The sequence below is a fragment of the Pelodiscus sinensis genome, chromosome 3 (genome assembly GCF_052426305.1).
Source record: "Pelodiscus sinensis isolate ZL-2025 chromosome 3, ASM5242630v1, whole genome shotgun sequence".
Classification (NCBI taxonomy): Eukaryota; Metazoa; Chordata; order Testudines; family Trionychidae; genus Pelodiscus; species Pelodiscus sinensis.
The window spans coordinates 186823975-186964977 of NC_143054.1; the positions used below are offsets into that span (position 1 = coordinate 186823975).

The following is a 141003-nucleotide window of genomic DNA, read 5'->3' on the forward strand; positions in this document are numbered from 1 at the left end:
GTCCACCTAGCCAACTGATTTTATCTACTAGTTCACTGGTTTGCAGAGAGGGTCAGTGAGTGACTTCTAGTCCTCCATGTAACCATGCAGAGATTCCGTTTGCATGCCTTTCTGGGTTTTGTGTTCCAATGTCAAACATTCTCCTTAGCATGTTGGTCATTACTTCCCCAGTAGTGTACAGTTGCAATTGCATTGCAACAGCATGTTGCAAGTTACCTTCCTGACAATGAACAAGTGCAACTGCATTTTTCAGATTAAAACATTTTTGTTGTACCTTTCTAGAGAATGGACAATGTTTTCATTTTTCTCCTAATTTGTTTCCAGTCATATCATAGAGTGCTAACCCATTTGTAAGACTGGAGTATGTCATTTCTAGCCATGCAGGTTCTGTGGTACAGTTTGGTTCCTTTAAGATTTTTACTGTGTTTGACTCTATGCTTTCTTTCACTTATAGTTCCACTCTCACCAGCCCAACCTTTACCGTCATCCACTATATATTTGAGAGAACTTGGGTGTCTTTCTGTCTGTGTGTCTTTCTGTCTGTGAGTCCATTTGTTTGAGAACTCCCCCTAAACAATAAGAGCTAGGACCACCAAATTTGGTATGTAGCTTCCTCATATCATAGCTTAAGGGAAGGTCGGGGGTTGGTTGTGCCAGGACATTGGGATGTGCATGGAATGTTTCACATCAAACGGGGAGGTGTGCGAGCAGGGACGGTTATATTCACAAATGACCACATGGAGTCAGCAAGCGTTCCAGCCCTGGGGGCCAGCTGCTGACTGGCAGATGGTCCCCACTGTCCCAGGCTCCCCCCAGGGAGCAGCTGCCCACTGTGCCATGCTGTTCACATTGGGCCCTGGTTGACCGAATGAAGAAGTTGGTGGGTGGTTTGTGTAGTTCTCCTACCCGCCAGGCCAGCCCTGGTGAGAAATCAGCAGGAGGCCTGCACAGCCCCCGCCGCCTCATGGCTGGCCCCACCCCGGGCAACACTGAGTAAGTCTTCTAGTTCTTAAAGATATATTTACCTTGGTATTACCATGTCCCATTGATTATTTTCAGTGATGCATTTCCTGGAGCAGCCCCTGTCCATGCGGGGGAAAGAGGAGGGAGGTCCAAGCTGCCCGCAGATAGAGGCTGCTCCGCATCTCCAGGAGCAGCCTCTGTCCACAGTGATCCTGGGCCCTCTGTATTAGAGACAGCAGTGCAGGGCGGCAGGCAGCCGGTCTATGGGGGGAGCTGGTTTTTAAACTGGCTCCTCTCGCAGACTGCCTCACCCTGCCACCCCATGCTGCTGCCTCTGATAGGGTGGGGGTGGCAAGAAACTCCTTGGGAGCGGGGCAGGGAGTGCACTGGCTGCCGGCCCCCTCCCAGGGACTATCGAATAGTCATGTCACCGCAAAGATTTCATGCGGTTACACGACTATTCAAATACACGCTGTCTAACATCCCTAGCACACAGATCGAATATACACATTCAGGGGAATACAAGCTCTCCAGTGATAGATAGCAAGCAATATTTTGCATCAAGCATTCTTGAGTTAGGCATATTCATAATTATAAGCATATTTTCATAAAGAATATGAAATACACCATCAGAGTGTGTGTGTGTGTGTGTGTGTGTGTGTGTATTTTAAAATATATTTGAAGAGGCTACATGGAAACTGAAAGCTTGTCTGGTACTGGAGCTTGTAACTAGAACTGTGTGAGTAAGTCACAGAACATGGATTTGAAGAATTCAGCATGTTTTTCAGCATGGCAGTCCATGGGCAGAGCATGATTTTCCTGGAAGTATTTGTTTGAATTCATTTGTCACTTTTCTCTCCCTTGTGGATCTTGCATGTTTCTTGTACAGGAGATACTGGTCTTGTAGAACTGATCTTCTCTGCTGAGTGTGTCTTTGAACTACAGCCATAAACACAGCAGAGCTTTCAAAGTATGCAAGACCAACCCTGTAACAGTTATGAGGGGCCCATTGTGCTCAGTATCAAAATTATAACTTTTAGATATTTTCAGATCTATATGAAACTTCGGAAGGCAACATGTGTTGCCTAACCAGTGCCTGCCGACCTTGGCAACTCCTTGTGTACTTTGATGGCATTTACAAGGTCTGTTGAATGGGCCAGTGCACATTGCAAGGGATACACTCTCGCGCCTGGTAACGTTGTCATTTGCCAAGTGTCTGTTTTTCTTGAGAGGGGGCCATTTGGCTCCCAAATTGCCCATACTGTGTCATGCTTCTGTAAAATGCACACCTTGGTTCAGCCAGAAGTATTTAGCTGATGCATTTTAGAAATATGCAGAATATACTCATGGAATTTGTAATCTCCCTGAATTAAATCTATTCCTTTGTAGACTCTAGCGATGACGTTGGGTGTGTCAGTGAAGGTTTAAAGCTCTTTGAACCAAACTCTTAAATCCCTTTGCCATCTTGAAACAGAATTATGTGGCGATTCCAATTGTGCCAGAATGCATAAGAATTTCCTATATCCTTAAATCAAAGCTAAGGGAGTTACTTCTACTTAGATCAGGGCTGAATTTCGAGCCATGTGTTTGTTCAATGGGCAGTTCTTCCATGCTGACAAAGGATACTCTTCTAGCTTCATCGGATCTTATCCAATAGGCACTGAAGACAATGAAAAGACTAATGAAAAGACCCTTAGTACTTTTGAAACATTTACTCCTACTTGTCTGGGTTTTGAATCTGATCATTTACTGCAGCATCTGAATAGTCTGTGATTGATGAACTTTGTACAATTATTTATTAAGCTTCTTAGTTAAAAATAGTCTTTTGTGATGCCATTGATTCCTAGCACATTGGGACAAATCTGCTTTGTGGCCTCAATTTCCTCGCCTCTTCTCTCAGGCAACTCTAGTAATCCTGTTTCTTGAACTTTCCCAGTCCCAGCCAGCTCTGTCTCCCTTTTGTAACACCAGTCCCAGGGGTACCTCCTTGAGCACCTGGTCCCTTGTTCCACAGACCCGCTACAGGCATAAGCTCTACTCCACAGCAGATCTCCTCCACAGGCGCAGCCTGCCCCCAACCACTCCTCCTCTTTTGACAGGCCTTTAGAATCCCTCTGACAGGCCTTTAGAATCCCTGATGTAGCCCTGGACCCTTTCATTGGCCCAGTTGCTCCCACCTGCCCCAGCCCCGGGTGAGCTGGGCCTGGCCTCCTCTCAGGGACCACCTATCCTGTGACACTCTGCTTGCTCTGCCAGAGATCCATCACTTTGTGTCTCTGGTCAGAGACATCAGGCAAGCCTTTAGTTAGCCAATAACTCAGATTGCGTGGGACATGGAAGGCGTGTGTTCTATATTATTATCTTATATTATTTGCCCTTTCAACAAAGTTGTTGTTCTCCATTGTGTAGGCGCATTTGTCAGAACGTCTTCCATCTAGCTGGTCTTGCATCACTTTCCCCTGCAGCTGCTGTTACCCTAGTAACTCTGTTGTGTGTGTAGTGTTGGGTGCTTCCCTCTTTTACACGCTTTCTGGAAAGTTACTGATCTAGCCTATGGCCACAGTTTGGCAACCTCCTTGTGTCTCTTCATTTGCACCCTGCCTCTTTCCCTACCTTGTCTGGCACACTGGTTGGGACCCATGGCTGCAGACAATGGCATTATAGCGTATACCCGGCAGCCCGCTTTCTCCCTGATGGCTGAGCCACATGCTCAGAGGAAGAGAAGGCAGTGGGAGGTGCACAAGTGAGCTCAGCGTAGTACTGAGCACAAGCAGTATCTGCTCAGACTGCTGCGGATGTGAGTGCTGCCTTGACTGACGGACAGACAGCTAGGGCGGACAACCTTCGCATGGTGATTTTCTCTGAAAAAGGACATAAAAGTGGGGCCCCCCAGGCTTTTTGTCTCTCAGCAGTGTGATCAGTCTGTGAGTAAAATACGTTTTCCCCAAATGCCAGCCCAGCGCACACAGCATCATTCCTTCTCATTCCTCATCACAAAAACTCTATGGGCCAAACACAGCCCCAAGTTCCTCCTCTTGAACCTCACTGAATGCAGCCTCCCCATGTGGCTCTCCCCCTCCCACCCAGAAGGAGGCACAGCTTTCGTTGTGGCACCATTTCCCTCTCCTCTGCTAGACTCAGCAAGGGCCCAGGGTGTGTGCTGGGGAAGGAGCGGAGACTGAGCAGGTGGGAGTGGGGTAGCGGATGGACATCATCTTCCTTTGGCCCTGCAGAGCCTCCTAGGAGACACCGCAGTTGGGAGAGCCCCTAGTATTGTGACTCAAATGGAGCTGGTCTCTCATGGATTCCTGGGGATCTGCCAGATTTGGGGGCAGAGCCTATGGCCTCTTCTATAGGTGGGAGTTGCAAGGCTCCCTTTACAGAATGTTGTGAAGGGTTCTTCTCCACTAGAGAATTCTCACAGAGAAGTCCTCCCACAGAGCCACGTCACTTGGGCTCCAGGGGAGGAGGGTATCCCCCAGGCATGGCTAGAACATTAGCTGGTGCCACAGGCGGAGGTGAGTTAGCGGTCTGTTCTGGAACAAAATAAAAAGCAGCACCTCTGACCAGGTGAGCTTGTGGCACCCTGTACCTGTAAACAGAACCAGGAGTAGAATCCAGGTCTCCTGACCCCTCGTCTAGCACTTTAGCTTCTGGTCCAGCCTGCTTTTGTCAATGGCTTTTCATAAAGTCCCCACTGCATTATTTCATTGACTACATAGGGTGCTAGCCAGTGAAAAAAAATTAGGCCTAGTTTATCCAGTGAGACATGAAAATGATTGACAGCCAGAGAGGACTAAATAGGATTGAATGTTTTCTTCAGAAATTGAAACAAACAAGCAAGCTAGTGACTAGCTAAAAGGGAGAGTGTCAAAACAAAAAGTCTGCATGAAGGAATTCCTAAGAATCATGGACCAAATCTTCAGCAAGATTTGACCCACACAATCTGCAGGGTTTGCAACAATTGGTGTCCCATGTTTTAAACTAGTTGGGTGTACAAATAGTTATGGAAGTTGTGCAACAAATTACTGATGTTACACCTCCCAGTTGGACAATTATGCCTGGAAATTATTCAAGGTAATGCTTCTTACCATCTTCCCACATTCTTGGGGAGTGGGGTTGGGGATGTCTGGTCTCACAGATAGCGCTGATGTGTCGTGAAGCTACACTCTCCCCTTTATCACAGCCGGCACTAGCTGTGATTTATGACCCTTCCCAGTGGCATGGTGGCAGTTGTTTGAAGAGGGCTATTCATTGCCTATAGTACATGGAAGCTTTGCTGGGCCACATAGCACTGGAAGTCTATGAAACCCTGACAGATCACTCAGTCCGCAGGTTTATCTTCCTGTGTCTGTGAAAGCTCTAAAATCGCACTAGAGGGAATGATTCTGCATCCATAGTGAGGGGACTGGATGAAGCGCTTGACTTTGCAACCTTAATCTTCATTTCATACGCAAGTTTTTATTAGGATGAAAAAACACATCAACACTGTCTGGCGGCCGGCTACTGTATTCATATTCCTCAATACTGCTGTCACAGATAGGCCAAACATCAGACAAGTTCTCCCTTAGTGGTTGGAACTGGACCAACTTACCAACAGCCAACCAATAAATGAGAATGTATGCAAAATGTATTTCCAGCTGTTTGCCGCTCACGAAGTCCAGCCTAGTGGTTGGCAAAGCACTGCTGTTTTTACAGGGGGTGAGAGGGATGAGGAATGGAAGAGTTTTGATTTACTTAGACATTCAAATCAGCATTTTTAATTCAGAACTCACACAAAAGATTTGATAGGGATCAGTCAATGAGTTTTCTCAAGACAACTGCTTTAAATTCTGTTGAAGTAACATATGCATTGCAATCACTTTTTTTTAGTCTCCCTCCACCCCCACCCCCCAAAATTATTCAGTCACAGCTGACAAAAGGCGGACAAATGCCTGCCTGCCTCCAACAATAAAAAGCAGACTCTCTTGTCTTCTATACCAAGCTGGCTCTCTAACCTAGATACTCTGGACTATGAGCTTTCTGCCCTTGCCAGTGTACCAGTTCAATCCCCAACCCCCTTCTGGCAGCACAAAGATGTTAATCCATGGCACTGAAGGCACCCAGATTAACCCAGCACAGGATTAAAATGTTGAGCTGTTGTTGGAAGATTACTATAGGGAGCTCTCGACATTTCCAAAGTTGTACTGAAAATGATTTCCAGGGAGGTCACTGACTTTTTGGTGTGGCACTAAATATGACCTGATTTAAAGCATCTGGAAGCAATTTTTAAATCAGAAGAAGCCAGCGCACATTTCTGAGTATGTAGCATGTTATTCTCTGTCACAAATGTGACGATGTTATGGGGATGACTCGCTCATTTTTTATTTGGGGATGTACACAGGACAGGGAGACTAGATGGCTCATGAGCTTGATAACACCCGACAGAGACTTTCCCCTCTCCGTTGCCAAGTCAAGTCCAGTCCAAAGTGGTGTAGGTGGGGGTTTTATTACTAAAAATGCAGCATATGCAATGTGGTAGGTTCCTTATGGGTGGATCCATGGAAAAGGCAACATGGATGTCATTTCCAATCACCAGGCATGTCATTTCACTACACTGTGACTGTTTTGCTTCCTGGCATTTGTCTATTTAGACTGTGAGCTCTTTGAAAGAGGGACTTTTTCTGTGTCTTCTCTGCAATCGGGACATCGCATGTAGGCATATCCAAACTAGCTCACTAAAAATCATAGTGTAGCTGCAGTAGCATGGGCTAGCCACTAGAATGCGTACCTCAGTTCCTGGGCAGGACTGTACTCATGGTTACACTGTTGTTTTGATCAAACTAGCTTGGTAAATGCTAGCTAGCTTGGGTATATCTACAGATATTGCAGTTGTGCCTCCCAATTGCAGTGTAGACACCCTATTGGCATACGCATAGTGCCTTGCATAATGGGGCCCGGATCACGGTTGGGGCACCACAATAATAATAATAATAATAATAATTAGTAAATCATTGCTCTTAAGTTAAGGTCTGTGCTCTACAGATGTTACAAACTAAAATCCTGATCTCACAGATTGCTAGGAGTAATGTTTATTACCATAGGTATTTAATCATTTCCATTCATATACCACTTCTACACAGCTCAAGGTACTTCCATTTCACGCAACCAATGCGGGATTGCTTGGCAGCCATTTTGGCTTGAGTTAGATCCAGCTGTGTCTTTAGAGGTGAGCTGGATAACAATGGAAGGTTGTGGAAAGTTACATGAAGGGAATTGTGGGTTGCATTCTCCCACACTCTCCAGTATTCAGAGGATGAGGCTGCCGCACGTGAATCAGGTTGGAACCTCAAGGTCCCCATGGCTGCAATAATCTTAGAGCCTCTGGATAGTCTGCCCTTTGCTTCCCTAGGCAGACCTCACCCCTGTGATTCACGTGGCCACTTTCCTTCAGTCCTAGTTGGGGTTCATAATTGACTTTCACTTGGAAGTGTCACTAGTTGCAGAGAGAAAGTGGCTCTTTATAGGAAGGAGCAAGTCATCAATCCCCACCCTCTGGGATTTGCACTGGCAACAGTAATATAGCTCTTCTCATCCAGAGGTCCCAAAGCACTTTACAAAAGCAGGCCAGTGTTGTTGTTATCTCCATTTTATTGCTGGAGAAACCAAGACACAAAGAGGGGAAGCAACTTGCCAAGATTGCCCAGACAGGGTACCCATTAGGCCAGGGGTGTCCAAACTTTTTTCAAAGAGGGCCAGATTTTATGAAGTGAACATGCGTGAGGGCCGACCATTTTGCCTGACATTCTTTGAACCATTAAAATTAAACACAAATTAACTATTTTATGCAAAGTTTATTGCAAACGGCATACTTTTCATTTCGTCACATGGATGACAAATCTAAACAGGTGTTAAATCACTCTGCCTTTCATATCTGAAGGCCAGATGAAAAAAAAATCCAGGAAGCTGAAATATATGTCAGGAACATTGTAAAGTACATTACATATTATTGGTAATAAAGGTTGTCTGTCAACTTTTAAGTTCAAAAAATATGAACAGGAACATAACACCAAGTATACATGTTGTGTCCAAATATATTTATAACTGATTTAGACCAACTGACATTAACTGAGATTTTACAATGTATTCATCTCAATACATATGGATTCGTTGTGGGCCATAAAAGATAGATATTGCCAAATTACCTGGGGGGCCGTATTAAACCGGAACACGGGCCGCAATTGGCCCGCGGGCCGGACTTTGGACATGCCTGCATTAGGCCATGAATGAATTTAATTCAAGGCTATGCTTATAGCCTTCAATGATCAAGTCCTAAGGTACCCGAGTAATTGCCTCTCTACAAAATCCTTCAGCACTGCTGCGATTGTTCTGAGGTACAATCTGGGGCAACATAGGGACAGTGCTTGCTTGGTCCAGGGATCCTAGGCCTGTCATGCCGTCTATAGTATTTGTCTGCCAGCGTCCCTCCTACTGTGTCTGCATTCCGGACTAGGTGCATCATGGACCTGCCTTTCACATCCGCTCATCTCTCACTTCCTTTTTTCAGCACTTTGTCCTTTTTTGTGTGTTTTCTGTGTCTGTTTGGGTTGATCTGGCTGGCATGGTGGAGAGCTGGCTGATTGAGACCAGGTGTGTTTAAATTATACAATGCTTACACATATAACCAACATATACATATTTATTTGTTATATAGAGAGTGTTTTCCTCTTCTTTTAGGAGAGGAAGAATTCCCCTCACACTCACTGTCAGTGTCTGATGGGAGTGAGCTTTCATTGGTAGCATTAGTGTCTTCTATAAAGTCACCAAGAACAAAATGCCCACTTTCCTCCCACCAAAAAAAAGCATATTTTTAGCATATTATGGACTGAACATATTTATACTGGGGAATAGTGGAGTCAGCCCCTGGAAAAAACTCCTTCCCAGGAACTCTAGCTAAAAAGCTCTCTAGTTCTTCCCTTGAGTGTTTTGTAAATCTAACTCCATGATGCGGTTTGCATGTGGCATTGCCAACAATAGAATTCAGGTCAGAAGATATTCAAGGCATCAAGAGATGAATTTCAGTGTAGGGAGTGCACAGAGCCAGACAAGCAGCTACTGCTGGTTCCAGTGTATAAGGGACATCTGGACTGAAATCCGGATGTACCTCTTACCTTGCACTCCAGCTCCTGTGAGTCTGCCCCAAACTTCTGTGCTGTACCCGAGTTGCATTGAGGTCACTGGGGACTGTTGTGTTAAACCACAGCTCAAGAGGTGCATTATGGCCAATGCTCCGGGCATGCTAGATGTTGCCAAAGTCACTGGGGTCTCTAGTTCCTGCACTTAAGGAAAAGATTGCCCCATGGGGGGTATGAGCCAGCACAAAGTCATGCTTCCCCTGGAGACTCCTAAACCTACATGCCTGCTGCTGCCCTCTTTGTGGGTGTAGGAACTGTCTGCCCTCTCTGCCAGCTGATTCCATGGGTCAGTGTGTGGGAAGGGTGAAGCCATGTCCCTCAGCCTCCTGTCTTTTTCCTTAGAGAACTGTGAGCACCCAGAGCAGCAGAGTTGGAGGTTTCTCTGCTCTCCTGAAAGTCTTGGGATTGGCATTCTACCTGACCCTTTCACAGGTTGTGCCCGGGGAGGAATGCACCACACCCTCCCATAATGCTCCGGGGCAAGCAGGACCTAGCCATAAATAACCAGTGGATGTTCCTGGCTTTGGTTAGTTCCACGCTGTATTATTGAGAGGATACTAGATCCACAGAGATTATGAGCAAATAACCTGGACGGAGGATGCTGATGCTCCGTCACTGATATGTCCTGCAATAACAAATCATGCTTAACCTTCTGGAGAATGAGTAACTATGTGTATGCAGGAGATGAAGCTGCCAAGAACCTTCCCAATGCAAAGCATGCACATTGTCTGATTGATTTCTCACTTTAATTACTCTCAGTCTTGTCAAAACCCAGTTATTTCTCTGCATTTTCCCAGTTCTCTACTTCCTCCAAGCTTTTTTGTCTCCTAGGTCTGGTCTAATCTAGGACCTTAGTCCGAAATTAGCCCCCCAAGGTCGAATTTGTAAGCGATGCATGCATACTACCAAGCCCGTTGTTTCAGAATAAGGGGCTGTGGAATTCAAACTCTGTAGTCCTGCTTTTCATGAGGAATAACACTATTCCTGAACTTGTAAGTCCAAAATAACATTAGTGTGACTGCTCCAGTGCTGCTAATTCGAATTTACTGGCCTCCAGGAGGCCTCCCACAGCTCCCCAGAGTGTTCCTGGGGTTCTGAGTCTGAGGTAGCACATCCACATTAACGGAGCCTGCCTCAGACGACATTCGATTCTTCCCCATAGCAAGGACACGAAACTTTGAATTTGTAAAATCGGATGCCCAGAATTCGAATTTAGTAAATTTGGATTAATCTCCTACTGTAGACATGGCCCTACAGAATTGCTGAGAATTGGTGTTCTCTGAATTATATAGGGTCTGATTCTGCCACCCTGATTCAGCATGAGAAGAGATACTGCTAGAACTGGGTCTATACTCAGGGCCAAATTAGCTGTCTTTTGAGTGGATAGTATGAGGAGAGTACAAGGAATCCTGCCTTGGTGACTGGTACAAAGACTAAACTGAATCCAGTCTCTCCTCTCAGTCTCTTCTGTCCGGGACAGAGAGGCTCGGCACTAGAGATAGGTGGCAAATTGTTTTTCTGTGCCGTGAGAGATTTCAAGATTTCAAAACCCTCTCCCCAGCCCAATTCCAAAACAGGGTGAAAAGTCAAAATCTTGAAAAAGTTCACAAACCAATCATCTGGGAGGGTGGCGGAAGGAGATCTATTCGGGTCAATGTTCATGTTTTATTTGGATCATCTTGAAATGTTTCATTTACGTTCAGACATTTTAAATTTTTGTAAAACTGTGTTTAGTCTAAAGGAATTAAAATATCAAACTCAAAAGTTGTTTTGAATGGAAAAAATGAATCTTTTTGTTTGTAAAATGTTGACACGGGACGACTTGACAATTTTGAGGCATTTGTCTTTTTTCAAGAATGTTTTTGAATAGGGGAATCCATCAGAGGTGACCCTCTGTGGTTCTTGTGAACAGTTTCTGTTTGAATAAATTGACATTTTCTGCTGAAAAAACATTGTGTTTGAAAATCCCCAGCCAGCTCTACCCAGAACCTCTCCTTACAGCTGTGCTGTTAACAGTGCAGCTCAGCCTGCAGGGAGTCCCTCAGGAAAGCTACTTAACTGCTCTAGTTTTATTCTTTTTTGGCTAAGAAGTCAGTAAAACAAAAACCACTCTCGGTGGTTCCTGTTTGAAGATGGGAGGGCTCTGGAAAGCCATCTCTTTTTCCAGCAGGAACACTATGTTCCGTCCAATAGTTTTATAGCATCAGAAATGAAGATGAACGGGCTCATTAAAAGCCAGTTTTTTTTTATTAAATAAAAAAAAAGGAAGCAGCTGTTTTTAAAATGGTGCTGAAATCTATACTGTCCTAAAGTAACTCCTGTGCTTTAGCTAACACACAGGACTGCCTGCCATACCGTTTGAACTTCTTTAGCTACAGTCGTGTGTCAGGATTTGTATTCCACTGAATTACAGAGCGTTAGATTTGTATATCACAGGGACAGCAAATGAAATAAGAAGGGAATCTACAAATATTAGGGCACAGTATTAGTTATGTTTCCTTACCAGAAAGTTTTGAGACAGGCAGTGGGACTTTTGGTGTTATAACAGGACTGAGTTTTGTAACCACATTTCTGTTGCATAAGCTTTGCTTTCAAGACGCTTCAGCCAATCAGAGGGTACAATAAACAATGTGCAAAACAAAGAGTCCATTCAATGACTACTAGTGTTCTGGGGAGGACATGCTATTGATCTTCCTAAAGTTGTATACATTCTTGTATACGTAAGTCTGAAGGCATAATTCCTAGAGGCAGTGAGACTCCAGTGAGACTTGGAAAATACCTGAACCATAGCTGAAAAACGTCTCAAAAGCCAGCATCGGGAGGAACACTGTGAGTAATATTTCTAAATCTTCTAAACAACATGCAAGGCCTGTAATTTCAGCTAGGAAAATAAAGAAACCTTTCCTATCAACAGTAAATCAAATGGAGGCAGTAGGAGAAAGGTGGCTTGTGAAAATGTCATTAAGGCATAAATTATTTCCCTCCTAGATTTCCACAAGCAAGTGCTTATTTCCCCAGTGCTCACTAATCAAAGGACTCTTCCAAATATGCTAGTAAAGAAAGTTTGTGTTAGTTTTTAATCTCAGTTACACCATTGTAAATCCAGAATAGCCCTAGTAAAATCAATGGAATTACTCCAGATTTATGCTAGTATAATCCAGATCAGAATCTTTGTCTTTTGTTTAAACGATCTCCCTACTTCTGGAATCTATTATTTTAATTGAAATAAATTGATAATTAAAGGATAAAAAAAACAGATATGAAAAAAGCTTGCTTGGACTGAATAGAGAAAAAACAAATTTCCTCTCCCTCTTCTGGATGGTGCATTTGGGTGGAGTTAAATCCAGGAACAAAGAACAGCACTCTAAAATTATCCATTCATGTGTGACCTGGAATTCATTAGTTTAACCCTTATCACCTCAGAACCATTCACTTATTATTGCTATGCAATATAGAAGGAATAGCAGCGCTGACTGTTATTTGATACAGAAAACTTTAGCACTACTGGGATACACAAAAAATCATATGCCCAAAGTATGGAAGTTTTACTTGGATAGATACCATACAATTTTTCCTAGATGTCAACATTCTTGCCCAAAAGATATTTTTTGAGAAATCCTCTGTTATATTTTCAAATGTCTCTCTACAAAATTGATGTATAGATTTTAAAATCTATAAAATATCCGTGTGCTGTACCAGTATTTCCAGCCAATAGATGGAGAGGTAATACCAAGGTGAAAATAAGAGATTATTTTTGTAGGATTAAAGACTCATAGGGCTTGTCTACACTACAGAGTAGATCAAAGCTGTTACAGTCTATCTTCTGGGGTTCAAATGAGCAGGTTTGGTGAAGACACACTAATTCGAACTGGGAAGGTGCTCCCGTCGGTGCCGGTAGTCCGGGTCCTCACAAGGAATAAGGGAAGTTGACTGGAGCATGTGCTCTTGTTGACCTCCCGCTGTATGGACGGTGCCAAAACATGATGTAAGATAGTTTTACTCCAGCTATGTAATGCATGTAACTGGAGTTGTGAATCTCAAGTCAATTTTCCCTTGAGTGTAGACCAGGCCTTAGACTTATAGATTTTAAAGTCAAATGGAACATGAAAAAGCTACATTGAAGGAAAACAAGCAAACAAAAAGGTGGATGTGAAACCAGAGCAGAAGACTGAAGTAGAGTAAAAACCTAGAAAAAATGGAGAAAGTGATAGGTTTGCCTGATCCAGTGTAAATGCAATTGTGATGTAAATATAAGGGGACTGTTACCCCTTACTAAAACTCTGTGGGAGTTTTTTGGTTTGCCAGCTCCCAGTATCAGAAGGGGAAGGGTTCATGAGACTGACAGACCCCAGAGACAATGGAAAGCAGCCAACACGCCAGCTCAGCCTGATTGACAGGCTGGACAGGCCAGTGAGGAAAGTGAGAGGCCAGGCCCCGTCCTCCCTGTGAGCTGGGATTGTTCTGGGTCTCTCTGAGCAAGGAGAGAGCTGAGAGACAGCTAGGAGCAGCGCAAGCTGTGTGCAGAAGAAGTTTTGCAGCTGCAGAGCCAGACACAGACAGCCCAAGGAGTGCAAGCTGTGTGGAGAGACAGCTTTGCAACAGCAGAGCCAGGTATACACAGCTCAAGGAGTGCAGACCCTGTGTTGAGCAGCAGACTGGCAGTGCTCAGAGAGCCAAAAGGAACAGAGAAGCAATGCAAGGAGCTGAAGACTGGCCAAGCAGCACAGCCTGCAGCTGGGTGTGGTGAGCAGCTGGGAACTGCAAAGTGTGGGGAGAGGCTCTGGACTGGGAGAGGGGTCTGGCCACTTCAAGCTTGAGTCTGTGTGGTCACTACCAGAGCTAGCGTGTCCAGCCTGTAGCCCCCCTGCAGCACATTTAGGGCCTCTAAGAAAGAGACTGTGAACTGTCCTTACACTCTGCAGACTGCTGTTTTGATGTCCCTGTGCTACAGAGCAGGGCTGTGTGTTCTCATTTAACCAGTCTCATTGTTTCTTATTCTTTTCTCTTTAATCAGTTGTTGTTTAATAAATTGTATTTGCTTTGAACCTTATGAAATGATCACTGGGCCAAGAAAGCCTGCAATGTAAAGAGAGCACCTCGGAGTGGGGACACCCTAACTCCTGCCCCTAGTGACTACAAGGTCGGGGATTAAACCCCAGGAAACCTGGGCCCAGCCTTGTTGGGGTTTTGAGGACTCTGCTACTCCGGAGAGTGGAGGGGGAGCCCTCAGGATCAGGGGAGCCGTGGAGTAAAGGAAGTGGGAGCGGGGACTCAGATCCTTTCGCTGGTTCATTTCACCGGGGTGTATAGAAGCCAGGAAAGTTCCCCACAATAGCGGGACCATTCCCCCGCTTACATAAAGAAGAGAGATTTGCAGATGTTTGCTAGTTGTTTGGTCTCTAAACATGCTCACAATAGACCCATGGGCATTTCTAACGCCCTTCCTCCATTACTCCTCTAAGTAAATGGGTCCAGGCTGTCAAAGAGGCTGGTTGCTCTGACCATATATGGATGCTCCATTTGAATTCTTTAGTATATTGAATGTGCCGCCCTTATCACGCCTCCTGCTCTATTTCTCCATTCACTTGGCATTCAGTTCTTCACTCATGAGTAATGGGGGTGCTTGTGCCCATCCTCTCCCAGAATAGCAAACTGGGGACATTACATTTGTGTTGTACATGCACAGAATGATTACAAGTTACAGGCACTTACTTCACCATCTACAACGTGCTTAGCTCATTAGGGAGCCTCTTCTACCAGTCATGTATGTTACCTTGGAAGTCTAAAAACGAGGGGATGAAATTCCACTTGGTTTCCTGCTCATGTTCTGGTTTTCCTTTCCCATCCTACAGATGTTTACACACAACAAATGGAAGATTTTCGTAATGCTTCTGGCACTGGCCACTTACACGGCCATGGTGGTGCTTAACACTGGAGCTGGTTCAGGGGCATTCAGAGGTAATGCTAGTGAATGTTTTTGATTATACGAGGCTCCTCTCACCCTCAAAACACATGACTACCCGTGTCCTGGAGGGTGAGCCCCTCCAGTACAGCAGGGTTGTGAGTCAGGTACCTAATGGTAGAGATTCTCTGCTTTGTCCCTCCCACCCCGTCACTGTTTTGCCCTCTGCTGTTTCCCAGACTCTCTTCCCCCGTGGAGGCACAGCCCATAGTCAGAGATGGGTTGGAGCTGCATTTCCCCAGGTGCAAAGAATCAGCTCATTCCCTGCCGGGCTACAAGGCACAACCTCCCAGCCAGCCAGGTGCACTGCCTGGCATATGGTGATGACACACCGTGCCTCTTCCTTGGATCCTGCAATGAGCTCCCCAGAGGAGTTGGGAAGGAACAGCCTCTGATTTCCTCCTACTGCAGGGGCTGCAGTTCTGCCTGGTTTAGTTTCCATTGATCTGAGAGGGCTTTGGACCAGGCTCTATGCGAGTGGTGGACCAGGAAAGAATTCTTGTACCAGCCCTCTCCCCTCCCCGCAAGTGAGGGCTGTCCGGCACTTGGCAGCCAGTGACTTGGCAGCCAGAAAGGACAAGCATCTTCAGTTACAGCTGCCTGTGGGTTATCAAGCTCAGTGCCACCAATTCCAGGAGATTGAGTCTGTCAGCGCTGCGTACCGTGGCTCGCTCCCAGATTTGGCTTTCAAGCCGGACTGGCTTTTCTGGTTCGGTGTCACTGTCACTCGGTTCCCTCTAACTCGCTCCAAGTCGCACCTGTTCCTCATGAGCAATGAGCCTCACCTAGCCAGTGATTTTGCAGAGACGAGCCCACCACACCACGGGAATCCCTTTGCCCAGAGACCTCTCAGCTTGCACAGCTTTATGCTGACGCGATGAGTTAACACTGAGTGCAGGCGTGTTGATTGGCAGGCTCTTCCCATTACTTGTGCAGTAACATGTTTTCCTGCAATAACCTTCGTTGCTCCAGGTGTATTCCTAAATACTGTTGGAAACATCTCCAATAAGTACAACACCGACTTCACACCAGCTGGCTGGACCTTCTTCATCTGGAATGTCATCTACGCTTGGCAGTTTGCTTGGCTGGGCTATGCTCTGTCAGGCATCTGCAGAAGGTACTTTTTCTCCATAGAATTTGATTGCAGGCATTTCCCTCATGTGCCGCCATAGCTAATCTGACACCCAGCTGAGGATCCTTCTTTTGTCTGAGGAGCAAGGCTGAGTTGCTTCTTCCAGTCTTTGGCCTTCTGATCCCATGGGAATATTTATTTTTTGTATGTTCCCAGCCCTGTGCAAGGTATGAGACAGAAAGGACCTGCCCCCAAATGCTTGCAACCTAGATGAGATGGACATCCACACAGGGCTATTCCTAGGGGAGTGTAGAGAGAAGGGCAACCCACCCCCACACACACTCCACCCCAGGCCCCAGCCTTGCCCTGCCGCTTCTGGCCTCTGCTCTCCCCCTACCTCGTCCCTACTGCACCCCTTCTCCGAGCCCCCGCCCTCTCTCTCTTCCCCTCTCTCTCAATTCCTGAACTCCTGGGCTTCCCAAACTCGCTGCCAATGGGAGTCCCCTCCCAATAAGGAGGCACGTACTGAAGCCCCAGGCAGGAACCAGGGGAAGTGAGGGTGAGGGGGGCGGGACTGAGACCCAGCTGGGTGGAATGGAGAAAATTGGTAGCTCTTTCTTTTGCAGGGGGTGTCATCATAATTCATTCAATCCAGGAAGGGTTTTTTTAAACAGCAGCTCCCAATAGATCCCCTAGCTGTTGAGATTACGTCCCCAGCCTGAAGTTGCCCGGGTGCACTGAATCACCTCAGCCCCGCTAGCTTCAGGGGCAGGGTGGAGGGTGGTGACAAGTGAGGAATAGCTACAGCCCACATACTCTGCTTAGTGGCTTGCAGTTCAGCCTTCTGGTCTCCCCTCCCTCTCTCTCTCCCTTCCCCCAGCCAACCTGGCAGATCTTTCTGACTTCCGAAGTTTCCCTGAGCCCCTGCTGGCTGGTGGCTGGGATGGGGTGGCTGCTAGTCCACAGATTGAAATCCAGCCCTCATAAGTAGTCATGTAAATTTGGTGGCTTAAGTGGAATGAGTCAAGTTGTGTCTGAGACACAAAAGAGTCCATATCCCAGAGAATGCACAACACAACCACTTTTTTGACAGTCTCAGGAGAAAGGACAAAACAATTAAGTGTCCATGAAGACTGAAATAAGGTCAGAGCTGCATCTTAATTTATTTATTAATGAAGCTGCTAAAACGTAAGTAGCGCTATTATTGACTTTAAAAAGTATCAATGGCACGAAGATCCGTAAAGAGAAGTGAAGAAGTTAAAACTCAGCACGCCACTTCTGAAAGACTGCCGACCCCTGGTCTAGGACATTGATGTTAACTATCAGCATAGATGCTAATGATGGGATACGCTGTGTAGGCTAGGTGTGGTTGTAATGCATCACATGCAGTGACGTTGCATGGGATGTAATGAATGAATTAAATGGAAAGTATGGTTTGTAAGGCCACAAAGCCAGAACTCACTAGATTCTGCATTTTCCAAATGCCAGCATTTCATTGGCAGGAATGAACTTGGATGGGTCTACAGAGAGCCAGACTTATTGCCAACGTCCTTCTATCTGGTGTGGATACTGAACAACGCCATTAATGCCGGGTGGCTATTTCTGTGGGACCAAGAGTAAGTGAGCTGTGAAGCGAGGTCTTTTGTAATCCTCTCTTTGGGCCTGATTCACTGCTATGTTACACCATTTTCACCCCTGTGTAACCCTAGCAAAGTAACTGAGTCTGTAGTGGGGTGGAGAGGCCCCCCACCAACAGGGAGGGAATCCCCCTCCGGGAACCCTTCTGGGCACAGCCTAGCCCCTTCCTGTCACCTGACCGGAAGTCAGTGGGCAGGGCTAGGACTATAAAGAGCCAGGCTGAGCTCAGTCTGGACCCAGCCTCAGTGGGAGACAGAGGCCTGCCCAGAGCTCCCTGCCACAGACACCTGATTAGGCCCGTCAACCAGCCTACCCCCTGACTCAGAGGAACCGGAGACCTACACCGGGCTCCCTGAGAGGGAGACTGGGGCGGGGCCTGGGCCTGCAGGGAAGGACCCTGAGGACCTGACTGAATCCGAGGACCTGCTGGAGCCCTGACTCCCACTTATACCTTGGGTTCGTGTGCGCCTGCCGGCCATACCTGAGAGCCAGGAGGACGTGACTGCCCAGAGGGACCTGCCTGAACCCTGGTGCCAGCTGGCACCCTCGAACCCTGAGAGCCTTCCAGAGCTGCTGGATGAGCAGGACCCCAAGGGCCAGTCCCAGCCCCAGTCTCCCTCTCAGGGAGCCCAGTGTAGGCCTCTGGTTCCTCTGAGTCAGGGGACAGGCTGGTTGGCGGGTCTAACCAGGTCTCTGTAGCAGGGAGCTCTGGACAGGCCTCTGTCTCCCACTGCGGCTGGGCCCAGACTGAGCTCTCAGCCTGGCTCTTTATAGCCCTAGCCCCGCCCACTGACTTCCGGTCAGGTGACAGGAAGGGGCTAGGCTGTGCCCAAAAGGGTTCCCGGAGGGGGATTCCCGCCCCAGTGGTGGTGGGGCCTCTCCACCCCTCTACAGAGTTACATTGGTGTAAATGCTCTAGGCCAGGGAATCAGGCTTAGTATCTTAATACACTTGGACTAATCATAAGATAGCCTTTATATCATGTTTGGTTTGGCTAGTGTTTGCTTTTGGTCTGTGAGCCAATCTGTGCTAGCTGAACCTAACACCTCTTCCAACTTGCCATTCCTGCTTATTTTAAATATAAGCAGGAAGTGAGAACCAATCTTCTTGTATCTCCCTTCATTAGGCCAGTTAATCTTGTGGTGTTGGGTTATTTTTATGATCACAATCATTTCAGGGGCACAGCGCTGCAGTCATATAGTCCCTGGCTCTCAGAGGAATGCAGTTACTAAATACAAGCAGTGTGAATTGCATAATAAAGTAAAATAGCTGTAGGTTAAGTAAGGGCTACATGTAATTATTAGTTCTGTTAAGGGTTGTTATGAATCTCAGAGCAAGGCTACAAAGTGAGGCATCAGTTGAGCTAATGTGAAATAGAATGAAGCTAAAATGCGGTATCACATGTGTTTTCCCCTAGGTCTCTCATTCCAGCCTTGGTTTTCCTGGCAGTCCTCACTTTTACCTGTTACGTTAGTCTCTTCATTTCACACCGCTCCTTGCACATGCATGCCGCTTGGTTCCTAAAGGGTCACAAAGCAGAGCTGTGGCTCATCCGAATTCTGGTATGTTAAATGTGAGCACTGTTATTTATAGAAGAGCTACATGGTCATGCTCAGGCAGCATTAAAGGTGGCAAAGTTCAGATGCACAATGTCAGGAAAGGCAGGTGTTACGATTCCTACCCCAGTGTTAACTCACTCAGGGGCGGCCCTAGACCAGCTGCCAACAACTGGCACCTTAGATGAACCATGCAATCGGCACCCTCGCCTCCAAACCCCTCAATGATATTGCGCCACCATTTGGTGCCCCATTTAACTTGGTGACCGCCTAGTTCACCTATATGGACGGGCTGCCCCTGAACTCACGTCCCTGTCATGTATCTTCAGGTTTCCCTTGTGTGTCGGTTCCCCATCTGTTGACAGCATGGGAGTCAATAGGAGGAAGTTAAGGCCCCTCCTCTGTTTCATGATGTTTCACATCATCTAGGCTGACAATCATGGTCAGCTGGTAATGTAGGCAAGGGAAGGCATTGCCTTTCCAAAACTGCCTGCACTGCCCGCTGTCCGGGAGGAACTGGGGCCATGCCGCATGGCAGCCCTGGTTCCCAGCAGTTGGGAAGGGCTAGTCCCATGCTGTGCAGCAGCCACGTCTCTTAGCTGGGATTGGGTGGAAGTTGGCTGTGGGAGGAGTTGTTGAAAAGGGTGGGGCTTCGGGCAGAAGGGGTGGGCCTTTGTCTTGCCTTCCCCTGCCGGGCCTTCACCTGCCGCCCATGCTGACTATCCAGATTGCCCCCAAATGGTCCTTAATCCATTATGGATTGGTAACCCTCTACACATTTCTCAGGGCTTCTTTCTTCCGCCTTTCCCTTTTGCTCCATGCTCTGAAGGAAAGGGATTGATCCCCTGACCTTGAGAACTTAGGCTATTTGTGCTCAGTACCTTGCATTGAGGCAATGAAGTTGAGTATCTTCAGCCCCATGTGAACTTCTCTCCACCTCCCCACAACAGAAACGAGCTCTAAATCTGCTACCTCATCACCCTCAACCAAGAAACCCTACACACCCTCTCTGTCTGGTGTACCCTAACCCTGTCCCTGACTGAAATGTGCTCTCTTATCCTCCCCGTCGATTGCTTGATACCTAACTGGGAACATGCAGTGGAAAAGTGGGTTGGGTGAGAATACAAGCCTGAGACCAGGGACGATTTCTCAGCGGAAGGCAGCCTGTGAAAACAAGAGTCTCTCCATCACAGGCCTGACCTACCCCAGATGCATGTTCCCTCCCCAGCTTGTCTCCCCACAACTTGCTACAGTCAGGTTCCGGGACTCACTCTCCATTGACAGACAATGCAGCCTTTGGACCCATCAGCATCACACCGACTTTCAATAAGATGAATCCCATTTGGCTCAGTGTTGAGTAGTGTTCCCTCTAATTTTTTTCCATCCATATGCACCACCAATAGAAACACATGCTGCCAGCTGTGGGTGCTCTGCTAATCATCTGGATGGTACCTGAATCTCTCCTGGGTGGCCGCCCAAGCCCTTAGCTCACAGGAAACACTGGTGTCGAGGGAAGGCTGAATAGGAATTATATATTGCTGTTTGTGGCCCAAATCGCACTCCGCAGAACAAGCCTGAATTTATTAAGACAGGCATGGTGAAGGGTGAGGGTGAATAACTGCACTTATCAGTAAAGATGGACTCCATCAACCCAGGCTGTAGTGCAGCCTTTATACACCTACTTATGTAGCTGGTGCATTATCCTGTCAGGGCCCAATATGGAACCACCAGTTCTTTTGGTAGCATCCTTAGCTGCAGCCCCTGACCAACAGCCTTAAAGGCCTACAGGCCCACAGCAGCCAGGCCCACACACTGGCCTCATTAGATAGAAAGGCAGCACTCTCCATGGTTACTTTATAAAGGTCCCAACAAGAAGTGGAAGTTGTCTGAGCAATATACCATTGCCGGCTGCTGAGGCTGCCTTGCCTGTCCCTCCCTTACTGCCTCGCCCCCATCAACCCACTGACTTGACTCCATGTCTAGGATCTTCTGGCTGATCCCTGTAGAGTTCTGATCATTGGCCTGGACAGTCTCTGGTATGGATTGACTTGCTGGCTAGCCAACCACTGTACACACTTGACTACTGCTTTGGACTGCTCTCTTGCCTGCTTTAGTCACTGGGCATTATGTCCTCTCCCTGGAGGGGATGGCTGACAATCTGCAAAGTTTGTGCATCTACCAGCCTTACCCCTTCCCACAAACCCCTCTCTGCAGTAGGTCACAAGGCGTTGCTGTGAAGTAAGCCATGTCCCTATTGAATGGGCTTTCTGTATCCTGCCCCCTACCCCAATGCACCATACTAGTGCCAGATTAACCACCCATTGGGGCATGGAGGAGGGGCAGGTTTAGAGGTAAGAGCATTTGTTTCTCATCCTCACTTGGTTCATCGTTATTCTACATGGCAGGTGCAAAACGGGATTGCGCTGTATGCAACATGGACCACAATTGCCACTCTGCTGAATTTTGCCGTGGTGCTGATCTTCAGTGGGAACATATCTAATAAGATTGCAACAACAACCTCTCTGGCCATCCTTACCTTTGAACTGGTAATATGGTAGGTGACACTGAGAGGCTCCCATTTGCCCCTCAAGGTACCTGGATGCTGCTTACTTCTTGACTCTTTGTGAGTAGCATCAGGGTCATGCTTAAGGTTGCCAGATGGTTGAACCAAAAACACCACCACCCCCCACATAAAAAAACACCAGGGAAAAAATTCTGTGGAGGGGGGGGGGAAAGAGGAGGGGGGAGACCAAAGTTATTGAGCAAAAAAAAAAAGGAAAAGAAAAAAGGACTCCAAGACTTAAACAAAACAAAAAACAAACAAAAAAAACCCCCCAGCATTGAAACAGCATGGCCCCTTTCAGAGTGCGTGCAGAGTTAGAATAGGGATAGGAACAGGGGAGCGGTTGAGCACTAAGTCCTAGGGAAGGCATTGCTTCCCCTTGGTCTTTAGGTTTTTGCTGGCAGCCATTTGTTCAAACCAGAACTTAGCTTCCCTGCAGAACCAGGTAAGCATGGGGTCCACGGGTGGGGGGTGTCAGGGCCCGGGGATGAGCAGATGGGGAGGCTGGGTCCGGGCACTAGGGTTGCTAGGTGTCCGGTATTTAGGGTTGCCAGGTGTTTGGTTTTCTACCGGACAGTCTGGTATTTGCACCATCTGTCCGGTAGAAAAATTCAGAAAATACTGGACATGTGCAATGTCTGGTATTTTCTGAATTCCTGGCTGCACGCCGCACGGAACCCTGGCGGGAGAGCGACTGGGAGGCAGGGCTGCACACCCCCCCCCCCCCCGCCAGCTCTGCTTCCTGCCCCCCTTCCTCCAGGCCCCCCTCCTCCCGTCTAGCCCCGCGGGCCCCCCATCTCTGCTTCCCTTCCCCCCCTTCCTCCTGGCTAGTCTCATGGCCCCCAGATCCCTCCCACCCCGCCAGCTCTGCTTCTCGCCCCGCTCCCCTCCCGGCCAGTCCCTCCCCTGCCCATGATCAAGTGTGTCTGGTTTTTTGGCAGGGTCTACCTGGTAACCTTAATGGTATTTTCACCTCCTGGCCAGGAAAAAAAATCAGAAAATACCAGACATTTTAGGTGTCTGGTATTTTCTGAATTTTTTTACCAGACAGGAGGCAAAAATACCAGACTATCTGGATCAATACTAGACACCTGGCAGCCCTAGTCAGGCTCAGATACTCTCACTGGGGATTTGCTAGACCACATGTAGACGAAGGAGCCATATCAGCTTCTTCAGGGGCTGAACACAAGTGGAGACTGGTAATTCTGCTGATGGTACTGGAGTAGGGTGAGTTGAAAATTTACTGTCAAAACTGTTTTCCAAAGACAGTTTAGTTTTTCAACTAAACAACTTTTTTTTTTTTTTTTTACAAAAAGTTTTAAAAAAAATGCCTAAGACCAATAAACAGAAATATATCTGAGTTTGAGCTAGCTGTTTTGATTTGGAAATATTGCTGTGGTGCCTCATGGGAGATGTAGTCAGAACCAGGAGCCCGGCCAGTAGAGGAGAATGGGAGCACAAATCACCCAAACTACAACTCCTAGGAAGCATCATGGCAGCATTTCAGAAACAAAACATTTTAGTTTCCAGTCACATTTTCTTCAGTATTGGAATTTCCCCCCAAAATAGAAACTTTCCAATGAAAAATTCAAGCCAAAATGAATTTTGCTTTTTATCATTTTCCATGGAACCCTCCACCTTTTTTTTTTTTTTGACGGGGTCCATACCGGAGCTCATCTCAGGCTCTGAGAAGCGATAGAGAGAGTCTAATCCAGCCTTGGCAAACTCCATTCTGGTTGCCACCTGCTCCTTAAAGATAAAAATCCACTGGCAGGATGTTCATTTATTGCCATCTTTATTTCCTCCCAGGTTTTCTCTGGAAAACTTTGTGCTTGATAAGTATGTGCGGTATAATCTCACTGTGTATCCAGTGGTCATTGTAGCCCTGACTGGCAGTACGTGGAAGAACTACTCCCCTTCACCTCCAGATGACAACAGTATCTTTAAAGGTGCGTCCCTGTCATGTGTCAGCTCATTTTTCTTAGAAGAGGGCAGCAGTCTCTCCTGAATATTTCCAGCATGTCGTTTCCCCAGCTGTTGTGCTCGGAGGAGCCTCTCCTGCAAATGGGGACCTTTAAAAAACAAATAGGCATTTATAAGAAGTCCTTAATTTTATAGAGTGGGAGTGGAGTTAGGCCCCACCTTTAACTATGCAGTGAGTGCTGGGCGTGGGGTTGGAATCAAGCCCTTAAATCACTCCGTTCATTTGATATGGGTTCAGATTCTACTCCACCCCCTCCACCACCTTCTGTGTGAAGCTGACCTGCTGCATTGCCATGGTGCCCAGGACATCTCCATTCTGCTGTTGAGGAGGGTTCGGCAGAGGGGAGAGCTGCTGGAGAGAGGCAAGGACAGGTCTGGTGAAGCTTCAGCTACACATCTCACTGGGGTGGAGGTAGCACATCTGACACAGAGGATGTAGTAGTAGCAACAGCCAGAAAGCCATTCTGCTGCCGCTCTGTGGCCTGGGGGAGGATTGTTTCTTAATTCCTCAGAGCTTCAGCTTTATTTGTGGAATTATGCCAGTTAAGGGTTTTCTTATATCAGATAAGGGTATTCCCCTCCCCAGCCATATACATAGCTATGCTGGTAAAAGCCCTACTGTAGACTGTTATAGTGATACTAGAAGATTTACCCAGCATTGCTTAGGTCCTTAACTCAATTAGTATTTGTTTTTTGGAAAATAAATAGAAAATGTACAAGCTGCATTGGAAGCATTGCTCTGGGGCACGGCGGGGGATGAGAGGTTCAGTATACAGGCTGCCCCAGGGAGAGAGGACTGCCCCAGACCTCTCTACCACAGTTTGGGGCCAAGTGAGAAGTGCCTCTCCATAGCCCCTGCTGCTCCCACAAGCACAGCTGGGGGAGGGGTGCATGTCCCTCCAGCTGGACCAGGTCCAAGTTCATCTGCCCCCTGTGCTCTCCAGCCAGAGTGAGGAATGCAGCAAACTGTGCACGTTCCCCTCGCTCCCTGACAAAGGGAAACAGCCAGCAAGGTCTCCATACAAATTGGGGAAGGAGCTTCAGCCCCCCCACTCCCCAAAGGGCACCTTGTGGGTGGGAGACTTGGGACTGGGTCAGTTCCAGTCAGGGGAGGGGGAGTGGCCCCAGACAGCCCCTTTTAAATGCCTGGTGATGTTTCCGTCTCTGTTCTGTATGGTTTTATGGAAAGCAATCCCATTCCAGGCACATCCCATTTTCCTGGCACAACCAAATCCTGACCTTGCTGTAAGTTATGAGAAGAGGAAGCTGTATCCTGAATTTGGTGGTCCTACCTCTTTCAATTTAGGGGGAGTTCTTGAACAAACAGACAGACAAATTCTCTCAAATATATAGATAAATGTGCTTCCACTAGTAATAGTAAAGCATAGGCCAGTTTGGGGAACTGGCATAAACTATAGCTTGGACTAAAGTTTTATCATGATAGCTCTGTTGGGTAGCAATATGAGGAAATCACCCTCTAGCCTACGCAGCTGTGTTGGCAGAAGTCCCAGGGTAGGCACAGCTGTACTGGCAAACAAGCTTATTTCATTCAGAGAACTGGTATAATATACACAGACAAAAGATCTCATTTGCTGATATAAGCTGCATTTCTTCTGGGGAAGTTTCTACTAGGCAAACCCTTTCTAATGGAGACCAGACCTATCCTAGTATTACTGCATCTAAAAAGAGTTGTGTATAAATATATCGGTATAGTTAAACCAGCAAAATCCTAGGGCTGTGTCTAGACTGCATCCCTTTTCCGTAAAAGGGATGCAAATTAGACATATCGCAATTGCAAATGAAGCGGGGATTTAAATCCCCCCCGCTTCATTAGCATAAAAATGGCTGCCGCTTTTTTCCGATTCGGAGCTTTGCCGGAAAAAAGCGCCAGTCTAGACGCGGATCTTTTGGAAAATAAAGCCTTTTCTGAAAGATCCCTATCCCTATTAAAATAAGAGATACGGGAACTTTCAGAAAAGGCTTTATTTTCTGAAAGATCCGCGTCTAGACTGGTGCTTTTTTCCGGCAAAGCCCCGAGCCGGAAAAAGGCGGCCGCCATTTTTATGCTAATGAAGCGGGGGAGATTTAAATCCCCGCTTCATTTGCAATTGCGATATGTCTAATTTGCATCCCTTTTACGAAAAAGGGATGCAGTCTAGACACAGCCTAGGGGTTGACAAGGCCTTATTCTGGCTGAGAGAGAAACAAGAAGGGAGAAAAGGACATTTATTTGCTCTTGCCCACACAATAAAGGGTGTTTCATTTCTTTGACAGTTGTGTTGCTGGCAGTGGCTTGTGTTACCTTTGTTCTTCGGCTGGGAATAGTCATATGGAGACGTTATAAAAGGCCTCTAGACCAATCGGATTCTCCAGCCATGAGACTGTGAAGTATATTTCCAAAGTGAAGACCATAAGGCAGAGATGTTTCAATGCATCAGTCAGGCACTTACTCTCTCTTACCACATCCTGGTGCCTTAAAAATCTTTTTGCAAATGTGGAACCATGAACAACACGAAGAGGGTAACAAGGATATTACAATGATTTGGTATAAGCATTCAGGGGTCTCTTTCTTTTTCAGGTCCTCTTTCCTTTCACTGTGATCAGTTACACTTTCCCTAGCACCTTTAATTTGATCAGTAGATGTGTTTTATTAAATGATGGTATAAGTTTATACAGGAGGAGTAAATGAAAGGATCCCTCTGACATAATAACGCCTAATGCACCTTCAGGATAAATGGACAATAGCATTCAGATTTGTCCAGCAGGCTTTCTTATGCTGACAGCACATGAATGTAAGGTGGGAGGTCTGGCTACTGGTTTAAGCTCTGCCATGGCTTACCAGCGTGAGCTTGGCCACATTCAACAGTGTCATGCCTCAGTTTCCTGACTTGTGCTAATCCCTCACATGTTCACATCATTCATGGGTACAAATCAGTCTGCGAGCCTTGGAGGGGTGATGTAAAATGCTGCATATCCCGTAGCGTGGATACAAAGATGAGACCTACTAGAATAGAATGTGGTGTTGCTTCCATAGCACAATGGGTGAAGTCTTTGTGATGCACGTCTTGTTTTCCATTCCTTCACGTTTTTTAAAAAAACAATAAAGCAACTAATTACAAGACAGCTGTGTTTTCAGCTAATAAACTATTTACACAAATACCTGCTATTAAACATTTCTTCCCTCCTGCCCCTGTAAACACTCCAAAGGGAGCACTGCACAGAGAGTTCCCTGTCTCTGTGTGAAATCCCCCTGAAGTCAATGGAGCTCTCTGTGGTTGCAGGGGGCCATCTTGTCACTGGATTAGGGCCACAGGCAGGTGAATAATTTTATATTGCCAAGGAGTCTCATTGACCTCCTGTGCCTAACATGTTGTGTAGCAGTACCCTCAGCCATGGAGCAGCACCCCATTGTGGTAGGTGGGGTACAGACACAGAACTCAAAGATAGCCCCTAGCCCAGAGAATTCACATTCTGAGGCTACATCTACACTGCATCCCTCTTGCACAAAAGCCTATGCAAATGAAGCACGGATTAGCATTTTGCAGCACTTCATGTGCATAATTAATTAAGGGCTGTTTTTGCACAAGAGGCTTTTGCGCAAAAAGGAGCCGTCTACACAGTTCCTTTGTGTGCCAAAACACCCTCTTGCACAAGAGCCACTCTTCCTCATCTTTTCAGGAAGACCGGCTCTTGCACAAGAGGGATTTTTGCATAAAAATGGCCCCTAATTAATTATGCAAATAAAGTGTGGCAATTTGCTAATCTGCACGTCATTTGCATAGGCTTTTGCACAAGAGGGATGCAGTGTACACGTAGCCTAAGTAGTGGTTCCAGGAGGGGGACCCGGGTTTTTCTTGTGCACAAGGAAACTATCTATTGGGTATCAATGGCCAAACTGGTATGTAAGAAGAGAATGAAGGAGGACTGGAAAAGGGTATAACTAGCTCACTGTGCAGTAGGTCAAAGAGCACAGCCCTGGGCTATGTGCTAACCTCAAACCACAGAAACCAGCCTGGGCTATCAGCTGGACTGACTGCAGGGTAACTGATTTGGAGGTTAGTAAAGGCTGAAACTCATCCTCTCTCTCTTGTTCTCCCCCCCCCCCTCTCTCTTTTTTAAAGTGGGAGTGAACTTAGTTCAAAGGCATTAGACCGGCAGCTCTGGAAGCGAAAGTCTTCTGGTCAGGCCCAGCACAGACAGCAGCCATGGCTTCCCCACTCTGCTCAGCCAAGGTGTCCCTCGGGAGGGAGTGCCGCTGAGTGAAAGGGGTGTTCAGACCCTATGTCCCACGGCCTTGAGATGGAGACTGCCAAAAAGGGAGCTGAACGCTACTTCTCTGATGTCACTTGATAGGATCCCTGCAGGGACAGATGTTAGCATGCCCCTGCAGGACTAGAAATGGGGACTTTCCCTCAGTGGGAAATAGAGTCCCAGCTACCCTACAGGAGACGAGATTTGTTTCCAGCCAGAAAGGAACCAAGATAATGGACTTTACAGCCATGACAGTTTTCAGGAGAAAAAAAGCTACGCTGGGAGGATTTTAGAGCTTCTCCCTGAGCCTTGGATTCATGGTGACTAACTTGAGGGGTCCGGAAGGTAATTCTGAAATATTCCAGATCACCATCTAGTGAGTGTCTGGTAGTGCGGAGTAGAATGATTGCATTAGTTTGCCACTTGCCATAGAAGCTGTAATGTTTTGGCGCCCAGAGCTGTTTGTTTACTTGTGTGTATTTGGCCTATAGGCAGCAACAACACCTTGAAATGTGCGTAGGCAAAGGTGTAGGTGGAGAAACTCTTACTGGAAAAGATCTGAGATGTTTCTGTGCATGCAGATACATAGAATATGTAACACTGGGCAAAATCATCACCTGTCCTTGTTCCCTTGTACAGGCTATGTATAACATGGATACAGCATGGGAAAAAAAGCAGGACCAGCCTTACCCTTATGCAGAATACGCTGCTGCATAGGGCACCCAAAAATCTGGGGCACCACAGGGCCCCTTAGCCTCTTCTTATCACTGTTTTGAGACTGCTGCAGCCGTGTGGCCATATCTACATGACCGATAAGATCGAAGCAACTGCAGTCGATTTTCAGGGTTCGAATTAGAGGGTCTAATGAGGACAGCTAATTCAAACTGAGAGGGGCACTCCCCTTGATGCTGGGTGTCCTGCTTCCACGAGGAGTAAGGGAAGTTAAAGGGGGAGTGTTCTCCTTTGGACTTCCCGCAGAGTGGACAGCACCAAAATTGGACTTAAGCTATGCAATTAATGTACCTGAAGTTGCGTATCTGAATTTGACCTTATCCCGTAGTGTAGACCAGGGGTGCGAGTCTTCATCTGGAGAGGATCTAGTTAACTTGAAAGTGAAATATCCTTCTAGTAGGCCTATTGATAGAACATTGAACCTATGGAAGATTCATTCAGATGGTTATGAAGACATTTAACAAGTATATACTGTCAATTTCTGAATTTACTGTGTTGTACACTGGCCCTTAGTTTAAAATGTGCTTTAAAATATTTCATGAGTGTGTTGCTGAAAATGATGACATCACAGCTCTAAAAATATTGTCGTTCCCCCCACACTGCCGACAGGTATGGGACACCAGTATAATAGTGCTGTGTAGGGCTCCGTAAATCCTAAGGACAGCCCTGAAGGGAAGCAGGTTTGATAAACTCACCGTCGGCTGCCTGGGCTGTTCAGGGAAGATCTAAATGTGACACTCTCACCTGCTGTATTTAAAAGACCAGCCTGGTGACTCCCAATGACATTACAGGCTTCTGTGTGAGGAGCTGAGATTTTAATTCCTACAGTAAAAGTGAATAGATTTTATTTTTATCTAAACATTTCCTGCTTTTGCTTTTCATCATAAAGTAACCAAAGGATGAACGAGTCCAGTGCGGTGTCCCTGTTGCAGGTCGCTGTTGATGAAAGCATGTTGGTACAGGTGGAGTGAAACTATAAGTCAGTTCCGACTTCCACGTATGCCGAATGCTGATGGGACAGCTTGTTAGTCAGCATTTCTGACTCAGCTGTGCAGCAAATGGTGGTTTCCCTTTCATTTGGCTAGGGATAGCCCTGGTTCCCAAGATGCAATTCCATCCAGAGGGGCAGACTGAAGGGATTGAGTTACTTCTGCTCTGTGACCCGCTCGAATGAGCTGCGAGGAGACATTCAGAATCCTTTCCTGGGCATTGCAGCACCAAGTGCTTTGCAGGCCTGTCTGTGAGCAGTCCCCAGCCACCTAATTAATACATATGGCTGCAATTAGCACCACTCTGATTGTTCCCAGAGGGGGAAATTATGTGCCGCTCCAATCCAAGCAGGGAGACGATTTAAATAGGATTGGGCTGTCAGAAGGGTCCTAGCACATACTGATCTCCCAGGATGGAACAGTCCAGCACCGTCGCTAGCAAAACTTGATCCGCTATGGGTGTCTGCCAACTGTCGGGGCTCAGGCAAAATCCTGCAACGGGGCAGAGTGTGTAGGCAGCTGCCCTGACTACAAAGCTCAGCTATGGGAAAAGGGTATTTTCTTATATTTGTGGCAGTCGCAGGGCCAAGTACAAACATGTTGGAATTCCCTTCAGGGCCTGACTCGCTGTTGTCACTTGCCCCAGTGCAAGATGGGTGTGAAATGTTACCATTTGGATCTCGGAGCACTGAAGTAAATGACAATATAAGCGGAGGGAAATAGAGAATCAGCCCCTAGGTTGTGGCATTCCCAGGTGCTGGTGTGAGGCGACAGTGCCTAGCACCCCTGTGGCTGCAGAGGGCAGAAAATGGGACTTAGGCTCTTCAGTCACCTATGGGCTTTTGAAAATTTTAGCTCGGTAGCCTGCATTGTTCCCTCCCCCCATGTCTGTGCTAACATGGCTCACACCAGATTGCTCAGTGCTGGAGAGTGGGGACAACTTCAACACCAGCCCCTCTGCGGCCATGCCCACAATGAATCATGCAAGTGTTTGAGAACATAATGAAAACACAGCTACCCTGGTGTCCCAGACGAATAGTGCTGCCTTCCCTCCACTGACAGGCTAGCCTCCCACCAGTAGGGGCAGAGAATGGCTAGTCCTTGAAATGTGAGGTATTCCACAGAGACGGCTACATGGAGGGGATCTCTCTAGGTAGAGGAAAAGGTGGGTTTGTGTGAAGGGGAATGACTGGGCATCCTTTGAGGGAGTAATTCAGCAGCTAAACGACAACCTTGTGCAATCACAAGGAGAACTAAGAAGACTGCTTCCCCACTCACAGTCACAGCATGGAAACCCCCTACTCACAGCCACAGTCACTTACCAGATCCCCATGGCACAGGAAAAGACCCTCCATGTACATCCCAAACTGGTCCCTTCTGCCTTTTGGCTAATGCTACCCAAATGCTGCCATTTCCTGCCACTAACTCCTCCTTGGAGGCCGGTGGATGTACCACAGACTACAAGAACCCATCCACTGTCTGCTGCAGTCACGTCACTGTCACGGGTAGCACCTTTGATGCACAGAAAGATATAGTGCTGTTCTAACTAAGTACAGGTCAGCTGTTATCATAGGGCTACAGAGCACTACACTTGTCTAACAGAGTCAAGAGGAAGGAGAGTCTAGCAGATAGAGCACTAGAGTGTGACTTAGGAGACCAGGCTCAGTTCTCAGCTGCTTGTGTGACATGGGGTAAGTCATTTAGCCTCTCTGTGCCTCAGTTCCCCTGTCTGTGAAATGGAGAGAATAGCTCTGCCCTTCCTGACCGAGGTGTTTCAGGATAAATACAGTAAAGACTTTGAAATGCTCAGAGAGCATAGGTGCAGATTCTGAGGGTGCTCTGGGGCTCAAGCATCTATGGGGAAAAATAGGGGGTGCTCAGCACACACTAGTCACAGCTGTTGGGCAGCCCAGGGCTGGCTGCTGATCAGCTGTTCAGGGGCTGAAGCATCCCCAGGGGCAGGTACTGACATGGGCCCTGCCTGTGTGGCTGAAGAAGGCAGCGCCTCTTGCAGAAACTATAGAGCCAGGGCCCCACACTGGTGCATTGGTAAGAACTTGGGCTGTGTACCCCGGGAGGGGAGACAGTGTGTGTAGGATTTGCATGGAGGGCTGCGGGGTGCCTCCCTGCTATATGACCAAACGCAGGCTCCCCACAATAGAGGAAAGGAGGTACCTGTGAGAGATGAGTGCTGCTGATTCCACTTGGGTCTAAGGGAAAATCAAGTGTTTGTAAGAGGAACACCCAGGCAGCATCTTATTTCAAGCAACAGTTTGTAACAGCTGCAGATTAGGTACAGAGCCAGTGGGTGACTAAAGCTGCACAGAGAAAGAGAACAGCCACCGGGAGAAGCCGTAAAGGCACAGAGGTTAGTAATGGATCTGAGGAAGTGGGTCTGGCCCATGAAAGCTCATCATCTAATAAACCATCTTGTTAGTCTTTAAAGTGCTACATTGTCCTGCATTTTGCTTCAGGTTAGTAATGGAGCAGAGCAGAACAAAAAGCCACCACACGCCTCAGATTCCCGGGCAAAAGAAAGCGAAGTGCATCCATGGCGGCGCCGGGATTTTATTCTGTCCCACTTACCTCCTTCGTGACGCTCGGGCGTCCTTTGCTGTGAGCTCAGACAAAGGAAGAGCTGAGCCCAGGCGTCGGGGAGCAGCCATGCTGGCAGTAGGCCGGGGGAACCTGAGTTCAGACCCTGCGGCAATGACCAAGAAGTGAGCACATGGGGCTTTTCACGCCCACTGGTACGAATGCGGGCGAATGCCAGGGGTGTCAAGGCCTGTGCTCTGCTGCTGTTAAACCTGTGCATGTGGGGGGATCGGGCAGCAGCGACACAGCTGGAGGTGTGAGCTTTGCGCTGGCTCGCACCCCTTCTTGGTTTGCCTGTGAACAGAGCCATCCTGTCCATAGGATGAATGGGGGCAGCTGCCCCAGACCCCATGCTTTTGGGTGCCCCACAGGGGCCACCCCAACCGTCCTATGGATGGGAGGCATTCAGGGAATTACAGGGGTGCCTGGCACAGGGTGGCAGCAGGGCTCATCCCCCCTCCCCATCGCCATGCAGGCAGCTGAAGCTAGAGCAGCCAGGCAATCGGCTGCGCTCCACTCCGCCCCACCATGCTGCCTTCCCCCGGCCCACGGGGCATGGCTTCCCGGCAGCCGCAGGAAGCACAGCGCTCTGGCCCCATGGAGAAGTGGGGTGTAGCATGCTGGGAGGAGCAGGTTGCCAGGACATTCTGGCTCCACCACCTGCATGGGTAGGGCAACCTCTGCTGCCGCTGGGGCAGGCCCCCAGTATCCAGGATGCACGGGGCAGGGCTTGGGGAAAGGGTGGGGCAGGATCTGCAGCAGGGAGGTTGCCCTGGGCCCCAAGCCTGGGCTACTGGAAGGGGTTGCCCTGTGCCCCCCTCAGGATGGCTCTGCAGGTGCAGTGGAGGCGGCTCTTTCTATGGGTGTGTAAAGCTCCCCTGCTGCCATTGGGCACCACGACACTCACCTCCTTCCCTTGCATTTGAGTCCCAGTCTCCCACACCCGGGAGGCAGACGAACTGCAGGTGTGAGAAGGAAGAAGGGGGTGGTGTCTGGCTCGGCTGGTACAGTGGGGCTGCAGGGCAGGCGCCTCTCCCACTGGGCGATACCCCATCTCAGGCGGGCCCCCACCTCAGGTGCAGTGCTAGCAGGGCTGCCGAGGGGGGCTACCGGGGGCAGTTGCCCAGAGCCCGTTAAATCGCCGCTGGAACGCCACATGGCGTGGTCTGGACAGCACCAGGGGCTGGCGGGGTGAGGAGCTGCGTGGTCCAGATGGCAGGGAGGGCTGGCTGTCCTTAGTCCCACCTTTTCTGCCTGGACCTGAGTCCCCTCCCCCAGGGCTGGATGAAGTCTGTCGGGATCCCGGAGAGCACTGCCTCAGCCCCCAGCCTTGCCCAGGCCCCGGGCTCAGGAGAGGCTGCAGCCAGGAGGACCTGCACCTCTGCCATTCTGAGTCCCCATGGAGGCTCATAGGCCCCACTGAAGAATGGCGCCCCTGGAAACTGTGGTAGGCTAAATTGACATGGGGCAGCACAGTGTGGGGGCAGGCCAGCTCCCTTCCTGCCCTGAGGTGGTGCCAATGCTAGCCCACGGAGCACTCTAAAACTGCACCCTAAAGACACCTCAGTGACATGCACTGTGGGACACTTTTGCTAATAGGTGTCTGCAGCCAGCATTATGGCTGCTCACCATATGGGTGATCCTCCTAGGAGGTGACTTCTCTGATGCAATGGTTGCTATAGACTTATAATAATATAAGGAGATATACCATCCCATAGAGCTGGAAGGGATCTTGAGAAGTCATCACCTCCAGTTCCCTGCCTTCACAGCAGGACCAAGTAACATCCCTGACAGATTTGCCCCACATCCCTAAATGGCCCCCTCAAGGATTGAACTCACAACCTTGAGTTTAGCAGGCCAATGCTCAAACCACTGAGAGATCCCTCCCCTGTGATTTAGGGGTGCATGTTGGCCTGATGTGATAGGCTCTATCGTCAGAGGTTTGCAAAGAATCAGCTGCTTTTGGATCACAGGTGTTGGAACTAAGGCTGCTGGAGAGGCAGCACCATACAGAGATTTGCAATTTGGTTCAATGACTCTCAGCAACCCCACTGTACAAATAGTTACAGTACCCCTGCCCCAGATAGAACAGGTCTCTTTCTGCTCCCCGGACTCTTTCCCGATTCTTTATCACAGTATCGCAGGAAAGAAAACTCAGTTTCTTCACAAAGTCATGTGGTCTGGCAGCTCTTGTCTTAAAAATAGAAGAGTCAACATAGCTGAGTTTGCTCTGTATGTGAAAAGGTCAATGCCAAAGCTACCATTCGCGGGAGACCAGTAACAAATTCCTGTTTGATTGACAGGCTGAGGCAGTGCCAAGGTTTCCAGGGGAATCTGAAACCAAGTTTTGCAAAGATGGCCATGTGGCAGAAAGAGGCATACTCATTGGGGTTCATCTGGATGCACTTGGAAGAGAATTCCCCTCGTCCCTCTGCATGGGCTTCAGAATACATCTTAGGATGAAGGTGATATAAAAAAAGAGACGGTAAAGCCCTTTGGAAGAGAAGTCCATCTCCTTTGCAGATGAACTCTGCACCACTTAATAGCACACCTGTTTTTAACGTGCACATCCCTGTCATATCTGGGCCCCAGATCCCCAACTAGGAGCTCCATTGACAAGTTTGGGAGCCATCAAAAAGGTATGACTAAAGACATTACCTGGCTAGCACACTTCCTTCCACAGCCTAATGACTTAACCAACTAAACAATGGGTACTTAAGAATAATGTGCACCTTCTCTATCAGCTTCTTGTAACTTGAACACTCTAATTCAAGTTACAAGGGAATATGATCTGACGAAATGGGTCTGCCACACTGAAGGGCAGAGAGTAGCCTGGGCCCAGCTGGCTGAAAAAGCCCCACTCATCCAGCCTTGCTGGGCATGCTCCCAACGGAGCCAGAGTATAAGGGCTCCAGGAGCCCTGGAGTGGGGGGAGGCAGCTGGGGGAAGGAGGAAGTTAGGCTGTGCCCTTCTGCAGTAGCTGATGCCGGAGCTGGTGTCATTGCCATCTCAGAAGCAATGCCAGCAGCCGCCACTGTTTGCAGAGCAGCGTCTGCAACCCCTGCATCAGCCTTAGCCAAGGACTGGACCCAGAGGCAAGCAGACTTCAGGGGTGCCAGGGAGTGGTAGGAAGCAGCTCAGGGCAGGGGACTACCCCAGATAGGCTTGGTGTGTAGCGGTAGGAATCCCTGCTGAGTGGGCAGGAGTGATTGTCTCTGCCTATAGGGCTCTGGGCTGGGACCTGGTGGAGAGGGAGGGCCTGGGTCCCCCTACCACCCATTTCCCTGCATTGGACAAATCATTCCCTGACTAGGAGAGGGTTGCCTGTGACTAGGCCCAAAGGGCTGTATATACCTGAAGAGAGGGATGTGTGCTTTGGGGGTGGGCCTGAAGGGCTGTAGATACCTGATAGAGGGGTATGTGCCCCTCAACACCCATGAAAGGTCATCACCTAATAAACTATCTTGTTAGTCTTTAAAGTGCTACATGACTGCTTTTTTTGTTTTTGTCTTACCAAGATCAGACTAACATGGCTACCTCTCTGGTACTCTAATCCAGTGTTTCTCAACCTTTATTTAAAAAAAAAAAAAGTACCCCTTTAAAATAAATTTTATATATATATATTTTAAGTACCTACAGTTTTCAGACACACACAATTTTTTCTACCATTGCAACACATTTGTTTAAACAACTTCATTGTAGCCAGGCAGGAGATCACATTTTTGGGTGTAAAAAGTACAAAAATAATAAAATGCTGTAAAACTTAAAACAAAAATTCAGTTTTCTCCACATTTCAGTTGTGTGGATGTGCCCCCCAGACTTCTTTGAAGTACCTGTAAGGATACTCATAGCACTGGTTGAGAAACACTGCTCTAATGCACTATTTTTTTTTCCATTCCTTCTTCCCCCTTATTTATTTCTGGAACTGGACTGTTAACACTTTATTCGTCGGAAGAAAGTGGGTTGTGCCCATGAAAACTCATGATACCACCTACATGTTTTAGTTTTTCCAGTTACAGATTAACAAAACAAGTTAGTCTTTAAGGTGCTGCTAGCCTACTCAGCTACCTCCTGAAGCTTGGGAAATAGATGTTCATGATAACAAAATCACTGTGTGGAAGGAAGCACAACCACTTTGGGCACATTGACTATGAGCATGTTAAAAATGCCTGGATGAGGAAGAACTGGGAGCAACTATGAGCAAGAAGGAATTTTTTAGATAGGGACAAGCCATCTCTTGGTCTCCATGCCTCAGTTGAAATACAGAGCCAGAAAATGCCCACCTAAGAACAATCCCCAACTTCAATTTCATGCTCATCACATTCTTTGACCATCATCCCTTCTTCATAGGCCAGTAATTTGAGACTTTAGAATCATTACATTCAGGAGTCTCTTGAGGGAGCAGGGGCAGGAAGGAGATGTTTTAATTCTTTCCTGGCTTGATGCTTCCAGTAGTACTAATGAATCTGTATTAAAGCATTTAGAGAAGGGAGTGACGTTTGGAGAGACAGGTTAACATACTATGCAAAGCTGAAGCAGCACCATGAAGCAGAATTAGCCCAATACCTCTGTCCAAGCAGGATCTACTAAACACATCTCTCAGCTCTGGTGTTGGCTTTTTGGAGTAAATCGTCTGGCCTCTCTCTGACTCAGTTTTCACCCTCAGCCAGACTGGAAGAATAACGTTCATCTGCCTTTGTAAAGCACTATGCGATCATTGAATGAAAGTGCAAATGATTGTGGTAACTGTTATTAAAAGGAGTCGTGTGTAGTACTGTGCTTAGGAGCTACATGTATTCCGGGTATTGGTCCATTTTTGAAAACATTTTAAAGTCAAATATGTACTTCATCAGCAGGCAACTAGCTTGATTTACCCTATTAAAGGCATTTCTGCAAAGGGTATGGGGTCAGGCATGACTCATCAAGCAGTTGAACATATGGGAAAAATGCTTTAAATAAACTAAGAGCCTGACCCTGCTTCGCATAGTCAGTGACATATGTTCTAGTGGGAGCAGATATGAGCCATAAAATAAGATGATAAAGGGCCTGATCCAAGCCCGATGGAATTTTTTTGAGTCTTCAGATCAGACCCTTCAAGGTCTAAATAGGATATTGGTGTGGTTTTTCTCCTCTTTCTGAGGCATTTGTCTACAGGGGATCATTCAGGGGACTTTCCAAAAAACATAACATTTTCTTCACTGAGAAGGAATGTAGCTCACTCTGAACAGTGTACAAAGCCAATAGGACCAACAGTGCATTGGAAGTGCTGGTTACATTAGATCAGGGTGGGCAATAATTTTTGCAGGGGGTCACTTAATGAATTTTGGTACATGGCTGGCTCCACCCTGGAAGGGGGGGGAGCCTGTGGCGGAAGGGGTGAGGCTGGGGACTAGCCTCCCCCCAGAGTTGTCTGGGACGGGACGCTATGAAGTAAAAACACAGCAAAGAGCTCATGGATCCTGGCCCAGCTGCTACCGTGTTGCCTAGCAGCCACCCAGGGTAGCTACAGCTATTTAAAGGGCTCACAGCTCCAGCCCCTGCCAGGGTAGCGCTGCAACTAGGAGCCCTTTAAATAGCCATAGCAACCCCGGGCAGCTCTCAGGCATAATGCAGTATCAGCAGGGCCTGGAGCTGCAAGCCCTTTAAATAGCATCAATTTAAAAGGCTCACAGCTCTAAGCCCTGCCAGGGTAGCACCTTGACAAGGACACGTGAACCATTTAACTAGGTTCCTGCTGCCTGAGCCACTGCCTGGAAATTCGGTGGCATGGGCAGCAGGATACAAATAGAAAGCAACCCGATGCAATCCATGGGGCGGATCAAAGTGTTAGTTGGGCTAGAGCCGGGCCCCGGGCTGCATCTTGCTCGGCCCTGCATCAGATGTATAAGCACAGACAGTTCTGTCTTGTTAACAGAATTCTAAGATAAAAAGTTAATACTTGGCATGCACTGAGCACCTGAACTTAAGTGACCAACTGACAAAAGTTACTTCCATGAGTGAGAGAAGGAACCTGCAGGATCTACAAGTCTCAGTTCTCAGTCCTGAATGGGAAGATGTTTGGTCAATGATGGATAGTCCCTAGCCTGGGACTATCTGCGTCAGGTGGATGAAGAGGCTACCAGGAACCTGCTTCTCCCACCTTCCCCATTGCAAGCCCCACCAAAGAGCCAGAGTTAATCAAAGCTCCCATTCTGCTGCTTCGATGCACTAAGACGCTGCTGCTTTGGTGCACGCCATGTCCACCAAAAGGGGCGGGGCCATAGCCGAGTTAGCCAGCTGCATGGAGGCAGGCAAATGGTGTGGTGTGAAATGCTGGTGCAGCAGCGTGCACCCTTCCCCCTGCGTGCCTGGAACTGACAGAATTGTGCTCCCGGAGGCATGTTCCATCTGGAAGCATCCCCTGGGTCGGTGAGTCTCTACTCTCTCTGCATCTTCTCCCCGGAAGGGCACAGCCCTGCCCCTTGAGAGCACCTGAATGTGGCACCGGGAGCCTCTCAACTCTTTAGAGCCAAATGCTGAGCCAGAGGGACTTTGGCACATGCCGCCAACTGTTGGCTCGGGAACAGATAAAGTAGCATTTTGGGGGGACTTAGAAATCAGAGACTCAGAGAGGTGATCACAAGCCGCTGCACACAATGGGAAGAGCTATGGATTTCCAGACTACCTGCTGGATGGGCTACATGGAGTGGTTCCACTCTGGGGCTCATCCACTATTATTCATGGAGTTCTGCATTACATTCAGTCCCCAAGGCCTTGGCTATTTCCATTTTAAGACAAATGAAAGCTATTTTGGTCAGCTCGCTGTTCTGGACGCCAACACAACAGTAAGGACGCCTCTGCCTGTGTGAACTGTGAAATGGATGGGACCAGCAAGGTTGACGTTTAAGCACCTATGCAGTGAAATTAATTAGCAGCCCCTTATCCTGGGTTCTTAGGCTACTGATGTCTCTACAGTGACTCCCAACAGCTTCTTGAATAGACATGCTTATGCAAGCAACGCATCTGGTTTGTTTGAGCTCTAGCCACCTGGCTCTCTTCCTTTCCCCAACCCAATTACAAGGAGACAGAGCCTGAGCAATTTTGTGTCTGATGTTCATTTTCTCTACCAGCTGTAGATTGTCACTGGGCAGAATCCAACCTATCTAAAGAGCTGCTGCTGCTGCACCATTAATTCGTGTCTCCCAAGCTCTCCTCTGGTCACACACTAACAGCAGGAACAGGAAGGTCAATGCTTCCAGTTCAAAAACCCACACTCTGTTTCCATTCTTCAAGGGACAGGACAGCACGAGTGGTTTTTGGAACAGCCATCCAGTGCTGGTGGGTGTTTGTGAGAGAGAAATACAGCTGTGGCACAAAGGGAAAGTGTTGGGAACTGGGAAATAGCCAGCCCTAGAGAGTCAAAAGGCAAACCCAAGTCTAGTCTAAGTATTCCCGTAGTGTATACACCAGCTCTGAACTTGGTCGAGAGTCTGGACAATGATATCCTGGAATTGTTCTCCCTCCCCCACCCTCTTCACTTCTCTTCCCAGATCCACACACCAGTCCTTCGTTTTGGACAAGGAAGTTGGCGCTTACAGCTGACATCATCTTCTCAGAAGAATGGCGGACAGGCCGTGAGTGCTGTGACATCTGGTGACCAGATACCTAGACACTGCAGTGCGTGCCCAGAAGTGCAGTTTTGTTGGCTGGCTGTGGGTAAGGGGGTCACCATTCTGGAGTTCCTTCTGCTGGCTAATCCCATGGAACAGGATGTAAAGGGTCCTGGTATTTTACTGATTTTTAAATATTTCATCATTTATATGGTACCTACTGCAAAGCACTGACACACTGGAAGCCATATTTGAAAATATTTCATTTTCATTAAAGATTCCATTTTTTTGACTATTTTATTCAAGACAGACTATTTCTTCAACTAAGAAGGCCAACATTTTGATTTCCAAAGGAACGCAAGCTAGTTTTGTCTAGGTGACATTTCAGCAGGAACACTTCAACCAGCTCAGTTATAACCCCCGGTTCAGAATGAGTGATTTGGGAAACAGCCTCTGTTCTCTTGTGATGCTGCCACAGCTTGTACCACCAGAGATGCCTGAGCCTTCCTTGGATGGAAGCAGAAGGGGCAGTTGGCAAACAATGTCCTTAGGAATATATTTTCCCACCTTCGTCTGCCAGCTCCTGATTTGTTACCTCACAGGCAGGATGTAAAGGCCACTTTTTTGTGAGTAGCCGGTGAAAAGATATTTTGTGGGTGCACAAGCTGGCTACAGAGGAAGAGGTTGATTTGGGCATTTCTGGGTTTTTTTTACTGTATTTTTTAGAATTTGCATAATGAATATTAAGTTTTGTCTGGTCTGTATGCTATGTGAAGGAGTGAATAACACTTCCTTATTCACTTTTCTCTACACCAGTCATGGGCCTCTGTCATAACCTCTCCTCAACTATGTCTTTCCCAAGCTGAACAGTCCATTTTTTTAATCCTCCTTTTATGGAAGTTATTCCTTATCCCTTGTCACTTTTGTTTCCCTTCTCTGTACTTTTCCCAATTATAATAATTACAATTTTTGAGACTGGGTGACCAGAACTGCATCTAGTATTGAAGGTGTGCACTTTCCAAGGATTTATATAGTGTCAATTATGCTATTTTCCTGTCTTATCTAGCTACACCTTTCCTAATAATTTGGAACATCGTTAGCTTTTTTGATTGCTTCCGTGCATGGAGCAGATGTTTTCAGAGAATTCTCCAAGATCTTTCTAACAACAGCTAATTGGGTCCCCATCATTTTTGCATGTGTAGCTGGGATGATGTTTTTCAATCTGTATTATTTTACATTTATCAACATTGAATTTCATTGGCCATTTTGTTGCCTCGCTGTGGGAGACCCCTTTGTCACTCTTTGCAGGCTGCTTTGGACTTGTGTGCTAGGATCAGTTGGCAGAGGGCCTTGGCTTGTAGCCCCATGTGGAGTGTGTTACAGTAATCTAATCTGCAGGTGACAGGCTGTATTGGCTCTCTAGTCATTCCCAGGTGCAAGCCAAGGAGTTGATATTCATCTACAAATCTCACAATAGTTTCACTTCTGAGCGTAGGGAGCACAAACAGTCGGTAGGTGTCTGGGGACTGCTGGCAAGGTGTTCTTTTCGGAAGGCCCTTGACCTTGGAATTGTCTTCTCCAGTAGCTGGACACTGGATATCTGTAAGTGTCGGGTATTTAAAATGCACCATAAATACTGGAACAAAAAACAGGACTATGTAGCACTTTAAAGACCAACAAGATTGTTTATTAGGTGATGAGCTTTCGTGGGCCAGACCCACTTCCTCAGATCAAATTGTGGAAGAAAATTGGCACAACCATATATACCAAAGGGATACAATCAAAAAAAGTGAACACATATGAAAAGGACAAATCAAATTGCAGAACAGAGGGGGGATGAGGGAGGGAGGTAAATGTCTGTGAGCTAATGATATTAGAGGTGATAATTGAGGAAGCTATCTTTGTAATGGGTAAGCATCTTTGTTGAGATGGGGCTGGCTACTGAGCTGCTGCATTAAGTGGCCTTCTGAGAGGGTAGTGGGTTAAAACTCTTGTGTCTGGCACTGTGTCTGCATAGTCACATCCAGTCTTCTCTCCCAAGCATTCACTGTCAGGGCACTTAGTAATATGTGGCCTTGATGCATGGCTTGAGCATCACATCTTCACCAGCAAATGCAGCTTTCCAGGGGGCTAGATCAGCACATCCATGAGAGAGGGCAGGGGAGGATGGTGCCACTGCCCAGAGTACAATGTGGGCTGTTGAACAGCTGTGGCCTCCCAGTTCTCCAACCCGGAGTGCCTTTTGCACTGCTTTGCTGTGAGTGCAACACTCCTGGCCTGCTTTCCTAGCCGCTGGCATGTAAGTTGCTCCCAGCTGTGTTACAGGAGCGCTCTTAGCCATTACCAGGGAGAATGTTCCCCCTGGACAGACCCACTGATGGGGGGGCAAAGGTGATTCCAAAGGGCCTAGAATCCCAGACCCTTTATATCATTGCCAGAGTGCTGTGTGGTATGATCCAGGCAGCACTGAGACCTGGGGTGACGGGAGGATGCAGCCATCAGGGTGATGCTAAGGGCTGGCTGCCTCTGGCCTCACCACTTCTGCCCAAAGCCCTGCCCCTTCCAGGATCATGGGCCACCTCTGACCTAGCCCAGGGGCTAGGTGAGGCTGTCTGGTCCCCTGCCCTTGGAACAGGCTGGGTACCCTGCCACAAGCCTGGGACTAAAGGAGAGAGGGTTTTTAAGCCAAACTTGTGACCTTTTGGAATGCTTGAAGCAGGCAACCCTACATGTAAACAATGTCCTTGGAATAATGCCCATTGCAAACCTGTGGAAAGGAAGGTCCCACAGAAAGGAAGAGAAAAAGGGTTATAACATAAACAAAGTGAGCAGTTTAGTCTGGCACAAATTTTGCTAGTACCAGGGTAGTTTTGTAAGTGGAGAGACCCACATTTTGCTCCCACAGATGCAGTATAATCAGGATTAATTCCATTGGGCAAGCTCCATTCTTTTAGTGTGGAGAGCAGATTAAGAAGAGGGATTGTTCTAGAGGTACATAGGATAGTAAATAATGGACAGAAGTTAAATCAAATCTCTACCCCTTATCCTGAGGGAACAGCCAATATAATTGAACAGCCGCTTCCCCTTGTGTCACTCTTGTCCTGGCCTATCTGCATGTCTATTCCCTAGCCTTTGTCCCCTTTGGATAGACTGGAAGGGGGTGGGGAGTTCAGAAGGATGGGAGGTGGTAATCAGAGCTGACAGATGCCCAGCGCTAGATAAGGGTTTGAACAGTAGGGAGGGAAAGAATAGAATGGGGAGTGCAGTGACAACCTGAGCCTGGCTCTGAGGGAGGGAAACAGTGGATGTGGGGAGCAGTGGCATAGCCGGAAGGGCTCACGTGGGTGCATCCCGACTTCAGGTGGGTGAGCAATGGTGGGAGTCAGGCCCCGGCTGCACTGCCTGGCAGAGCAAAATAAGCCCCGGCACTCCAGCCCTGCTCCCTGGCCAGAGTGCTGAATGGCTCAGGGTCAGTCCCTGTTCCCCAGCTGAAGGGCTGGGCAGATTGGGGTCAGCCCCCCCACCCTGGCTGGAGCAACAGTGGAGTGGGGTCAGCCCTGGTGCCCCGGCCCCATTCCCCCACCAGAAGAGAGGGTCGAGAAGATTGGGGTCAGCCCCCACGCCCTGGCTGGAGCAACAGTGGAGTGGGGTCAACCCTAGTGCCCCAGCCCCATTCTCCCACCAGAGAGTGCTGGGCAGATTGGGGTCAGCCCCATGCCCTGGCTGGAGTGCTGGCAGAGCGAGGTCAGCCCTGGGGCCTCTTCATCACACCCTGGCTGGAGCATGTTGTGGGCATGTTAAGTTTAGGGTGGGGGTGGTGGGGCTGCCAAGAGACAGGTGGAGACTGGGCAGAAGGCTGCATGGAGGGTGGTTCATTTGGAGTCCTCTGCATTGAGGTGTTGCCTGCTACCATAGCAAGAGATGAGGTAGCAATCTCCTGGGAAGAGGGCATTGAGGGACTCCAACAGAGCAGGCTATCCCGGTGTCCTGGGAGAGGCGGGAGTGCTGCTGTGTCAGAAAGCCCAGGAACTCAGACCAGGGAGGCAGGATTAATTACCAAGACCAGTGTGTGGCATGAGAGTCTGTTGGCCTGCCTGAAGCACATCAGAGGAAATAGGAGCCAGCTGTGTAGCTGGGCTAGGGGGGAGGCCTACACCTCCCAGGTGTCTGCCCTATAGTGTGTCCGAAAGGCTTTCACTCAGAGCTTAAAAGAGATCCGGGAGCCATTTGTTTGTAGCTTTTCCAGTGTAGAAGTGGTGTGTGAGCCCTGACTGGACTCTCTTTGCACACTGGGCTATAGCTACATCCTGAACCTCACTGCCTGCTGTCCTGCTTTGCTTTGAGGTGGCAGCAGTCTCAGGTAAGGGAGGAGTGGGGAGTGAACCCAGCCAAACTGCTGGCAGGGCCTGAGACAGGGACCCCAGAGGGCAAGGTGGGCTGGAGTCCTGCCACGCAACCGCAGGAGCTGCCTGATGTGCTGGGGCATTGCCAGGCAGTGTGTAGGCTGAGCGTGTGAGGGAGGGGAGGGTGACTACACACACACCCTGAGGGGCCTAGCCGATAGCCTGCTGGCATAGGAGTGGTCAGTGTGGCAAGAGGGAGGCAGAGGAGGAGTGGGTGAGCAGTGATTCAGCAGGCAGCTGCATTATTCAGCCTCCAGAGGGACAGCCTACTCTCTGGAGTGTGGAGGTGGGCGGGATGCAAGTCAGCAGAGTTTGGCCTAGCCATGGAACAGGTGCTCACCATGAAGCCAAGGGGCAAGCCTCATGGTGGCTGTCTTGCCTTGTGCCCCTTTAAGGGTGCAGTGATTCCATGGGGCGGCTTTGCAGTCTTGTTCCCCTTGGACTTTACATGCAGAGTGACTGAGGGCATTTACTGACCTGCATTTTCCTATCTGCACAGAACTCTGAAGATGCGTTGATCTCAATTCAGCATACGGCTAATTAGTCCAGAGGCGGAGTGTGCTTTCCACCCTCTTACTGCTTTCATGTCCTTCAGAGAAGGCTCCTGGGGTTCCCACGGGAATGGCTGCCGAAGGCGAGGAATGGGAGCTGTTGAGCACTGCTCACAGCACTCAACAGGGTAGCAGAAATACCAGCAAAAAAAACCCAAACAAAAAACAAACAAAAAAACACTCTTTGAAAATGGCACAGAAGAGGGCAGTGGGTCCTTGAGAAACCTCTCACAGACCCAAGAGGGATGGGTCAGGATTTAAATCCCTACCCCGGGGCAGTCTGGATTCAGGTTGCAGTGTTGTGGGCTGGGGAAGCTAGGCTAAGGCTTCCTTCTATCCTGGTTATTCCACAGCACACAATACCCATCCGAGCTAGGGCAGCCAGTCTGGGGCAAGTTAGGACAGCCTCCAGCAGCCCCACAACCAAGGAGATGTAAGCCACTCACCCTGCCACTGGCCCCCAGACTAATTCTCAGCATTGTCTCTGCTGCCCTCTGGAGTTGCTACCAGGGCACAGCTGTGGTTTAAAAGGCAAAATACAGCCCTTAAGAATTCCCTAAGCAGGCTGAGCTCTCTTGACTTCTTTGGACTAAGACTAATCTTCCCCAAGGCTGGAGCCCAGCTCTGTTTCCCTGCAGGGCACCGGACCAAACATTTCAGCTACTAGGACTTGGACCAAATTAACTGACTCTGAAGCTGAAATCTGTGGTCCTGCTCCATGCAGCCCTACTGGATAACAGATTTGTTCGAGTGCTCCTATGGGTCTGGCTCCTATGGGTCTGCCTTGGTCTCTGCATCCCTGGTAGCACATCATACCATAAAGGCACTTATGGTGACTTACACAGCAGGGATTTACAAACAGTTCTGCTCACCCGACCATCACTTCACCCAGCAGAAAAACCCGGGCACCTCCCAGGAGTTCAGGGAGGCCTGGCTCTGATTCTGATGTGGACTGGCTATAAGGCAGAAGTAACTTTTGAGTCTTACTTCTACCTGCTTCTCTTCTGCCTCCAGTTCTGCTTCTGGCTTCTCTCTTCTCTCCCGTTTCAAAAATCCCCTGTAGCAGGAATGGACGGACTCTGCTTTTTCTTTCCTTGCTCAAACTCTGCCATTGATCTTCCTACTGCTCTGGGGAGATGGTCTGGCATCAGACAGGCTGCCATGGACACCGCTCACTATGTCATCCTCCAAAGGGCTCTTCTCCAGTGATCTGTCTCTCCCTGGGTGGCAGCCAGCGTGGTGCCAACTCAGTGGTATGACTGACCATGGATCAAGGTTATGTTAAATTAGTTCTCTCCCAACTCACACTGGTAGTTCTTTGAGAAAGATAGCTACTGATCACAAAGGGTGTCCGGTTTTAACTCCCAGCTCAGCCCCTACAACAGAAATGTACCATGCAGCAGTGTTGCCAGTGCTGCCCACCTGATTAGCAGAGCATCCACAGCCAAGCCTGCCGGCAGGGAGGGGACAAAGGAGAGAGTTGTCCTGAGGTCTGGCAATTCAAAAGGGGCTGGAGTTCCAGCTGCCGCTGCCACTCCCACAGCAGTAGTGATGTCTGGATCCCCAGGCCTTTTAAATCGCTAGCTGGAGCACCACTGCAGTGCGCTCTAGGCAGCTGTGAGGACTGACAGAGAAGAGGGGAGAGCAGCTGCGTGGAGGGCTGGCTGCCTGGTGTCCCATCCCTTCCGGAGTGTGGAGTTAGTAATAGAGTAAGAATATACATTACAATTATAATGCCAACCAGTGTCCACTAAGTGACTTGTCACACGATGTCAGCTACGTTTAATATTAGAGTTGAGTGAGTTTACTATTTATTTAACTTTCTTTTATATAGGAATTACATACAGTGCTCCCATCAGCTAACTGCTGAGTTATCTGCCAAAACAACTAGGCTATGTCTACACTGGCATGATTTTCTGGAAATGCTTTTAACGGAAAAGTTTTCCATTAAAAGTATTTTTGGAAAAAGCGTGTCTAGATTGGCAGGATGCTTTTCCGGAAAAGCACTTTTTGCGGAAAAGCGTCCGTGCCAATCTAGACGTGCTTTTCTGCAAAAAAAGCCCCAATCGTCATTTTCACGATCGGGGCTTTTTTGCAGAAAAGAAATCTCCGCTGTCTACACTGGGCCTTTTCTGGAACAGTTTTCCAGGAAAAAGATTTTTGCCCGAATGGGAGCAGCATAGTTTTCCCGGAAAAGCACTGATGATTTTACATTAGATCGTCAGTGCTTTTGCGGAAATTCAAGCGGCTGGTGTAGACAGCTGTCAAGTTATTCTGGAAAAGCGACTGATTTTCCGGAATAACTGGCCAGTGTAGACACAGCCCTAGAGTTTTCCAGTGCTTTACTAGCCTCTGGATAGAGATGATATGTGCATGGGGGTGGGCAGATGGGGTCAGTCCCACCTATTTGCTGCTTGATTTGTACTGAGCATGTTCAGTAACACTGCTGAATCTGCCCCCCCACACACACACTTTCCCTCCCTGTCATGACATGCACAGGTTACGCCCCCCCCCCCCCCCCCATGCCAACATTTGAAATGGTGCCCCTGATGCTAACTCCAAATCAAAAGACTTCTCCTAGGGCCACTGTTATGACTGCAACTTTCATTTTCCCCACTGCAATGTGGGGCATTGAAGGTATAAACCTAGGGTGGGTTTTACTACAGATGCTCAACTAACCACACACAAAACAACATTCTGATCTCAGTTACGTGGGTGCAACCACATTTATTTCAGTTTCTTCTGTGTTAGTTAGGCATCCAAACAACTGAGCACAGGATTTAGCCCCTAGAAGTGAGACTAAAACCCAGATTTAAGATTAACTATGAGCAACTATATTTTAAAGACAAAGAAGGGAAAAGAAGAAAGCTGTTCAACCAGATTCTCAGCTACTCTAAAATGGCAAAGCACCACAGAAGTCGGTGCTGATTCACTGCAGCTTTCATCTAACTACAAATCCAACACAGGTTACAATTCTGAACTAGTGTTCCCTCCCTGCCCCCTTCAGCACCTCATCTCCCCTTCAGATTCCAGCTGACAGCTCCACTGCCCTGTGAGCACCGCTTGCTGCTTCACCCTCAGCTAGCAACCTTTTGAATTGCTTTATTAGAAACTTGGCCACTTGCCGTATTGCATGCACATGGATAGGGTGCATTGTCATTAATTCTAGCAAATTAAAATGTACAAACCTTTTATAAGACTCTGTTATTACTATTATTATTTTCACTTGTTAACCAGACTCAATGAATTCCTGTCTGAATACCAGCTTATTTCCCTGAACATGTACAAACACTAGGCAATATTTTCTTAGGTTTATTAGCAATGTTTTTATTAAGAAAGTTTTAAGAGGTTCAGAAATCCTTGCCATGCAAATATCAGAGACAGTGAATCATTACAACATTATGCTATATAACCACCCAATTTCTCTACTTTACAGGTGCTAGCATGTTAGCGTGGGCATCTTTACACCATCCATGACATGCTGTTTCTGGTGATTTTATTAAATTGAGTGACCTCTCTAATTATTAACATTAGATATATTTCTGGTTTGGTAAATGCATAATTAAAGTTGGACAGGTAAGCAGGGGTTATTCTGTAGGTGAGCAAGATTTGCCCAAGTACTGAATAAATGGTAAGCAAATATCTAAGCATCTATTTGTCCTCTATTCTGATGGGTTCATAACTGATATATTAATTTATCCATAAAGACAACCTCCTATATTTTGTCATTCCTCTAGAGTTGGACTATTTTTTTTTCAACAGAAGGCTATCAATAGCCAGACAGCTACTAGCAGATTAAATTAATTCTTCTTTTCTTGGGTGATTATTTCCACCAAGAAGTCCCAGGAGAATTACTTGGTATTTGGTATTGTGTTTAGAAACTGTATCCTAATACATTCTAATGTCTGGATGTGCCCGCCATACATGCATAAAATCTTCTCTTTCACTACAATTGTTCCACTTAGATTGAATATTTTCTCTTTTTCAGCCTGCCTCGTGCAAGTGAACAGTTATCTTAAGCTTGCTTTCATCACGCTACAGATACAGACTGAGGCTGCTGGTCCTCTTTTCCAGATCCTAAGTCATTTCTCTGGGATAATTTGTCCAGATCCTTTATCCAGTGCATCATATACACATAATATTTTTATAGGAAAGCTATCTGCAAAGATTGATATCAACTAGTTGTTTAATTTCTTAAATGACCATATGACATTGCTTCTATTGGAGTTAGCTCTCTGTATAAAACAACTTTCTTGCCAAGTTGAGAAATAGTGTCTAACATGAAAGAGCTGGTACTAGGAGATAGTAGGCCAGTTAAAGTTAGTTTTGCTCTCAAAATTAGAAAGTTTGTATTCCATTGTTCTGCAAATACATAAATTCTCTATTGAGTTAAGATCATTATCTAAGATGGATGCAACAGAAGGGGAAAGAGTTTCTTATCTCTAGTTCTATCATGGATTGCTGCAATAAAAGAGAACCATGTCAGGCTAAAGCAGCACACATTCATCTACAAATGTCTTCTGTGGCCCTTGAACGGGCTGCAGGTCAAAAATTGGTATTTGATCTGATCTTTCAGGAACCAGAATAAATGACTAGCTCATCCATGGAACTCAGTGGGAGACTTCATCATTAGTGTTCCAGTCCTACAGAGTAGCCTTTGCTAAAGGATGTGTGTAAATTTCAGGTGGGTGTTGGGTTTTGTTTTTCAGTTTTGTTTTTCAGTTAATCCATAGTAGCCTAGCAATATCTACTGTCCACCATTTTCTTGATCTATAAAGACCCACTGATTGGCTGGAGTAGAGCACGTCCAATCCATACACTTCAAGCTGACTCTCCTGATACAAATTTTCTATGATTCTAACAACTAGTCTACCCTGTTTAATATCTGCACTCACTCTTGGGTCTCTTCTGACCCTATATAAATTCTAACAATGGCTTTTATATTGTTGCTAGGGTTTTATCCAGGATGATCACAGAGATTTCTGAAACAAGAAAGACATCCTTGGGGAAAATACTCATTTTTGACTGTGACTGTTCCCAACCATAAAACGGTTCCCCCAACCACTCCCAATATTTTTTTTAACATTTGTTGTAATAATGGTTTGACATTTGAATCATAGAGCTCTTCTAGGTTGTCTGAGATTTGAATTGCCTGGCATTTTATAGAATGAGTTGCCCATTCGTACCCAAGAATGGCTTCTGACCAAATGTTAGCAATGCCTTTCAGATTTGCCGTAACTTAATTTGAATCCAGAAGCTTTCACAAAGTCTTGGGTTTCTCTAGATATTAATTGTAGGGAAATGTTTGGGTTAATAAAAATATTACATCTGCATATAAAGCTATTTTCTGATGTATTCCTGCAAGTTTTATTCCTGTGACAAATTTTGTTACTTACCCTTTGTGCAAAAGGCTCTCTAGCCATTGCGAAAGAAGGAGACATGAATATCCTGGCCTAGGCAATATTTTCTGTGCATGGCTCACTTCCACACCTTAGGGTGTGTCTAGACTACTGAGTTTTGTTGACAAAAGTGGACTTTTATCGACAAAACTATACCTGCATCTACACTACCGCTGAGTTCTGTCGACATAATGTCGACAGAACTCAGCAGTTTTGTCGACGCTGGTAAAACCTCATTTTACGAGGCATAACATCTTCTGTCGACAGAGTTCTGTCGACAGAAGGTGTTATTGCCTGTAGGGTTGTGTCTAGACTACAGGGTTTTGTCGACAAAGCAGCTTGCTTTGTCGACAGAACTGAATGTGTCTGGACGCTCTGTCGACAGAAGTTTTGTCGACAGTATCTGTCGACAACTTCCGTCGACAAAACCCTGTAGTCTAGATGTACCCTTAATGCCCTTCACCAGCCCCTAATACTTGTTTATCAAAATGTTCGACCGCTTTCCTTCTGAGGGCAGGAAGTGAGATGCCAAATCGGCCACACTAGGCCAATGGTGGGGGAAGAGGGTCAACATGCTGAATTATTCTTAGGGCAGCAGATTGTCATGAGCAGCTTCTGTGGAGACCATTCGTATAAGAGCTCAGGCTTGTTGCATTAATACAAAATTATAAATCAGAGGTGAGGAACTATAGGTCTGGGGGCTGTATCTGGCCCTCAGCTTGCCTGGACCCAGGCCCCCATCTCTGGGCCCTGCCCCCAGCATTGGGGAGCCTATGCAGGCACACCAGCTCCCCACTGTGGGGCTGGCCCACACAAAATCTACTAGGCTGGACCCTCCTAGTACAAGGGGAATGTGGGGAGTGTGTTTCTCCCTCTCAGTCAGGGGCCATGTCAGTGAGGGTGAATGTTTGTTTTTTTTGTTGGTTTTTGCTTCTCGCTGGTGTGTGAGGTCCCTGACTGATTTCCTTTTCTGTGGGTCAGTGGCCCCCTGACCCAAAAAAGGTTCCCCACTCTTGTTATAAATCCCATGATAGTTAACCGTCCCAGTAATGCTTGTCAATGGCCGGGTGCAGAATCTCAGACCTGGTAGCAAGGGAGCCAAAAAAAAAAAATTACATGAATTACAAACCTTAACTAGATTTCCCAACATCCCATGAAGTATTGTTACTTCCATTTCACAGGTGGAGAAACTTGAGGCAGAGAGTGTAAGTGATTTTCCTAATAGATCTCCAAGGATCTGCAAACTTGCAAGATGTCTATTATAATTGTGCCTTTAGAGCTGGCTGTCTGGAGAGTGGCAGCTGCTGGCCAGTGGCAGCTGCTGGCCAGGTGCCCAGCTTTGAAGGCAGGGCCACAGCATAGAAGGAAGGGTGGAAATACCATATCAGATGCTGCTCTCTGGCTGCCCACCCTGAAGGCAAGGGATGGACTTTTTTTATATCTAAAACAGTCCATCCAGATGGAGATTGTGGGACCAGAAATAAGAGGTCCTATCTGAGAAAATGTGGATGTATGGTAGCCCTCTCAGAGTAGCACCACCCCTCACATTAAGTTCAGATACTTTGCTTGTATGGTTGTATATAAAGCCACAATGCTTTGAGACTGTTATGGTTATTACCACCAACTTGGAGAAAGTTATGATTATTGTGACAATCACTGTATCCTGATGTCTAAGGTGGGTTTTTTTGTTGTTGGTGGGGTTGTTTTCTTTATTTTTTTTTGATCAGACTACAGGTTTCTAAATGTCCCTGTATTTATTCTGAAAACTGCTGCTTTACACTTTTTAAAGGCTTCAGCGTCTTTGGCTGCAGGGATAATGATTTCATGCTTCATTTAGGGCTCCTGTGAGTATGTACAGTAGCCTTAGGGGAATTAACTAGTGAGTGTGATGTCTAGCAGGGTTACAAATAGATGTGTCCATTTAGCTAAGCTAAGAGGAGTCCATGGAAGAAGTTGGAAAGCTCTGCAAGGGAATTTTTCATATTTTGGATGAGGAAAACCAAGTTGCCTGTTTTGTCCTCTATGGAGGTGCTTCCTAGTGAACAAATGAAGAATGGGACCACATGTTATCCAATACTGTCTCATCACTGTTATCTATGAGACTGCAGCTCTGATAGTCTGCTCTCTTGCTTTGTGTAGTCATTTACACTAGTGAATGTGAGCTACTCCTTCTCTGGCTTGGTAGCTCTTTTCATACACTGTGCACTGGTGTCAAATCAGAGCACAAAAAGCCAGACAATACGTCCTCAGGACTGCTGGTGTTACTAGGTGGTACTACTGTACCTTGTTCACTGAAATCCTTCACAAATAAAGACCCATTGTATCCTTAATGTTACAACCTCATCCCTGTGGCTGATCTAGCTACACACTTAGCCAAGCTGTGTTTCAAGGACAAAAGTCTAACATTGTTCCTCAGGCAAAATCTCCCTTGGGCTTTAATGAGAAATTTGCCTGAGGTGGAAATGTCAGGATTTGGCCTTAAATTATGAACAAACGTCTGCCCAGTTTTGGAGCCTGAATCTGCAAGCTGAATGCCGAGCTACTCCCAGGCCAACAGACATCGGTAATGTTAGACGCTGCACTCTTCGAGTTCTGGCCCTTCTAGTTCTGCTCTCATTGGCACCGCTGGTGCGTCTTCTTTTCAGAGAAGGCAGAATCTGACCCTGTGTGTATAGGCTGGGCAAAGAGGATGGTGTTAGCATGGCAGCTGTGTGGCAGATTGTCAGTGATCCAACACATCTGTTTCTAGCTGATGCACTCATTGGTTTACATGATTTTACCAAGCACACTGCTAGCAGCTGCATTTAAAAAGAATGGAAGCTGAACTCCCAGGAGACACAGAACTCTTGAGAAACTCCCAGGGATGGGTGATCCACAGTCGACTTCTTTGGATCTGCTAAAAGTGTCTTACCTCTCCCTCTGACAGAATATGTCACTTCTTCCTCTCTATCAAACATGCCTTCGGTTATGTGTCAGGCAGGGCCCAGCAAGCTTGTGTGGCTACAATTCAAGTAGACATACTTTTTTTCATTAGGGCTTGCACCTCGACAGGAAAGGTAGGTGTGAGTGTAGCACTGCTCTCAGGCACTATGCTATTCTCTGCCTTGGTAGTAGTTTGCCACCTGACTACTCAACGGGATTCTGGGGCTGACTGCTCTCTATGGGCTGGATCCAAACAGCAGATCTGAAAACACCGCCACTTCCATAGACATCAAAGGGTTTGAAATTCAGATCCGGTTCTGAATTCTGTAGCTTAGGCCTATCTCTAAGGGCCACAAGAGATTTCCTGCTTAATGTGCTCCATAAGGGGGCCAGACTCCAGCAAAGTCAGTCAGGTTCTCTTCTCAAAGAGGACATCAAGCAACAAATTGGAGATGTAAAAATATTTATAGTGTTTCAAGCCCAGGGTATGTTTTCTTCTTCCTACACAAAGGGAAGGTCTTTAGAATCAGTCACTGTAAAGTCCAGGAGCTTCTGGGAAGCACGGTAAATGGTAAATTTCATCAAAGGCCGGTGTTGTAGAATTTGTAACACAGGTGTATTGTTTGGTACTTGAGCCAGAACAGGACCCCACCCTGCCTCCTGGAAGTTCTGCTTACAGGAACAGTAGCTGATGGTGGCTTCAAGCCAGGTTTTGGCAAATACAATATCTCACCATCATACTGGGCAATGGTTCACACCAGTAGTAGCAGTTTAAAGAGGAAGGTGTGGGACTGAATGGAGGAGAATGCATTACTCCTTCACCTTATGTGGGAGCACTGTCCCTTTAATGGTTGGACTAGGGAGATTTGTAGCCAGGATAACAGAATAGTCCTGTCTCAGCTGCCTCACCCAGTCTCAGAATCAAATGCACAAGCAAGTCTTCACAGGGGTATCTTGTGTGTGTCTGGTTTGGTACAGCTGAGCCTCCACGTCCTGCTGACCCAAGCTCAGAATACGCTGGTGGTGGAAGAGAAGGCTGATCTCATGGTATTTGCAGCCAAGAGTAGAAGTCTGGTAATCTGGCAAGAAACCTTGATTCCCCCAGGACTTGCCTCCCAAAAGTGCATACTCAGATGCTTCGCCCAAGCTTTGGATTCACATCTAAACATGAAGTGAGTCTGAGGGGAACTTGCTGAGGTTCCTTCCTCTGGCACTTTGGCATCTGCTGCACTTATTCTGTGGCTAGCAGACATCAGTCATCACCACTAGCAAATGGACAGTCTTACAAGCATTGAATTTGCTTTAAAACAAATTCCATTAAACTTGTGCTAGGAGACTGGGGAGTTTCCATGTTAAATATGTTCTCCCTTTCATTCTGGTCACAACTCCTCCAGCTACCTAATCAGTGACCCCCTCCCTAAAGGTACATCTACACAGCACCCTTCGCTTGCAATAAGCTAAGCAATTCATGCTACGCAAATTGCGTAGCTTATTTCGAGTGTATTTTGAAATAGCCTATTTTGTAATTTGGCACTGGGTAGACATAACTTGCTATTCCGAAATTCCCCGTAACCCTAGTGGAATGAGGGTTACCGGGATGTCTGAATAAGCCACCCGTTCTTTCAAAATCTGTTTCAAAATAACGGGCTGCTTCAATAGATGTGGAATAGCTATTTTGGGATACTTCTGGTATCCCGAAATAGCTCCACAGTGTAGATGTACCCTCAATGAAGGAGTCAGCATGCTTCAGATGTCTTATGTTTAAAAGCAGCCCAGAAGTGACTATCTAGATATAGATGGCACAGGAGTGTAAGAACTACATTGGTTAGAAAGCAGATCTAGTTAGTTCTAATCCTGCAGTGACAGGAAAGCAGGTAGCACCAGACTTGGGCTCTATGCTTATACTGTGACAGCAGCTTCAGTTCAGGGAGAGCCTGGGACAAACAGGTAACTGGTCCCCCTCCCTCTTCCCGGGAGGCTGTAAGGGTATGTCTACACTAGCTCGTTAGTTTGAGTTAGGTAGGCAAATGAGGGCAACCGGAATTGCAAATGAAGCCTGGGATTTAAATATCCCGGGCTTCATTTGCATGTTCCCAAGCGCCACCATTTTTAAATCCCCCTTAGTCCGAACTCTGTGCCCGCGGCTACACGTGGCACGGAGTAGGTAGTTCGAATTAGAGATCCTAATTCGAACTACCGTTACTCCCCGGGCTTCATTTGCAACTCTGGTTGCCCTCATTTGCCTACCTAGCTCGAACTAACAAGCTAGTGTAGACATACCCAGAATTACTCTGCGCCTCTGGCCACGTGATGCTGCTTGTGCTCTCTCTGCAGGTTGTTCTGATGTCATAGCTGAAATATTTTTCCTGGTATATTTTAACTTTGCAGGGCCAGAGAGAGAGTAGAATCCCACCAAAAACTCCCTAATCCGAGCTTCCCTTGTCTGGCAACATCCCTGGCCCAGCATCATCTGTGGGAGCACTCACGGGGATAAGTCATTGGGCTGGGGCCAGGAGCGTTGCCAAATTAGGGGGCCAAGACAGAGCACTGGGGGCAGCAGAGTCAGTGGGAGGAACGCAGAGCCCCAGGGGGAGCGGAGCTTTCTGTACAGAAACAGAGAGAACAGCAGCATGGCTGCTGGAGGGGAGCGCAGAGCCCCCCGGGGCCATGGCGGAGGTGCTGGGGAGGAGAGCACAGAGCCCCCTGAGTGGCAGTAGAGCCGTTCGGTGGAACGTGGACCTCCCCAGGCGGCAGCAAGGCTGCTTGATGCAGCACGTGCAGCGCGAAGCCCTAAGCAGCAGCAGGGTGGGAGGTTTGCAGAGATGCAGGCCAGAGTGGAGCCCCAGAATGCAGTGGAGTTCCCGGCCACTGGCGGGAGAGGGAGCCCCAGGCTGCAGCAAAGCAGGGGGTGGAGGGAGTCGAGCTCCGCCCTTCCTCCGTGCTATGGGGAGAGCAGAGCCCTGGTGGCAGTGAAGCTACCTGGGGAAAAGCAGAGCCCCGGGTGGCCAAGGGAAAAGCTGCATTGACCTGCTGCATTGACCTCCCCTGGGATGGCAAATTTCCTGGTTTGGGACCACTCAGGTCCTGAGAGTGCCGGACAAGGGAGTACAACCTGTATTATTGTCATGGCCTATGTTACCCAGGGTGAATGACTTACATGGAAAACTCCCTCCAAATCCTCTTTCCCAAAATGAGTTACACAAACCCATTCTGTCCCGACAAGAAGGCTCTACTAAAGTCCAGAGGCTCCTGAGAATAGAAACACAGTAGAAGCTCAGAGTTCTGAACGAAACAGTCAACCACGTGCCTCATTTGCAATCGGAAGCAGAGACAGAAGACAAGCCAATACCGGACTGGACTGTATTAAACAAGCTACAAAGGGAAAGCTGCATTTTTCTTCTCCGTAGTACAGCTTTGAAACTTTACTAAATCAATGTTCAGATCAAAGTTACAAACCACCTCCCTTCCCCAGGTGTTTGTAACTCTGAGGTTGTGCTGTTCAATAGATGAATATGCTTTCACTGGAAAGTTAGCTTTCCTATTGCAGTCTGTGGGAAATAGTGTCACCTAGTGGACAATGTGAAATGCAGAAATAGTCATGAGTTTTGCTACAACATATTTTCTGTGTTACTTGTTATTCCAGCGACCATGGAACTATGATGGTGCAGGAGGTATTCTTTGTGTGTTTGCCATCCGTTTGCAATGTATGTGCAGAGGGGCAAGCGAGCTGATGTGAAAGAGAAGAGACACTGCTAGGACGTGGGGAGCAATGCAGCAGAAAAGGTAAGCAAGCTGTCTGGCTGGGGGGGAGAGGACGTTTATTCTCTTTCCTTTCTTCTGTAGCATTAGACAGTTGGAACTTGTTTGTCTGGTGATCTACTTAGCATCATTTCTACTTTAAAATGTGACCTGTTCAAGAATTCCCTAATTTCCCCGTGCTCTGGCTGATTATTCTGATGGCATCTGCATGCTTGGTGGTTGTACGTTTCATGAACGGGCTGGGGGAGGCAATTTGCTGATGTTGTTCTATTCACCATATAGATGTACTTGGTCCTCAGTCTTAAATAAAAAAAGCCTTCCTTATGCGGCTGCAGTTGAAGAGGCAGCATGGTGTGGTACAGTGGCTCTCAACCTTTCCAGACTACTGTACCCCTCTCAGGAGTCTGATTTGTCTTAAGGACCTCCAAGTTTCACCTCACTTAAAAACTGCTTGCTACAAAATCAGACGTAAAATCACAAAAGTTTCACAGCACGTACTCTGGGCCAGGAGCTTAAAGGGGATCGCTGGCGCTGGGCATTTATTCACTGGCTGGAGCACAGGTCTGGGGCCCAGGACTAAGCCAGCTGTCTTACAAGTGGTAAGGATCCTTTTAGTACTGCTGACAGTTGTTGCGGTAGCTGATTCATGCTATGTCTGTATGCTCAGTGTGTGCACTGTGAATTGTCTAGAAATGTGTAATGTGCTTGGCATGTGCACATGAGTTTTGCCAACTGCCCAGTGTCCAGGTCCTGGGCCAGGATGTGCTGCTTGCTACAAAATCAGACGTAAAAATACAAAAGTTTCACAGCGCGCTGCTACTGAAGAATTGCCGACTTTCTCATTTTTACCACATACTTATACAATCAGTTGGAATCTAAATATTGTACTTTTGTTTCAGTGTCACAGTAGCATAAACAAGTCAATGTAGGAATAAGAGATCCTCCGGAAAAGGGCTTTATTCCGGAGGATTGCGTCAGTCTAGACGCTCTTTTCCGGCTTTTCCCCAAGCCGGAAAAAAAGCGGCGGCCATGTTTATTTAAATCCCCCGCGGATTTCCCTATTCCAAAGTTCAAAATTAGCATGCCTCTTCCGGAGAAGGGGCCAGTGTAGATGTAGCCGCAGTGTGTGACAAACAACGAGTCTCTTTGATACAAAAGAACATGCCAACTACGTCCTTGGTGTAACTCTCAGGCCCTAACTTTGGCCTAGCACACACAAATGAACTGCTCCTAGGAAAAGGCTGGTACATTTCACCCTGTAAAGAGAGGGTCAACATCCAGAATGGACGGCCCCACTCTGTAAATGGGTATTTTGTTCTCACGTCATAGGCTCTGTCTACACTGCCAGGTTATTTTGAAATAAGTTATTTTGAAAAAATAACTCGAAACAACTATTTTGAAATAAGCTTGTTCCTCTTCACAAGCAAGAGTTATTATTTCAAAATAACATACCCTTATTTCTAAATTTCAGGCTTGGTAGGGTGTGTCTAGACTACAGGGTTTTTTCGAAAAAAAAATGGCCTTTTTTTTTTTTTTTAAAAGGGAAAAAAAAAAAACCTTCCCCTGCGTCTAGACTGCTGCTGTGTTCTTTTGAAAGCAAATCAAAAGAACGTGGCAGTTTTTTCCGGCGTTGGAAAACCTCGTTTTACGAGGAATCATGCCTTTTTTTGAAAGTGCTCTTTTGAAAAAAGGCGCTATGTAATGCAAACTGTGCTTTTCAGAAAGAGAACATCCGGACTGTCTGGGTGCTCTCTTTCGAAAAACGGCTTGCTTTTTCGAAAGTACTGATTGTAGTCTAGATGCTCTTTTTCAAAAGAGGCTTTTTCGAAAGATACTTTCGAAAAAGGCTTGCAGTCTAGACGTAGACCTAGTGTGGACACTTGCCTTGTTATTTTGAAATAACTCCTCTTATTTTGAAATAACACCCCAGTGTAGACATTCCCTACTTGTGTATTAACAGAGCAATGTGGGCCAGTTGCAGGGTGAGGTGCATCTATCCCTAATAACTCCGATGAAGTGGGTTTTACCCACAAAAGCTCATGAGACTATATATATTTGTTAGTCTCTAAGGTGCCATAGGACTACTGGTTTTTTTTTTTTTTTTTTTTTTTTTTAAAGTTACAGACTATCAGGCTACATCTACATTACAGAGTTTTTGCACAAAACCAGCAGTTTTTGCACAAAAGCTCATGGAGCGTCCACACTACAAGATGTGTGTGTGATTTTGCACAAGAAAAAGTACAGTAGATCGTCAGAAGACAGGGCTCTTTGCGCAAGAGTTATTCCTCATAGAAAGAGGAATAAGCCTCTTTGCACCAGAGCTCTTGTGCAAAAAGGTGTGTGTGGACGGACAACAGGAGCTTCTTGTGCAAGAAACCCCTATCAGAAAAAGCACAGGTGCTCTGATGGCCATTCTGTGAATGACCATCAGAGCTTTCTTGTGCGAGAGCATCCATGGCAGTTTGGAAAAAAGAAGATTAAGGGGGGACCTGATAGCGGTTTTCAAATATCTAAAAGGGTGTCACAAGGAGGAAGGCGAAAATTTGTTCCTCTTGGTTTCTGAGGACAGGACAAGGAGTAATGGGCTTAAAAGTGCAGCAGGGGAGGTTTAGATTGGACATTAGGAAAAAATTCCTAACTGTCAGGGTGGCCAAATATTGGAATAAATTGCCAAGGGAAGTGGTGGAATCTCCCTCTCTGGAGATATTTAAGAACAGGTTAGATAGACATCTGTCAGGGATGGTGTAGACGGAGCTTGATCCTGCCTTGAGGGCGGGGGGCTGGACTCGATGACCTCTCGAGGTCCCTTCCAGTCCTATGATTCTATGAAAAGCACATGGCATCTCTTCCGCAAAAAGCTCTCTTCTGCAAAAAGTTCTTGTGCAAGAAGCCTGCAGTGTGGACGTAGCCTCATGCGACTGTAGTGGGAGCGATACTCAAATGTCTCTGTCTAGGCTGGGAATATATTATAGTCCAGGGAACTTTCTCATTCCTGTACCCCCTAAAGATGGGCGTGGTAGGGTCCGGGCAGGCATTTGTAAACTTGGCGGAGATTTCATCTGTCCTCACAAATAAGATATTAGCTGTTTTCCTCACATATACTCATGACTGCACTTGTAATCAGTTTTTGAAGTCAAATAGGGACACTCTTCTGTCACTGTATATCTTGTTTTCATTTTTTCCCCCTCTTATATATGGCTGCTAGTTCCTGAAATAACTGTGACAGAGGCGGCATATGGTGCTCTGCCACTTGTGAATTGCAGGAGTCCCAACTGCTTATTTGGGGAGCCATTGCTGTCTCTCTCCTTTCCAAATAAAGGAAAAGTGCTGGCAATGGTTGCATCATTACCACCAAAACACATTGTGTTTGCTATGTGGGTTTTGAATAATTGCATCCATTTAACTGATTTATTCAAAAAATGGAACCCGCACCTTCACATCTTCCCTGGCACAATTACCTTAACAAAGCAGAACTGCCTGTCACAGCCATTCCCTTTTCTATTTCACTAAAGGGCCTGGCTCAGCTTCCGATGGTAAAAGACTTGTGAAACCTAAATAGTTCCACTCTTCCACTTTAAATTGGGAGGTGGGTCTGTCTACCTAGAGTGTTGAGGGTATTCGTAAATCAGGTTAAAACAGCACCGAGGACACCATCACTCTGCTTTTGACACAGATGGCTCCTCCCGGTCAAGCCTACAAAGATGCGTGGATTTGAAATTGAGGCTCTACCCTTGCTTAAAAGCTGAGTGGCCCTTGCTGCACTCCTGACTTAGCCCTTATTGAAAACGCAACCCACCTTTTTTTGCCGCACAGAATCCCTTGGGCTGGTTTTCCCTTTCTGAACACGGCAGGAGCCAGGGTTACACTCTGTGGGCTAGGTCTCTAAAAGTTTCCCCTCTCCAAGTATTTGATTTTGATTATTTACATTCTAGTAGCACCTAGGGAAGCGTGTTGTACATACGCCCACTGAGAGACTGTCCCTGACCCAAAGCGGTTACACTCTAAAGGCACAAGACAGGCAAGGGTTGGAAGGAGAAACCAGCACAGAATGGTGGGGCCACTTGTCCGGTCACTGGTGGAAATGGGATGAGAACCAAAGGTCCTTATTCAACACTACACTGCACAGTCATGAACATGGTTTGTGCAGCTACCGGGGAGGAAGACAGAACATATGTGCTTGCACCCTCTGTCTAGTATGACCAGTGGTGACTACCTCCAAAGGAGTCTGTAGGGGAACATGGCCAAATTTTCAGGTGCCCTATGCAGCTGCCTATTCTGTTAACAGTAAGGACTGTTCCCAGGGGTATTGGCCTTTTCCAGATGTACACAAAACTTGGGGCAATTAAAGGGCTGAGATAAAACATATACTCTGAGTCAAATACCTCCAGTCTGCTGCTCTCCCTCACTCTCAGGGAGCTGCCACTTCATCAGCTGCCAGGGACTCCCTATAATTGGAGTTTATAATGCTCCGATACCAAGCCACACCTGCTTAGTCATCCCTGCCTTGCCCTGCTCTCCTGTTTGCCTGGGAGTTGTATGCCTCTGTGTCACCAGTGGTCAGGTGCTTAGCTGTGCTCCTGCTGGCAGTCTGAACCTGTGACCAGCTTTTTGCCTAGTGGTGCTGCTGAGTTAATCCCGCAAATGCCGCCTCCTGGTCTAGCCTCTCCTTCCCAAGGGCCAGATCCTGGCAGGAGCTGAGCCCCTTGCCCTCCCCTTGGAAACAATGGGAATTGAGGGAGCACCTCTTGCTCAGCACCTGGAAGGAGAGGGCCCTCTATGTTTAATAACAAAAATCCCTTCCCCAGTGCAGACCCAAAGCAATGTGTTGCCTCAGGGATGAGAAGCCCTGCTACCCTGCCTTGCTCCAGGGTGTAATTAATCCCATCCCAATGAGTCTTACGTTTCCTTGAAAGATGTTTCCCTGCTCTTGCTTAACAGTTGCCTTGACTGTCCGTTGCCAAGGGAATGGAGCTTTGCCATAGACTTCAATGGGACAGGGCTGTAGCCTAAGTGGACTTTATATGTTTTTCGTTGCCAGACTTTTTGGGACTCATTATTCAGCACGCCCGTTATTTGAAGAGCTGGTTGAATCGACGCTGGCAGATGTGACGTTTCCTGGCCTAGAATGGAGGCAACTTCATTTTCCCCTCCGACCTGCAAATCTGTTTCCTGAACACCCCTGGTGAACAAAGTCCCGTAGGAACTATGGAAGCAGGGCACAATTTACAGCTGTCCTGAGGATTGGCCTCCTCCATGCTGGGTCCACACTGGCTCCTGCAGTGCCTCAGTAGGTGAGAAGCTGCTCCTGCCCACTCTATTGTTGTGCTGGCATATGGTAGGGCCCCCTTGACAGCCATATTGTTGCTGTTTTCTTGGCAGCGGAGGATATCAATGGAAACATAGGATGCGCAGGGGACGTAGTGCCAATTCTCTAGGTCAGCTTGTTACCCAGGGTTCTTTCAACCCAAGCCTCCTGGTAACTTTACTCTCGGCAACGTGGGGTCAGGAAATAACTCTCGGCAACGTGGGGTCAGTAAATAACTTTACTCTCGGCAACGTGGGGTCAGGGAGAGACGGCCATCCGACCAATAGATGGATGGTACAAACAGGACAACACATGAGTACTTTCACTTAAAACTAAACTTTACTTGGCCTCAAGCACTTACACACGTCCACAACAAGTTAGTAAAACACCCCCACCCTTGATAATTGCCGAAGCTGAGTGTGGCTCCCGAGTGACACAGTGACAGGCTTCCGATGACCAGTCCCATCTGCCAGTGAGGACCCAAGATGAGTCCAGATGTAGAGTCTACAAAGAGTTCCTAAGTGTCCAACTATCCCAAACTTTCCTATCCTATTTATCCACTAGTATTACAATTACACGTTATTCAAAAAAAACCAAACATCTTGTTAGGCAAGCACTTTTTAAAGGTGAAGCAAGAGGTTTTCTGCTGATCAATTAGCCAGATGTGTTTTTTCAGAGTCTGCATGTCCTGGGGCCCTGACAGGCACATCCCTTAGTGCAGTGGTGCTCAACCTTTTTTAATTCACGAGCCCCAGGGCCTGGAAAATTTTTGTTGAGAGAAAAAAAAAGCACCAGGAACACTTTGTTGTGGCCCCTTTAATGGAAAGCACCGGTCCGCTCCCCTGTTGCTCGTACGTCGGGTGCAAAGCCAGGAAAACAAAATGGCATCTGGCCCGGTGCTGCAACCCCCCAGGAAGACAGCCGCAACCCCCAAAAGGGTCGCGACCCACAGGTTGTACATCGTTGCCTTAGTGCATCCAGGAAAGCTTCCTGTTGTCTAAATGACTCTGCTATTTCAACCAAGGTCTGGCCTTCAGGAAGGATCTGGGGTCAGGATGCCCTCTCTGTGACACCCAAAGCCCCTTCTCCCCCTTCCTGACTTGGTCATGCTAAAGCTGCAGTCTAGGCTTATTTAGGCCTGCTAGCTTGGTTGCTATTAGCAGTATGCAATAGCGGTTCAGACACTCTACTGGATTTGCCAAAATCTCCCCATACAAGCTTCAGAGCTGCTGTGTAGACAGGACGTCCTGCCTTCGCTGCAATTGTTCCCAAGAAAAAGAAGCAGATCAATTTTCCAGGCACCTCCGTCAGTCATGCCATGTAAATGAGAGAGAGGTGGGAGTCCATAACCTGCTCACTCCACCTGTGCTCTCCTTTGCTTAACAGTTAGCACTAGACACCCTGCTGACCTCTTGGATAATCTGAAGCTGGTTATCTGGATTTCACTCCTTTTAATTAATATTTTTAAATGGAAGCTTGTTCCACCAATAACAAATTGTGATCCAGTATGTTCTATCACTTTGGGCACCAACCCCATCCCATAAAAGCTCAATTGCATTTATGTAACGTAGGCATTTTTGTCTGATCCCTTCGGGGGTGGGGAGGGGGAAGCCCTACAGATTCGGAAGCACATTCTTATGCTTGATCTGCCGGGAGCGGGGTTTAGATGCGGCTATGCAGGGAGAAATGTGGCACAAATAGAATGCAGAACTGTATTTTCTCTGTTATTCTGTGGTGCTCCTCATTCCATATAGAGAAAGGGTTCTGGGGGCATCTTTCTTCTGGGGCTTATTTATACCGTTGTCTTCACCGTTTAGTGGAAACAAATTCTGGGGGAGTTAGACACCTATCAGCAGGCTTGCTGAAGGGGACGTGAATAAAAGGGGCAATTGCTTTGGGATCCGTGAGTCAGAAGGACCTGGAGATGCAGAGCTCCCCGCCTCCTCCCTGCCATCTTCCCTACGGGCTGAGCAAGTCTGTCGGTCCTCCCGTGATCAGTGACTAGAGCAGATTTGTTTTCCTTTAGTCAGTATCAGCTCCAGCCCAAGGAAAGATCACTTTGTGGGATCATCTCCTGCTACCTTTCTGGCTGTGTCTTTAGGCAACAGAAATCCTGGATCAGAACTCAAGGAATAATACTTGCTTGCTACTCTAGGTGGTGCACTGGGCTAATAAGTCTTGCTTCTGCAGGCGCAGAGAACAATTTGTTTTGCTCACAAGTGAGCCTGCTTTGTCACACTCAGTCTAAAACTGTGAGCACTTTCCCATAGCAAACTCCTGTTCAGTGTCCTGTTGGTGAAAAGACCCTGAGACTCACTGTTAGGAGGGATGCCATGAGCTTGCACGGCCTCTGCAGCACTTTGCATCCATTCACTACAACCTCAACCAGGGGTACCTGCGGGCAGGCAGAGCTTTTCCAGGGGGTATGTCAGTGCATCTCGACATTCGCTTAGTTTTGCCCAGGCACTAGCACAAGCAAAGTCAATACAAACTAAAATTTCATCGAGACAATGACTTGTTTATACTGCTCTGTGTACCAGACACTGACATGTGAGTCCAATATTTTATATTCCAATTGATTTATTTTATAATTATGTGGTAAAAATGAGAATGTCAGCAATTTGGGGGGGATAGTGTGGCTTTGACACTTTTATATTTTTATGTCTGATTTTGAAAGCAAGTCATTTTTAAGTGAGGTGAAACTTGGGGTTACTCAAGGGAAGTCAGACTCCTGAAAGGGGTGCAGTAGCCTGGAAAGGCTGACAGCCAATGCACTGCCTGGCTGTATACACCAGGCCAGTCCATATCTGCAGTCCAGTCTGGGGTTTGGGTAAACTCCATTCAGCAGTGCTGGGAAACACAAGCTGTATAAGCCACTTTTTGGGTCTCTGGTGCTGGACTACCCACAGGGAAAAATGAATGGGTGCTCAGCACCTACCAACAGACAAGCTCCCCCTCTGCCTCCCTCCCTCTCTCCACTGGTGACCCCGCTCATCAGTTCCCGTCCTCCCAGTACTTCCAGAGCACTGTGAACAGCTGATTTGCAGCATTCAGGAAAGGGGAGGAGCACACATGGGATGTACCAGGGAAGAGATGGGGTGGGAAAAGGCAGGGTGGGGGGTTGTGGGAAGGTGTGGAATGGGGGAAGGGCAGTGGTGGGGCTTGCAGGAAGGGGTGGAATGGGGTGGGGGAGAACAAGGGGCGGGAAGAGGCAGGAGCTTAGGGGAAGGGATGGAGTGGGGGGGGGAGGAGGCGAGGCCTGGGGCACAGGGGAGGATCAAGCATCCCCCTGGCTAGAGGGAAAGTCAGCGCCTATGACTACAGTGATTTAGTTGAATGCAACATAGAGTCTCCTCTCTCTACTTCATTTCAGCCAAGTCCTGTCTTTCCTTGACTGCAAGGGACAGTATTAGTGGCATAGGCTTCCTCTAGGCCCAGGGGGTGCTCAATGCCCCACACCATCCCTTAAATCTCCACCCCCATCCCACCTCTTCTGGCCCACTCCTCTGAGCGCTCCCCATCACTGCTCTTCCTGCTCCCTCCCGGAGTTTCCTGCATGCCTGACTGCCGCTGGCGGGAGGCACTGGGAGGATGGGGAAGGAATTGATCAGTGGGGTAACCAGCAGATGGGAGGTGCTGGGAGCTGGCTGCCGTTGGGTGCTAGCACCTACTATTTGTTTTCCAGGGGTGCTCCAGGACATGGAGTCAGTGCCTATGATTAATGACCCTGGTAAGCCAGGAAGGCATCTTTTGCTGACCTGGACATAGAGATTTCTCTGTAATGTGAACAGAGAGCCACAGGCTTCTGGCTCAGCCGAGCTCTTTGATCCAAACCATACTGCTCATTTGGGTCTCACCCCTTCTCTCAGTAGGATAAGTCTCATAGGGTTACACAGAAATATTTCTTTTACTTTCTTGTCCATCCATACCTTTTTGCAGTGCTGGAGACTGAAATATTCAGCAACACTGAGCCATGCAGAGTACAAACTCACCTGAAAGCAGTAGGCATGTACTTGGCACAGCTCTGTGCTAATGTGGAGATACTGCTATTTATACTTGTGCCAGCTCCATAGCAAACAGCAAAGAGACTTTAACACCAGATTACAGAGGGAGACCTCAGAACTTTTATTTATGCTAAAATTCCACATGTTGCGAATGGGCCTTCAACGAGATGATAATTATTTTACAGATTACAAAGACAGCCTACCACCTTTTGGTATTTGTAGTGACCCCCAATTAGGCACTTAATTGACGCTTACAGTAAGCAATTTTCTCCTTCCTTGTCACTTTCTTCCCCCCTCTCCGCACCTTCTGTTCTATGTAGCTGATTTGTCAATTTGTAATTTTTTTACTTTTTTCATTGTATCTCTCTGTTGTATAATGGTCATGCCAATTCGCTTTCAGAATATTATCAGAAGAAGTGGGTCTGCCCCATGAATGCTCATCACCTAATAAGCTATCTTGTTAGTCTTTAAAGTGCTACATGACTGCTTTTTCTATACTAAGATGTTATCATGGTAGCACAGGAAGGGAAAATGAAGAGTTGGGTGCCCTTTAAATTCCTCTTCAGCCAGCCTAGGAAGTTCTGGGGTAGGAAGGAAGGAATAGAGAAGGAGGCCAGAGAATGGTACATAGTGATTGCCTTTCTCTGGGTAAACACCAAAGGTCCCGCCAATGAGCAGGCTGACGGGGGGAAGAAAAGCACATTAAAGCAAGACCAGAGAGCCCTTGACCAACGAGAGCAAAGAGATAGGAACAGTTGGACAGGGAGAGCCTATTCTTGCCAGCACTGTCTTTGCTGGCAATAGATCAGCTGCACATTTGGTGGAGAGCACAAATCTTTAATCAAAACATGTTTTCAGTTCTTTTTCAGCTCTGCGTTATCTGTCCACGCATTGATGGTTCTTATCTAATGTCTAGATAAAACCGACTCTTTAGGGAACATTACAGTTCTATCTCTTGCAAGATCTATGGCAAAATTATGCCCAGAATAGGAATTATACGTACAGCCTGGGCTTTCAAAGCTCTTCTCAAATTAGCTTATCTTCCTATTTCCTCCTATGAGGAAGGTAGTGCTGCTTCCTTACCTGTCTAGCTCCATTTTACATAGGAGAACCTGAAGCAGGGAGCGTGTGTCCCATGTGCAAAACCAGAGAGAGTCAATCATCCACATTCACTGGACTAGCAGAATTATGCTCTGCGCAAGTGTAGTATTAAAATGCTCTAATAGCACTGCCATCTTGGGGGCAGTAGGTGCTGAACCTGTTTCTTGATGCAAAGCTGAAATATTTAACAACACGGCAGAGTACAAACTCACCTGAAAGCAGTAGACATGTACTTGGCACAGCTCTGTGCTATCATGGATATACCGCTATTTATACCTGTGCTAGCTCCATAATGAGCAGCTACCATACGTATATGAGGGCAGGTGACCAAATGTCCTGATAATATTAGAGCCATCACAGTAATAGGGGCTTTGTCTTATATATGCAACAAAAATTACTGTCTCCCCACACACCTGAAAAAGGAAGTGTCCTAATTTTTCGCACTTGCTATCTAGTCTCTCTACACCCAGGTATCAGACAGACATGGTGGCTTCCCAGCCACGGTCCCGTTCCCCCAATCACACCCTCTATGTAGGTGCCAGGTGGGAAAGTCTATGCAACATAGGGATTCCCCTGACTTGGAGAATCCCCAGGAAATCAGTTACGCCAGTTTTGAGTCTGCTTCTCACAACCAGAGAGGCCCAGCACAGGTTTAGCAGGCCTGCAAATCTGTATCAGAACCAGGATTAGAGCTCTGATGTTTTTGGCAACCAGTCCTGTGCTTTCAGACCACTGGACCTTGCCCCTAAGTGCTTGATCATTCGCCAAGAGTAACTGATACAGCCATTCAGAAATAATTGATACTGACACTTCAAGCTGCTTTCCTCTTTGCTTTTGAATAAAATAGCATTGGAGGTGCAGAAGAGCATGTTGTGTTGAGTTCCATCCCGTTGGTGTAAGCTGGTGGCCAGAGGATGACCCTCCCATTCAGGAGGCAGCGACGATTCAGTCATTAAAACTGTGTTAGTGTGAACTGTAAAACTGCTCTATGCAAATACAGCATTATTGCAGCCATGCAGGGCTGCCAACAGGGCAGGGCGAAAGGGCAGCTGGCTAGAGACCGGGTGATTTAAAAGGGCCCAGAACTCCTGGCTGCTGCTACTGTGGCAGTGGCTGGAGCCCCGAGCACTTTCAATTGCCGCCGGAGCCCCAGCATTGTGGTCCAGGCAATGCTGAAGGGTTGGCAGGGGGAGGCTAGCTACAGCCCCCACCCCCCACCTGGCACAGGGGCCCAGCAGTTCTGTTGGCAACCCTGTAGCCATGTTGTTCCCAGGCTATCAGAGAGAAAAAGCGGGTAAGGTCATATCTTCTATTGGGCCACCTTCATTGGACACAGGAAGAGCTTTGCGAAGCTCGAAAGCTTGTCCCTTCCATGAACAGAGTAAAAGAGACATAATCTCGCCTAGCTGGTCTGTTTTGTATCTGAATTCAGGCAGGCTTCTCCCTCCCTTTGTCCAATGCCTAAGCAACATGAGCAGGAGGATGATATGCTATTGAAATGCTACTTCCCCGTGTTTGTGGTTAAGCACAGTCAGGGGAGCTGAGAGCCTGTACAAGCCCCTGGGCGAAGTAGGGGGTGGTTCTGTGCCCCCAGAAAGGGTGGGGCCTCCAGTGTGGAAAAACTGCATGGCATGCAGACCAATATTGTATGAATGTATTCTTGTGTTCTCCTTCCTTTTTGTCACCACTTGTGGTGTCCTGTCTTATATTTGGACTGAGTTCTTCAGGCCAGGGGCTGTCTTTTTTGGGTCTGTCTTTGTACCTAACACAATTGGGCCCTAGGCCATGACTGGACTCCTTACCGACACACCCCAAAACCCTAGTGCTACAATTGGCAGAGCTCCAACAACACTGAGTCTCTGTAAATCCTGGCTCCTGCCTAAAGTAGGAAGATATTTACCCCCAAAATACTGAGAGTTGCCATGAAGAAAGTAATGTGGCTTTACCAGGGGCACAAAAGACAAAGCAGGAAAACCAGTATGTATCATGCACTTATGCACTATGTATATTTGATTTGCAAATGCTGAGGCTGAAGGAGAATTCATAAATTTGGGACTGGAGCTCGGACTCACGCATTTAAACCCAGCGATTGCTCAAGAGAGGCCCAGCACTAAAACAGATCAGCAGGTTACTAGTGAGGTACGTTAGCAGCACCACATGAAAAAGCTTGCAGAATACCTGCCTCTAGTCACTGATATGGTTGCCCTTTCTTCCGCCATCTGTCTCCCATTTAAACACCTGTTTCACCTTCTGCCAGGTGGCAGCAAATCAGGGCTTTGTGAGTCAGTTTCCCAGTGGAGGAGAAATCAGTGACAGAGTCTGGGTAGAATCTGTCTTGTTTACACACATTGACCAGTCTTGACATGAGATAGATAAACAGCACGCAGGGCAATCCCCCCCATCTTTGGGAATTTCAGCCCAATGCCAGGGTCCCTTTCTATTTTTGCCATTTGATTCTGATCAGGGCCCAAGGCAGACAGCAGACTTTCCTGCCGCTCACATGGCTCCTTCCCTGAAGCTGCCTCTTTGCAAAACTTTGCACAATTTGAAAAATGAGGCAATATTGTTGATAAGCCAGTACCTTGGAAGATGGTGTGTAACAGCGCCACCTGTGGATGCCTACCATAATGATATCCACCACCATACCGACTCCTCAATATCTGAGTGGCACAGGGAACATTTTTTGTTAGAAGGGGAACTACCAGTCACAGGGGTGAGAAGCGTGTGGGCAGTACTGCACTGAGGACACTGCACAACCCTTGCTCACTATACACTATACAAAAGGGCTGGGATCTGCCTGCACAGATTGGTTTCAGGATTGGGCCCCCAGGTTTTGAAGTGGGATTTAAATGCACCACAGGCCTGGGGGTGTTTTGTCTGCGTATTGGGCCCAGGTGAATGCTGGCTGTCAGGAGCTGACCACTGACACACAGCTGTCTTTCCACTACTTTATTCACCTTTCTTATTCTTCTTAGATCTACAGCTAGCTGCCGTTTCAGTCACTTCTTTCACAGTCTCCTCCCCACGCCGCCCCTCCAGGTCACTAAAATGTTGTTCCGGTGGCATGCAGGAGAAACCCATACCAAGCTTGTACTATTTGAATTGTTTTTTCCCCTCACACACACCAGTCTCGGAGATGAGACACAATCAATACAGCCCAGTCTTCTTGAGAGCTCAGCTCTCACACAGCCGCTTCAGTTCATTGTCTCTCAGATGCAACATCTGTCTCCTGTGAGCAACCCTCACGTCCTCCCACCCACTTCCCATGTGCTAGTGCTCCAGATTCCTTTGCTAGGCTAGCAACAGTTTAAACCAATCAGCTCTCGTATGCACCTATTGCTGGTGCTGCTCCCTCTCTCCCCCACTGAATAATAAATCACCACAAGCCAGAGTGAGTCAATGGGAGAAGTATCCAGCCCTTGGAGCCTAGCTCAGAACACCACCTACCTTTCCGCGTACTGCCAGAGAAGAAGCAAAAAAGGTGCATATATGATCCCCTGAATGTGAGCACATCTCATTGTCTGCTAACAGGAAACATATGCACCATACTAAGCAGAGACTAGATGGGTGAAATCTGTCCCCTCCTTGGAGTCTGCAGGGGCTCTGACAGGATTTCACTCTGGCTATGTCTACGGGACGTGTTTTGCCAGAAGAGGCAATGCAAATGAAGCGCTCATTAGCATTTTGTTGCACTTCATTTGCATAATCTATTCCGATCTGTTTTTGTGCAAGAGGGTTTTACGCAAAAACATGCAGTGTGGACGTGTCTGTTTTGTGCAAAAACCCCAGGAGAGGCTTTAGGATCTTGCGCAAAAATGGGTTTTTGTGCAAAATGGATACGTCCACATTGCATGTTTTGGTGCAAAACCCTCTTGCACAAAAATGGATCGGACTATAGTATGCAAATGAAGCATGACAAAATGCTAATCCACACTTCATTTGCATTTCCTCTTCTGACAAAACACGTAGTGTAGACATAGCCTTAGTTGCAGTACCAGCAGACATTCATCTTCTATTTTGTTCTTGGCATATAATGCCACACCCTTGAGTTTTGTATCACATCTCTCCCCAGTCCCAGTAAGCAGGATAGATACTTTCTGGCTCAGACAATTTTGTATTTTATGGGCCCGATTCTGCAAGGTGCTGAGCAACCTCAGTTCCAACTGACTCCACTACTGGGCCCTGCATAGAGGTGGACATACCAAAATTTCTGATCCATCAACCCTTGAAGCTTGAGGGAAGCTCAGATCTGAATGTGGTGGGTTAAACCAGTTGGGAGCCTTCCTGTCTCACTTTCTTGACAATACCTGAGGTAATTCTGTACCTTCAGAACGTAGGAATTGCCAAACTGAATCAGACCTGAGATCATAGAATCATAGAACCATAGAGCTGGAAGAGACCTCAGAAAGTCATCAAGTCCAGCCCCCTGCTCTAGATCCATCTAGGCCAATATCCTGTCACTGACAGTGGCCATTACCAGATACTTCTCAGGAAGGAATCAGAGCTGCTCAGAAGGCAGATGTGGGATAATTTGCCCCCAGTCTGTCTCTTCCTAATCTCAGATAATCAAAGGTGGAATAAACCCTCATGCATGAGATTTAATACCCCTTCCCAAACTGCTATAATTAATTATGAGGAGTCTGGAGAGTCTTGTTCATATAAATATCCACAATCTTTTGAATCTTTACCTCAACATCCTTCCAAGGCAGAGAGTTCCATAGTCTAGTTCTAGTTTGCAGGGGAAGTCAGTAATTAATTCTGAAAAGAGAGAAATCTCCTTCGCAATCCCACATTTATGGAGGGCTTCCTCTAGGGTTCCCAGGTATCCAGTTTTGAACCGGACAGTCCAGTATTTGAGCTTTCTGTCCGGGAAACAAATTGAGAAAATATAAATGTCCGGTATCATATATATAGTAGCCCAGTGTCTGTGAGTCTGTAACGCTGATGTACACGGCCACGCCCCCTGGCCGTGTACGTCAGTGCCCCGCCCCCCTTCTCCTCCCTCCGTGGTGGCTCAGCCGAGCGCTGTGCCGCTCAGCTGGGCCGCGGAGGGGGGGAGCAAGTGGCGGCAAGCGGCCATTTGGGGTCCCTGGAGCGCAGACCCCAAATGGCCGCTTGCCACTGCTAGCTCCCCCGCCATGGCCCAGCTGAGCGGCACAGCGCTTGGCTGAGCCGCCACGGAGGGAGGAGAAGGGGGGCGGGGCAGTGATGTACACAGCCCTGCCCCCTGGCTGTGTATGTCAGCGCCCCGACCCTCCTTCCTCTCCCCCACGGCGGCCCGCTTCATTGGGGGGGGGGGACCGGCCAGGAAGGAAGCGGTGCTGATTGGGAAGGGGGGGACCTGGAAACAGCTAACGGGGGGGGGGGAATGGGGCTGGCTGAGGGAGATGGGGGGGCAACGGGAAGCAGGGCTGGTCGTGGGGGGGGCCATGAGGGGTGGGGCTGGCTGGGAGTAAGGAGGGCCCCTTGTGCTGATGGCTCCCCCGAGGAAGGAGAAAATATAAATGTCTGGTATTTTCTAAATAAGATGTAATGTAGATTGTGATGTAATGTCAAGTGTGTCCAGTATTTTTGTTGAAACCATCTAGCAACTCTAGCTCCCTCCAGTATATACCCTCTCCCTCTTTTCCCTACCACTGCAACCCCTTAGCACGCTTTTCCCCCCATTTGGGCCTTTAAGTTTTAGCCCTTTAATTTTGTGCCAGGGCTTACCAAAGCTCATCTCTGGCACCTGGAGGCTTGGCAATTCATTGCACTGGCATCTCTGGGCTTGCTGCATCAGTTATGAATGTAAAAAAAATTGCTTGAGCCCTGACACTCTTTTCATTACAAATTAAACGCTGACTGTCTCTCTTTTTCCCCTAGAACCAGGCATGAAGCTAATTTGTGTTCTTTCAGAGAAAGAGAACACAGTGTGATCCAAAAAACTACCAGGCCTCAAGATGTTTTCTCTCTCATGCTGGCTCTTTTCCTTTAATGCAGGCTTCTTTCCTCTCTACAGTTAGCATCCCTCAGCTACTTGTTCAGGGTGTAGAGATACTTTCAGAAGTACAGAACATCTAGGAGAAGCCATGTGTCAGTGTTCTATCTACTGTCCCCCATAGCATGTCTAGATTTTACAGACTCCGTTCTCTCTGATTTATACTGGTGTTTTACAGAATAAAAACACCTCGGCTGTGTCTAGACTGGCAAGTTTTTCCACAAAATCAGCTGCTTTTGCGGAAAAACTTGCCAGCTGTCTACACTGACCGCTTGAATTTCCACAAGAACACTGATTTCCTACTTTTGCACAAAAGGGCCAGTGTAGACAGCTCAGATTTGTTTTGCGCAAAAAAGCCCCGATGGCGAAAATGGCGATTGGGGCTTTCTTGCGCAAAACCGCGTCTAGATTGGCACGGACGCTTTTCCACAAAATGTGCTTTTGCGCAAAAGCGTCCGTGCCAATCTAGATGCTCTTTTCCATCTGGAAAATCATGCCAGTCTAGACGTAGCCCTGGTGTTTTATAGAAACACCAGTTTCAATCAGAGGTAACAAACATCTATAAATCAGTGGAATGGCAAATAACCCTGATATGAGATCAGAATTAGGCTCAGTGCATGTAGAAATAGACATACATAACCACAGTAGCTCTGTTTAACAAGTGAGTTGTACCATATACCAGATCCCCTGTGTGATTAACTGGAAAATCACCCTTTAATGACACACAAGTGGTCATTGCAGAGATATATGTACTGTTTCTTTAAACCTGTCACAGAAAGCCAGGCAGGAGGAATTATGAAAGAGATTCTAATCAGAAGTTGGAGAGAGGGAGGGAGAGAGAGAGAGCAAGAGAGTGAGAATGTAATGTTAGGGATAATATGGATTCCTTAGTCCAATAGAGTTCCTTGTTCGGTGTTAGGTGAAAGTGACTCTGGCAGTGTTTCTAGACCCTTATTGTTTGGCAACTATAGGTATATTATGTAGTAGGACACAAGAGTTTAAAATACTGAACTTTTATTCTCCCCTGATATCCACCTCCTTCTCTTTGCTTCTCTATGACATTTAAAAAACAGTTAAATACAGAGGTTTTTTAACTGCACAAAACATAGCTGTATTTTTGGAGGGAATAGGGGGCTTAATAATAATAATAATAATTAATAATAATTAATAGCTATAGGTCTATACCAGTTGTTAGCAGTACTTAAATGATAGTGTATATTAAATCACAAATACAGTTTATGTTCATTATTTTATCACCCTTCATTTTTTGTTTTAGCTTAATTTTACATGTCTACCAGCTACTACTTAAAAATCAACATTGGCATAAAATCCAATTCTTAAATAGAGAGAACCAAGCACTTTCAAGTAACTATGAATCATGTCTCCCTGGTTTTAGAGATACATAAACATTATCTTAATATAGAAATACTGTATTTACCTTAATACAGAGGCAATCGTCTTTTCCTTTAGTTAGAGTAAATATCAACAATATTCTCTGGTACCAGCTTCACAGTTACTGGGACAATGAAGTGCCTAAAAGCTACCAAGGCTTTTACTAGTCCTTTTCTTTTTGGCGAGTGAATTGTGTTTTCACTAGCATCAGGCCCACCAACAGGGGAGGGCAAAGAGAGCAGTTGAACCTGGGCCCAGCAATTCAAAGGGCCTTGAGGTGCCAGCTGAACATAGGCTTCTTTGAATTACCACCAGAGCACTGGAATGCCACTCTGTGTGGCTCTGAGATCTGGGGCGGGGGTCACACTGTGGTCCAGGTGATGCAGAGGGTTGGGAGCCCTGGCTCCCATCTGCCCCAGGTCCCAGCCTTTTCCGGGGCTGGATCCGGCCCTCCCACCTTCTCCCAGTGCCTGCGGTGGCTGTTGGCCCTGCTATCTGGCATGCAGTGTTATTCTGTAATTTCTTTCCTCATTTCATTCCAGCCTTCTTCTTTTCTGAGTTTATCAAAGCACACTTTCACTTTCTGTCTGCGGGAGGAAGCTTTTGCAAAGGTGGTATCAATGCCTGGAAGTCCTTTGTGAGTGACGTGAACAACTTTCATGCTATGTTGAAAGATAACCAAGCTGCAATGAATGAAACTCCAGTCATGTGATGAGAAGGCCATTTGCTCCCACAGCCTACTTCTTGCCGTTTTTGCTCAGATCTTTGAGACACTGGATGATGCAGTGTATTTAACACTTCTCCACTTACGTGCCCAACACGTATCACTGAACCGCATGATCTCCTGATGCATGTGGAATCTCCATCCTGGAGATATTTAAGAGCAGGTTGGATAGACATCTATCAGGATGATCTAGATGGTGGTTGGTCCTGCCATGAGGGCAGGAGACTGGACTTTGATGGCCTCTTGAGGTCCCTTCCAGTCCTAGTATTCTGTGATTCTGTGATAAGGCCCAAAGCTGTCTGCATGTTGAGAAACATCTGATGATTGGTCAGCTCCATACATACTGAATAGGATTTCTCAAGTATATGCAAAAAGCCAACCATGTTAGGACTTACTTTTACAGCATTCCCTGAGGATGAGATTGAGTTTGTGTGCCATGCAACACTTGCAAACGGGGGCAGGGGGTGTCTTCTTTCATTCTCTGCTGAATCTCAGCTACATGTCTTGACATCACAGATACACCACCATACGATTGAGCGACTATCAGCACAATCTGTAATCCATTTGTCTCTAACCTTGTCTTTGTGACAGTATAAATTCACTTTGCATTTTAGGAAGATGAACAAGTGACGAAGCACAAGAACTTTTCTTTACTCTCTAGGCTCTCTGTGTATCCAATACAAGCTAAAAGATCTGCCTTAAATGGCCTGGCCTTGTCTGCAATTTCAGAAGGGGGGGAAAAACCCAGTCTTCTTCACTGCCTGTGCAATGTTTACAAATCTGCAATGCCTTGTTTTGAAATTAAGGTCTTGCGTAATTAAAATACCATGCCTGCCTTTTCTTGAAAGTTTCAGCATACTTTGAAGAGAAATCAGAACATTCCTGCAAACTCTCATTCAGTTTAGATTCCTTGCCTCCATTGGGCCCTCAAAATAGTTTTCCTTTACAAAAAAAATCTCCTAAGGTTGAATATTTTTCTTGGGTTAAACATTTTTTTTTTGTAAAGGTAAACCACATTTCGACAGTAGCTTGACAATATTACAACCCTATTAAGGTCATTTCAGTTTCTGTCAATGACTTGCCGAAAGCTTCATTGCTACTGCATTGTTTTCTTTGCTATCTTTAAAGCACTGCCACTTTTCTATATATTTCACATGAACCTGTGAAATAGAATATTTAGATAATTTTTTACAGATTTTTTTCTCATCCCACAAATTAAAAAAAAAATTTTTTTGATAAATGACTCATCCACACAGCCTGTTTCAAAGTGGAAGTGCTGGCAGGAAAAGCAGAGCACAGCATCTTGTCGAACAGAATATTCAACCCAAAGAGATTTTTTTTTTTGGTTAAAAAAAAAACTGCAAAAAGAAATGTTGTGCTTCATAACCATTCTCCTTGGAAAATCAGGCAGGTGAATAAACTGCCAACTGCTCAACAGTCAGTTTCACAAAAAACTTTCCAGTGCCCATTTAAGTGTTTCTCAGTTTTACATAGGTCCATGACATTATGAATTGTGGGTGCGTACTTTTTTTCCCCCTAAATCTGAATGGTAAACTACTGGTGGGAAAAATCAAAGTATACAATTTGAAGGGGCAAGTGCCCTTACATGCCACCTCCAATCCCCACCCCTGGTTCCAACCCTGATATCCTCATTTAGTTTTCACTCAAGGAAATCTGCCTTTGGCTTCACTGAAGGTTTTGCTTGAGTAAGACCCCAGGACCAATATACATCTGATCTCCTTTGCCCCTTGAATATTAACTGTGTTAGGCTCAAGAGTTAGACCTCCAGAATTGTCATCTTTGTGGCCTGCCTAGACACTGACTCTCTCTGCCTGCTCTTATCCCTTTACTCATCAGCCAATTCTGTGAATTCACAATGACACATCTGATTTCCATCAGGCTTGACAGCAGTTTTGCAGTTTTCTCACGGTCTCTGTGATCTCAGGCTCTGGTTCGCAGCCAGGCATTCTGTAGATTTATCGGCACTGATGTACCTCTCATATAATGACATATGCAATAAGAGACAAAGTTTCTGGAAGACCAGCTGACTCCAAGTGGAAAACCATAGAAGAGTACCATGTACTCTGTTTTCTTAGTGGCATTTCTCCCAGAGATTGGAATATATTAATAGAAAAAAGAAAAGGGATCCCCCCTCTGCCAAAGATGGACACCCTACACTACATCACCTTCCTTTGAAGATGCATTTGTCAGGCTGTTGGAGTTGCAGAAATTCTCTGTGAAGATTCTTCCCTGTTTCTTGCCTTCTAGACCTCACTTTTATCCTTCTCTCCTTTTGTGCTGCAGTCAGTGGCATTGCTGAGAGCCAGCATAGTAGAGATGGTGAGGAGTCCTGTGGCACCTTATAGACTAACTGAAGTGTTGGAGCATAAGCTTTTGTGGGCAAAGACCCACTTTGTCAGATGCATGTCTTCATCATGCATCTGACGAAGTGGGTCTTTGCCCACAAAAGCTTATGCTCCAACACTTCAGTTAGTCTATAAGGTGCCACAGGACTCCTCGCCGCTTTTGCAGATTCAGACTAACACGGCTACCCCTCTGACACTTGACACATAGTAGAGACGATAGTGATACCCGGTGCACCACTTTTTTTGTTGTCTTGCCCATGCGTCATTAAAGCAGAGTGAAAATAGCAACTCGCTGCTTTGCTATGAAACTGAACTAAGAACTTTATTCCTATCTGCATGTCTTTTAATTGCAATACTTTCTTTTCTTTTCTAATAAATATTAAATTAGTCAATAAGAATTGGCTGCAAGTGAGTATTTTGGTAAAATCTGAAATATGTATTGACCTAGTGAGTAATGTGTCAAATCTCTTGGGATTGATAGAACTTAGGGTTGATTTTAAGTAATCCTCACCATGTTTGACTAGTTGGCTGTCTAGGTGGGAGTCAAAGGCTAGATTGCTTAAGGGAAACTATATTTTAGGGCTTTTGGGTAACCCATTAGATATTACAGAAGTTTTAATGATAAGAATAAATCCCAAGTTTGGGGATTTGTTTGCCCCATTCTTCAGAGTTTATCCTGATTGAACATTCTCAGTGTGACCCCTCCAGTGACCATGTTCATAGTGGATAATGAATTTCCATCACTTCTCTCACCTTCAACCATAATTAAAGGGGACAAAGGTCCATGACCTTAGAGCCATGACAGTGGGATTCTTCAGGAAGCCCAAGAAGAGAGTGCAACGAAGACATCTTGGTTGGAGGGGAGGGGCATACAGAATCTCAAAAAATGATCAAGTGGTAGATCTTCCTTATATTGAACACCACAAATATTTGTGGAGGAAAACAGATTTGTGCGCTGACATGAGGTGGACTCTTCTCATATGCAGAGGATTGTAAATCAATCCTTTAATGTTCTGTGTGCCTAAAAGCTCTAGCTTGGGGTGGGCCAAGCTGCATTGTTTTGAAGTCAGCCAAATGGGTCAATAGAGTGCAACACATGTGCCCCCTCCCACACTCTACATCCTGAGCATGCTGCGCTCTGTGTCGCTTCATGCTAACTCTCCTCCTTTCTCCAATAACATCGTGCCCTTGTTTCTGGTTTTTGTCGTTTCAAACATCCTTCCTAGTACACAGAGCATGCAAGCAGTCAGACAGGCTGTTTTTTCCCAAATGTATTTCTTCACAGCATGTAACTTCTCCAAGATACCAGACTATTTGGTAACCAGCTTCAGGCTCTCTGTAGATGGATAAACTATCTGACTGAGCTTTATAGCCATTTGCTGCACTTCCCTCCTCTGAAGAAGTACAAGGTGGGGAATCTGGATGCTGGAATACATTCAGGTTCTCTCAGGCATTAGGACAGTAGAAAAGTGACATATGGCCCGCCCATCCTAACACAGTCGGGTTTGAGGCAGTTCCTAAAGGCAATTTAAGACATCTCCAAATAATCAAGTAAACTAAGTCTAAATCTTAAAAAAAATAAATCTGAATCCAAAATCATCAGCGTTAGAAATGAACAAATTCCCAAGAAAAAGATGGGTGATTTTAGCTTCTTTCTGCTTGGAGATCTCCAAAGTGCAACTGCTCCTGTCTATTCAGTGTCAAAAGATCTTTTCCTTTTTCTTTCTGGATCAGTTGCTGATATTCTAAATTCAAGCTAGTTGTTTAGCTGAGACTGGTTGGATAAGTCACGTCCATGGTTATTGTTTCTGTTCTGGAGGAGTATGCAAGCCCTTTGGCATAAATCTTTGCTTGCGTGAATTTCAAATTTGATTTAATCAATCACGTTCCTCCCAATAACATGCTCTCACTCAACTGTTTGCAGAAACAGCCACAAGCACAGAAAAGCACTTATGTGTTTTTTAAAAAGCAAGCAGATCACTGAGTATTTTTTCCCCCACACTCAGTAGTTGTGCTATTTTACTACACAGCAACACGGAATAGTAAAGGTCTCTTAATCCCACTGCTTTGGCTAAACTCCAAGCCAAATCATGATCATGAATTCCCTCCATGTTTTCTATCCCAGAAGACATTCCTCCTTCCATGAACCTTTCTGTAGTGCTGCTGAGCTGTTTTGTTTCAGTGGTTAGTCACATGACACCCTGCAGTGAAGACCTACCGGTTTTATAGCCGCACCCAAGTCAGAGACTCACAAACCGATTCCAATGTGCAGTTTGGGCTGGAACATGAGCCATGTCGGTAGAGTGAACTATGGCCCTGTAGATATGAGATTGGTGCTGTGTAGTCTAGTCAGATGTGTAGTCACCCACATGTAGGGTGACCAAGCTTCCCGTTTTGGCCGAGACAGTCCTTTTTTAGGCCCTGTCCTGGCCATCTCGACTTTGTTTTGGTAACACCGAGCATTTGTCCTGTTTGCTTTTGCCAGCTGATCATTAGTTGGCAAAAGCAAACAGGACAAATGCACAATGTTGCCAAAAAAATGGGTACAACCTTTAGTGGGGTACAGAAGAATAGCAGTGGGGGTGAGCAGCAATGCTAGCCCAGAGGTGGGGAAGGGCTAGGGAAAGGGGCTTGAGCCAGCTGGCCCTATCCACAGGTGGCAGTAGGGGAGCTCGGGCCACCCCCGCTCACGGGGTGGGGAAGGGGTGAGCACTGGTGGGAAGGAGACCTTGGGCCAGCCCTAGGAGGGAGGCAGGGAGGGCTCAGGCTAGCCTATAGATTGTCCCATTTTCACTTTGGGAAAATACGGTCCCTCTACCCACATGCCAATTGCATCCATTTTGCTGAGAGTCTCCCAGAATTTAGCTTACTCTCTCAGAGGCTACCGTGGCCAAATTGGGAGATTTTAAATTGCTGAAAGTCCAATGGTGCAGCGGGGCTAAGGCTGGCTCCCCACCTGCCCTGGCTCCATACTGTTCCCAGAAGCACTTGGGACAGGGAGTGGGGTTGGGGCTTATCCCCTGTTCCTTCTGTCCCACTACTCCACCCACTCAAAGTTGGGGCCCACCTAAGTAGCCCTTATGGCTACTCCGCTGCCCTGTGGGCATGGCCTTCCAATATTGGCACAGGCCATGTGGGCACGTGTGTTAATCTGCCACTGCTAAAGATTGTAGTTTACCACCTGATTTTGAAATCAGTTCACATTGCCTTCTAATTCCCAGTTGGCAACACAATTCAGTGCTGCTCCCCCACAGAAACCCCGGGCCTTGCTATCTAATTTAGGGTCTATTGTGCCTCAGAGCAGCCTCCCTGGAGTGGTGGGAGCTGGAGTTAACTACACTCAGCTAGAGTCACATCCTTCCACCGGACTTTTTTATGTGGGCTGGAAAGTGAGATGAGCAGGACTCACCTGCTGATTAAATTCTGGACTCTGTAGCACAAATGACAGAGCTGTTAGTCAGGAGGTGCAGGAGTAAGCATTTACTGGCCTTTTACACCAACAGCCATCCGTCTTGCTGCTGCATCATTATAACATATCATTCAAAATATAATGCAATTATTAAGTACTGCTTGCTCTTACTAGGTGCCAGCTTCGTTTAGCCAGCAAACCAGAGCTTTATTTGATGCCTTGCTGTTTTCTTTAGAATTTCTGTAGCGCCCTTTGTGTGACTCATTCAGAAACACACAGCACAGATGATGTATAAGTGGTTAGAGGTGACTAAGCACTTTAGGAAATTAGCACTTTGGTTTCTCAGATGGTGAATCTGATCATGTTTTCACATCCCAGCATCTAACTCAACACCATCTGAAACTAGCCCGCAGGGCTAGCAAGGTTGCAGAAGGAGACTCCCACAGACTAGTGGGTGGCTAATTGTTAGGGTTGCCAGATGGTTTCAACAAAAATACCGGACACACTTGACATTACATTACATCTTATTTAGAAAATACCGGACATTTATATTTTCTCATTTATATTTTCTCAATTTGTTTCCCGAACAGAAAGCTCAAATACTGGACTATCCAGTTCAAAACCGTTCACCTGGCAACCCTACTAATTGTTCTTGGGTTTTTGTTTTTATATAAATCTTGTATCTGTAATGACTTGTTTTCTTGGTTCTGTGTCTTTAAATGGGGGCCGTGTCTCCTGCACTGCTACTGTGGCAGCAGCAGAAATGTGGTCTGTGAGGGTATGTCTACACAGCAACATTATTTCAAAGTAACTTACTCCACATCTACACAGCAAGCAATTGTTTCAAAATAATGTCAAAATACTGTCTAGCTGGAGGGCTTCTTGCTCTGACTCCTGTAGCCCTCATTGTACGAGGAGTAAGGGAAGTCGGAGGAAGAGTGCTCTATTTCAAAATAAGTGCTGTGTAGACACTCCCAATTTAGAAATAAACTATTTTGAAATCAGCTACCCAATTGACGTAGCTCAATTTGCATAGCTTATTTTGAGTTAGGCCCTGCTGTGTAGACACACCCTTACACAGGAGGTGCAAACAGCACTCTCTCTCATAGAGATCCTACATTTGTTCTTTATTGTTTTATTGCTATTCTTACGAGAAAGGAGAGGTCAGCCAGGCTGAAAGTATGCAGTTCCTCTTCGGAGTGTAGAAATCATAGTAGAGATGAATATTTATATCCCTCCACAACAGAGCTACCTGGAAAAAAAGAAGCAGAGCCATGCTATTAAACCAACTGGCAACTGCAGAACATTCTAGATTGCCTTTTCTGGCTGATGGTCTTCTCTAGATCTAGTTATTCTTGAGTAACTAATAACTACCACTATTCATATTTTCTGATAATACCCTGTCACCCCCATCCTCTTCCATTTGTTTTTCCTGTGTGTGGCCCTCAGGATCACAGCCCCACTAGTGTAAGCCTTCATTTTTCTGGACCCTTCTGCTGAGAACCTTAGTGAGGAGAAGCAACAGATTCCCTTTTTGCCAGGGTGGTGTTCTCTCTGGGGGTTGGTGTGAGAATTTCCCGGTACCATAATAAAAAAAACCACCACCAACAAATAGTATATGTGTTAAGTAGAGTATTTGATAAACACATTTTAACCCAAAGTTGCATTTTCTGCTCCTTTTATGTGCTAGTCTTAATGAAAGCAGTTAACGCTGAAACCAAATGGCTTTTGACCAATTAAAGAGACAGAGGATATTGTCCCCATATCATTACATCTGCTGTATGTGAAATATGAATTACTGACCCATAGCAAATCATCTGTTTCATAGAGCGGATGCCTCAGAATCACCCAAGATTCCAAGTAAAGTAGGCTCCTCAAGCAGCTTTCAGGTTCCCCTCAGTGCCCTTCCCCACTTTGAAATAACTAGACCAACCTCCATGTTCTTCCTCCACTTGCCCTTCCTCCACAATGCAGAGGGGAGGAGAAGGTGTGTGTGTGTGACTCATGAGAGGCGCTGAACATTTGCAACACCAGTCACCTTCCCTGAGCACACATGGGGCGGTAGAGCTGGTTCTAAGGCAGTTGGACCCACTAAGAATAGCGAGAGGCAAACCTCAAAAGGCAGGAATTCAGGTATCATTCAGATAAGGGCCCAAGTGTGTGGGGGCCTTTCTGTGCCATGTTCAAGCAAAACTCACACTGTAATAAAGAGGAGAGGGTCAGGGCCTCAGGCTGGAATCCTGCCCCACATGCCATGCTCTGGTTTTGCCCAGAAGTGGGGGTTGGGAGGGAAGGAATCTTCACCTCATGGTTGCACAATGGCAGCAGAAGCCACACTGAGACCATGGCCTGCTCTGAGGTAACTGTACAGTGCTATCCCATAGCTCCTGCTGCTGGTGTCCCATGCTGCACGATTCACTACAGGAGTGATCAGTCTGGTCACCTTTCCAGTCTTGACATGACTGCTCTGAGATCACCCCAGAAGTCCCCCATTGGGTGAGCTTTCTTTTTTCCACCGTGCTTTTGGGACCATACTGTTTCTGACCCATTAGTTTTTCTAGCAGCTCAAATCAACCACCTCAGAGCCACCAAAACCACACAAACCTTCAGTGTGGCTTTCTCAGCCTAGAACCGAAATACTGTATATCCCAGCCATGCAACACAATTCAGAGTAAGGATGAGGTCAGTCTGTGATTGTGGGAGCCAGATTGAGGGGTTTTTGGCTCTTGGGTTTTAGTTTGGCAATGATACAGTAGGGGTCAGAGGTGAAACATCGAATGAATCCAGGTTCAGATTCCTAGGAGGATGAGACTGGGGTTTTAATCCGCTTCATCTCTCAATGAGAGCTAAAATGAAAACACCAAAAGGAGAAGAGAAGTGGGATGGGAAGGGAAATGGTAGGGGGGAGAAGTGGGGAAAAGAAAACCAATAAGAAACTCCAAAGGAAAACAAACTCATGGGAGAAACAAGTTGTAAGGTCTCTTTCCTATGTGCAAAGGTTCTACCGTTTTAACTATACCAGTATGATTAAAGCAGCATATTCTAGTTGGGTGGTCCAGTGACATTGGCATAAAAATACAGATACCAGTGTAATGGCATCCCATACTGGTGTTATAGCACTGTAAATATATTGGCTGAAAAACCACACCCCTAAATGAAATAACTATATAGCTGTGAGTAGATCAGGCCAGAGAGATTAGTGACTGATACAAGAGAGAAACTAGATGAAAACAAACAGCCTTTTTTTAAAGGGTTCATTATATTTAGAACAAAAGAAAAATCACAGCTGAAAATGAAGCATGAAGCTGCTTTGGTTGCTAGATTTCGAGCCTCACAGAGCATCTAGCGTTGTGCTATTGTAGCCCAACTGAGCAAAAGCCAAGCAGAATATTTCAAACCCTTAGCAGTTCAGGTATAATAGTACAGTCTTGGCTGCAGTGGTATTGTTTTTTGCTGGTCTCATGGCTTTTAGGGTTTTATGGCTTCTAAAAAACTGTGTCTGTCCCTATCAGGAGTGAAGGAAGTAATACTACTCCCAACTTTGAAACTATTTTCTAAAGATCCATCCCTTCTGTATCACCAGATGTATGATTTTAAAAATAGGTATTGTAATTATGTGTTCTATTAAGAGATGTCACTCACTTACCTACTTGACTTTGCAGATGGAGGTTTATAAAGTATCACATAATTACTTTAATGGATTCTTCCTTAAATGGAAAAAAATCTATACTAAAAGGCAATGCTCACATTTTAGAATACTGTTATGTAAACACTGGTGAACTGTGGGCCAGATTCTACCCTTCTTCATGTTGAAGCTTTAATGAGGACTAAAAGATAACAGAAGATGCCAAATGACAAAGGATTAATGAAATCTACAGTTAGCTCAGTGAAGCCACTTCACTGGCCATTCATGAAGCAGAGAGAGATGGGATAGATAAGTTAATATCTTTTATTGAACCAACTTTTGTTGGTGGAAGGGACAAGACCTGAAGAAGAGCTCTGTGAAGCTAAAAGATTATCCCTTCCACCATGAGAAGTTGGTTCAGTAAAAGATATTACCTCACCTACCTCATATTTACCTACCTCTCTCATCCTCTGGGATCAGCATGGCTACAAAAATACTGCAAACAACATCCAGTAACTACAACTGGTTGTGGGTTTTTTTGGTTTTTTTTTTTTTTTTTTTTTTTTTGCATTTTAGTGTCATTTTAACCTCAGCACTAGTTTATGACCAGGAAAGACTTTGTGCTAATAAATGAATTTCAACAGAGTTTGTGACCTGTTAGGAAATCTTCTGGTAGGTTTGCCTGCCAGTTCATAGCCTCCTGGTGTTAGTGGCAGAGTGCTGCATGGGTTGTTTGTTTTCCAGTTTTAAATGTGTAAATCGTGCTCTTTGCTCAACTTGTCATGGATTCTGCAGGATCCATGTTTGGTACACACAAAGAGGTATGTGAACATGTACAGATCTGAAGTCCTTCTCTCTCTCTTAATATATATATATAGATATAGATATATACGAATGTAAGAAATGCTTGCATCTGTCTGTGAGTCCGCCTGTCTATCTGCGAGTGTGTTTGTTCAAGAGCTCCTCCTAAATAGTAAGAACTAGGACCATCACATTTGTAATTCAGCTTCCTCTTATCCTGACTTAAAGCAAGATCAGGGTTTGGTTGTGCCAGGAAAACTGGATGTGCCTAAAATGTGATTGTTTTCGGACATGGAGAGGGAGGGAGCAGAAAGGAGAGAAACCACACTGAAGTGTGAGCAGTGGGGGGCAATGAACGTGGGAGACAGCTCTATTGCAGAGTGACCACTGGGGGCAGCCACACCAAGACGGGATTGGCTGGGAACTGGGATCATCTTGGCAGCCACTGGCCCAGGTAAATGGCTGCTCTGCCCAAAACTTCTCCCTTCAGGCTCTTGACTCCACAGCCCCCTCCCCCAGAGCAACATCCTGAACCCCCTACAGAAGCCACAGGCAATCCCCCCAGCACAACCGGGACTCCCAGCACAACCACACTTGGCTAGTCTGCACCCCTCCCCCCCCCAGGGAGCACAGATGGAGCCCACCATCCCCCACTCCTGCTTCCCTCTTGGGAGCACTGGTGGGAGGCCTTCATGGCCCCCTGCTTCCCCCAGGCCAGACCCAGGCAATGCTAGTTAGGTCTTCTAGTTGTTACATACAGAGCTGATAGCGCTACTTTGGTTAAAGTTGTGTGGTACCTTTCAAATATACAATTATTGTCTGGTACCTCAATATACTATTTTCAGTTGCTTATAACTTTGCCAAATTTAACAATTTGGGCTGAGATTTCCCATGGCATTCTGCAACAGGGATTGGATAGAAAAAATAGTATGCGATCATGTTATGAAATACTGTAAAATAATGCATACACACAAAGGACACCAAACTAAAGTTGCCTGGCTGGTGACAACCTTACTTCTGGCATTTCCTAAGTTTTGAGTGCTTGACTTTACAACCTTAACTATGTTTTTATGGTTTTTGTGTGCAATTTAATATACATATTGCTGTAGTACCTAGAGGCCAACCAAGTTGCAGGCTCCCTGGGTTAGGTGCTGTATAGACTTATAGTAAGTGTTAGCCTCTGTCCCAAAGAGCTTCCAATCTACATTCTGAGGATGAACTAGTGAAAGAAACTGCGGTTAATGACTGAAGTGAGATGGAGCAGCCATGAGAGCTTTAGGGGGGAAAAAAATCACAAAAATGCAAAGTAGATTATTTGTATTAACTATTTAAGTGCTGTCTCCTGTGTCTGGGACAAGTAGCAATATTCAGCACCAGTACCACCCTGGGTTGCTGTCATGTTCCCATTCTAATGCAGCACAAGAACTGCCTGTGAAAGAGTTAAGAAGAGACTTGTTTTCAAATTATTAAAAAAAAATCCCTCGTAGAAACTAAGAATAAACAGTCTATCAGCTACCATTGATCCTTAAATAAAATGCACGATTTTTTTAAAAAGTTGTTTATTTCAAGCTCAACTTCAAGGAATTTCAAAAACGTTTGATCTCCAAAGGCTTTTTACGGTGCAATTTTAGTGTCAAAAATGTTCTGTTTACATTTTGCTGGATGTAGATCTTGACAGAGTTAGAAAAGTTGATATGTTCAGGGGCAAAAAAAAAGTGCATGCTTAATCCCTCCATAAGAGGAGAGACTTTGATTTGTGTATATTTGATGAGAGTGGGATGGCAGAACTGATTCTTTAGCCATTAGTACACATATGTATAACTGATTAATAAAATACTTTTTGTTACATTAAAAAAAGCACCTAACTGAAAATTTAGATTCAGAGAGCCAAAGAGTCTGATTTTCAGAGCTGAGCAGCTCCCACAAAACCAGTTTAAATCAATGAACGTTGTATGCGGTCAGCATCTTTGTAAAGTCAGGTTCTATTTGTCTCAACAACAGAGTATGTTGGGACAAACCTGGAAATACAACCTCTTGTTGTGTCTTATATCAGACAAAGGAACCACAAAGCCAGGGTGGGATCCAAATAATTGCATGTACTAAACACATATAACATGCTAGGACAAGCTACCTATTTGTCTGTCTGTCTGTCTGTCTATACACACTGCTACCTGGACAGACAAAGCGGAGAAGACTGTGGCTATGTCTACGCTGCACACAAAGCCCAGACTATGATTCAAACTTCCCCTTCCATCCACACACAGTCTTGGGTCAGCAAAAACTCAGGAGTTAGCTCCCAGGACACTGCTGCATGGGAGGTGTTTGAACTGTTTTGTTGAGTCCTGAGGACTCAGATATGTTGTTAGGAATGGGGAGGATTTTTTAAACATTAGATTCAGTAGAACATTTTAGGATCTGTCTTTGGTTAATTTTTTGTTATTTGATTTCAGAATCTGGTTTGCTGTTTACAGATGGCTTTAAGGATTTAGTAGAGTTTTCATGATTTGGTTAATTAGAGCTTAAAGACTTGTTTTCCAAGTGTTAAGGCAATAGACTTGTCTAGTCCTTAATAGATGCAGAGATAACTCTATAATACAGTCTTATAAAAAGAACTCTTTGAGTGTGCGTGGGCATCTTTACATCAGAAGTGCAGACTTCGCTGTGGCACAAATAGAACACAGGAGAAAGGGAAATTGAGGACAGAAAGTTGGTAGGGCATGAGTCTCTGATATTCACTCAAGTAGGGCAGCAGTTCTCAACTGGGGGTCTGCGAGCCAGTTTCAGGGGATTTCCAGTCTCGGTTACCTTATAAGGGTTAAAGCCTTGAGAGCCCATGGGCAGAGTTGATGGAAGGCCTCGAGGGGAGGGGGCATTGTGCCTTCCCAACTGCAGTGCCTTGCCCCCAGGACTGCCTTGCTCTGGTTAGGGCCACACACGTGCCCCACCCCATCCCATGCCAGGTTGGAGGAGCCAGACAGTGTGGAGCGACTGCTGCTGGTGCCATGGAATGGGGTGCCTGGAACTCCAGCTGCTCCTCAGTTTCCCACCTACTTTGGGGATCCAGCTCTGGGCCAGCAGAGACCTCAGGGAGTAGCTTCCATGGGGAGAGGGACCCTCCCTTTCCTGACACACAGCTTCCCTGCATCCTGAGCTATCCCTTGCCCCCACACAGTCACTAGCTATCCCCTCCCTGCACTGGAAACTACCCCCTGCACACACATTGCCCCCTAGATATCCCCTCCATGCCCCCTGAGTTATCTGCAGACCACACACAGTCCCTAGATACCCCTTGCCTATGCCCTGAGCAGTTTTCAAACATTTGGAGCTGAGCCCCCGCCTTTGAGTTATAATTTTTCGTGTCCCCCCCACAACTTAGACAGACTGAGTCAGGGCATGGAGGTGGCACCCCCTCCCTGGGTCTGTGCAGAGCTGGCCCAAACCCCTCCCCCAAAATAGAAGTCAAACTATGTCTGTGCCAAAGCCCCCCACCTCAGTGGCTGAAGCCCAGAGCACTAAAGTCCCCCTCTCCAGGGCCCTAACATTTTTATAGCATGTTGGGTGGGAGACTTAGACTATGTCTAGGCTGCAAAGAAAAGTTGGGAAAAGATACGCAACTTGCGATTTGCACTTTGTGTATCTTTTTCCGCTTTTTTTTTTTTTTTGAAGAGGCTTTTCTGAAATTTGGCCTGTCTACATGGTGCCAAATTTTTTAAAAACCTCCTCTTTCAGAACATCTCTTATTCTTCATATCATGAGGAATACAGGGATGCTGAAAGAACGCTTCCTGCTTTTTCGGAACAGTTTCCGAAAAAGCGGACGTATTCCTTGGTGCGGTATCCAGTATCCCGGAAACGCTCTGCAGTGTAGACATAGCCTTAGAAAGAGAAAGGTTGAGAACCCCTGAAGGAGAGGCTGCAACAGGCTCTCAGCCTCTCTGCTGCCCAAGCAGTGGCATGATACTTCTCTCCCCGGTTCTCTTTTGACAGAGAACTTCTCCGCAGCTTAAGCCATCTGTTTTGTGTAGCAGGATGATAACTAGGGCACTTTATCCTACAGTAAGTAGAATGTCACCTGTTCCATTTCCTCTGCGCAAGCAGAGAGTGTGCCACAGTAGTGAGAGCAGGGAAATGCCCCGGACTCCTACTTATCTCCCTCCTGGAGGTTGTTTTACAGTGTCTGTGTTCTTAGTGCTGCTTGAGGGAGAGAGGAATGTTGAGAGCACCCACTAGGACACCAAGCACTCCTGAGTTCTCTTCCAGCTGGAGGCTGATCTTCTGTGGGATTTTAGATAAGCTGCTGAGTTTCCAGGCCTTGATTTCTTGATTTGTCATGTGGAGATAATAGCACTTCCCTCCTGCCTAGGTGTGCTGGGGAGACAAGTTAATGGCCGTGGCTAGTTGGGATCCTCAGAGATGAGGTGCAGTGTTGTGTGAGATGCTGTCTAGGAGGGATAGGTTGGGATCTGGATTCTGAGTGAGTGAAGAGGGGACATGCCAACACCTGCTAGGGGAGGGGCAGTTTGAATGTCTTAATTCCATCCCATTTCATTATGTACAAGTTTTTTCTGACTTCCAAAGGCTGATTTTCTGGCTTCCTTCCGCTTCCTCTGCCATCCTAAGTCCTACTAAATGTTCTCAGGTCCTTCCTTTACCCTACTGCCTCTCCTCTCACTACATCCTGTTTTTTTCTCTATTTCCTTCCAACTTGCCAAGAACTTTCTCCTTGTCCTTAACTCACCGTTCTCTCTTCCAGTTGCCTAACAGCCCCTTGAGTGACCCCTCCAAAGTGCCTAAAATCCTGGTTTTTGACTCCCATCTCCTTCTCCCTAATCCTTGCAAGCTCTGATGATAACCTAGCAGGGTTTGCGGAGGGGGTCCTTTAAATTCTAGTTGCTTTAGTCCAGGGCTACTCAGCCCATTTGTTTGCGGCCCGTAGTGCAATTGGAGTTTACGTGGGGATCAACACGCAGCCCATAGGTGGGAGCCAAAACAAAACAGCAGTCAATATAATGGTCTTCTGCTGATATGCATTTTAGTAGTTAAATTCCTGGATTGTCGTTGTTCATTAAAAGTGCTGCCATATGGGTGGAAATTGGGTAAATATTGCATTTTATTAACAGAACTGACTTAAATGGGGCCTGTGTGTTGTGTAGTCTTGCCTTAATCTTTGTATTCATGCCTGTCAGTGTGAAAGAAGCTATTTGCATATATTTGCATATATATTTGCATGTATATGCAACCACGCTTAAGTTGCGGCCCTTGGCATGTACTGTGAGTATCATTGTGGCCCCTGGAGCTTCCAAAGTTGAGTAGCCCTGTTTTAGTCAAACCTTGTCTGCTATGGGGCTTCCTTTAGTTAGGGTGGCCCAAAATACCTCACGCCCTCTGTCTCTGGAAACCTGCCACTCAAGAGATTTGAGGAGAGCAGCCAACAAAACAAAAATAGCCAGCTCTGCTGAATCCTTGAGATGGAATTTGGACTTTATGGGGTGAGGAAGGAATGGAAGGGTTTTCTTTTGAGCACCGTTCTCCCTCAAATCTAAAATACCGTGGGTTCGGTTTGGTGGTGGTTCCGGCCACTTCTCATGGTTCCCCCGACTGTTCTTCACTCCCCCCCCCCCCCCCCGCCCCCAGAAATCTGGCTCTAACGCAATGGTTTTTATTTATTTGTTTTATTTTTTGAGACAGAGGTTTTTTTTTTTTGGTTTTTTTTGACAGTCACAACTTCAGCACGCCCACACGAGGTGTTGCTGGTCTAGGGAATCACCTCCTACATGTAACAAAAGGTACCGCCAGGGATGGTGCCTGCTCAGAATTGCCCACCCGCATGACTCGTTCACACATTGCCGTTTGCACCCAGCCCTTGCTAACGGAGACAAAGTATCTGAAATGTTATGTAGTCATACCTATAAAAAAAGCCTTCGGTGTGAGATCAGTGCAGAGGGCTTTTACCAAGCGCCATTTCAAAGTTAGACAGACATACCGAGATGAAGAGAATCATTGTCTGGCCGTGGAGGGAAAGAAGCAAGCCAAACCCAACGGCTACGTCTAGACTGGCCACAAATTCCGGAAAAGGGATGCAAATCAGGTAAGTGAGCATAGGGAAATCCGCGGGGGATTTAAATATCCCCCGCGGATTTAAATAAACATGTCCGCCGCTTTTTTCTCCGGCTTGGGGAAAAGCCGGAAAAAAAGCGTCTAGACTGGCGCGATCCTCCGGAATAAAGCCCTTTTCCGGAGGATCTCTTATTCCTACTTTCAAGGGCTCCCCATCAGCCCACGAAGAGGACTAATATAAACCGAAGTGCAGAGGCTTTCTCAAAGTCACAATGTGGTGAGGATGCTCTCCCAGCAGAGAGGCAGGGGGAGCTCCTGCTGGGAAGAGCAGCAGCGTTGCATTCCAGCTGGAAGAGCTGGGGTGGGCGTCCTGGTGGAGGAACACAAGAGGACTGAGACAGAGCTGTGGTGTGGCGGAGAACACATGAGAATGGTGAGGATGCCTTCCTGGCAGAGTGCTGGGAGGAGCGGTGTTTTAAGGACTACACGCAATGGGATGAGAAATGGCTATGTTGGTGACTTTTGGTTTCTGACGGAAGCTATGTCGCATCCAAGGAACAGTTACCGAAAAAGTGGACGTGTTCTTTTGGCAACGCTATATTCCTCATTGTATGAGGAACAAGGAATGTTCCGAAAGAGGAGGTTTTTCTGAAATTTAGCCCCATGTAGACTGGCCAAATGTCGGAAAAGTCTCTTCTGAAAAAAAAAAGAGGAAAAAGATATGCAAATTGTAGTTTGCAATTTGCGTATCTTTTTCCAATATAACTCTGCAGTCTCTCTTAAAGGGCCAGTGTTGCCCTTTGACACTCCTCCTCCTCCCTTTTCAGAAACCACTTTGGGAGTCCAGCCCTTTAAAAGGGAACAGGGTTAGTATCCAAGTGCCCTCTTTTCAATCCAAATGGAGTGAGCTCAGGAGGCAGAGATGCACTAGCCCTGCTCCTCTTAAAGGGCCAGTGTTACACTCTGACAGAGTCAATGGAGCCAAGGAAAGAGACAAAGCAATGCACATGAATTTCCTTTGGCAGGAAAAGGATCCTTGTAAATGTACGCCTCATTAAGAAAGAGAGAGAGAAATATACTGCACACATTATTTCAGCCTAATAGTTTCACACTAGTTGGGCCAGACTCATCCCTGCTGTAACCCCTCAGAGCTCATCCTCAGGGATTGAACAGAATTAGCCTGGAGATTAACGTGGCCCGATAGATTATAAATACTAATATTACTGTGTATTTACATAGCACCATTTAACAAGGGCCTCAGAATGCACTCTTGGCTTTAATATATTGAGGTTGCAATGCTTCTATGTGGCTTGTGTAATTATTCCCATTTTATAGACATGAAAACTGAGGAATGGAGAAGACAAGAAACTTGTTCTGCATCAGAATTAAGAACACACTCCAGATCACCTGTTCTCTAGGCCTGTGATTTAACTATGAAATAACCCTTTGCTCCTCGTCCACTGTTGTCTATTTTTGTCAGTCCATAAGGTTTTTATACATTTTAAATCACACCTTTAACACTAATGAGTTATGGAATATCACACTGTTCGCTATCATGTATTTCAGACATACCCATGCCTAATTAATATAGTCTGTATGATATTTGAAAAACATGACCTTGCAGTCATCGTCAAATATCTGTACAGCTGCTATACTGAAAAACTAAAATTACAACAGTATGGCATTAAGTGCTAGAGTTTCTTTTTCTGTCCTCTTCCCCTTGCCATCTCCCGTTTACTTACCTGAACATAATTAACTCCACCTGGTGGACTTTTTGTGAAATCCACCAATCACATGAAATTACTATATGATTCACCCTAGTAACCTCCCTGTAGTTGCTAGTATGAGTATAGCACAATATAAGAATTACTAACCAATTGAATTCTCACAGACACACACATACAAATCCCATAGCAACACAAACAACAGTATGTCAACAACATCTGCTGTGCAACAGGGAAGAAAATAGAAAACTCATCTCTGGAACAATACAGGCCCCAGTTAAATAAGTTTTAGTCATAATAAGTGAGAAAATATCTAAGGCCAGGTCTACAATGGTAGAGAAAATCGATGCAAGATACACAACTCCAGCTACATGTACTGTGTAGCTGGAGTTGATGTACCTTGCATCGATTTTATGAGGTGGCCCCTCAATGGGAGAAACACTTCCCTTGAATTCCCTGACTCCTCATGATAGCAAGGAGTACAGGCACCAATAGGGACGCCCTCAGCATTCGATTTAGTAAGCCTTTACTAGACCTGCTAAATCGAACCCCAAAAGATTGATCACCAGAGCATTGATCCTCTGGTAAGTGGAGACATAGCCTAAGACTAATGTCAACTTACAATTGCGTAATACCTTGCATCCAGAAGGATCCCCAAAGGCTGCCTAAATAGTAGGTATAGCTGTTCCTGCACACAAACAACTAAATTGCAGACACTTCTGAGGTAGAATGCACAGCTGTGTTAGCAGTGCATGGCAACAAAAATGAACAGTCAGAACAAGAAACGAATATCAAAGTGATGTCCAAGGGCCCAACTCTGCATGCACTGAAGTCAACAGAAATATTCCCTTTGGCTTCAGTGGAAGTTGAATCAAGTCCTAAATGTTACGTTGATTGGTACCTTACTGATACTCAAATAAACACAGTAGAGGATGGCAATATGGATTGAAATCTTGGTCCCATTCAAATCAATGGTGAAACTCCTGTTGACTTCAGTGTGGTCAAGATTTCACTCAGCATATCCAAATGAAAGTCCAGGGGGAATGCAGGCAGTCAGGTTGTAATTATTCAAACTGGAATTTGGCTAGGGTGAAGATGCTAAGGGACCTTCTAACAGTCAAAATCTTAGTTCAGTGTCTCATGTGAATCAGGCATCTCTAACCATATATTGTCCCTTCCACTGGACCTGGACCCTTCTCTTAGTGTAATAGTTATTTCGAGAGATGGGTTTTCTCTCGAAATAACGCTGCTACATGGGGCATTTTATTTCTCAATAATGCAATTTCAAAATGGCGGCCGAATGCGATTATGCTAATTAAGCGTGGGATAGTTAAATCCCGCGCTTCATTAGCAATTTCGGTACACTACATTTGCATCCCTATCTCGAGATAGGGAGCAAGTGTAGACGTACCCTTAGTGAACTGAGCGCTGATCGGGGACTGGCTCTCCGCACAGCAGAGGGAGCGGGATGCGCTCCGTTGGGGGATAAGGAGGAGCAGTGGGGCTGGGGGAGAGTGAAGGGGAAAATCAGGGACAGGACAGCGAGAAGGGAAGCTCTAAAGGACCGATGGGCAGACAACAGAAGCAATACATAACCAGCCTGGTGCCTGCCTGCACTTACCAGCTGCAGCGGGAGCTGCAAATGGGTTGAGGGGGGCAGGGCCCTGCTAGCCAAGAACTGGCATGTAGCAGGGGCTGTGCTGAAAGACCTGCAGGGGGAGTGGCTGAGCATGTTACAGTTTTGCCCTAGCACCAGCCTTTCACATCCACCCTCATCATCACGGGACCCTCCCACTCTCTGCTGGTGGGGACAGGTGAGTAAGGATCTGGCCAGCAGCAGGATCCATTAGTACTGATGGGAGAAGACAGAAAATGTGACTGTCTTTAAGACTACCTGCTGGAAGGCTTAAATATGGGATGTCTGTTTAAAAACGGGATGTCTGGTCACCCTGCTGAAGGTGGTAATTCACTTTCTCTTATAAACTTGATTTTTAAACTCATCCCCCAAATGTGCTTTAAAAACCTCCTCTCCAGATGCTTGTTTGTCTCTGAACAGCTGAAATGTTGCTTGTGTATTAGTCTCTAACCAGAGAAGAATTTTCTGGTGAAGTCTGAGGTCAGTAGTGTGAGATACTTTTCAGATATGGGACCATTATTTTTACACTCTTTGAAATTCTTTCCCAAGCATGTGTAGCCATATTTAAAATACGGGTTTGATCTAGAAACTCCAGATTTGCTTTAATGAGAAGTGGTGGGGGCAATGGGCCAGTGCTATTCACCATGAAACTTTGAAGCTCTCAGAATTCTGTTGGAACCTGATGGAATCTAGAAGTTGCGTATTTCAGACCTTTTCCAGCAGCTGAACTAGTTGAGGACAAGGAGTTTGCAAAAGATGCCTGAGCTTTAAGCCCATTCTGCTGTCAGAGTGCTTGAGCTGAATACTTTTCTGTGCCAAAAATGAAAAATCCTGCACCAAAAACAATTCTGTGCACAATAGTTTAAAATTCTGCAAATTTCTTTTGTCAAAATAACACTGCATGCCGGTTTCAGTAAGTATGTCAGTATCAGTACAAACACACAAAAATTCCTCCAACAGTGAAGCATTGAAGAAAACCCTATATTCCTTTCTACCCCCTCAGAGCCCAGTCTAGGGGCCAGACACCCACAATTTCTCCCCACCACAACCCAGTCATGGGTCCCCCACACCAATGCACACACCCTCCCCCCACAACCCAGCTATGAGGGGTCCCCTTGCCCCTTCCAGCACCCCTTCCTTCACAGAGCCTAGCTGCAGGGTTTCCTCAGCCCAGATATCTGTATCCCCTAGTCCAGGGGTGGCCAACCCACGACTCACGAGCTGCATGCAGCTCTTCCCCCCCTTAAAGTACGGCTCACGAAGCCGTCCCAGCACCCCTAAAAATGGTTTGCTCAACAACTCAACTCTGGGGGGGCTCAACAAAAATTGCTCAAAAAAATTCTGTTGTGGCTCTTTGCATTTTTTCCACCACTGTTTTAGCTCTTTTTGTTTAATGGGTTAGACACCGCTGCCCCTTAAAGCCCAGGGATCCAGAGGGAGAAACAGTCTGAGGATATGTCCACACTGCATTCCTCTTTCGAGAGAGGAATGCAAATGTAGACATCCGAAATTGCAAATGAAGCCAGGATTTAAATATCCCGTGCTTCATTTGCATAATCGTGGACGGCTGCTATTTCGAAATACCTTATTTCAAAATAAAAAACGCTGTGTAGATGCGGTTATTTTTGGGAGAAAACTTCTTCCGAAATAACTGGTAAACCTCATAACTTCTTCCGAAATAACTGGTAATCCTCATTATAGGAGGAATAAGGGTTATTTCAGAAGAACGGTTTTATTTTTTTATTTTGAAATAAGGTATTTCGAAATAGCGCCTGTCCGCAAATATGCAAATGAAGCACGGGATATTTAAATCCTGGCTTCGTTTGCAATTTCGAATGTCTACATTTGCGTCCCTCTCTCGAAAGAGGGTGCAAATGTAGACATACCCTGAGAGTCAGTCCCAGATTTGTGTGGAGTTTCCTGTGTCCTATCTCCTTCCTTCAAGGCATGTGGGGAACTGCATGCATAAGGATCTTGTGCAAAAAGGAGTTTTTGCTCAAAAAGGAAATGTCGACACTGCTTGTTTTTGCACAAAAACCCTTTGCACAAAAACGGATCGGAAGAGATTATGCAAATGAAGCGCGAGAAAATGCCTCTTCTGGCAAAGAACGTACGTAGTGTAGACATAGCCTGTGTGTCTACATATTTACAGCATTCTCCTCATCAAAAACACAGCTGTCAGAGTTCCCAGTTCTAAGTGATTCTGTAGATTGTGAGTTATGAAATGTAGGCTATGTGCATTTCTAATGAACAGATAAAATGTTAAATAACACAGCTTGTTGTCTAAGGATCTCCCATCTCCCTGAAAAAGTAGGGAAGTGTTTCAAATAACTTATAGCTTTTGACGTTCCGCTGGGCATGAATACTGTAGAGTTATTGTTTGCTCCCTGTTTCTTGTGTCCGTTGATTCTGACAGGTAAGTAATGTTACTTTTTATCTTCATTGTTGTTTTTTCCCCCTCCTGTTTAAGATCAATAGTTGGTTCTAATAAATAATGCAATATCTGTCTGGGTAGTAGTTTGCAGTGTGATCTTACATGTTGCTGTGTGTAGTGAGAAGATAAAGCCAAACCTCCTTTACATGGTCTTTAAGGTATTTTTAAAGTTACTTGTAGTGTACATACTGTTACAAAAGTTTGTGTCAGTGTTTTCACTGAGAGGCTCATTCTTCTTCGCGTGCTTGCTCATCTTGATTCCAAGTAGGTATGGGTGCACCGTGTGCACAGTTGTTGGCAAGTTTTTCCCTTAGCAGTACCCATTGGTCGACTGGGGAGAGCCCCCTGACGTGGGACCATTATGGCACTGCTGACCCTCTGCTCAGTTCTTTCTTACTGCCAGTGATGGTCACGGGAGCTTTTAACTTCTCTTGCCTTGGGCAAACATTTCCCTATCTCTTAGTTTCTGTAGTGTAAATAGTTGTAAATAGTGTTGTTAGTGTTAGTTTTTCCAAATTGACATAATTCCATCTCACTGGCGATTTCTTCATTTTGTGGTGAGCAAGATGCACTACCAGTTCATGATTCTCCCCTTCGGCCTGTTTCTAGCCCCTTGGGTATTTACAAAGTGCATGATATTTGTAGCAGCCTTCCTACAATGAAAAGGTGTTCAGGTTTATCCCTGTTTGGACAATTAGCTCATCAAGGTCAGATCGTGGGCCCAAGTTGAGGAGCATGTACAACCGGTATGTGGTACTTATCGCAGGCTAGGCCTGGTTCTAAACACTGTAAAGTCAACTTCATTTCAAAGGATAGAGTTCATAGGGGCTCAAGTAGACTCCACACAGGCCAGGGCCTTCCTCCCTCAGGGACGGTTCTTTACAGTGAGTGCACTAATATAGAACCTTACAGCCTTTCCCACCGCTGGACTCGGTAGTCACCCTCACTCCTCAGGTCCTTGCTTCCCTTCCTTGGTGGCTCAACCCACAGAGTCTGTGCTAGGGGCCCCTTCTCTACACTGCAACCAACCCTTGTTCTAGTTATGGACATGCTGGCAATTGGCTGCGCTCACCTGGGTGATCTCAGGATGCATGACCTCTGGACACCTGCGGAGATCCCTGTGCACATCAACATCAAAGAACTGTGGGCACTTCCTCTCGCCTGCAGGATGTTCTGTGCTCACCTCCAGGGAAAACGTATTTCGGTTTAACAGACAACACCACAGTGATGTTTCATGTAAACAGGGTGTTGCTCACTCTTCTTCCCTGTGTTATGAAGCCCTCAAGATGTGGGACTTTTGCATTACTCACCAATACACCTGGAGGCCTCGTAGCTGTCAGGTGCTCAGAACGAGTTGACCAATCACCCAGTTGATCTTTCTGCTGTCACGAGTGGCTGCTTCACCACAACGTAGCTGGCTTCATTTTCCAGAAGTGTGTGGGTCTCCCCAGGTAGACCTCCTTGCAACGTGCCAGAACAGGAAATGTCACTGTTTTTGTTACTTCCTGTTTTATGCCTTCCTGCCTCTTTCCCTCATCTACATACTTCTGCTCAAAATACTTCAGGACAAGGCATAAGTAATCATGGTCACCCCGCTGTGGCCCAGACACTGGTTCTCCATTCTGCTAGACCTGTAAGTGGACAACCCTTCCCTTTCCCCCTGATTCCAGATTTGCTCACACAGGACCACAGTTGCCTTCAGCATTCCAGTCTGGAGTCGCTCCATCTCACAGCCTGGATGTTCTGTAGTTATACCTACGTGTGGTGGTATGTGTGCTGCCTATATCACCAAATGGAAGAGGTTTTCAGTCTGGTCACTTCAAAAGGGTATTCAGCCAGTGAAACTTGACATACGAAAGACAAATCCAATCCCTGAAAGGGGAGCAGTAGTCTGGAAAGGTTGAGAACCACCGTGCTAGTTCACCCCAGTGTTATGGGCTCGATATAGGAACTAGTGCGTGAAAATGTTTTGACCAAGGTCAGACAGGATAGTCCCAATGGCCCTGTCTCACCTGAAAGTCTTTGACTCTATGATGGGCTGTAGTGGCTCCTTTGCAAGCACAGATGGCGCTCGCCCACTCTGGGGACTTCTATAAGTGCAAGCAAGGATAGTGAAAAGTCACACTTAATATGGATTCCGTTGGCTCAAAGAAATAGACTGCCTTAATCTGCAAGTGGGTCAGCACGTGCTCCCTCTATGTAAAGTTTTTCAAGGCAAAAAGCCTTGACATTTAGAAAATCTTCTCTCATTATTTCTTCTTACATAATTCTTGCTTCTAGGGGCATTTTGCCTGATGGGAGTTTTGTTCTGTGATAGAACTGGAATGATAGCCACTCTGCTTGTAAAGTTAGCATGCCAATTTCACAGGAAGCCCTGACCACAATATTGGAAAGGTCTTGTTGATCGCTCTTCAATGACTTTGTTTTACCTCATAAATGGTTCCTAGAGTTCCTCTGTGAGTGTAAAACAACCTCCTGGCCCCGGGCATTTTTTATAATTTATCTCAATGGTGAATGTCTTTTCTGCACAGCCATAGTTGCACAAGTCGCCCTGAAAGACAAAAGTAACAGATGGCAGAAGCTTTTCTCTTCAGAGTCCATCCAGAATTATTTCTTTCTTTTCTCCTTCTGGCGACATATGCAGCACAACAGAAATAATACAGAACATAATTCAATGTGGTCTACATGTTTCCTGAAGCAGGTGCTGCTGGTACTTCTGATCTCAATGTTTATGAAAGGAAACACGTTCCTTCCCATTTCCACAACCCCACCAATTAGTGAAATATTGTCAGAAGGCTTCTTTTGGCTTGTTTCTTATTTGCATGGCTACGTCTACACTGGCCCCTTCTCCGGAAGAGGCATGCTAATTTTTGAACTTTGGAATAGGGAAATCCGCGGGGGATTTAAATATCCCCCGCGGGATTTAAATAAACATGGCCGCCGCTTTTTTTCCGGCTTGGGGAAAAGCCGGAAAAGAGCGTCTAGACTGGCGCGATCCTCCGGAATAAAGCCCTTTTCCGGAGGATCTCTTATTCCTACTTGCAAGGGCTTTATTCCGGAGGATCGCGCCAGTCTAGACGCTCTTTTCCGGGTTTTCCCCAAGCCGGAAAAAAAGGGGCGGCCATGTTTATTTAAATCCACCGGGGGATATTTAAATCCCCCGTGGATTTCCCTATTCCAAAGTTCAAAATTAGCATGCCTCTTCCGGAGAAGGGGCCAGTGTAGACGTAGCCCATATGTGTAAAAGCTGGGTTGTTCCTTGTTCTGGTAGGTGCCTATTGCACATAAACGGGGAAAGGCTATATTTTCTGCATTTAAAACCACCAAGAGGTTGTTTTCTGACATCAAAAGACATCCAGCAGCATCACAAGAACATTGAAAACAGAAGTCGGAGCAGCTGATCATGCAAAACACCGCTACCTAAGTAATAAAGAACCAGTGTAATCAAGGGGGATTGCCTCTTGGCTAGAGGGCAGTGGAACAAGGAAAGGTTCATTAGGCACCTGGGCCTTATAGGGAAGCTGAGGAGGTAGCATGTCTGATGAAGTCGATCTTGTTCAGTGTCTCTTAAACTATGTTCCACAGAACACTGGTGTTCCGTGAACAACTCACGGGTGTGCCGCAACCTCTTCTTTTGTTGTTGTTGTTACTTCTTTGTTTTTGTCTTTTTTTTTTTTTTTGTCTGACAATTTTTTTTGAAGAAAATTTTCATAGGTGTTCCTCATAAAAAAAATGTTATTGTTTGGTGTTCCGTGGTCTCAAAAAGTTTAAGAAACACTGATCTAGTTGCTGATACAGGGCACCTGGGCTGTAACCCAGAGTAGAGCATGGGCTGGATTCCCCCCACCAACCCCTGAGGAAGCCCACTGTGAGGAATATCATGCCGAGGGTGAGGCTGAAGACTGACCCCAAAGTGACAAACTGTGGAATGGCCTGGGGATGGGGTGTCGAAGGCTCTTGTGTTGGGATGTTTTGTGAACTTGCAAAGTGACCTTCCTGTTGTTCTGGAAGAGGACTGAACTGCATGGGACTCAGGCAAAGGGCTGAGTTATGAAAGACCTGGTCAGAGGCAGATGGCCAACAGGAGGCAGGGGAGATGAAGACTCCTTGTAGGATTGCCCCTGAACACAAGAGGGTGTGAGTACACAATCTTCCACCCCATTGTACAGACAAGGAAAGTGAGACATGGAGGAGCAAAAGGACTTCTCCAGGATGACAGGGAGCAGAGCCAGTAATGGAAACCCCCAGGTCTCCTGATGACTAAACCTTTAGTGCAGTGTGTGTATCTACATCTGTCTGGATCATAAAGGGATCTGACTATCTGACCAAGTGCTGGGTTACCCAAAAAGTAAAGGAGAAAAAGAGGTTCAAGTGGCACAAAATGTTAAAGCCATGGTGATCTGGTTTTCAGAAATGCTGAACACTCTTTGAGTGTCTCTTGACCTCTGAAAATCACTGGCCCAAATCCAGTGAAATCACTTATGTGACCACTATGTCAGAGTGGACCTGCCAACAGCACAAAGTCACCATGCCAGCTCTAGCCAGGGCAGGGCCACACTGGATTAGCCAGAGTGTTAGAGCAGGACTGAGACACTGGCAGAGCAAAAATGAAAAAGGCTGATTCTTTTAAAGTAGCGTTAGTATAAATGAGAATCGGGCCCAAAGATTTGTGACTGCACTAGCCAAAAGCTACCAACATCTACCATGTAGAAGAGCACTTTCTAAGAAGATGATGACCTCTGCAGAAAAGAATCTAGGGGTCATAGTCGACCACAAGCTAAATGAGTCAACAGTATGACACTGCTACAAAAAAAAAAAGCAAACAACATCTGGGACATACTAATAGGAGTGTTGCAATCGAGATATGTGAAGTAATGATTCTGCTTTGTTCTGTGCTTATTAGCCCTTAACTGGAGTATTGTGTCTAGTTCTGGGTGCTACATTTCAGGAAGGTGGTGGACAAATTGAAGAAGGTCCAGAGAAGATCAACAAAAATGATTAATAGTCTAGAAAACAGGATCTCTCAGGGTGTGTCTAGACTACAGGGTTTTTCCGAAAAACGTTACCTTTTTTCAAAAAAACTTCCCCTGCGTCTAGGCTGCTGCCACATTCTTTCAAAAGTAAATCGAAAGAATGCAGCAGTTTTTTCGACCGTGGAAAACCTCATTTTATGAGGAATAATGCCTTTTTTCGAAAGTGCTCTTTTGAAAAAAGGCACTATGTAATGCAAACTGCTTTTTCGAAAGAGCATCCAGACTGCCTGGGTGCTCTTTTGAAAAAGTGGCTCTCTTTTTCGAAAGTACTGGTTGTAGTCTAGACGCTCTTTTTCGAAAGAGGCTGTTTCAAAAGTATCTTTCGACAAAGCCTCTTTCGAAAGAGGCTTGCAGTCTGGACATAGCCTCGGGGAAGATTGAAGGAATTGGCTTTGTTTAGTCTGGTAAAGAGAAGACTGAGAGGGGCTGGAGATCTGACAGCCACAGGGCGAAGGAGGGGTTGGCTCAGTGGTGCTGGAAGGGGCGGGGCCTCAGGCAGAAGGGGCAGGGCCAGGGCAGCCAGACCTCAGGGCCGCCCAGGGCACACTGCACTGGTTCCCCCCAGCCCTGAGAGCTGCCTGGAGCAGACTGTGTGGTGCTCCAGTGGTGATTTAAAGGGCCTGGGACTCCTAGTCCCCTCTGCTACTGCCCTGGGCCCTGAGACAGTTGCCCTTTTCCCTCTCTCTGTCAACAGGCCTTGAGAGGGGACATGATACCAGCTTTCAAGTATTTAAAAGGTTGTTAGCAAAAATATTCCCCTTAACCTCTGATGATAGGGCGAGAAACAGCGGCTCCAATTGTAGCAAGGGGGGTTTAGGTTGGACATTAAAGAGAAACTTCCTAACTGTCAGGGTAGTTAAGCACTGGAATAAGTTGCCTCAGAAGATTGTGGAATCTCCATCTTTGGGGATTTCTAAGAGCAGGTTAGACAAACACTTGTCAAGGATCATCTAAATGATGCTTGGTGCTGCAGTGAGGGCAGGGGACTGGACTTGGTGAACTCTCGAGGTTCCTTCCAGATCTAGTATTCTGTGATTCTAAGACCCAAATGTTAGCTACTTAGAAGCCACCGTGTAAGTTTGTGATCTAAACACCCTCATAATTGCTTGGGTGCCCCCTACAAAACACAGAGCAATAGCAAAGTGAGGGTAGTCAGCTTTATCTCATGGCTGCCTGTCAGTGCTACACCGACAGAAGGATTTTGCTTCAATCCTTAGGAGCCTGAAGGGTGCCACAGGCTTGATTTTATCACCTCTTTAGGGGTGAATCTCTAAAGCATTTGCTGTCTGACACACTTGGTGCACGTTTCTCCTTGTTATGTTAAGGAGGGGAGGATGATCGCACCGCTGAATGTAGAAACAAACTCGCTGTTGTTCAGTGCATGCTAACTGATCTTTTGGTGTTTAGAGCTAGGGGACTGTTGTATAAAAGCTCATGAGATGTACAATGGCCAGATTCTTTGCAGTGCTGTTTCCTCTTGGCACAGTAGCTGGAGATGGGAACACTCATGGGGCTGCTTAAATCTATGTGATGCTAAGAGCAGATCTACACTCTGGCAGACACTGCTCTAACCTGTGCCAGCTGGCCGTGGTTTTCAAGGGACAGAATGTTAGCTGCAGATAGCCAGCGAGCAGTGTCAACACACACACACACACCCCACACTCCAGCACCAGGTGAAGAAGATGGCACAAGAGTTGGGTATGCTGGCTCTGCCATCTGAGAGCTTTCCCCCAAAAGCAGGAAATTCTCAGCTGGATGGATCTGCCTTCTGCCTCAATGGACCTGAGAAGCTGCAGTCTGACCAGTTCAAGCATTGTTAGGTTGTTTTATCACCTTCCGACATGTACCTTTGTTGCCAAAGCTCTTGTAAAAATGTTTCAAAACCGTAAGGGTGAGTTAATCCCCAGTTTCTAAGGTTCAGAATGATGCTCCTTTGGCAGGAGTGGGTGGGTGTTGAAATGTACATGCCATCCAAAACTCACCTTGAAATTTCAGTCTGTCAGCTGTGAACTATTGTTGGAATTGATTTCAGTAGCTTTTAGGAGCCTTAGCTGCAACATATGAACGGGTTATTAAAGCCCTTGAATGCTTGTGCACTCCAAGGGACTAAGTTTTGCTTGGCTACTTTTACAGCTTGTTATAAACAAATTATGCACGAATTCATTCCGACTGACTAATGTCCCTTTCCTGAGTGTTTGGAATGCAGACAGCTGGATGAATGGAGGCAACACAGTCTGTCCTTCACTGTCGTACAGACAAAGAAAGTCAGGGTACTCTGACTTCGGTTACTTTTGGAGGTGTGCTTAGGTAGGTAAGGGTTTACTGGATTAGACCCTCACATATCTATCTGATCTTTCTGTACTCTTGATAAATATTTTCAGAGGGGTAGCCATGTTAGTCTGTATCTGCATAAAACAATGAGGAGTCATGTGGTATCTTAGGGTACGTCTAGACTACATGGCTCCGTCGACGGAGCCATGTAGATTTGTTTGTTCGGCAAAGGGAAATGAAGCCGTGATTTAAATAATCGCAGCTTCATTTAAATATAAATGGCTGCCCTGCTCTGCCGATCAGCTGTTTGTCGGCAGATCGGGGCAGTCTGGACGTTCCCCTGTCAGCATGCAAGTCCTTTATCGACCTCCCTGGTAAACCTCATCCTCCGAGGCATAATGGGGAGGTCAATAATGAGCTTTCAGGTCAGCGCGGGAGCGTCCAGACTAGCGCGCTGAGCCGACAAACAGCTGATCTGCTGTTTGTCGGCTCAGCGCAGCAGCCATTTAAATTTAAATGAAGCCGCGATTATTTAAATCGCGGCTTCATTTCCCTCTGCTGATCAGCCTAATATACATGGCTCCATTGACGGAGCCATGTAGTTTAGACATATCCTTAGGGTATATCTACACAGCAACATTATTTTGAAATAACTAGCATTATTTTGAAATAACTTAGTCTACGTCTACACAGCAGGCAGTTATTTTGAAATAATGTTGAAATACTGTACTGTCAAACATGAGGACTGCTTACTCTGACTCCAGTAGCCCTCATTGTACGAGGAGTAAGGGAAGTCAGAGGAAGAGTGCCCTATTTCAAAATAAGTGCTGTGTAGACGCTCCCCATTTTGAAATAGGCTATTTTGAAATAAGCTACGCAATTGACATAGCTCAGTTTGCATAGCTGATTTTGAGTTAAGCGCTGCTGTGTAGATTCCTACTTAGAAATTAACAGATTTATTAGGGCACAAGCTTTCATGGGTAAAACCCACTTCACTCCAATTCACCTGATGAAGTGGGTTTTACTCACAAAAGCTTATACCTTAATAAATCTGTGAGGGTACGTCTACACTGTGGGACAAAGTCGAATTAAGAGACGCAACTTCAGCTACATTAATTGCGTAGCTGAAGTCAAAGTAGATTAACTTGGCTTTTGGGGCTGTCTGCACTTCAGAAAGTCGAAGAACATTCTTCCTTCGACTTCCCTTACTCCTTGTGAAAGCAGGGTTAGCGGCATCAACCAGAGTGCCTCTCTCACTTCAAATTAGCTGTCTTAACTAGACCACTAATTCGAACCCTGGAAGATCGACAGCAGCAGCTTCGATCTTCCTCTGTAGTGTGGATGTACTCTTGAGTCTCTAAGGTGCCATAGGACTCCTTGTTGTTTGTCCTGAATATTGCTACAGTTATTAGCCCTTTTGAAAAGGACATTAATAGTTAACTCCTGTCTATATTATTATTTTCTAGATCGTTATAGTTTAGCCCTTCCTGGTCTTCCTTTCACCTTGGTTCTAAACAGCTCCAGCAAAAGTCAAGTGCATTTACTCTCCTGCTCCTTTGTAAGGAATGCAGTGCGGGGGGGGGGGGGGGGGGGGGGGGGGGCAGGTCAGTGACATCCTGTGCTGAACTGCATTGGCTGCTGCCATTAGAATGACAGAGACAATCAGATCTTACAGTGATTATCTGGGTCTGAAATACTTGCAGGGCAGCTTCTACATCCTGCTCATGCAACTAAGGTCAGGCTGATAATTGTCTTTATCTGCCATCCAGACGGTGTCGTTTTCAAAGCAGTCAGTGGAGTAATGCCTGTCAGACTAGCAAAAGTGAAAGTGGAATCAAGCCTTGTCACTTTTTTAAATTGTCATGCTTTTCCAGGGATTAAAGTTGCAGTATTTCCTGTGAACATTTCCTTTCACTGGGCTTGTGACCAAAAACTCCTGTATCCAGGAAAAGTAGATTACTGATTGGTGGAAGAAGGCTACATTATTAATAATCAATGCACCAAACAATAAAATAGGTAGCTGGCTCCAAACTGATTAGTAAAACTGTTCCCAGTGACCAGTCACATGCTCCCTAGGTTCAAACCTATTTTCCTTCCTTGTCTCTGCAGCAACGAGGGAAACGAGGATGTCTACACTAGAAACACTACAGCTGCACTGCTGTAGTGTAGAGACTATGCTACACTATAGAAGGAGTTCTTTAAACTCACTTCTCAGAGAAGCTATGCCAGGTCAACAGAAGTATTCTTTTTAGTGGTTAGGTAGCCTTAGCTCCAAACCTTGTTGCATGGTATTTTTCACAGTCTTGAATGGTGTTGTTAAGATGACTTCACTTTGTAGTGTAGACCACCCTTACATATCAAGAAAGGATCAACCCTTAATTCCCTGAAGACAAATCAGAATATAACACAACTCCAGGTAGATTGACTGCCAATTTCTTAATGACCACATCTTGCCATCAGTTCTCACAGTGAAAGTGTGGGATAACACCAGAACTCAGTAACTAATAATGAACCAAAAGCAGCTAATGATGCTAGAAGGTGAATGATAGATTCACAATCCTAAAGCTTTCACAGAAACTGTGAAAAAAGGAGACAAATCAGCAAATGCATTTCCTAATAAAAGAGCTTGTGGGACCAAAAGATGTTTTTTGATAACAAGTGTTTGTAATTTAAGACCCTCATCCTGCAGTTGAGCATGGGCTCACCCTGGCATCCACCTGGAACCCCAAATGAAATGAGTAAGGCTTTGATCCTAACGTGGCACCCACATGGATGTAGATGAAAGATCGACCTGTGACCCAATCCTCTAAACTTTATTCATTCACTATTTACTTAGGGATGTAAAAAGGGTTGAAAATACTAACCGTGTAACTAATTACAATTTAATTAAACCAAATACCATTTTTAACCCGCTGGTGGCCCCACCTGCTGCCTGCCCCACTGGCTACAGGCTGCCGGCTGCCAGCGCCACAGGCTCCGAGCCCTGCTGTCTATCAGAGCTGTGAGCACCTGGCAGCTGCAGGCTCCCGGTGGCTGCTAGCCCTACAGGCTGCCAACAGCTATGGGAGTTTAACTGGTAACTGGAACCGATAAGCATTAGCTTATCAGTTAACTAGTTAAACTCTTACATTTCTAGGCCTGGTCTACACTAGCCCAAGCAGGTCAGCTTAAGGTATGCATTCCACATAGCTGGATTTGATTAACCTTAAACTGAGCTGTCCTGGTGTGTTCACTGTGGGAGACCAACGGGAGTACATGGTCCTGTCGGCTTCCCTTACTCCTGAGATTGAGAAGTACCGGACACTGACAGAGGCTCCCCTCAGTGTTCGATCTGGGGATCTACACTAGACCTACTAAATCAAATACTAGAAGAGCAACCTACAGAGAGCTGATCTTCTCTGTAGTGTAGACATGCCCCTAATGTTTAGTCAAGTAAGGAGGGTTCCATTGAAGTCAATGCTCAAATCATCAGTGTTACATGCATGAGACCTTTGAAACATTTGTTTATGTTGAGGCACATACTCCCTCCCCTACAGTGCTTGCCAGCCAAACTTCACATAACTGGATAGCATAATAGATACGTGAACAGCCCAGCCTGCTTTCACTGGTGTTTTATTGTCCATTAGATCAGCGGTGCGCAACCCGTGGCTCGGGGTCACGACTGTCTTCCTAAGGAGTCGCAGTGCTTTGATCTAGGCCGGCCAGTATTTTCTTTTCCTGGCTTGGCGCCGTGCGGCAGGGGTGGAGGGAATGGCAGGGGAGTGGACCGGCACTTTAAATTAAAATGACCCAGCATTTTTTTGGTTTTGGGGGTTTTTTGCACAACAAAAATTTTCCCACTCCAGGGATCGCAAATGAAAAAAGGCTGAACATCACTGCATTAGATGAGCTAAATATAAAAAAGCAAGCTAGGACTCAATTGAGAAAATGAAATACAGATTTAGATTTTTACATAGTAAAAATCCTTTGCTTGCTTTATCTGAGCAAAACAGGTTGTTCCAGTAAACTCGAACAATTGGTGTAACACAAACTGAAGTAGAGGTCTCTTGATCTTAGCTGTTGCAGTGGTCTACATGCTACTGCATGGGACAGTGAACCACACTAGGTGTGTGGGTTACACAAGCATATTTGAAATACAGATACATAGTCAATATTCATAACCTCAGGTACAAAAATGATACAAACACACAAATAGGATAATGATATTTAGCAAATATTTTTCAGACACCTAACATGACACATCCTGTACAAGATGCTGTAAGACATAATTATATCGCCATGGTGAATATGGGGTGCAAAGTATCACAGTAAGTATGGAGCTAAAAAGCAAATCTCTTTGTACCAACTGGAAAATCACTGCTTAGAAATATTCAAGAAAAGTAAAGACAGGAATGAAGAGGATGTCATGTACTGCAGGTGCTTGTGCTGATAGAATTAGGGATGTAAGAGTGTAACCATTACAGTTACACTCTTTGCTGGAGTGCGCCATCTCTAGCTGCCAACCCTGCTCCCATGGAGCTGGCTGCCGCCCTGCACTGCGGGTTCTGCAATATAAAGATGCAGCGCCCACAGCGCAGCCAGTTCCCTGGGAGCTCTTCAGAGCTCTGGCCATGGTACTCCAGTCCTGGCAGTAGCGGGGATGGGGAGAGCCCCGGGGGGCTGTGGTAACAGCGGGAGCAGACTGGAGTGGCAGCACAGCCATGAGGGGAGGGACCTTCCCTGGTCCAGCAAATCCCCTTGTTCAGGACCAGTCAGGTTCCGAAGCTGCTGGACCAGCGAGGTCTGACCCGCACTATAATCCAGCTCCCAGTGCACATTGGCTGCTGGCCCTACTCCTGGGGAGCTGCCTGTGTTTGCAGGCTCTGCAGTGTAATATTTCAGAACACACAGTGCATGTAACCAGTAGGATTTTGAATGGTTACACAGTTATTTTTTTTCACTGTTTTTTTACATCCCTAGATAGAATAAAGAATCATGTTGAAAACAAGTGATACAAGGAGCTAGAAAAGAAAGTGAACTTCAGGATAAACGGTCAATATCAGGAGCTTTTACCGTGGCTTTAATGAAAGAGGACACAGCATGACTGTCTCAATGAATTTGTGCATGCTCTTTGTTTCACTGGACAACTGCTGTTAACTGTAGAGGGACATACTGGTGAATTTGTGTGACAATACTGTCCAGTGGGAAAAAACCCTTCCTAATGCAGATAACGTTACTCATAAGTACCAGTAAATGAAAGAAAATGACAATGGTTTAGAATCGAAAATGAATCGGGTGTCTAGTCTGATTTTTGACAAGTCTCCTGATGCTTTTGGACCATGATTCTTGGCCTTTTGTTTTCATTTTTTTTATTTCAAAGTGAATAGACCCACATTGTTTTGTGCTGATGTGACATGTATCCCCTTTGCTGACATACGATCTGTTGAATCAGCAGTCACTGATGTGTCTGTGCTATATCAACTAATTTGGAAAAAAGTGGCCATGAGTAATGCAGATTCTGTTTCCTACATGGCTATGTTTGCACAGGAGATAAAGCTCAATCTGAAACTGCTGGGAATTACCCACCCTGCCCATCTGATTAATGTTGTGCTATCTGCTGCTATTGCTACAGAAGAAATGAAAGGTGTGAAATCTTGCATCAGTGGATTTGGGGACATTTTCAAGCATGTGAACAAGTTGTAGGCTTTGTTTTTACACAGTGCAAGATAAGTGCTGAACCCTGCCTACTCCTGTTGTGCCACATCGGTGAATGAGCTTGTCCTTCACAGCAGGCATGTAAATAATGTGTGAACTGTGCTAATGTGTCTGCTAGATAATCGTGAGTGTGGTGGTTTGCAGAAACTCTGGTGAGACTGACAACTAAAATGACTGCCAGATTCTGCACATCAAGGTAATGTTCATTGTTGGAAAATTGGAATCACATTGTGACACAGAAAACACTGGAGTTTTTTCCAACTACTCCCAACGCGGTTGCCATTACAGATGTTTATGGGATCTTGACAACCAACATCTCAGCTGAAGTGCGCACAAAAGAAGAAGAAACATATGATGAGAAAACCCAGCTGTGTCTGGAAATCCTTCCCCTCCCACAACACGAGAACCAAAGAAGTGTAAACCCTTCAATATAACACTCAGCAAGAAATGAGAGACAACCATAGCCCGTAATCTGAACCCTGAACTGTTGGGGGAGGGGCAAACATTCTTTTTGGAATGTCATCCAGGTGTTACATCCCTCCCTCGCAGTGAATTTTGCAACAGACTGGGACTGTTATGCCAGAGCGCTTCAATGATTTGACACTAAGATGACATTTCAAATCTGAAAGGGGAATTTACTGCTTAGATGAACATGCCTAATCCTGACAATGTGAAACTGAATGTGCTGGCTTTTTAACAGGCATCAAGACACACTTCCCAACTTCAGCAAATTGGGACAAGGAGCTTTAAGTGTACCCCCTGTATTTATTGCTGCAGAGCACTTATTTTCAAAGTTGGACTAGTTCCAAGGCAATAATAGCCTCAACATGAGTAGGATACTTTGCAGAAAATTATGTGAGAGTACACAAACCAGGATTTCTGAAAAACTGCTAGCTCAGAGAGACAACATTTTTTTGTACATATTAAAAAAAAAAAGTCCTTCATTTACAGTATACTGTAGTGAAATGTGTTATATTAACATTCTTTCCTTTTTCCCCCAATTTTTTTCCTGACTTTGTTAAACACAATTGCATTTGGGTTTTAAAGTTTAAAAAATAAACATAAAAGAAATCCCAAATTTTAAAAAAAACCAAAACCAAAACCACAGAATACTACTTACTATTAGAGCTCTCTAATCACTTATCATGCGATTAAAAAAATTAATCATGATTAATTGTGTGATTAATTGCACTGTTAAACAATAATAAGAATGCTATCTATTTAAATATTTTTGGATGTTTTCTACATCTTCAGATATATTGATTTCAGTTACAACACAGAATACGAAGTGTGTTATGCTGATCCCGGGCTCTGTGCGGCACTGCCCCTTCAAAATGCCACGGCGAACCCAGAGTCAGCTGTGCAGCATTACCACTTTGAAACGCTGCCACAGCGTTTCAAAGGGGCAGCACTGCATGGAGCCCAGGATCATTGTGCGGCGCTGCCCTTTTGAAATGATGCTGCAGCGTTTCAAAGGGGCAGTACCGCACACACAAAATGCCTGCGATTAACGCACGTTAATTTTTTTAACGGGTTAATTCTGCCCTGCGTTAATCGCAGGCGTTAACACGGGTTAATTGACAGCCCTACTTACTATATACACACTCACAAGGCTGAATCGCATATATACTGTTGCTCCAGGGGTGCTGACAGACTCACCGGGCCCCTGGGCAAGATAAGGGGTCGGGGCTGGCTCCACACTCCCAGAGGGGTGTGGCCTCGGACAGAAGGAGCAAGGCTTTGGGAGCAATTTAAAGGTCCTGGAGCAGTTGCCCCTTTTATGCCCTCCTCCCCTCAGCCAGCCTGTGCTGCTTTTTATGTACTGATGAGTTCTGCAGTAGGGATGTAATAGGATAGTCGATTAACCAATACGCAAAAGCTTATAGATTTATACTATAAACTACATGCACCCTCCTACCCCTTGCCAGTAAACTTTTTAGCAGGCTCAGTCCTAGCTTGCGATGGGTCCTGGACCTACTCCTGCTGCAGCTCTACATTTAAAGTATATTAGGATCCGGGTGGGCAGGCCTGGCTCAGTACCGGCTCATGCCAGGTCTGGGTCCTACCCGCACTGAGGCTTTGCATTTAAAGTGCATTAGGAGCTAGGTGGGCAGGCCGCACAGCTCAGCCTCAGCTTGTGCTGGGTCTGAGAGCGCACACACATATACACCCCAGACAGAGGCTGCTGCCACCCCGCCACTGCTGCCTCTGTATTGGAGGCAGCAGCATGGGGCAACAGTCAGACGGTCCACGAGGGGAGCTGGTTTTTAAACTGGCTCACCTCACAGACCAGCCCCTGCCTGACACCCCATGCTGCTGCCTCTGATACAGAGGCAGCAGCGGACAGTGGTTGGGGGCTCCTTGGGAATGGGTCTGGAGTGCACTAGCAACCGGCTCTGCTCCTGGGTACTATAAAATAGTCGACTAACCAATAAGAATTCATGAAGTTACTCGACTATTCAATTAACTGATATTTAACATCCCTTTTCTGCCATAGAGGACAAGGAGGCCTAGTAGAGGACTCCTGAAGTAGTAAAGAGTACTACCCAGTTCCACTACATCACCAAATCTGTAGGCCTCTCCCTGTTTGTTACGTTTTGTGTAAAAATAAGAAAACTTGCTTTTGTCTGACTGAAAAATATAGGAAAGGTCTGTGCAAATCCTGCTGTGGTGCCTTCATAGGCACCAGTTCAGCAAATCAACTACACCTGATTAACTTTAAGTGTGTCAGTAGCAACATCCCACTCATATTAATTAAAGCAAAACCAATTTCTCTTCAAGCAAAAGCTCTTGCTCTGTGAGGATCACGTCCTTGGCAAGTTTCAGATGTGTCCGTCATGCTTCACTGTAGCTCTGTTCATTTTCTGCTAGAAGAAATATTCTAATATAAATGGGCCCAATGAGGACAAAGTGTTACTTTCCATTCTCCCAACATTAATATTGAGAGTTTCAAAAGAGTTCACCTCTGGGCAGAAACCAAACATGGAACAACTCTGGGTAAAATGTGGAAGTGTCATGGCACAGAAAAGTGAATTATAATGGAAACTCCTCCTCCACCTTAACTATATTATGGGCCCTGTTGTAATGTACTATAATAGATCATTTTAAAATTCTCACTTCTCCCTGAAACTGGCTTTGATTGCACTCTTGTACGCATAACCATGCTCATAGATTCCCATGGCCTGAAGGGATGATTGTGATGGGCTAGCCTGATCTCCTGTATGGTACAGGACATAGAACTTCCCCAGAATTATTCCTTTACAATTAGAGCATATTGAAAAAAAACATTCAGTCCTGATTCTTAAAATGGCAAATGATGGAGAACTCACACCATGACCTTTGGTAAATAGTTTCTTAACCCACAGGTCCTAGTTCTCCTCCCCCTGGTGTAAATTAGGAAAAACTCTGATGAAGTCCAAGGAATGTCATATGTATAAAATTAGCACAAGTGAGAAGGGTCTGATCTTTCAGTTCCTCAGTTATAAAATGAATGGGTTAGATTCTCAGCTGGCTCATAGTGGTGTGGTTCCATTCAAGCTAATGGAGCTATGTTTTGTGCACTAGATCAGGCGTGGCCAATCTGCAGCTCGCGAGCCGCATGCGGCTCTTCCCCCCTGTCAGTGTGACTTGCGAAGCCACCCTGTGCTGAGGCCTCCCAGCTCCCCTGTGCTCACCAGGGCAGGAGAACTCTCCAGATCAAAATGGTGGATCCAATATGGCAGCTGCTGAGGCCAAAAAGCCTTCTTTAAAGAGCCAGTCCTTTTTTTTTTGTGCTACAACTTTTTGGGGGCTTTTTTGGGGGCTCCTTTTTTTCCCCCTCTACAACTTTTTGCCCTGGCCCGTTGCGCTGGCTCTCCATCCAGAACGAGTTGGCCACCCCTGCACTAGATGATAATCTGAGCCAGTGACCGAGTACTCAGAACTTCAAGGGTTTTATAGGTCCCTGGGAGATGAGGACACCCTCCACCTCAAAGAACTGGGTCCTTTACACTCATATAAATCTGAAGTAATACTACTGAGGTCAGCGGTTTCTCTGAATTTCAGGCTGGGCCAATTTCCACTCTGTTACACTGAACGTTACTCAAATGCAATACATCTGCTGCTAACAGTGCTTCGGTATACCAGCTTCAGAGCAACATGTTCTGAGATGTCTAGAGCTTAGGGCATTCATCCCTTGTGCTAACTCCATAATCCATGTGTCCTGTGATTCAGATTCATTCCACTTTTCATACCCACGTGGGGATACTTAGATACGGTATGGCATGCTGATTTCTCCAAACAGTACAGCTACTGTACTTGCAAATCTGAGACTGCTTCAAATACCTGGTACATTCCAGTTGGAATGCTGGCTGAATGCCATCACCCCTGAGCAGGGCTGTACTCATGGTTAGGACCATAGGGATTAAGGCTTTATTTATTATATGAGAGAGTCTGTCTGTCTGTCTGTCTAAGAACTCCTCCTTAATGGTAAGAGGTAGGACCACCAAATTCAGTATACAGCTTCCTCTTATCATAACTTAAAGCAAAGTAAGGGTTTGGTTGTGCCAGGACAATAGGACATACAAAACCTGGGAGGAATTATCTAAGGACCATGTGTACCCCATTTTCAAAAGCACCCAAGGCCCAGATCCTGAAAGGTGTTGAGCTCAAAGGGAGTTAGATGTCTAAATAGACACTTTACACACCTTTGAAGATCTGGGCCTTAAGTGCCATTTTCAAAAATGACTTAGGTACTGTGGAGTCTAAGTTTCCATTGACTTTCTTTCCCCTGGATATGCTAGCGATATATGGAATCAGCAGCTAGTTTTCTGGAGTTTATGCAACTCGGAAGGCTATGGACCTATTGCCCTGGATCACAGACCTGGTTTTCCCCTAATCCCCAATGTTTCCAATGAAACTTGACTTCCCTTACTTCCTTGGTTTGCACACTTGATGTGTAATAACTGATCCTTTTTATGCAGCTCTGTGAATGCCTCCAGTACTGTGCTTACTGAGGAGAAACAGCAGAAGCACACAGTCACAGCATTGTTTTTTGTGGGAGCCTCACATAAGTTTTGAGTCTGAGAGGGGTAGCTATGTTAGTCTAGAACTTTAAAAAACAGTGCGTAGTCCTGTGGCACTTTAGGGACTAACAAATATTTTAGGTCATGAGCGTTCGTATTTATTTCATATGTCTCTGCACAAACAATTAATTAAAAACAAACAGGATAACAACTTTACAGTCACATTTTCAGCTTAAAATTGATGAGTTGCTTTTCTTTAAAGGGTTCCATAGTTTTAACTCTGACAAATTGGATCAATTTCAGTCCTGACATAAGTAAATACAATCCTTGTTAAAATCACTGGGGCTTGTGACTAATTGGCCAAGTCTGAATTTCTTTTTCCTATTTAGACTGTGGTAGTATCTACCCTGTGCTTTCTAAACAAAGGAATACAAAAAGTATGTAATTGAAGTCCCCAATCCTGCAAAAAGCACTATGTGGATGGATTCCTCTGATCATGGAGTGCCTCATTCACTGATATCAGTGAATCTCTATATGGGTGCAGGCATCAGCTTTCAGAGCAAAGCCTCAGAAGCGCGGCACCCCGCCGCCGCTTCGGCTTTGCTCCCGGTGCCTCTGGTCTGCTGGGGACCATCTCCAGCAGACCAGGGACACCGGGAGCAAAGCCTCTGAGGACGCCGGCAGTGGGACAGCCGCGGCGCCTCTGGGCGGGAGCCTGGCTCTGCAGACCAGGGAGACGCAGAGCAGCTTTTCTCACCCCGGAGTACATGGGCGGCGGGACCGCAAGGTCCCGCAGTCTGTGTCCTCCGGGGTGAGAAAAGCCCCGTTCCTACCTGCAAGTCGGGGACTGCCTGTATACCCGGCGTATAAGACAACCCCCGATTTTTGGGGGATGTTTTTTAGCATAAAAAGTCGTCTTATACGCCGGAAAATACGGTACTCCCCAGAGTAATTCAAAGTAATTACTCCACAGCCCTTTCTGTAGCTCTAAGTCGAGGTACTGAATCCACAATAACGGAGCCTGCCTTGGACTAATTTCAAGGCTTCCCCGTACTAGGGGCACACTATTTTGATTTTATTATTTCAGGAGTTATTTCAAATTTAGTTATTTTTAAATAATTTCCTAGTGTAGACATGCCCTTAATTACCTACAAAAATAATCCTAGAGTTTTCAGTTGCCTAAGCAGCCTCTAGAATCACAGTTAATGTCACACCCTCCCCCTGAAAAAACTGAAATGGTGCCCTTCTGGGCAGACACACAATTTGTCACCCAGCCCCCCTGTTGGTCTGACTGGAGCTCCCCCTGCCTCCAACTACAGTACTTAAATTATGCCTATGATCAGATCCAATGACATGATTTACAGAGAATTTACTTTGCTGTGTGGGATTGGAGAGGGAGCAAAGATCCCTCCCCAATGCACAGAGGAACTGCACATATATATTTTTTCACAAATTTGGTTTCAGTTTAAAGTAATTGTATTTTACTGGAGAGTTGCTAGGACCAGTAGAAGCAAAATTTGATTTTAATTACCCTGACCTGAGCATTTTCTTATCTGAACTAGAACAGGCCACATTCTTCATGGACGTGTGGAGAAGGAAGGTCACAGGTATTGCTTGGAGTGGGCAGCCAGCCAGAATCCCTTACTTTGAGTTTCTTGAGAATAAGGAGTGTAAAACCTCCAGCAAATAGCCATCCTTTCTCCTAAGGCAACTGATTGGTAGATGTGATCTCAATTCCTGTCTCTGAGGCAGATTCCTTGTGCAAATGATTCAGTTTTTGTGCTTCAGTTCTGCCACTCTAAACCATTCTATTCTGCTTGTTTAGACTGTAAGATCTTTGGGGCAGGGTCTATCTTATTATCTCTTTCTACAGCACCTAGAACAAGGGGGTCCTGATCTTGGGTGGGGTCTCTAGATGGTACTGGGATGCAAATAAGGGTAATAGTGATGCTAAGGTTTCATCCCTTCTCAAAGAGCTTGTAAGCCAGGCTAGCACTGGAGTGAGTGGAAAGAGCATTGGATCAGAAGGCAACAGTAGTCAGTCCTTCAGGTATGCCCAGCATAGCTGCAGACATTTTGCCTTTCTGTGCTTCTGGTTAGCTGGTGCTGTGCCCACTAAGAATATGCACCCTTAAAAGTTGCAACCTTTCCTGACAATTGTTATATTCTGCGGGGCAAAGTCTGAGTTCAGATCAACACTAGACAATGGGTTACATTTTAGGATCGCCACAGTGCAAATCATCAACAAATATGTTTTGAAGAGATAACTTGTCGTTACTTAGACATACAATAAATGCCATTTTGCTATGCAGAAAGTGGATACTGGATCAGTTTTGTTATAGTTCTTGTACCTTGAGCTCTAGAGCCCATGCTGGTGCCTGATAATGCTTCAGAATCATTAATGAGTATCGATGGGATTAAATTGGTGATACATCATTGTGACTGATAGGAATTTCCCTCACCATAAATTCTAGATAAGCTGATTGGGGGAAAAGGTGACCACTCTTTTTCATGGAGAGTCCACTTTTACTCAAATTTTTCTCTGGTTTAAAAGCACGCTAGAGAAACTCACTGGCTATAGTATACTGAATGGCTAGGAAGGGTCATTTCTCTCAGTACAGAGCCTTCCCTGAGATATCATTTGGCTTTCTCTCCACACAGCCAGACTCTTCTTGGACTTTAATGGGGAGGAGGGGATTCTGACCTCATTTATACCATTGTAAAGCTTGAGTGACTCAGTAAATTAAATCCCCTCTCTCCAGTTTTATATTGGTGCAAATGAGATGAGATCAGAATCCAGCCCAATATTGGCACTAGCAGGGCAAAATATAGCAGCTTCCCACGTAAGTGCATTCTACCTATGAGGTAAATTTGATAGCAGCCTTCAACTACCTGAAGGGGTATGAGGAATCCATGGCTATGTCTACGTTACAGAGTTTTTGCAGAAAAACAACTGTTTTTCTGCAAAAATTTGCAGCGCGTCCACACTGCAAATGCGTTCATTTGACAGTAAATTGACAATAAATCGACAGTAAATCAAAAGAACAGAGGAGTTTTTGCACAATTAGTATTCCTCTTTCTATGAGGAAGAAGCCTTTTTCTGAAAGAGTTCTTTCACAAAAAGATGTGTGTGGACAGAAGAAAGGGGTTTTTTGCACAGAAAGAAGAAAAAGCACAGATGCCTTAGTGGCCATTCTGGGCATACTAATCAGTGCTTACTTTCAAGAGAGCGTCCATGCAGCCTGGACGCTCTCTTTCGCAAAAGCGCATTGCTTTTTTGATGCGCTTTTGCAGTGTGCACGTGCTCTTGGACAAGAAGTTTTTGCAGAAGATCTCTTCCAACAAAAGTTTCTTGTGCAAAAGGCCTGCAGTCTAGCTGTAGCCTGTTTGAGGAAGGATGGACCAGGGGTTATGGTGTTAGCCGACCACTTAAAAGACCCAGATCTATTCCAGACTTCTTATGTGACTTTGGACAAGTAATTTCTCTGTACCTCAGTTCTCCATCTATAAAATGGAGGTCATAGCATTTTTCAGTCCCATGGTGAAGAATAAAGACATTAGAGATGAGTTAATTTCTAGAGCTCTTGGCCCTCAAGTTCCTAGAGATGCTTTTCAATGGTGCACCTTTCCCACCACCACCAGCACTCCCCCCAAAAGAAACCTAGTCCCTTCACTTGCACACGAGGCATCTCATCTTCCAGGAGATTTCTGTTCTTTTTCTTTTGCCCCAATAAAGCTGGAAGGGGGAGAAGCTCAAAAAGAGTTTCAAGTAGGGTTTAATTAAAAATTAAGCACTAGGTGTAATTAAAAATCAGCTGCCTGCCCTTGATTCTCTGGAAACGTTTCTCATTGTTCTTTTGTAGTGAACGGGATGACTTTTCAAGGGAAACGCTTGTGATGGGGTGTATGGATCTCACACTAAACTTGGCGGAGGAGAATTAACTCGGAGGCCCACTTGGGTAGGAATTGAGGAGGCCGCAGGTATTCTTTCTCTGCAGTATTCAGCAAGGAAAAGGAGTCAGCAGCTCCATTGATAGGCAGCTATGAAGAAGTAGAGCGCTCACTAATCTTACATGCTTCTGAAGGTGCCTAAACATGGATTAAGATGCTTAACTTTAGGCACTCCAGTTTGAAAATCTGACACATTATTGTTAGACAGTTGCGCTGATGGGACATCCCTAGAGGGGCCTGAAGTAAATGCAAGTGGCTACTGCTGAAGAAAGAGTTCTGAATTAGACATTCCAATACTGTAGAATTTATGGCAGGAGTGAAAGAGGTGAGCAAAATTGGCTTTCCACCCCCAGCGCTGCCCGTGATTGGCTAATCTAGCCTCGAATAAACACTCTTGGGTCCAATGAAACCTGTTTACTATCTTAGGTTGGGGGACTGGCATGGAGTTTACAGGAAGTTTCTATTTTCAAACCTAGATTCTCAACTGCTCCTGTCTTGCTCATTGACACAAACATGAAAGTACTTAAAATCTAGACACGTCGCCACGCATTTTTCTACTAGAGAGCCACATGAAGATGAGTGGTCCTAAACTAATAAATATAATAATAAAAAATGTTGGGCAGTGACTTTAATGAAAATATGCCGCTTGACTTTGCCCTTGAAAGTTTATGGTCTTTAAAGCAATTGTAAACATGTCAGTGTACATGGATACCGTTTCCATAGCAGCACAGCAACAGTTGGGGGCTTGCTCCCAAACATATCCAAAAGGAAACTAAAAATAGTTTGTCTGTTGCATCAAAATATGTATATGTATTCAGACAGTCCAACATGAAACAGGAGTTTGTGGACTGCCATCAACTTTCCTAAAAGACCATCTGCAAATGGATATTTTTATTAAATGCGACAACTTCAGAAGTAACGGGCCTGATGCCCCACTGCCCTGTATCCTGAGTAGCCATTTCAACCTGGGCAAAGTGTGAGAGTCAAATGCTAGCAGATCAGAATGGCAGTGAGTTTACATCCAGTTACTCCCATTGCACTGGTGTAAATGACTTACAGTAAGGCTACATCTACACTGTAGGCTTCTTGCGCAAGAGCACGTCCACGCCTCAAAATGCATCACAAATGTGATGTGCTGTTGCACAAGAGAGCATCCAAACTGCATGGACATTCTTGCGCAAGAAAGCTCTGATTGCCACTTACAGAATGGCCATTAGAGCACCTGTGCTTTTTCCCATAGGGGATTCTTGTGCAAGAAAGAGCGTCCACACTTGCCTTTTTGTGCAAGAGCTGTAGCTCAAAAGGCAGTTATGCTTCGTAGAAGGAGGTTTACCTGCACTGGCAAAAGCCCTCTTTTCTGCCATTTTACTGCTGATTTACTTGCACAAAAGCGCATTTGAGGTGTGGTCGCTCTGCAGGTTTTTGCGCAAAAACCTTGCAGTGTAGATGTAGCCTAAATGTAAGGCAATGGACAATTCGTCCGTCCATATGTGTGCTGAATGCCTCCAAGCATGCAGGCCAAGAGGCGATTGCAATGGATTATTAGTTTAAAACTACGTTTTCTTCCATCCTTCCCCCTTTCTTTGTCTCACCAAGGAACTGCAAGTGACACTGCTATATGCTGTCTAATGGAGACACCATGGGTGTGTCTAGATTACATGGCTCCGTCAACGGAGCCATGTAAATGAGTTTACTAGACATAGGAAAATGAAGCGGCGATTTAAATAATCGCCACTTCATTTACATCAAAATGGCCGCCGCGCTGTGCCAATCAGCTGTTTGGCGGCACAGCACGGTAGTCTGGACGCACCGCGGTCGACAAGGGAAGCCCTTGTCGACCGCTCCATTATGCCTTGTGAAATGAGGTTTACTGGAGCGGTCGACAAAGGCTTCCCTTGTCGACCACGGCACGTCCAGACTACCGCACCGTGCCGCCAAACAGCTGATCGGCACAGCGCGGCGGCCATTTTGATGTGAATGAAGTGGCGATTATTTAAATCGCCGTTTCATTTTCCTATGTCTAGTAAACTCATCTACATGGCTCCGTTGACAGAGCCATGTCGTCTAGACATACCCCATAGTACCCACAGACTTGAGCTGCAGATTCAAACCAAACTATAAGTAAAAACACTGGAATTTTTGTTCCAATTTGGTGTCTGTGGAGGAGGAGGAAAGGGCTGTGTATGTAGATGAGCAAGGGGAGGAGTTAATGTTGTGTGACTTTTTTTATTTAAAATCACTTGATATTTGATGCGCTTTGGAACAGAAATTAATTTGAAATGCTTTAATGTTCTTAAAGTGCTTTATTGGCATGTGATGACAGAAACGGAGATTCTAAGAACTTTGTTATGAAGGATCTGATCCTGCTGCCGTTGGCCAAATGCCCATTGACTCCTATGAGTCAGGCCTGATAAGAGAAAGAACTCTTACATTAAAGCAGGCCTTGTGGTCTTTTCTTCCATATAGAGCAGTGGGAGCAAAATGGAACAGAAAATTCTCCAGATATACAGTGGGTGGGGGAAAGTGGAGTGAGCTGTGCCTCTGCAGCATGTCATCTCTGACTCCACCAAAGTCCCTCTTTGTGGGAAGTGTGTTGTCCGGGCTCTGTGGATCCAGAGAGAATGAAGTGAGGGGGGAGGAGATAAAGGAGACAGTCATTTCAGCACCTCATCATCTCTGCAAAGTGGGCTAGTGTTTCCAACTAGGATTATGATAAGAACATCAGCATTAACTTGTCCTGGTTGTTTCTGCTACAGAAAGAATGTCTCTGAGGGTGCTGCTGGTTGTGTTCAGAGGCAACTAAAAATGGGCAGGCTGTGTTAGCCATAATGCTGAGGAGATGGGCTGGCAACTAATTAGGAGGCATGGGGCCTTTGAATAGAGAACTGTTGACTGTTTCTGTTCCTAAAATAACTGGCTGGTTGCACTGTGGATAGGGATGGGGTATGGAGGAGGTTTGAGCTGGGAAAGTTTTCTCCTACCTTTTGAAGCATCACTGAAACAATTTACAGGAGCAGGTTATTGGATTAGTCAGTGCTGTGCACTGGTATGGCTGGCTCTCTTGGCTCCTACTTAGTTTGGCCCACTGCACTAAGTTGCACAGTCATTTTCTAGAATAGGTTTCCTCCCCACCTCCCCCACTTCTCCCTCTTCCCGTTAGGTAACCAAAAATTGTATGAGGGTACGGCTACACTGCTGCTTTTTCCGATTCTTTTGTCGGAAGAGGCTTTTCTGACATTTGGCCCATCTAGATTTGGCCAAATGTCAGAAAAAAACCCTCTTTTGGAAGCTCACTTCTTCCTCTTAGAACGAGGAACACAGGGGCTTCAGAAAAAGCGTGTTTGCTCTTGTAGTCCAGCCGTACACTGAGTCTCAAGCCAGTCCCAAAACCAAGACATCCTTTGAAGCAGAGGGAAATGGATTAATATGGTTCATAACAGGATAAAGGGCTGGGAATGTTATGCACTTACCAAGAGATCCTTTTTAAGACAAAAACTTCTGGGATTAAATAAAGGGTTTTAAGTGACATCTTTTTGGCAACTGTACAAAGTCCGTTGCATTGGACAGACATCTCTAAGCTAACTTGTTGCATCTCACAGTAAATAAATTGTGTGTGCAAAATAGGGAAAGCATTTGAGAAAATGCACTCTGAATGAAAAACTGAAGTAAAACAATTTTCTAGTTGGGTAGGACCAAGCAGTAGAGTGGTTTTGGAAGCTTTCACAAATAAAAGCATTTTTTGGGGGAGACAGAGTGGGCAAAGTATAATCTTTTTAGAGCTGAAGAAAACCTCTGTACAAGCTGGAAAGCTTGTGTTTATCACCAATGGAAGTGGGTCTAATAATAGATACTACCCAACCCAATTTGTCTTTCTGATATCCTGGGAACACCACAGCTACAACTCTGCACATAACATTTTTCATACACATTCAAAGAACTGCTTGTATTTGGGAAAATGTGTGGGAATCTCCCAAGTTTTATGACTGCTAGAAAGAATTAAATCAGAAGATGTACGCCTGAAGTATCCTATTCATTACTAGAAGACTTACCTAGTGTTGCCTAGGTCCCACCTGGGGACAGAGGAGGGGCAGTGTGGGCCCCCTGCTGGCACTCTCTTAAGGGAGTGGAGGTCTTCAGCCAGAGAGGAAGGGGCTGCTACTCAGTCCAGCTGGGTGCAGCAACACTAGGTGGCCTGGCAATGCTGGGGGTGGCCTATGGCTCCTGTGTGTGTGTGAGGGGGGCGGGTTGGGGCTATGCTGCCCAGCCCCAGCAGTGTGTGGCAGTGAGGCTGGCAGGGCGCCAAGGGCTGGGTGGGAGGGGTTTGGGGAAGGGGGAGCCACTTACTTGAGCTGGTGGGTGGCAGGATGGGGAGCCCAGTCCCCAGCTGGCCACTTTCTTGGTGGGCTGCTCCCAGTGTTCCCTCTGCAGTATAGCTGTCCCACATGCTCGCTGCCCCCCAGTGGTCACCCTGCAGTATAGCATCCACCTTTCTGTCCACTCCTTTTCCCTATTTGAAAACAATTGAATTCCAGGCACATCCCATTTTCCTGGCAAACCCTGACCTTGCTTTAAGTTAGGATAAGAGGAAGCTGCCTACCAAATTTGGTGGTCCTAACTGTTACCATTTAGGAGGAGTTCTTGAACAAACAGACTCACAGACAGACGCACAAATCTCTAAAATATATAGAGAGATTTCCTTTAAAAAATGTGTCAGTCCTCAGATCACAAAGTAAAACAGATCTAGTCAGACTTAAGTAACCAACTATTTAAACATAAATAATGGCTTTGAAATGGTCAAAGTGTCATTCACAAACAAAGCTTAACCTGATAATAATTCATCTGAACTCTTTGGTAAATACTTAAAGAACAATAAATACTGTCAAAGAAAATGAGGATCTGTTCACAAAATATTAATTTGCTCCAATAAGGGGCTACATGCTCAAGACATCGTTAGAAAAAATATCTCAACCAGCTCTACTTAGGCTAGAGATTTGCCACTTTAACTATGTAAAATGCATTTGGAGGCATGAATAAATAAAAACCATATACATTTCTGCCTCTCGCTGTGATGTACTGTGGTTAAAGAACAAATGGTCCTTGCTAGTAAACATGCACAGTGGATTTATGGTGGAAATTCATTCACAAAACAATATATTCCTAAAAGTAACAATGCGAGGAAAAGATTTTTCAATCACAAAGAGCATTGGGGAAAATTGCTCACTAGTCAAGCTGAAATTACAGTACAATGGTCTTTCAAGCTTGTGGAGGATAATGACTGAGATCTCCCAGATAAAATGAATAACATTGCTTATTGTTGTGGCATCTTAATCTACAAATCAGCTGCTGCCCACTTACTCCTTCCTCTGCTTTTATATGCAGTATTAGCTCAGTATTCTGCTTTGACAAATATTATTGAAAGATTGCTTTCCATGTTTTCTGCACCACAGTGTAACTAGTAAAATGAGAATTTCAGCTTATCTATATATAGTACTAACGGGAGTTACCCGGCATTGCTCGGAAAAGTGGAGGAACAAAATTTAGAAAAACAGTAGTCCATTTTCGTTTTTTGAATGGTAGAAAAGTTGCACTGAGTTCTATAGGGATTAAAATATATATATAAAAAAAGTATAAAACAACCAATTTTATATGTTATCATAAAAAACTGTATTGTAAACTATATTTTTTGTTTAATTATTCTTAACAAATATGTACAAATTTTTTCCACTTCCAACTCTTTAACATGCAACAGAGTTGTCCATGTGAAAAGCAAGATGTCTCCAAATCAATTCCAACTACTTTAAGTGACTGTCCTTGTGCTGTCAGTATACATTGTTGAAATATAAATTGACAGTTGATATAACTGAGGTGAGGAGCCTGAGGGGAGGGAGGGGGAAGGAAGCCGCACGCCTGCTGCCGACGCCCGAGCCCGCCTTCTGCTTCCTTGTCCCTCCGCCGGGCTTAGTGAGTGACTGGTCCCGCCGCTTCCCCTGGGAAGCCGCTTCTCCCACACTACCAAGCTCTGTGCAGGCTCGGGGAGAGGCGTCGGTTTCTCATCTCTTCCCTTCCACAGTGCCTTAAAACCTTCTCCTGGATAAAAGGTTTGGTTGTGGGGTAGCTCTTATAGTGTCCAAGTTATTAGTGCACAAACATACAAACATTCTCCTTTATATATTAGATTTTAGAATGCATGTCTGTCTGTGTGTCTGAGAGACCATTTGTTCTCAGGATCTCCTAAAAAGTAAGAGCTAGAGCCACCAAATGTGATAGGCAGCTTCCTCGTTCAACTTAAACGCTATGTAGAAGTGCCAAATTTCAAAATAAGCTATTTCAAAATAGATTCAAAATAAGATACACAATTTATGTGTTACATAAATTGTGTATCTTATTTCGAGTTTAGAGTGCTGTGTAAACTCACTCTGAGTGTGTAAGGCTGAGACCTTTTCCTGCACCCGCATTGCAAGGTCGGAGGCCTTTTTCTGCCGCCGCAGCAGACGTGAGCCAAGAAATAGAAAGTCAGATGCTCACATTCCATCTAAATGATTATAAAACAATCTAAAATTGGGCTGTTCAGAAGAAGAGCCTATACTAATAGTACCTTTCATCACCAGATACAGAAACATATCATAAGATGGTTAAAGAAAACTTAGTTTGACAGCATTTTGTCTGACTTATCGACAGTTGTGGTTGTGAGATCCCTGCTTCTTTATTGTTTTGTCTTTATGGTTCCCACTTCTCTGGTGTTTATCTGTATAGTCTCTGTCTAGTGTGGGGATTGTTTTCTCTGTTATCTAGCTAATTTTGCTAGGTGTAAATCAACTAGGTGGTGGGAATGATTGGTTAAAGGATTGTTTCATAATGGGCTAGGATTGGTGAAAAATACTGTTCTGTAGTATCTTAGTTTTCAGTTACTGGTTAAGGTACAACTAAGCAAGATTCCATTTTCACTATATAAACTGCGGTCCAAAAGGAAGCTCTTTGGAACCAACTCCAGGACTCAGACCCAAGATCAGAGCTGCCAGATTGTAACACCCTGTCAGGCATACAGGCAGAATCTGGAGTCCTTGGCTGACCTGATCCTGACTGTCCCACAGGAAAAGTTCATCTGCCTTCTTGGGAACAGTGAGCGTTGTATTCTTAGCATGTGCATTCTGTTTTGGTGCTTATGAATAGAGGCTAAGTACAGTATTACTATGTAAGACACTTTCACGGGTAAAAGGCCCCATAAACCTGGAGAAGATTACACCCTGAGCCCTACAAACTGGGTCTGGGTGTTCTAATCTGAGACTATGTCTACACTACGAGTTTTTGCAGCAGAAAATATGCTAATGAGGGGCTCATTTGCATAAGTCACAATCTCATTTGCATATTTTCAGCCAATTCGGTTTTTTTCGCTAGGAGTTTTGGCACAAAAACAAGCAGTATGGATATTTCCTTTTTGTGCAAAAACCCTTTTTTGCACAAGATCCTTATGCCTCAAAAAAGGAGGTATACCGGTCTTGCGCGTGCACCAGCAGCGCTAGCCAAACCAGGCTGGGCAGCGCATGCGCCGAGCACCCCAGGGGCGGGCCCCAGGCTGTGTGCCAGTGGCTGTGGCCAGTGTGCGCATGCACTGTGCACCCTGGGGGCGATGCCACGTGCCTGGGCCCAGGGCGCCAAAAGGGCTCGGGCTGACCCTGCCTGAGCCCACAGATGAGTAGAGCCCTGAACACATGGTGGAGCACAGCCCAGAGCCTTCGGAGGAGTAAAGTTGGATGCCTTATACCCAGACCCTAGGAACTGGGAAAGGGTGTGGGTGCCTAAATTAATAGGTTTACACCTTGAGCCCATGAAAGGGCAAAGATGGGTGCCCTAGAGAGTGTGTAGGTTACAATCGCTGCATTTACGTGTTTTGGCAAATCACTCTTCTAAGGTGGTGTTATTTGCTTCTTTTCTGGTGCTGCTGGTGTGGGAATGTGTTTTCCACGTGGGTCTGGCCCATGAAAGCTCATCACCTAATAAACCATCTTGTTAGTCTTTAAAGAGCTACATAGTCCTGTCTTTTGTTCCATGAGAAAAAAGGTGCAAGAACTTAACAGGAACAGGGAACAACAAGGATTTCCTGAGGAAAAAAGTTCACAGATGCTACTTAAGGGTTTCTCTTTTCCTTTACTTCCCATTTCGTATGACTGCAGTAAAATTTCTCAGCTCTACTAATTATACTGTCATTCTGATAGAATCCCCCCCCCCCCCCACTCCTCCATCCCGAAATCCTGGCAGCAGAGCTATACATGTTTCAGTGGGTGTTAGTTTGTACACATTTTCTATCTTGATTGTAAGTGCTTTCCTGGGGCTTGACCTAAAGCCCACAGAAATATATGGGAGATTTTCAGTGAGTTTTGAATCAGCCTCCCAAGCTCTGTTTTTTTGACCTTGCAGTGGGACTGTGTGAGAGCCGTTTGACTTGTATACTATACTAGAAGATTTGCATGGAGTTGTTTGGGTCCTCAATTTTTGTTTTTTGGAAAATAAAATTAAAATGTATGTGCTAAATTTAAATCATTGTTGTGGGGTGGGGCTGAGGATAGGGACTTCAGTATGCATGCTGTCTTGAGGACAGAGGACCACACCAGCCTTCTCTGACCACAGCAGTTTGGGGCCAAGTCAGAAGCTCCTTTTCATGGCCGCTGAATCTCCAGAGGGCATAACTAAGGGACAGGTCTATGGCCCCCAGCTGGGGCAGATCCAGGTTTGTCTGCCCTTTCCGCTTGCTCCCTGACAAATGGGAACAGCCAGCAATATTCAGGGGGAAGGAGGGAGCTTCAGCCCCCCACAAAAGGCCTGCCTCAGGCAGCCCCTTTCGCCTGCCTGGTGATTCTGTCTTTTTTCTGTATGGTTTTCTGAGAAGCAATCCCATTCCAGGCACATTCTATTTACCTGGCATAACCAAACCCTTTCCTTGCTTTACATTATGATAAGAGGAAGCTGTATATGGGATGTGGTGGTCCTAGCTCTGACCGTTTAGGAGGAGTTCTTGAACAAATACTCAGACAAAGAGACAGACTCACAAACTGACTTACATATACAGTAGATGAGAGAAAAAGGGGAAGAAATGGCTTGAGTGCACTGCTAGGCACCAAGAGTTTTGGCTTTCAAACCCTAATTCTGCTGTTGTGATCTTGAACAAGTCACTTCTTTTATCTCCCTTTTCTTTCCAATCCATAAAATGAGATGGAAAACATTTTGCTTTTTACCTGTCTGGGTGTCCTGAAGGTTAATATTGCTCAAGTGCTTTGAAAAGTGCCAAGTATTGTTGTTATTAGTACATAACAACTGTTGCTAGGTAGGGAAAATTTATGTGGACCAGATCCAGCCTCAGACACTGAGCCTATGTTTGATGTCCTTTGACAGGTCAAAGTGGTTCTAGCACGGATATAGAAAGATCCCAATTTTGTATTTTCTACCTCTTTATACATATGCATTTTTTAAATTTTCCTGCACAGCCATTTGTATGGCAGGACACAGCATGCAGCCAGTTGAATGTGCAAGATACACAGTGTACCAGAATATGGCCATCTGTGTGCTTGAGTGCAGGTTTCAAATAGGAGAATCCTTACAATGCCCAGCATTTGCTGTCTGTAATCATCTTCAAAGCACTGTACAGACATTAACTAATTAGTCCTCACAACACTCCTTTGAAGCTGGTAATTATTCTCACTCTTCAGAGCTCCTGCTTTAATCCAGTGTGCAGCCCCTCCCCCCCCCCACCCTACTTTTTAGGAACATGTCAGTTCAGACTCCTCCCAGCTGCTAAGCAACCCAAGTGTCAGCTTCCACCACTGGTAGTGCCCAGGAAGTAGCCAGGTTCCCTGGATAGAAGACCTGCTTTGGTAGTTTGTTCCTGCTGCTATTCCCTGTGAGGCCACTTCATGGGCCAGGAAAGAGGCCCCGTCTGCCCTGGGAATTGGCTGTATTCAGAAACTGGTTTTGACATCTGGTCTTGAAGACGGTTTCAGCTCAGATAGTTGAGCCAGAAAGGACAGATCAACCTAATCTAGCTAGTTTCTTATGCCACCTGAATGCCTCACAAGCAGCTCCTGGGTGGGGAATGAGGGAGGAAAGGTCATTTAATTTCTCTTGCTCCTTTCCTCACAGCTGGGACTATGTGTTTTTTTTTAAGGTAAATTTCCCCTCTATTGTCTATTTCCTTCTGTTGTCTCCTCTTCTCCCTTTTTCTTCACTCTTGGCTACTCCTCTTGTGACGGTGGTTTTACATAGAGCACTTGAAACTATTAAGTGTAGACGAAGTCTGAAATAGCACCTACTGAACTGCCTGGCCGTCCGAGCACTGGGGCTATCGGGGGTGCAGCAACCACATTGCCCAGCTGCCTAAGTGCCAGAGGTGCAGCTAGGATGTGCTGTGGACGTGCTACTGAGGGGCTATGGTTTCTGGCTTAGGCCCACCAGGGCTGAGGCTTTGCCCCACCACCACTTCCACCTTGTGTCTGGGGCTGGAGGACACAAGTGATGCTGGTTTGGGTTCCTGTGGGAAAGGAGGGGCAGAAAGAGAGGGGGTGCTCACTCATTTTGAGAACTAGCCCAGGAACCTTGGCTGAAAGCATTCAGAGCTCTGCCCCCAGCCGGCCTCTCTTTTACAGTGCCACCCCGGGCACACCAGCTTACTTTCATCTTTGCCCATCTATGAAAAGGGGGCAATTCTGGCCGAGTGTCTATTTCATTTAGGTCTGAGGAGATTCATTAGTTAATGTTTATGAAGTGACTTGATTATACGTGCTACTCTCTATTACATAACGCAGCAGGCTGATATGGTAACTGAGAGGAGTAATATGTGGTTTTTATTTCACCTATTACACTTTTTAAGGATGATTTATTGAAGTCACACCTGCCCCTTCCACGCTTCCTGGGGTGCTGTGGGATGAGTGAGAACATTATTAGCATGTCCTTATCTCCTGTGGCTCATTCGCTGAGGGAGGATGTGTGGGAGTGCAGTAAGCCAACTCCACGCATTCAGAAGTTATGAGTCAGCCCTCCCTTCCCTACTGAAACCTAAAACTGGCTTAAAAATTAGCAGAGATTAAAAGAAATAATTAATGAGAGAGAAATGGTTATTTGCTACTGGGTATATTGAGCCTTTAGTATTTGCTTCTGCTCCACACCAGGCCTCCCAGTAATCCTTTGACTCACATCACACAGGGAGGAGGCTTCAGATAATGAATGCAAGGGGGCGGGAGGAGCAGGAGCAGGAAGAGGTAGGGTGTGGGCAGTGCAGGGTCAGGACTTGGAGGAAAAAGTGGAGTGGAGCGGGGGTGGAGCAGAGGCAGCCAGGGACAGGGCCTGCAGTGTGTGTGGGGAGGTGTCCCTGGCCCTGTACCTACGGCACTGATGGAGGGTAGCACCATGCCCCATGCCCCTCCAGGGACGGCCTTAGGGGCAGGCGCAGGCCTGACCCCTGCTGCCAGTGCCAGTACCCCTGCTAATCCTCCAGCCTGCCTTGACTCCATGCTTCCACCTCCCCCGAACATAAAGCGCAGGTTCCACAGTGGTTGTCACAAACCAACCTATGCTTGGGGACAGCTCTGGTTCCTGGTTGTCTCTAAAGACATACTCAGTTCCCAGGCCTGCCTTTAGGACACTTACATCACAGAGGTTCCCTTTCTTGAATTCTAAGCTATCTAAGATATGTGCATCAGTGGATTCCTCTGCTCTTACGGCACGTACATGATGCTCACCTGCTCCTCATATGCAAATTATCCCTCCTGGTGGCTAGATGTTATAGAGTCTACGCTGGGCATTGCATAACCAGGTGACTTTTTATGTGAAGCTCTAGTTGGGAAGGCTCATTGTGGCTTGTCACGGCCTGTGGCACATGAGCAGCTCACCCAGCACATGCCAGTGTAGTGACTGACAGCCACGCGCCCTTCCCCAGTCTGAATCACTGCATATTATAATGAGTGTAACATACGTAGGGTATGAGGCATGCTGACTGTGTGTGATGAGACAGAGGGTTAATCAGATGCAATCCAGTGGAAGAAAGCTTGCCCACTGAAAAAACTTTAGATCTATACTCACTTGCTGAGAAGACAATGAGATGTACACAAAGGCCTTTGAGGGCTTGTCTATACAGCCAGTGACAGCCTGTGGCAGCGGCTAAAAAAGTTTAAAGCGCATCCATGACAGTGCTTTAAACTGAACGTATAGCCATGGCATGCACCCTGGGAGGGAGGTCTGTTGCACACTATGTAAATCACCTCCACCAGGGCGTAGCTTGGTTCACACTCGGGGTGTGTGTGTGTTTATACCCCCTACATCAGAAAGTTACAGTGCTGTAAAGTGCCAGTGTAGATTTAGCCTGAGCCTCCCAGCCCAGATTGACAGACTCAGGTTTGTGTTTCTGGGCTCAAAAGCTGTGTAGGCAGCGCTTTTTAAGTGGCCTCTTGGGCTGGGGCTCAGGCTCTGAAGCAGTGATAGGCAACCTGCAGGCTGTCCACTGGGGTTCTCTGCGTGGCCAAGACATTCCGCTGGTTTCCATTTGTATAATTTTTTTCCTACCAGTATCATGAAGTGACTTGCACGTAACACAAAGGTATGTGACGTGAGGTGGGTGCTGAATGTGCACCGTACTGACTGTGAGAGCTGTGTGCTCCCTTTGCATCCAATCACAGTGCTGCTACAGTTCAATTGGCACACCCCACAAATTATAGGTACTTACGTGCAATTAGCAAAACTGCCCTATCCCAGGAGACCATCACAGTTACCATAATCTTGTGGCCCACTGAGATGAAGGAGGGCCACTCATCTAGCCCTCTCACTAGCCGAGGTCAGTGGTTCCCAACCTGTTCTATACTGTGGACCGGCAAACTCATTAAAAAACTTATAGAAACATTTGCATATTCATTATGGGAATTAATGTATTTGCATAATTGTTATGATAATTCATTTTAAGCCATCACATGTTATTTTTCAATAAATATTCTTATCGGTAAACTAGGCAAATACAACTTAGATGGGGCTACTATAAGGTGGGTGCATAACTGGCTGGATAACTGTTCCCAGAGAGTAGTTATTAAAGGTTCACAATCCTGCTGGAAGGGTATAACAACTGCAGTTCCGCAGAGGTCTGTTTTGGGACAGGTTCTGTTCAATATCTTCATCAACGATTTAGATATTGGCATAGAGAGTACGCTTATTAAGTTTGCAGATGATACCAAGCTAGGAGGGGTTGTAACTGCTTTGGAGGACAGGGTCATAATTCAAAATGATCTGGACAAATTGGAGAAATGGTCTGAGGTAAACAGGATGAAGTTTAATAAAGACAAATGCAAAGTGCTCCACTTAGGAAGGAACGATCAGTTTCACACATACAGAATGGGAAGTGACTGTCTAGGAAGAAGTACGGCAGAAAGGAATCTAGGGGTTATAGTGGACCACAAGCTAAATATGAGTCAACAGTGTGATGTTGTTGCAAAAAAAGCAAACATGATTCTAGGATGCATTAACAGGTGTGTTGTGGAAAAGACTCAAGAAATCATTCTTCTGCTCAACTCTGCGCTGATTAGGCCTCAGTTGGAGTATTGTGTCCAGTTCTAGGCACCACATTTCAAGAAAGATGTGGAGAAATTGGAGTCCAGAGAAGAGCAAAAAGAATGATTAAAGGTCTAGAGAACATGACCTATGAAGGAAGACTGAAAGGATTGGGCTTGTTTAGTTTGGAAAAGAGAAGATTGAGAGGGGACATGATAGCGGTTTTCAGGTATCTAAAAGGGTGTTACAAGGAGGAGTGAGAAAATTTGTTCTTCCTGGCCTCTGAGGATAGAACAAGAAGCAATGGGCTTAAACTGCAGCAAGGGAGGTTTAGGTTAGACATTAGGAAAAAGTTCCTAACTGTCAGGGTGGTTAAACACTGGAATAAATTGCCCAGGGAGGTTGTGGAATCTCCATCTCTGGAGATATTCAAGAGTAGGTTAGATAAATATCTATCAGGGATGGTCTAGACAGTACTGGGTCCTGCCATGAGGGCAGGGGACTGGACTCGATGACCTCTCAAGGTCGCTTCCAGTCCTACTATTCTATGATTCTATTATTCTATTTTACTTTGCATCTGTTCGCACACAATGCATGTCATTTTAATGTGTGTTTTTATTATTCCCCCCCCCCCCCAAAAGTATTCACTTTCCACATTAAAAAATCATACATAACACATCGCTCACTACCCAAAGTATTTTATTAAAGTAGCCCAACAAACATGAAGCTGCTACTGGAGACAGGGAAGGGGAAGTAGGCAGGGAATGGAGGGCTGCCTAGCCAGCTGCTGAGGCTTTTTTTTAAAGCTGCCCAACAATACATGAGACTGTCACTGGAGAGAGGGAAAGGGTGCTCTGGCCCCCTTCCATCCTAGCCACATGCTCCTTCCTTCCTTCCTTCCTTCCTTCCTTCCTTCCTCTGTATGTCCTGTTCCCTGCCAGTATGCTCTTGTGTGGACTCAGAGCAGGGAGCTTCTACTGCTGAGGGAGTGCCCCTCCCCAGCCAGGAAGCTCTCTGCAGGTGGGGCTTAATTAGCGCTTCCGCACAGCTTACAGGGAACCCCACCGAGCCAATCATCAAGCCATGGGGGCGTAGCCTAGGTTGCCCATTCCTGCTCTGAATCTTCACCTGTTCCCTTTCAGGCTTCAGAGCCCAACCACAGCATCTACACAGATATGTTTAGATTCTGAGTCTACAGATCAAGGCTCAATGTCATGGGCGGTGCAAACATACTGCAGCCTGCAAAGGGGCAACCGATATGCCCATTATTCTGTGCACTCCAGGTGACATTTGTCTGTGTGCACAAAGCCTACTCACCATTTAAGCCAAGGATGGGGAAACCCACAGAAAAGTCAGTCGGGCCTTGCACAAGTGAGAAGCAAAAAAAGCCCACCCTCGCTGACTGAGAAGCAGAAAGACACAAAGTCACTCCCTACATTCTCCTCGCACACCATAGCATAGGACGGCCCAGGCTAGTAGATAGGGTTGCCAGGTGTCCTGTTTTTGCCTGGACAGTCCGTTATTTCTGGCCCCTGTCTGGTTAAAAAAACAAAAAATACTGGACATATAAAATGTCTGGTATTTTCTGGGTTTTTTTGGACGGAAGGCTGGCAGGGACATTGTTCTCCTGCCATGTCTGGTGTGGGTGGGGGGAAGCAAGGAGCACACTGATTCTTAAAGGAGCAGTGACCTCTTTTTTTTTGGTTCGCCTGTGGCTTTTTTTTGCTTAACAACTTTTGTTTCCTGGGCTTTGCTTTTTTGCTCAACCAAGTTTTTTTCCTGCCATGTTCGGGATTTTTGGTAAAAGCATTTGGCAAGCCTACTAATAGATTCTGTGTGCTCCATCTCCATGAAAGGATGGCAGGAGCAGGGGAGGTTAAAGCACCAGCACAGGCTCCCCAATGCTGGTGGGGGGGAAGAACTGAGTCTCAGGGTCCAGATCCAGGCAAGCTGGGGACTGCATCAGGCCCTTGGTCCTTAGGTTCCCCATTCCTGATTTAAGCCCTACTTGGACCTTATTTTGAGGTGGAAGAATGGAGCCAATGAGTATATTCTGCACAGAAGTACCTATTATTCCTGGGGGCTTTCCATGTGGCTTTTCTATGTTTGGAGTATGCATCTGTACACAGACACTTTTTGTGAGCCACCAGAGACTGAGTCCCACGTATAGGCAAAGGTTTAATTCAGCCTTCTGTAACTCTCAGTATATTTCCAACTGAAAATTCACCACAACCTGAAGGGAGCAAGGTGTGGTATGTGTTGTCCCCTGACTCTTCTTTGCAGCTCTGTGGATGTGAAGCCCTGAGTATAGTGCCAAGCTTCTGCATGCCACAGAGAGGAAGTATCTCTACATATTACGTTGATGGGTGCTAGACAAAATACTGACAAAGCAGATATTTCCATTCTCCTTTTCCTCTAAGGACCCATCTTGGAGTGGAAAAGGGAGCTCAGACTCAGCCAATGTTATGGGAACCCAGTATGTTCACACAGCGAGAATAAATTAACAGTGATATGGAATGTAGGGATTCTTGCAGCAGAATTTGGTCTTCTTGTTGTCAGCAGTACATGGGATCCTGAATTAGGGCTTCAGGACCATGCCCCAACTTCAGGATCATGCTCCAACTTCAGGATCATGCCCCTATCGTACATTGAAATGGCTAAAGTATTATTCACTTGGCAGACTAACAGTTGCTAATCTAACTGCCAGCACAATGGCACAACTGCTGAATATACTTGCCTTGCTCTCTCAATCATTGCAATTTTCCTTCATCATTTGACTTTGTATCTCTGCAAATAAACCTTGAGATGCTGGAGGTTTGCTTATTGATTTACAGCAAATTGCACTTCTAACAAGCTGTGAAGAATGTAATTTAATCTTCGTGTGTGACCAGACTGACTGATTGCAGTGATTACACCTCCACCTACTTACTGTGTATGAACACTGCCACAGGTGTAATACGCATTCACATCTGCCAAAAAGTGAAGGTAAAGATGAGATTGACTCATTGGTTTGGTGTGGCTTGCAGTTATGAACTTGTACTGTTAAGGGATCAAATTTTATTTTTGATTTATAAAATACTGAGTCAGGAAGTACCATATTTTTCAAATATCTGATAATTATTGTAATCACTGTGCTCCTTAGCTAGCCTTTTGTGACAAAGCTACAACCTTTCCTCAGCTAATGGTCCCATAAATATTGACTTGCATGATGACACCTCTATTAAAGAGTTCATCTTTGGCTTTCAAAGTAAAATACTTTCTTGCCTCTGAACTCTGACCAATGATTTAATTACAGGCAGAACTGAGGTGATTATCCAGTGAAGTATAAACTGCAGAACATCACTGTAGTGGGAGCAGTAGAGCACAACACCGGAATATTTGGTGTCAAAGTTTCTGCTCCTCCCCGAATGCTTTCTGTAAAGTTGTTTGTGCTCTTATAAATATAAAATGAATTGATATAAAATAATGCAAGCAACATGAAGCTCCCCTCTGGAGCTGCAGGGGTCCCAATTGCAGGGGAAAGGGTATGTTTCCACAGCACAAGTAGGAGGCTGATTGAAGATGCTGTGGGAAGGTCCATGTGCTCTCTGCCCAATATAAAGTTCCGTGCCACAAAAAGTGACGTGTATAGCATTGCACATGGAGTGAACAGGGGCTGTGCCAAGGAAGAAGTGAAAGCTGTACGTGATCTGGGCAGTGCAGTGGGGATGTGTTGAGTCCATACAGGGTTATTTCAGACCTTAAACTGAATTAGTCTCCAGTGTGTTGCTGTGGCACCATTTATTGCAGAGGGGGGCAATATGTGGCCTGCAGGATGGATGCAGTTCATCAGAGTTAGCCCCTTGCAGGCTGCCAGATGCTTTATTTATCAACCTGAGCATCTGCAGGTACTGCCACTCACAGTTCCCAATGGCTCTGGTTTGCTGTTCCTGGCCAATGGGAGCAGCAGGAAGTAGCGTGGGCAGGGCTTCTTCATCTGTGCAGATTCCCTTCTATTTGGCACTGGTGAGGCCATGTCTGGAGCACTGTGTCCTGTTTTGGGCCCCCCACAACAGAAAGGATGTGGGCAAACTGGAGAGAGTCCAGTGGAGAGCAAGGAAAATGATCAGGGGGTTGAGTGGCTGTACCTGCTGACGTTCTGGTAATTCAAAATCTGGCAGCCTGCCAGGGGCTAAACCTGCTCAACTGCATCTGGCCTGCAGGCTGCTTATCACATTCCCTGACCTAGTATATGTCTATACAGGGATTATAAACCCAGGACAGGACCAGGGCAGAAGACTAGGGCTCTCAGGGATTGGATTCTGGGGCTGAAAAATCACTGTGTACACATTTGAGCTCTATCATCATAGAATCACAGAAGATGAGGGTTGGAAGAGACCTCCAGAGGTCATCTATTCTAACCAAAGCAGGACCAACCCCAATTAAATCATCCCAGCCAGGGTTTTGTCAAGCCTGGCTTTAAAATCATCTAAGGATAGAGATTCCCCTACCTCCCTCGGTAACTCCTTCCAGTGATTCACCATCCTTCTAGTGATATAGTTCTTCCTAACATCCCACCTAGATCTCTCTCACTGCAACTTGAGACCATTGCTTCTTGTTCTGTCATTTGCCACCACTGAGAATAGTCTAGCTCCATCCTCTTCGGAACCCCCCTTTCAAGTAGTTGAAGGCTGTTATCAAATCCCTCCCTCCATTCTTCTCTTCTGCAGATTAAATGAACCCAGTTCCCACAGCATCTCCACATAAACCCTGCACCTCAGACCCTTGATCATTTTCCTTGCCCTCCATTGGACTCTCTCCAGTTTGCCCACATCCTTTCTTTTGTGGAGGGCCCAAAACAAGACACAGTGCTCCAGACATGGCCTCACCAGTGCCAAATAGAAGGGAATAATCTCTTCCTTTGATTTGCTGGCAATGTTCCTACTAATGCAGCCCAATATACTGTTAGCCTTCTTGGCAACAAGGGCACATTGTTGACTCATATCCAACTTCTCATCCACCATAATCCCCTGGTCCTTTTCTGCACAACTCCTGCTTAGCCAGTTGGTCCTCAGTCTATACCACTGCAATAGATTCCTCCGTCCTAAGTGCAGGAGTCTGCACTTGTTGTTGTTGAACCTCATCAGAGGAAGAGGGTCCCAGATGTCCAGCCTAAGCCCCAACTTCTACACAGAGATGTTTAACCATGTGGCAGGGCTTTTATCCCCATATAGATGTACCCTGAGGAGACGTCTAACACTGCAGTTAGACATCCCAATCCCACCCCCACCTCGCAAAGTCCCAGAGCCTGGTGCCAGCCTGAGCCCAAATCTCTACATTGCAAATAAACAGCCCCTTAGCCTGAGCCCAAGTCAACTATCCCAGGCCAACCCGGGATTTTCAATTGCATTGTAAAGCCTTGAGATGAGGATTCCTTTTCTGTAGCCCCATCTGGCATCCAATATCTGCCCTGTGACTCAGGCGAGGTCTACAATGGGGGTGGGGGTAGTCGAACTAAAGTACGCAGCTCCAGCTATGTGAATAGAGTAGCTGGAGTCAGTGTAGCTTTGTTCAACGTCCTACGGCATCCTCACTGCAGAAGGTCAATGGGAGAAACTCCTTGCAACCCGGTGGAGTATTGGAGTTGATGGGAGTACAATCAGTGGTGCAGGTCCTTACTAGACCCTCTAAATCAACTCCTGGGAGATTGATCTCCACAGCACTGACCTTCTGACAAGTAGAGACAAGGCCTTAGAGTGTGTGTTAGGTTTCAGATTCTGGGCTGTAAATCAGCTTAGAAAAATGTAATATCTAAACAATAATCCTTGTGCTTCTTACTCACCCGCCGTAGCTGCAGAAAGATCATAGAAACATATGTTCTTTGCTGGGAACAATAGATGCTTCCATGTGTCCTTTTATGTTGCCTATGACTCAGAAAGCCTGTTCAACACAAATGCCAGAACAGCAAGTGGCTGTCAGAAAACAGAAACTGTTCATTTAAATATCAAAGACGATTTCAGTGCAATGTTTTCCCATGTAACAACTTTATATTCCAATGCCGAGAGGCAAACAGGTCTCAAATGAAATGGCTGAGCAGACATGATTTTCCAGATAAAAGAGCAGGTCTAAAATTAGACCTGCAAAACTGATTTTATTTTGGTTCTGGTCTGGGTGTGCTCATCTTGTCCGTTTATTTCCAGAAAAATTTACCATACTGCCTAGCCACAGTGGAACAGACTGAGGGGATAATATGCATTGCTATGTACCACCATTACAGAGAAAATCACCCCCCACCCCCTTCCGGCTTGCTGATGGTAGGCAGCTCAGTTAAGAAGTCTGGACTTTAGCAATGGCTTCCATTGAACTTTGTGGGAGTTTTAGCATAGACTGCAAGCTTATTTTTTGAGGGGGGGGAAGTTGTTAGGTCTTTTCATGGTTAGGGAGATGTCTTTAAAAAATGAAAGAAACACCAATGGGGGCTGCCACCAAAAGTGACTATATCCTCGGTTTCTTTAAAGCTTCAGTAATCTTTTGAGGATTAGGACTGAAGTTGTTCCTATTAGAATAAGAAAAGTTCTTGAAAGTTTATTGGTTCCTAAGAAAATGAATAGCCAAATTGCCGGGACAAATGGAATCAAACAGATGAATGAGCAGAGGTATCCTTTGCAAAGGCAAACAAAAGTGGTGACGTGCCCCTGAAACTTAACCATAAACTATTTTTACTCTGATAGAAAGTTGGGCTCAGAATTATGATCCATTTGTTCCTGTGGGCTTGGAGACTGAAAATGTAGTGGAATTTACTACAAAACCTGTCAAAAAATCAATGCAAGATGATCATTTTTACTTGGTCCAGTTGCCAAAGCAACCTCTGACTTCACCCAGAAAATTCTCCAAAAAGGGGTGTGATCTGTTATGAATAAAGTGGGGGACAAAGTGCCACTCTAGTAAAAACACATCAGTTACTATAAAAAAGTGACAGCAAATTAGTGATGCTCTGAGTAAAATCCATACTCACTGTGGCAAGATCTAAATAATTGTGTGGAAGCTAAGCAGACAGGAGCCATTTGACAATGGTGTGTGTATAGAGATGCTAACACCACAGACTGGAAGGGTAAGGAAAAGCTCTTTCTTCATCCTATAGAGACACTGCATGCTGGATCCTCCCTGCCCTCTCTCCACACACACACATGATGAACAGTTTTCTTTAAATCTCTTGTGTGGTTAAGATGCTATTTACTAGCACTGCACAGTCTCACTGTATGAGTCATTCACTGTATACCTGTGAAGTAGATACATGAACTCAACTGCTAGTAGCTGTATGGTCTGTATGGTTATTATATGGTCTAGTAGAGCACAGAACTGGAGTCTGGGATCTCCTTAATTCTTGATAAGGCTCTGCCTCTGAATAGCCTAGGGAACAGTTTTCACCTCTCTTTGCCTCAGTTTCCCCTACATAAAATGGATATGATAATTCTATATGTTCATGTATCTACTTCACAGGTATACAGTGAATGACTCATACAGTGAGACTGTGCAGTGCTTTGAATGCAAAGTATTATGTAAGTGCTAAGTATTACAAATGGTGGTTATAACAACCCAACATTATTTTCCCATGATGCATACCAACTTAATCAGCACATTTTGAAGCTTCTAATCCTTTCCACCACAGAGGGAAGCACATAACCCAATATAAAGAAAGGGGGAAGTTGTCTACTTTATATTTTGCAACTGCCTATTTTTCCTGCCCCTATGGTAGTACTTAATACAACAATCTCCTCCCCCAGCCACATTGCAACCATGAGATCTGACGTCACATGCTACACACATTCAGTTAGTCAGTCACATACATTTTGTTCCTCATCAGGTGCACATATGCCTCTTCCTGACAAGACAGAA

General features: G+C 45.9%; 1 protein-coding gene and 1 long non-coding RNA gene across 8 annotated transcripts; both read left to right on the forward strand.

The window, feature by feature from the left end:
• Nucleotides 1–11482: 11482 nt before the first annotated feature.
• On the forward strand, nucleotides 11483–27068 carry LOC102443710 (uncharacterized). 5 transcript variants are annotated; one of them, XM_075925587.2, is made up of 8 exons: nucleotides 11484–11966; nucleotides 14990–15095; nucleotides 16072–16216; nucleotides 17674–17787; nucleotides 19227–19371; nucleotides 21771–21919; nucleotides 23738–23877; nucleotides 24150–25645. In XM_075925587.2, the coding sequence occupies exons 2-8, from the start codon at nucleotides 14990–14992 to the stop codon at nucleotides 24182–24184; spliced, it is 834 nt and encodes a 277-aa protein (XP_075781702.2). In that variant the 5' UTR covers nucleotides 11484–11966; the 3' UTR covers nucleotides 24185–25645. The 5 variants fall into 5 exon arrangements, with proteins under 5 accessions (XP_014424512.3, XP_075781702.2, XP_006114139.3 ...); XM_006114077.5 differs by lacking the exon at nucleotides 24150–25645 and adding an exon at nucleotides 26186–27068 and having other exon boundaries at nucleotides 11490–11966; XM_075925585.2 differs by lacking the exons at nucleotides 11484–11966; nucleotides 24150–25645 and adding exons at nucleotides 12411–13748; nucleotides 26186–27068.
• Nucleotides 27069–44038: 16970 nt separating this feature from the next.
• LOC142828072 (uncharacterized) lies at nucleotides 44039–111782 on the forward strand. Of its 3 annotated transcripts, none has more exons than XR_016349293.1 (3): nucleotides 44039–44427; nucleotides 56986–57125; nucleotides 110489–111782. It is a non-coding gene; the product is annotated as an uncharacterized LOC142828072 (long non-coding RNA). The 3 variants fall into 3 exon arrangements; XR_012903027.2 differs by having other exon boundaries at nucleotides 44042–44427; nucleotides 109922–111782; XR_016349292.1 differs by lacking the exon at nucleotides 110489–111782 and adding an exon at nucleotides 62140–64429 and having other exon boundaries at nucleotides 44043–44427.
• The last annotated feature ends 29221 nt before the right edge of the window (nucleotides 111783–141003 follow it).

What these genes read in the sequence shown, in the direction of transcription:
- LOC102443710 (XM_006114077.5), top strand. Translation starts at nt 14,990, where the DNA reads ATGTTTACACACAACAAATGGAAGATTTTCGTAATGCTTCTGGCACTG. An exon ending in TGGTTCAGGGGCATTCAGAG is followed by an intron (nt 15,096 to 16,071) that starts GTAATGCTAGTG and finishes TCGTTGCTCCAG; the next exon opens with GTGTATTCCTAAATACTGTT. An exon ending in CTATTTCTGTGGGACCAAGA is followed by an intron (nt 17,788 to 19,226) that starts GTAAGTGAGCTG and finishes GTTTTCCCCTAG; the next exon opens with GTCTCTCATTCCAGCCTTGG.